The following is a 144,179-nucleotide window of genomic DNA, read 5'->3' on the forward strand; positions in this document are numbered from 1 at the left end:
CAAAGCCAAGCAACGCAATAATAAATACAAATAAAAACATGACGGATAAAAATTGCAGCCACAAGGTACCGAATGTTACCCGAACAATCTATATTAAGTATACGCACCGTTTGAACCATGCATTTTAATGATGCTCCTCGTGCCGGCGGCACTTTATCCGACATCCAGATATCAACCTGGTTTCCTGTCTGCCCGCTTCGATGAGAAAACATTCATTTATTTCAATTAGTATTGAACTCAACTCTCGTTGCGCCTGCCGGCAGAAATAGATCAAGGAGCAGCTCATTGCCCGGAGGAAGTGTCGACAGCAACAAACTGCCTTTGGATTATTGGAAGCTAGGTAATACGCCTAATTTTGTTTGAATTTTACTATGCATGGGACTCATACGGAGCTAAATGAAACAAAGTAATGCACTGCAATCGAGTGATTCCCATTTAAAGTCGCAGCTCTCGAAATTAGTTTACTCAAGCAGTCGCTAGCAAGTGCTATATGAAGTATATGCAAAATATATGGCATACAGTTCGCTGTGGCATACTTAAGCAGGCAGCATTCTTTGATTGAACGCAAACAGACCGCGTTTGCATCGCCCCCTAAAGCATTGCCATCTCAATCAAAGCAGCTGACGCGGCGTCTTCAATTGATTTGAACGATTGTTGGTGAGAAGGGGCGCTCGTTGTCTACGACTGCAACACTCAAAGTAAACTCATCACAAAGCCTTAGAAGGCTTAGCAAATGGGCACGCCATTTGCAATAGCTTTGTAAATATTTCTATTTCTATATTTCACTTAAACAGTTATTAAGCATCCAGCACGATGCAGTCACTTGACCCGGGGCGGAAATGGGCGCTGGGGTGGGGCTGGGGCTGGGGCTGGGGCTGGGGCTGGTGTTGACCTGCCTGGCAAAGTCCCTGGCACGTTGCTAATGTGCATAGCCATTAAGTGAGCGCTGCGTGTTTTGTTTACGCAACGCGTACGCCCCGAAGGCAGCAAACACTTTTGACCCGGCGCTGTTGCATGTTGCAAGTGCAGCTGACAGGTGGCAAAAGGGCATGTGCTGGAGCAGAGCTGGTTGCTAAGCAAACATCAACAATGGCAACAGCCAGCCAAGGCAACGCCACAATATCCCCAGCAACAACATCTATAATAACAATAATAACAAGAACAGCAACAATGGAAACGAGGATAAGCAAAACTTCACAGTTGGGAACTTAAAACACAAAATCAAGGCAGCGCGGCGATATATATGTATATGTATATTATGAAAGGAAATGAAATATTTTCCACATAACGTTGCTACAAATTGAGCAGCGCATTCAACATTTCAAAGCGTTTATATTTGGCTTGCAACATTTGGCAACCGCCGCGGCCGCAGACGTTGTCCCAGGTTACATAAAAGGATTTGCAGGCGCCAGCGCGCCAGGGCGAGTCAACACGCCACAGCACACGGCACCGCAGACAACAAACAAGCGGCAAAAACCAACTGCACAGCGGCAGCTGAAATTGATTGAAAAAACAACAACAATAACAACAACAACAACAACAAATACGGAGGGTGCCAACAACAGCAGAAGGAACTCAAGTAGCTATCTAGAGCACGGCAACGTTTCAGCGTTTGATGTGCAAACCTCAGCGGCAACCGGTAACCAAATAAACACACACACACAAACACACTCGGGCGTTGAAGTAGCCAGAACCAAGTAAGTAAGGAGGACTGCCTTGGTAGCGCCGCCATACCCAATGTCTTACACCACGCGCAGTGGTTCGGAAAAGACCGCCAGTGCGTCTGTCCATGAGGATGTTAGCTCTTCGGGGGACAACGTCGACGTCGACGATCCTCGGGTCGTATGGCTGAAGACAATCATTGCCAATCAGTTGGGTGTATTCGATCCGATTTATGTCAACACTTTGATTGCCGAACATAGGCAGGCTCTGGATCAGTTTCTCAACAAGCGCTATGAACGGCAGGCACATTTGGATCGCGTCATCATGTACGTGTGGCGCACGTTCTTCGACAGGCTCGTGGAGGAGGAGATCACTGTGCTGGAGGAAGTGCCGCGAGCTTCGCTGCCGGAGAAAAAGGAGAAGAAAAAGAAAGGTGCTGGCAAGGGCAAGGGGCGCAAAAAAGGCGGACAGGATCCGGAGCCATCCACTGAACAAGCCGAAACGGAGGCAGCCGAAGCCACCGATTTTGAGACAGAAGCCGAGGGTGAGGCCGAGGGCGAGGAGGATGCCACCGTTGCCAGCAGCGCCAAGAGCTCAGCACGCTCCAAGCGCACACGTAAGTAATCGTTGTTCTCAACAGATCTTGGTTCTAGAATCGAAACGACATGCTTATACATTTTTTCTTTCTACTCGCGCTCATTCGTGCAGTCAGCTCTGATATGGATAATGGTAAATATGACGCATTCTTGCTCGATGTTCCTTTGTTCTTTACGCAATTTTTAATTTGGAAAGTTTTGCACCCGCACCTTCCCCTCCCACTATGGTCGAATGCAGCGCATAAATTCGTTGCCCGTCCAACTTAATATCAGGCGCAAATCTTTGTCCTCCCTTTGATTCACGCTGCCCACAGCACATCATAAATATTTAGGAGCCTCATTTCGGGCGCCTGCCTAATATTCATTTCTTTTGCAACTTTTAATTTGAATTCAGCGCCACGCCCACGATTCGCGCGTTCGCGAATATAGCTCATTTGATTTGCTTTGCCCGGCACAAAGATAACAGCAAAGTTTCATTCCATTCATTGCATTTAAATGGAACCGAAAAGTTCCGTCACAATGGCTATGCAAATGCCACCAACTGCATCTTCTCTTAGCACGTCAATCACAAGCTCACAGTCACATTCATCTAACTGCACTCTACCTGACACGCCGCCTATTCGTCATGCTAATGCACTAAATCTTATCCTCCCATTACAACAGGTCGCAAAACCAAAAAGAAAAGCTACGTTCCGGTCTACGTTGAGGTTAAGGTGGGTACAAGCATGTTGAAAGCAAACTGTTCACTTCATATAGATACCATACATACCTGTTACTTTTAAATAGATAATTATGTTTATATTTAGTCAGACGGAAATCGACTGGCTCTTTCGTACAAACTGATTTCATTGACAAATTATTAATTATAAATATATTCGTTCATTTCTAGAAAATGGTTCCCGCATATGTGAAAACACCAATACTTCATTGTCACTTTGGCGAAATGGAATCTCATAACATGGATCCGAAAATAAGATATGTCTACATAATACGCAAGAATGCTAGAGAAATTCGTAAGTTAGAAGTATAATAGACAATATATACATAATATTTTATTATATATAAATATAATATGTATTGTAAATCATGTTTATTATCAGCATTGCGCATACATACCAATCTCTTTTCGGCAACAAAGCGAATTGTCTTGATAATTGTGATTAACAATGGAACGCATTCTAGTGTGCAGTTTCTCATCAATTTTATTATTTTTTTTCAGCCTGGTTCAAAGACATATCGCAATGCTTTGCCGAGATGCCATTACTGTTCCTATTGGGCTCCATAAGGGGCAACCTCATCGACTCACTGCGAGACACATTAAAGATGGTAAGCCTGACTAGTAAGCTGGTCATCAAAACGCGCCACTTAATGCCGCAACACAATCCGCAAACCAGAATCACTCAAATTTGCGCCCTTTCGCTCATTTCACACCCCATAAAACGTTATTCAATCAATCAACGGCTTCGGAGCAGTGCCCATTGTTCTCCAATAGAGCTTCAATATGAGCCACACTCGCCCTTACCCACCGTTGCCCCTTGTGCTTCGACCATCTTTGCCCGTGGTCCGTCCATGCTTAACCGCAATACAAAATGTGACGAATTGTAATTAATTCCTAAAACAAGGCAGTCATCTATCAAAATGGACGCTGTGGCGAAAGATTTTTGCGCTTCAGCGCACAACAAGCAGTCAGAGGGTTTGGGGGTGTGGCAACAGCCTCACGCCCACAACGCCTTAAGCGGACAGCTTCAACGCAAATTGCTTCATCATAGCCTCAAAATGTGTTGCGGTTTCCATTAGGCTGACTGGTTGGCTGGCTGGCAAACTCAACCCCTGAACTTCGGCCCGCCGCTCGCCCATAAGACTTGGCAGCTTGCAAATTTTGCGGTCCGTGGGAGAGCAGCAGCATACCCCAACTGCCATAATATTTGCTCTTTGCATGAAAATAAATTGGGAATTTGTTGAGAATTTTGAAAATTGGTTTTGGCAAATCAACGCGGCAAATCAATTAGATTGCCTTCTCCACACACAGCAGACTCGGCCTATTAGAACAACATATGAAATTTCCAATTTTATTCTTATTTTTTGTTTTTGTTTTTTTTTTTTTTTCTATTGCAGGTTTACAAAAGCGCCTTTCAATTTCAATTTCGCGAACCGGACACCGCGGACACCCAGCAAATGGAGAGTAATGACGCCCAGAGGGAGGGTGGCGGCGGCGCTGGCGATGCCGGGGAGAATGTTTCCAGTGAGGCCAAGGAATCGGGGCCGGGTCTATTGGAGCTATCCAAACCATCGGAATTTCGTTTGAAAGCGCTTAAACAACAAAAGTATTTAACTTTTAACAAAGGCGGCGCGCGGCAACGCGTTCGCCTTGCTAGCTGGGGGCAAGGGGTCCGCAGTAGGGGCAATAGGAGGGCGTAACGCCCGCGCTTTATTGGTTTTATGCTGGCTGAAGTGCCTGCTCCGACTGGCTTTTTGCTCGACTTTTTTTTCCGTGCACATTTTTCGCTTGCCCTTTGTTTTGCATTTATCACTGGTTGCCATCGACGCGGCTACAGTTTCTTCTTTTTGTTTTTTTTTTTTTTTGTTTTTTCGGGATCCTGCATAACCCTTTTCGCACATAAATTACAGCGCATCCGATAAGAATTTTTATTTTTAATCGGATTTCATGCTGCCATCAACGGCGCCAGCGTCAGCGTCAGCGCCAGCGTCGACATCAGTGTTGTCTTTTCGCCCCCCACCATTGGTTTTGGAAGCCAACATTTATGGCACATCCTGGCGGAACCTCACTCAGCCGTGCATTGGGTATTCATTGCTTTCATTGCCGCCCCTTCTCAAGCAGCCACTTGACCAGTGAGCGCTGTTCTGGTCGTCCTTTTTAGGCATACACTTGTGCATTAAAAAATGCCTTCGTCGGAGTGAAGTCCTTTTTGTCCTGTTTGCTCGCTTTGTTGTCCTTTGTTGGCATTTGCTGCTCATTTCGCTTATCAGCGGCTTTTCATTACGCTTTGTGTTAATTTTACATGTCGAGCGACTTTAATTGTGTTCATTTGTTTATTTATTTTCTTTGACATGGCAGAAAGAAAAAGGCTCTGGAAGCCCAGGCCAAGAAGCTGCAGCAGGCCAAAAATGCAACAGGAAAGCCTCAAGGCGAAGCAGATGATGAGGAGGAAGACCAGATGCAGCATGCACCCGTCGATGTGCCATCATCGTCTGAGGAAGAGGGTAAGTTGCTTGCCAGAATTTCGATAGCGGGACAAAACATTGAAGCCCTTTTACAGTGGAACAGAAACCTGAAAAGCTTACTATTGCCGAGCGCTGGGAAAAGCTGCTGAATGAGACCAAAGCTAAGGTGGAAGCGGAACATATTGCCGAGGAGTTAACCCCTCCACGCATTAAGCCAATACAGCGTCGATTGCTCAAGGAGATTGAGGAGTTCGATAATGAAATCGTTTGGACTATCAATCATATTGTGTGGGCCTTCAATCTGCCCTCGTCCTATGTGCTGCCCGGTCAGGAGGAGACCGAATTCGAAGAAGCGGTCATACGCGTGCCGGTAGATACCAGGAAGCTGGAGCTAATACCCACTTACACTCAAGTACAGCTTGAGGATGTGGTGGACGGCTGGATGAAGTATCTGAATAAGACAATGAAGTCCTTGAAAGATAGCAAGCTGGATGAGTTTACACCCATGGCCGAGTATCGCTACTGGCATAAAATGGAAATTGATCTGTATGGCACACTGGAACAACTGAAAACAGAATTTGTATTGGCCGTGCTTAACCGACTAACGAACGATGGCTCCGAGGTGATAGCCGCTTGGAATAAGGTGCTTGCCAAGACTGAGGAACGCTTCAAATTGGCCAAAGAGAACGCAGACTACTTGGGCACCGTAACAGATTACTTGGAGGTGTGTAGAAAATAGAAATAAGCCCGATATCGGCTTCAAGAGTCTCGTTACCTTGTTTCTCCCTCTCGCTTCCAGAAAATACAAAACTATGACAGCTTTAAAATGGTCATAATGCAGATACCAAATGTTATGGTCGGGCTGCGCCACATCTGGACCATGTCCAGCTACTATTGTCGTGATCCCGAAATGCAAGTGCTGCTCTGTGAAATCTCCAATTTGTTCGTGCAGAAGGTTAAGAAAATCATCAATTTTGACAATATTTTTCGGTGAGTACAGAATAGAAAGAACGTTTCTGAAGTTGAATTATTTATGGCTTATTAATTGTCAGCTATTCTGCCTCGTACACCTATGAGACGGCCAACAACTGTGCGAACTTGTTGCGCTGCTGGAAACAGGCCTACAAGGTGAGCCGTCAGCACATTGAGGAGTCCGGTGCCGGCTCCCGCTGGGAGTTTGATCGTGAAGCGCTCTTCAAGGAAGTGAATCATATATACCGCGTGTCCGTGGACATTGCGTATGTGGGGCGCGTGTTTATACAGTATGAGAATCTGTTTGGACGCAATCTCAAAGCACTGATCACCGATCCCGCCATTGTGGATAACCTAATGCGTAAGATCTATCGATTGCTGGACGATCTGATTCGCAGCGTGGACTATGATATGTTCTTGCCCAGCAATTGGGAGAACTGGGAGTACTCACTGGAGCAGTTCAATAGACGACTCGAGATGCTGGAAATTGAGGCAAAGGCGGTCATTGATCAGAGCATTAACTCACTGCTCTCAGCACAAAAGGGTATCAAGCTGCTAATCAATGCAAACTCCATAGATACGCGCAAGGTTCTACAGGAGTTCGTCTCCACCAAACATGAGAATCTCTTACGATTCTTCGTGAGCGAGATTAACAACGTGGAAACTGTCTTCACGGTGCGTAGAATTATCACCAATTTATTTCACTTTATCGCTGTTATAATGGTATATTTTTACAGCATCATAAGAAAACTCCGCCAATGGCAAAACTGCAACCGGCCAAAATAAGCGCCGTCTGTTGGGCGCGTTTGCTGGGCAGAAAACTAAAAAATTCTGTATTGGCCTTCAAGACCGTGGAAGACGATCCGGCTATGCAGAACAGCTTTCTGAAGCGCAGCGCATTCAAGCAATATTTCGAATTGATGACCGTCATGTACCAGTTCGAGAAGATACTCTTCGAGAAATATATGCAAAACTCCACTTTTATAATAAACCATACCAATCGCTCATGCATATTGCATATACAAATATGCAAGGAGGAAACCAGTAGGTATTTCTTACCTCGAACAGAGGGCTTTCTACTAATCGAATTTTTCATTCGCAAAATAGTGAATTACATATCGGAAGCCACGCAAACACTGAAGGCCAAGAGTCGGGGCAATTCAGTATTGCAAGTGCATAATTCACAATATGGCGGTAGCTTGAGCTTAATGGAAATGGATTCTGAAAACAGTCTGCATGGACAACTCTCGATGAGCTTCTTAGAGGAGGACGAAGGGGATAACACACAAGCTGCTGTAGATGCCGCTCAAATAGGTGTCATGTGCAAAATCAATCGATTCACGGTACTCACCGCGATGATCATGTGGATGGTGGGCAAGACACGTCATGCGAACCTGCAGCTGAGCAAGGCAAACTCCTTTTTGGCTAACATGAGGGAGCGAAAACCAAAGGATATCACAGCACGGGATCGGGAGTGCATGCAGACATGTGAAGGTAAGTAGGCACTGACATATCCTGATTCTATCTCATCACATCACTTTCCATTTGAATAATGTGTGTACCAACATTTTATCTGTACTTCGCAAAATAACACCAAGTATTTCATCTTCCCGCCAACATTTGCCCTGCTCAGAAACTTAGCCCCACAAATCATATTTATTTGGCTTTATGTATATATTTATATATGTTGTTTCCCAGCTTGGAGATATATGTTCCCAAGGTCCCATCTAAACGCTCACATTCGACCCAAATGGTTGCTCGCAGTTTAGTTATTCAGACAGGACTTATGTTTTTTTTTTCATCATGGCAAAGCCAGAAGTATGTGCATTTTCCAATTCAAATAGACCATAAGACAATTTCCTTTATTCCTTTATACATATATTTCTTTATACATACAGTCCGTACTTTACCAATATGTGTTTCCAATATTAATTATATATAAAATTAATCTGTATTCCTTTCTGTTTCCACAAAGTACTCATACGCGCGGAATCTCAACATTTGTTGCCAATCTGGCGAGAACTTGTTGGTGAAAAGGTTCTGATCGAGTACGACATGCACTTTGTAGTTAACTTGAATCGCGAAGTGTTCGACACAATGTTCGAGGGTCAGCTATTTGAGCAGCTGGGCTTTACGCTTCCCACGGTGCTGCGCACTGCCATTATGAGAAAAGACATTCTCTTCAAGGACTTTGAAAAGCTATCCGAGGTCATCAATCAATATAATGCGCTTATTAGCAATTTGTCCATGTCCGAAGTGGTATTTTTGCGTGAGCACATCTACGACACGGAGCTTTTCATACAGATGGGCGTGGGTCGCTACACCTGGATATCGTTCAATATTGGCAAGTTTTGTGACCAGATCAATTCACAGCTGCGAAAATTGACTTCGATTGTATCGCAAATCAATTTTATACGCATGGACTTGCGCAACCGTATTGATCAAATCCAAAAATATAATCTGTTTAACCTGGATGACGAAGTATCTGATTCAAAAGAATCCATAACAAGCACAATGCCTAGCCATAGCATAACCCATGACTCCATGAAAAGTTCAATGGTGCGCACCTTCAAGTCAACGACCGGCGAGATAGTTACAATCATGCAGGCCGAGGAAGAACAAGATATTCAGAAAATTAATCAAGAAATTGCCTGTGGTACGGGTGTATACAGCTGTCAAGGATATTTCGAGCTGCTGGAGTCGTCGCGTAATCAGAAAGCGGCCCAAATGAAAAAGCTTTACGATTCCCTGGGTCCGGTGCTCATTAAACTAGAGAGCTTGGTATTGGGCACATTCACGGGCCGTTCGGAAAAAATGCGTAATTACTACGAGTACTGGGAGGAGGAGACCTATAAATGTATTATTGAGTGAGTCTCTAACTGAAAAGTGTATAACGACAATTCATCTTCATCTGCATTCGGATTCCACAGCATGACATATAGCAACTTAAAATGTTATATCAATCGTCTGCTATCGAAGGAGCCCATGTTTGAGGTGAACGCTGTGTTGCTCATGTCCGAAATTGTGCTGGAACCGTCGGCAAATGAACTCCAGAACATCATTATTACCGCAGCCAAGGATTATCTGACACGGTAAGTCCTTGATTCTGCTCAAGTCCTCTGCTTACGCGTCCCACAACAAAACATAGCTTGAAAATATTTACACGCTGGATGAGTGGCACCTGCCTCAACTGTCCGCTTATTGATGCCGGCTTATCGTGGAAATATAATTATACATTTTACGAAGATGTCGTGAGCATCAAGGACATAGTGAATCTGGTCATAAACGTACACGAATTGGCCGCAAAAGTCGTGGCCGAAGCAAAAGGCTTTGTGTCGCAGTGAGTACAAATATTCCTGCCTGTTTATGTAAATGCCTCCATTCGGCATTGTCAGATTTCGCAAGTACTTCAATCTGTGGGCCTTCGAGAAGGAAATGATATGCCAAAAGTTTGTGGAACGCCAAGTGACACTGGTCGAAATCGATGAGAAATTTACATTTTACTCGACCATTGTGGAGACCCTGCAGCAAATGCGCCAGCATCATGACGTCAGATGTGTGCGCATAAATTTGAGCCCATTACTGGAAAGCATCAAACAACACGCCAAGGATTGGTGTACAACACTGGGCGAGGTGCTATTGCAGCATGTCAACGACAATATGAGGTCTATGCGAAGCGAAATCAAAGTGGGTAACCACAAGCCATATGGCCCACTAGCTCTCTACCAGTTCAATTACTCATCTACTTCTCTCTAGTTGCTGAGCATGAATCTTAATAAGACCACACGCGAGTTGGAGGACTTTAAGCTGGTCATGCAAACCATCGCCACCGTCCAGTCGTCAACGTTGACTAATGAGCAGAAAATACACGAGATGCAGGAAACCTTCACAGTGCTAAGTGAGCACCAAATTATGGTAAGCTAGCTTGGTTTCCGATTTATTTATTTGAATTATATATTAAAATTGCAATATGTTCCACAAACACATGATCTAATACAATTAATTATTAAAGTAAGTTTGTTTAGCCTCGCAAACAAAACTTTGGCTCTATATAGGGTAGGCCCAAAAGACAAAGTTCTTATTCTGTGGCAGTTCTTATTCTTTATGATTTAAATCGAAACGACAACTTTTGAACTTAAAAATTTGATTCACTAAATATTAAAATGAAAAATTTCCCCTTCCAATAGAAGACAAAATTTTTCCAAAATTTTCACAAACTCATTTGCAATGCAATTGCAGCAATGGGGTTTTGTGTGTATGTGTAATTTGTGGATTCATGTAGAAAAAGAAGCTAGAATGTGTGTTAGTCCTGCTAGTCCTAGTCGAATAATTGTCATATTCTGGTCTTTATCCAAATGGCGTCAATCCAACTCTCCATGAAATACTTAAATCTAATAAAACCAATATGTAGAGCCCTATTCACTGGCTTAACGAAATTCGCTTATGTCAAGTCGCTCCATGCGCATATTTGGGTATTCAAATGAGCTGTTCTGGAAATCCTTTTCGAAATACTTTAAAGCCTTCGCGGCCGGCTGCAGCTACAGACTGTTTACATATGCATATTTGGTGGTCAGTGAGTGGAGCATCATTTAAAAATGGCTTTACGTATTCGGCACAACACATACACTCACACAGACACACAAAATGGTTACATAAACGCAACAGTCGAACTAGACACAGCCAGCGGGTGGCAGCAGTTAACTGCTATCGGTACTCTCCGGCACAGTTAGTCCACCATTTTGTGTGTCCACCATTTTGGATTCGTTCATTTATTGATGGCATTTCGTTGCGGCTGCGGCGCTTAGCTCTGGCCCAGACAAAACGGAATTAACTTGCATTTTATATAAATTAATGAATGAACAAATGCACACACACTCACACACACCCACACACACACACAGGCAACCATGCAGCGCAAAAGCTGCTAAGGCTATATGAAAATTTATGCAACGGCGACCAACTGCGGCGACGGCCCTGAAAGCTGCTTTTTTTTTTTTTTGCATACCCAGTAACCACTTACAAAACGGTTTGATAGACGCTTAAAATCCTGTGTAATAGATATTTTTTATCCTTTTAGGGTAAGGTTCAAATATCAGAATAAGAATATATGTATATCATATGAAGAGTTTTGCACTTTTATAAACAGGAATATTTCATAGGGCATCGTCTAGTCGAACATGCAAGACTGGAAGAGTCTTTTTATTCCGAGTTTCAGTTGCGGTTGTGGAAACGGCACTTGGCTGCTCGTTAGTGGAATTCGGCACTATTCATGATTATTATTTGCACTCAGCAATAATTGAAGGACATTGCTTAATTTGAATGTGGGTGCGTTCTCATGTCTTTTTTACTTTTCTTTTTCTATTTCACAGTTCTCGTATGAGGACATGCTGATGGCCCATCATCTGGAGAAACGCTGGAAGCGTCTATTTCTATCGGCGCTGTATCGTTCGGAGAAGCTGCAACCAATTAAGCAAAAGTTCGCGGAGATGACTTCCGTAGAAATCGACGTTTTCTGCGACGATGTAAGTTGTCAAGACAATGCCAGGCGTTATTCACTGAGGGGGCGAGGTAGAGCCTAGGTATGGGGCTTCAGTTGGCGCTGTCGACCCTGCATTTCCGCAATTTTGCGTTTTCTGCAATTCTGTTTTGTTTCCCTCTATTATTATTTCCCTTCAATGGCATTTTAATTGGATTTTTCCTCAACCATTATTGCCAGTTGTTAGCGGTAACGGCGCTGTCGGCGTAAAATGAATTAACTTGAAGTGTTTATTATTTGAATTAAGGCATGAGGCGCGAGGGGCGATAGGCGAAAGGCGTGGCACTGCGAGTTCTGCACAAAGCGCAGCAATCAAACAGTGCCACTTGACGAGTGTACTGCACTAACATTGCGTTGTCCTTTCATTCTCTACAGCTGGATGAATTCATCAAGGATTGGGACGAAAACGGACCTGGCTCCTGCGGCCCCGAGCTGGAGCGAGGCGTACGCTTGATGGATCCGTATGGTCAAAAAGTAAATGAACGAGAACTGAGGCGTCAGGAGCTGGCCAATGCCGAGCGTCTGTTTGACATGCCCATGGTGGACTATCATGAGTTTGCACGCGTACAATCCGAGTACGAGGGCTTGCAGATGGTAAGAACCCAATCCATATGACAGTATCCAAACATCAGTTGTAAATATATTCGCTTTTCAGATCTACAAATTGTACAGATCCCAAAAGAATGGCCGCGAGATCTGGGGCAAGACACTGTGGGTCGATTTGGATCCCAATTTCCTGACCGAGGGCGTTGAGAGCTATCTGAAGGAATTTCGTAAAATGCCCAAAGCGGTAAGTCCTAAGGCGTTTCAGATAAAAAGTTTGCCTAATTGGCAAAGTTTTCGGCCAGCTTCGGTGTTTTTCATAAAATTGCAGAGGCGTTAAAACAATAACAAGCAAATACCTTGCATTCAGTTTGTTTTGATACCCTGTATTAACATAACATTAAGCGGGTAGCCCTTTTTTTTTAACCCAGATTTACTTGAGTATCTAAAATCGGATCTGACGTATGATTAAGCAATTTTTGAGATTCATAAAGTTCATGTGCGTCTGATTTTATAAGGCATGTCTGATAGTCGAACTCTGGGAACTTGTTGACTTTTCCCTTTACAACAAACAAGGAAAGTGAAATTTGGCCTAGCAGCGTCGAAATTTTGCACCTAAGCTGATTATGACAAATTGATTTATTTACTTCACTAACAAGTTTCTGAGGAATTTCACTCTGGCCAGGCCAAAAGTTTGTCGCGCCAAAAAGTTTTGTTCATACAAATGAACCGAGTTGTTGGCGAAAAGTGGGCGCAACTCGGACTGAAAGTGGGCGCGGTTGGCAGTTGAGTGGGACTACATTCACATCTCTGAACAGTGATTACATGCATAGATTAGCATGCAAACTATTTCATTAGTTTATCATTAATATAAATAGCGCAATGTACGGAAATTTGAATATAATCAGTTGGCATGCACACATTTTAATGCAGCTTTTATCATGCATAATTTTGGATGGGCCTCACGGCCTAGTCGGCAGGCATAATCAGTGTCCCAAAATGCAAATCAATTTGTTCAATATTGAAAATAATTAAAATGCCAACGGGTGTCGATTGACGCTTGCGCCGGACTGCACTGTGCTCCTCCTCGCCATGTTGACAAGCCTGCGTTCCCTGCTGTTGCCCGTGCTGGAATTTAATTTATGCCCGCACAGCGCCGTACCAGCCATGCATCGAATGTGTGCATGTGCAAACAATCAGAGCGAGAGGCGAGGACAAAGCGCGCAAATGTAAACAGACTGCGCTTTTTAGCCAACACAACAAGCCCGTTGCCGTTGACCAAAACCAAACCAAACCAACAAAGCCACAGCCGCAGCACTTTCGTCATAATTCAATGCGTATGCAGCCACAACTGACAGCAGCCGACCACCGCACTATTGTTTCAACTGATTTGACGGCGCTAACTAACCGTTTACCCTCTACCCTATACCCTTTCGCCGCTGCAGGTGCGCCAGCTGCCCACAGGCCAGCAGCTGGAGATCCACATGAAGCAGTTCAAGGCCACGGTTCCGCTGATGGTCAGCCTCAAGCACGAGGCATTGCGCGAGCGACATTGGCTTCAGCTAATGGAGAAGACGGGACAATATTTCGACATGTCGCCCGCACGCTTCACGCTGGACAATATGTTTGCCATGCAACTGCATAAGTATCAGGAAATCGCCGAACAGATCCTCACCAACGCTATCAAGGAGCTGCAAATTGAGCGAGGCGTACGCGCCGTGGAGGAGACATGGGGTGCGATGACATTCAAGGTAAACAAGCACTTCAAGGGCATGGAGGACCGCGGCTGGATATTGGGACCAGTTGATGAAATAACGCAAGTGCTCGAGGATAATGCCATGAACTTGCAGTCAATGGGAGCGAGTCAGTAAGTTTTGACAGCGTACTTTTTATTTAAGACATTCGAAATCGGGATCACAATTAGCACTATGTACATGGTATTTTGCTAGTTGAGAGCACTCTCGAAATTCACATTCCATTCCCCTATTTGATAATAATATCTCCGTACATGGTATCTCATAGTTGGCATCCCTCTCAACTGGAGTATTCTATCATTTATTTGCTATTCGTTTGCAGATTTATTGGCCCTTTTCTGGAGACCGTCAACCGATGGGAACGCGCACTGGCGCTCATTTCAGAAATCATTGATGAGTGGCTGGTCGTACAGCGAAAGTGGCTTTACTTGGAGGGCATCTTCATTGGGGGCGACATACGCACACAGCTGCCGGAGGAGGCGCGCAAGTTTGACGACATTGACAAGTCGTACCGCAGAGTTAGTATTTGCTGTTTGGTATATATATATATTTGTTTATCCTGGTTGTTTGCCTGCTCGCCACTGCCATGGCCAAAATATCTACTCAATTTATTTGAGTTGATTTAATGTGCGCCGACAATATGGCGACGCCTTACTTAACGGTAAACATAATACGCATGCAAACGACCACTTTGCGTATTCGTAATTGTGTTGCCGCACAAATACAACTACTACAAATACATACTATATATGCCTACATTCAGACAGCTCAGCTCCTACAGCCATACATCACACACACATTACATTATATTACACATACGCACCGTCAGCCGGCGCTGTGTTTACCAAAGCCAAACGCTTTCACCTTGCCAAGCACACACACTCACACACCCGTTTGTCTGCGAGTGTGTGTGTGTGTGTAGATTTGTGTTTGTGTTAGACGCTTAACTTCACTTAACCTTGCTCGCCACTCGCTTCGTTTACTTTACGTTTCATTTGCAACATTTGCCGACATATTTGATGCCATTTATGAAATGATTTATTATTTTGATTTGCTTTCGACATTCGTATTATGCTTATACCCTTCCAAAGAAATGTGTTCTCTAATATTTTTATGCAGTTTACAAGGACAGTAGTTATATTTTCTCCCTTCTTTTAAAGTGAAAATAGCCTTTCAGTTAAAAACTCGTGTAAAATATTTAATATTCAGCCAACATATAAGAATATGCATTATCCCAGTATTTGTATTTGTACTCCCAATAGCTAGGTTTAAACGATCTAAAAATATTATAATATTTAATCATGAATTGTAGATCAGTTTCTCTTCTTTAGTTTCCTTTTCAAGGGTATTTCAACAATGGACTAACAAGTTAAGATATTTTTCTTTTGTGTTATGTTTGATGGTTTATCGTTGTTGTTGTTTTTGTTGCGCTCATTGCCTTTCATAATAATTTACTGTTCTAACTGCCGCTTCCTCTTCCACTGCAGATCATGGTCGATTGTGCCAAAAATCCGTTAGTGGCGCCATTTTGTGCAGTGCCCGGACGTTTATTGGATATACAAAGTCTGGGAGTTGGCTTGGAAAATTGTCAGAAGTCGTTAAACGAATATTTGGACTCAAAGCGTCGCATTTTCCCGCGCTTCTATTTCATATCCACCGATGAGCTGCTCTCGATTTTGGGCAGTAGCGAGCCATCTGCAGTGCAGAACCACATCATTAAGGTGGGTTGAAGTTCTCGACCATGTGTGAGTATGGGTGGGTGAATCTGTGTGTGGTTATGAGTGTGACAACAACAGATTTGCTAAACTGCCAGCAACATTATTTTTATGTATGGCTGGGCGTGAGTGTGTGTGTGTATGCGTAAGAGAATCTTGCCATAAAAGTTAATGTCACTGTTTATGCTTTCTGGCCAATGTCCAAGGCGGAAATTACGCCATTTGTGCAGCACATGCACTGGTCGAAACCCACAGGCCAGAGCCGTGGTAAATTTTTATGAATTTATTTGGCTTATAAATAAAAATGTATTCCTGCGCATTGATTTCACAATTTTCATTCCGCATCCGCAGATGTACGACAATATCAAGTCGCTGCGCCTGGTGAAGGAGGGCGCTCACACAATTGTTACCGCCATGATATCCAGCGAGGGCGAGGTCATGGAGTTTCGCGTTTTCAGTAAGTATACCCCGAGTCCCACGCCCGCTCGCAATCCCGCTCCCAATCAGCCAGCAAGCGGACAGAGTCCCTACGCACTGATTGCCAATTTTAAAATTGAACTTTTTTATGGCTCAGCTCTCTGCTCTGGCTGGCTGGCTGGCTGACCAATTTCTTTTAATTAATTTGAAGGCAGTCGGCGCTGCCATTTTCCCCTACTGGAGATGATTGGGCATTCGATTGTTGTTGTTGTTGTTATTGTTGTAATTTGGGTACTCTGATTTTTATTGTTTTTGTATACACTTATTGATATTGGCGACTGGGGTTTATTTATGTGGTTATTGGCCTTGTTCTTATTGTTTTTGTTTTTGAACAGCCCGGGCGCAGGGTCGCGTGGAACATTGGATGAACGATGTGCTGGACGAAATGCGCCGTTCGAATCGCTATATAACCAAGACGTGCATCTACGACTTCGGCACCGATCTGGTAATTTCAAGGTAAGTGAACAACATAAAAAATATATATGTATGGATGACGGCTAAAGCCAGTCGCAAATGTGACACGGACTGCCCTTACGCTTCCGACTGCCACACCCATCTCGCTCCGGCCTCTTTTATGGCCAGCGATTTACATTGAGACAGTGCTGTATAATTTTGTCATTTGGCGCGATTTATTATTTTATTTTGTATAAGCCGGCCGGGGCGCATGTCCCGGCATATTTATGGCCAATTGCATTAAATTGACAGTCATTGGGCACTTTCGATTTCCACAGACCGGACTGGTTAATGAACTACCAGGGCATGGTAGGCCTGGCAGCCAGCCAAGTCTGGTGGACAGCCGAGGTGGAGGAGGCGTTCGATCAAGCCCAAAACCACGGCAACATGCGTGCCATGAAGGATTTCCTCATGAAGAGCAACTATCAGATTGAGGAGCTCGTACTGAAAGTGCGCTCCAATCTATCGCGCAACGATCGTCTCAAGTTCAAGGCGATCTGCACCATTGATGTGCATGCCCGAGACATCATTGATAACTTTGTGCGCGATAACGTGCTGGATGCCAGCGAATTCAGCTGGGAGAGTCAGCTTCGTTTCTACTGGGTCAAGTTCTATGACAACCTGCATGTGCTGCAATGCTCGGGTAGCTTCGACTTCGGCTATGAGTACATGGGTCTGAACGGACGTCTGGTTATTACGCCGCTGACGGATCGCATCTACCTAACCATTACCCAGGCGCTGCTCATGAATTTAGGTGGCGCACCGGCCGGACCCGCCGGCACTGGCAAAACAGAAACCGTCAAGGATCTCGCTAAGGCCATGGGCTTACTCTGTGTTGTTACCAACTGTGGCGAGGGCATGGACTACAGGGCTGTGGGCACCATCCTGTCTGGCCTGGTACAATGCGGTGCCTGGGGCTGTTTTGATGAGTTCAATCGTATTGACATATCGGTGCTCAGTGTCATCTCTACACAGCTGCAGACCATACGCAACGGTTTGATACGCAAGCTCAAGCGTTTTGTGGTGCGTAAAATTAAATTTGTAATCTTGTTAAACTCTTCTTAACTTTGCCCCCGACAGTTCGAAGGCGTTGAGATCAGTCTGGATCCCAAGTGCGGCGTCTTTGTCACCATGAATCCAGGCTATGCGGGCCGCACTGAGCTGCCCGAATCGGTGAAAGCTCTATTCCGTCCTGTGACCTGCATTAAGCCGGACCTGGAGCTCATTTGCCTGATTTCGCTGTTCTCCGACGGCTTCCTCACGGCCAAGGTGCTGGCCAAGAAAATGACAGTGCTCTATTCGCTGGCTCAGGAGCAGCTCTCCAAGCAGTGCCACTACGATTGGGGTTTGCGGTCTCTCAACTCTGTGCTGCGCATGGCTGGAGTCATGAAGCGTCAATCGGAGGATCTGCCCGAGGCGGTGGTCCTGATGCGCGTGCTGCGGGACATGAATTTTCCCAAATTCATATTCGAAGATGTGCCATTATTCTTGGGCCTTATCAAGGATCTGTTTCCTGGCATTGATTGCCCACGCATAGGCTATCCAGACTTCAATGCGGCAACGCGTCATGTCCTTGTCAACGATGGGTACATACTGCTGCCCGACCAGGTGAGTGCTTCTGGCCTCCCAATGGCTTTCTGTGTTGCGTGTGCTGCTTTTGCACAGTCATGACATGGCTGACAAGCAAAAACTAGCCGACAGACAGACAGACCGAAGAGCTATAGAAGTAGTTGCTGAAGTTGTCCTGCTGCAGTCCTGTTGTCATCGTCGACACTTTGACACTTTGTAAATTGCGCTTTGTCGCATAATCGCAAATGGTGGAAATATTACAAAGCATTTTGCAGGACAGAACAGAACTGCCCACACCCTCGTGCGGCTGCCTACATCTAATTTTAACTTTGCTCAGTTCTCTGTGTGTCCCATCTACTATCTGATTTCTGCTGACAATTTTCACTAATACAATTTTCTCTGCCCTCGTCTCCACCTGGCCATTTATGCCATCCAATTTTGCCATTTTCATCAAACAAAACGTTGCACAAATGACACAAATGTCACACACAATGTCAACTGCTGGCCAACTGATGTCATGGCGCTCGTCTCTCCGACCGACCGCCCGCTGGCGACATCATTTATGACAAACCCCAACAACGGCAACGGCAACGGCAACGCCTTTACCTTTACCTTTTGCCCTCGCACACTGTACGACGGCAGGAAGACAAAGTGGTGCAAATGTATGAGACCATGATGACCCGCCACTCGACCATGCTTGTGGGCCCAACAGGTGGCGGCAAAACTGTTGTCATAAATGCCCTGGTCAAAGCGCAAAGCCACATGGGCCTGCCCACCAAGTGCATTGTGCTTAACCCTAAGGTAAGTGGTCCGGCACTTCTGCCTCTCTCCCTACATACACACACAAATCGCTTTACGTTTCGCACATTTTTTATACTCTTAACTCTCAGAGCATAATAACTAAAACAAGCTTACAAAAGTTAAATACTAGAAGCTTAAGATTTTCTTAAATAGTTTAAATAGATAGTTTCTAACTGCACGTATATGAATTTATTGGATTACAGTATTTACTAATGCAAATAATATAATTTTTGAAAGTCTGAAAGGAAAGAAACAGTATATGCTAGAAGAATAAGATTTTCTTTAACAATTTAATTAGTAAAAACACAAATTTTCTAGCTACAAGTCTATGAACTTATTAGATTTTATTTAATAATCCAGTTTATATTAATTTTAAAAGTTAGCCGAAGACACGATAAAATAAAGCGTATTCATTTTTCGTTGCTTTGAGCTGAATTGTGGACCTTCTCCTCAGTTTTTATGTCAAGTTCTTCCATTATGACCCAGCTGGTTAGCAGTGGGACGTTCAGGTGATTTCGTTTCCCTTTAATAATACAGTTCTCTTTGTTTTGCTTTCACAATAGAAAATATAAGTGCACTCAAAATTGTCCAGTTTCAATAGAAACTTATGCAATAAGTAGTTGTTAACAGAGCAGAGATACAGAGTCCGACTAAATTGCAGACGTTAAATGGTTTTTCACAAGTTAGACCAGAATTATGTGGCTCATTTTAAGAGTACAGAGTTTTAAAAACAACTGTATGTTCTACTCTAGGCAACAATTACTATTTGCATGTGTAATACATATAGGAGAAACTTGCATAGCTCTTGAAAAACTCTTTAATGTCAACATTTCCCACAGGCTTGCTCGGTAATTGAATTATATGGTTATTTGGATATGGAGACGAGAGATTGGATCGACGGATTATTTTCAAATATATTCCGTGAAATGAATAAGCCAATAGAGCGTGAGGTAAGTACAGGAAACGAAACATCTCCCCAATATTCTCTGGCGCGGGTTTGCGCTGGCTGCTGTCGAACCACCGGTGGGTCACATAGCGCGTCACCTTGCACCTTCGCCAACGACGCCACCGCGGCCGCCATAGTAATCCCATTTGAATTGAAGTGCAACAGCAGCTAATCCTCGCACACGCACACGCACAGACACACACATGCACACTCACACACGTTCAGTGCCAATTCAGACGCTAGCTGAATATAACAGACGCGCGCTTCTAGGATGTGGTTGTGCATGTAGAGTGGCATAGTGTGTGTGTGTGTTGGTTTGGCGTTCCATGTGTATCATTCATGCGGAAATCATGCCATTCGCTAATACATCCCATTGCACAACCTGCGGCCGAGGCATTGCCTATCGGCAATAACTGAACATACTCTGTCTCCTGGCAACTCTTTTGGTTACTCGGGCATTTGGCCCGCCGAGGTAATCTCTTGCACTAGCTTTGCCCACGGCGCCGGTGACGGTGTATATGTGATAGCCATAGCTTTTGCCAGCGCCAGTCAGAATCTGTTGGCATTGAATAACACACTCAGGCTAATGCAATTCAACACCGCTCAATACAAACAGGAGCGCCGCTATGCCTGCTTTGATGGCGACGTGGATGCACTTTGGATTGAGAACATGAACTCTGTTATGGATGATAACAAGCTGTTAACATTGGCGAACGGGGAGCGCATACGCCTGGAGAACTATTGTGCTCTACTCTTTGAGGTGGGCAATTTGTTTTATGCCTCCCCAGCTACCGTCTCGCGTGCCGGCATGGTCTATGTGGATCCCAAGAATCTGCGCTACAGTCCGTACTGGCAGCGTTGGGTACTGACCCGGCCGGAGCCACAGCGAGAGATGCTTAACAATTTCTTCGAGAAGATTATTGTGAATGCCATAGCGTTCATATTGGAAGGTGTGGACGGCACCACGCAAGGCAATCCCCTGAAGATGGTTATTATGCAAACAGATCTCAATATGGTCACACAGTTCTGTAACTTGTATGACGCACTGCTGCCCACATATGGACCGCCCGAGAACAAGAATTCGGATGAGCCTGTGCTCAAAGTCTACAATATGGACAGCTTGGAGTGTTGTTTCTTGCAGGCTGTATATGGTTCACTCGGAGCCTGTCTGCTTGAGAAGCATCAGATCATTTTCGATGAGTTCATGAAACGCATTGCCGGATTCCCACTGGTCGAGGACACGCAGAATTCGCCCGCCGAAGGCGGACAGTTTCCCCAGAACAAGCCCACTCTGTATGATTATTTCTGGGATGTGAAGGATAATTGCTGGAAGGCCTGGGAGTGGGTCGTGAAGCCGTACGAGCATGATCCAGCCGTCAAGTTTAGTGAAATTCTCGTACCCACCGTGGACAATACACGCACCAATCGGCTGCTTGGCCTCATGAGCGATGTAAGTTGATGAGTTACGAATGCCTCGAGCTATTTACCTGTCTATTCAACGATAATATTAATTTCGATTGGATTCACAGATCAAACGACCCGTTCTGCTGGTGGGCGAGGCTGGCACATCAAAGACGGCTACTATCATGCAATATTTGCGCAATCTCAATCCGTCTGTCAATGTAATTGAAAAAAGTCTCGCACAAGCGAAGAGCTGCACGCAATATAGCTTTCTCTCAAACCTTTGCCACTTTTTCAGGTCATACTCAATATTAATTTTTCATCGAGAACCTCGTCGCTGGATGTGCAGCGCACATTAGAGGCGGCTGTCGAGAAGCGCACCAAGGATACGTATGGCCCACCGATGGGCAAGAAAATTGCCTGCTTTATTGATGACATGAACATGCCGCAGGTGGATGAGTGAGTATAAGCCAAAGAGGCGACTGCCAGCGACAGCTGATAGTCTCCCCTACCGCTCCCCTACTGCAAAGTACTTCACTCGACTTTTCCCCACAGCTATGGTACACAGCAGCCCATTGCGTTGTTAAAGTTGTTCTTTGAGCGGGGTGGCATGTACGACCGAGACAAGGATCTCAACTGGAAGAAGTTTAAGGATATGACGTTCTATGCCGCCATGGGCACCGCTGGCGGCGGTCGCAACGAAGTGGATCCGCGCTTCATCAGCATGTTCTCCACTTACAACATCATATTCCCCAATGATGAGTCGCTCATCCAAATCTACTCGTCCATCTTTAAAGGCCATTTAACATATTCAAAGTTCCAGCAGCGCTTTATGATGGTTGCCGACATAATTGTCGTGATGACTCTCAAGTTATTCAAGGTTTGATATTTATTGTTCTGATTTAATCTAATTTTTCTCTTCACTAATATTGGTGAAGCGTTACCCTAATCTTCTATACTATAGCCCAGGTATCGAAACCTCCCTCTTCTCCCTACAATCATTATTATTACTATAAAAACTAACATTTTCAAGATAGTTAGACAAAGGTACACTCCAATTTTATTTTAAGAAACTGTTAAAAACAGTTTAAATATTTTTATACTATTTTTTGTTTTCGAGTCAAGGAAAAATGGATTCTGTGGAGAGTGTAAAACATTTCTCACACTCTTTGAAACAAAGTTTCTCACAACCGATTTTCGCGATTTTCCGAAAAAACCCGACGGCTTGAACCCCAATCAATTAGTCAGTCAAGAGAATCAGTTTTTTATATAGAGATATTTACATATACATATACTCTATATATATTTGCTTATTATTTAATTGTATAATTGTATCCGCCGCCGCCGCTGCCAACCCCCCCCTTGCGTGCGTCATTTGGTGGTGTTAGAAGAATGTTCAGGGCATCCCTTAGTCGGGCACTCCCGACCAGAGCACGTTTTGCTTGTGTTTACTCGCTGCGTCTAAAAACATTTCATATGAACGTAAGCTTTTGAATTTATTGCATGCAGTACTATTATTTTGACCGCAAGTGTATTTACAAATATATATGTATGTACATCAAAAGTTGGCAGCTAAACGAAGTTTGTTGCTTACATAAATCGACACAATGATTCGCTTACATCTATGAAGATATGCACACACACACACACACGCAAATATATATTATATACAGTCGGTACCTAAATTTAGTGTACAGCTATGTATGCATGTGTCTGTCCATGTGTGTGTGCATTGCTTGAGCTTATCGCTGAATATTTGGAAATTGCATGCAATAGCCTCAAGAATAACAAATGAATAGTACACACACACATACATACGTGTGTGTCTGTAGACACACGTTGCCCACGTATAAATTTGTTTTTGTTCGCTTCTCATTTTGTTGTTTACGCTCACAAATTTTAAATAAAACAAAAAATAAGATCATCAATTGTAAATTGAATAAGCTCTTCGCCACTTCAATTTGATATGGAATTGCATCAAAATACATACATACACATACATTCACACATACATACATACTTACAATCAAAGACTATGTAAATTCAACCTTTTTGATGATTTTTTGCAATAATTCCGTCAAATAATTTCCGATATTGGAATTTTATGCCACTTTTGACTCGTAAGGATCAGTTCTAACGATTGGCATCGAAAAAAGGAAATCCAAAATTTTGACTCAAATCGACAAAATGGCAAGAGGTTACATCACGCTTTTTTTCAAAGTAGCGGTCGGTGCGAAAATCGAAACTTTTTCCTGGAGATATGACGTTCCAAAACGACAGAACTCCCCGCGGAGATATGACGTTCCAAAACGACATAGCTCCGCGCGGAGATATGACGTTCCAAAACGACATAGCTCCGCGCGGAGATATGACGTTCCAAAACGACATAGCTCCGCGCGGAGATATGACGTTCCAAAACGACATAACTCCGCGCGGAGATATGACGTTCCAAAACGACATAACTCCGCGCGGAGATATGACGTTCCAAAACGACATAACTCTGCGCGGAGATATGACGTTCCAAAACGACATTACTCCGCGCGGAGATATGACGTTCCAAAACGACATAGCTCCGCGCGGAGATATGACGTTCCAAGACGACATAACTCCCCGCGGAGATATGACCTTCATCACGATTTTTTCAAAATCGAAACTTTTTCGATGATTTCTTTTTAATATCTCGGGTAAATAATGTCTGATTTTAAAATGTTATACCTTTTTGAATGCGTACGGATCCCTACCATCAATTGGCATTCAAACAAATTAATCATCGATGGGTTGAACAATGTTGTTGACAAAAAACCGATTCGTTCGTAAATTCAACCTTTTTGATGTTTTTTTGCAATATTTCCGTCAAATAATGTCCGATTTTGGAATTTTATGCCATTTTTGACTCGTAAGAATCAGTTCTAACGATTGGCATCAAAAAAAGGAAATCCAAAATTTTGACCCAAATCGACAAAATGGCAAGGGGTTACATCACGCTTTTTTTTTAAAATAGAGGTTGGTGCGAAAATCGAAACTTTTTCCTGGAGATATGACGTTCCAAAACGACATAACTCCGCGCGGAGATATGACGCTCCAAAACGACATAACTCCGCGCGGAGATATGACGTTCTAAAACGACATAACTCCGCGCGGAGATATGACGTTCTAAAACGAAATAACTCCGCGCGGAGATATGACGTTCCAAAACGACATAACTCCCCGCGGAGATATGACGTTCCAAAACGACATAACTCCGCGCGGAGATATGACGTTCCAAGACGATTTTTTCAAAATAGAGGTCAGTGCGAAAATCGAAACTTTTTCCTGGAGATATGACGTTCCAAAACGATATAGCTCCGCGCGGAGATATGACGTTCCAAAACGACATAGCTCCGCGCGGAGATATGACGTTCCAAAACGACATAACTCCGCGCGGAGATATGACGTTCCAAAACGACATAACTCCGCGCGGAGATATGACGTTCCAAAACGAATTAACTCCGCGCGGAGATATGACGTTCCAAAACGACATAACTCCGCGCGGAGATATGACGTTCCAAAACGACATAACTCCCCGCGGAGATATGACCTTCATCACGATTTTTTCAAAATCGAAACTTTTTCGATGATTTCTTTTTAATATCTCGGGTAAATAATGTCTGATTTTAAAATGTTATACCTTTTTGAATGCGTACGGATCCCTACCATCAATTGGCATTCAAACAAATTAATCATCGATGGGTTGAACAATGTTGTTGACAAAAAACCGATTCGTTCGTAAATTCAACCTTTTTGATGATTTTTTGCAATATTTCCGTCAAATAATGTCCGATTTTGGAATTTTATACCATTTTTGACTCGTAAGAATCAGTTCTAACGATTGGCATCAAAAAAAGGAAATCCAAAATTTTTACCCAAATCGACAAAATGGCGAGGGGTTACATCACGCTTTTTTTTTAAAATAGAGGTTGGTGCGAAAATCGAAACTTTTTCCTGGAGATATGACGTTCCAAAACGACATAACTCCGCGCGGAGATATGACGCTCCAAAACGACATAACTCCGCGCGGAGATATGACGTTCCAAAACGACAGAACTCCCCGCGGAGATATGACCTTCATCACAATTTTTTTCAAAATCGAGGTCGGTGCGAAAAGCGAAACATTTTCGATGATTTTTTTTTAATATCTCGGGTAAATAATGTCTGATTTTAAAATGTTATACCTTTTTGAATGCGTACGGATCCCTACCATCAATTGGCATTCAAACAAATTAATCATCGATGGGTTGAACAATGTTGTTGACAAAAAACCGATTCGTTCGTAAATTCAACCTTTTTGATGATTTTTTGCAATATTTCCGTCAAATAATGTCCGATTTTGGAATTTTATACCATTTTTGACTCGTAAGAATCAGTTCTAACGATTGGCATCAAAAAAAGGAAATCCAAAATTTTTACCCAAATCGACAAAATGGCGAGGGGTTACATCACGCTATTTTTCAAAATAGAGGTCGGTGCGAAAATCGAAACTTTTTCGATGATTTTTTTTAATATTTCGGGTAATAGCTCCGCGCGGAGATATGACGCCCCAAAACGACATAACTCCGCGCGAAGATATGACGTTCTAAAACGACATAACTCATATGACGTTCCAAAACGACATAACTCCCCGCGGAGATATGACGTTCCAAAACGACATAACTCCGCGCGGAGATATGAGGTTCCAAAACAGCATAACACTGCGCGGAGATATGACGTTCCAAAACGACATATCTCCGTGGGGAGATATGACGTTCCAAAACGACATAACTCCGCGCGGAGATATGACGTTCGAAAACGACATAACTCCGCGCGGAGATATGACGTTCCAAAACGACATAACTCCCCGCGGAGATATGACCTTCATCACGATTTTTTCAAAATCGAAACTTTTTCGATGATTTCTTTTTAATATCTCGGGTAAATAATGTCTGATTTTAAAATGTTATACCTTTTTGAATGCGTACGGATCCCTACCATCAATTGGCATTCAAACAAATTAATCATCGATGGGTTGAACAATGTTGTTGACAAAAAACAGATTCGTTCGTAAATTCAACCTTTTTGATGTTTTTTTGCAATATTTCCGTCAAATAATGTCCGATTTTGGAATTTTATGCCATTTTTGACTCGTAAGAATCAGTTCTAACGATTGGCATCAAAAAAAGGAAATCCAAAATTTTGACCCAAATCGACAAAATGGCAAGGGTTACATCACGCTTTTACAAAATAGAGGTCGGTGCGAAAATCGAAACTTATTTTTTGTTGTAGGAAATTTGTATGAATTCTTGTGCGGGGCGAACAAAAAGCTATCGCATTCTGAAGAGCGCTTTAAAATCTCTCACAAATTTTATGAAATTCGATTTACATATGCAAATAAAGGCAATTTTTCATAATCTGCTTTGCTGCCTCGCTGCCATACAATGGAAATTATTCAATGGTCTGTAATGCACCAAGAGGAGCGTCGTTCTCCATGGCTGCTCCATTGGTTTTTCGAGTACAGCTCAGTGCTGGTGTCAGTTGATGCCAGTGCCGCCCCAGTGAGGGCCAAGTCTGGCGCTATGGATGTGGCTGAGGCTGGGGCTGGTAGCATTGCCATTTGCTGTTTGGCCTTTTACACAATGGTCACCCGCCTTGACTGCTGCCTAGTTGACTGTGTCTAGGTCTGTCTCGGTGCTCCGCCTATCTTTGCCAGCACATCTTGGCTGGAGCGAAATTTGATTATGTTTAAGTATTGAACTGTAGATGGCTCTTTTCGCAGCACGCTGCCCCTTGTCACCCTCCGAAGGCAGGAGCATTAGTTTATGGTGCTTTTAACAATTGTTGACACTAAAATATTATCGCATTTCATTGCGTGCAGATAAAAATGCATTTGTCGCCACAATTGCCACAAGCAGCATACGCAGAGGCAGCACCAGCTCCCAACAGTGACTGCCAAAAAAAAAAAAAAATAAACCAAAAAAAAAATTGAATATGATTTACTCACACCTGCAGTTTCCAGTTTCAGAAGTAGAGTAGTACCTACCCAGGCCTGTCTAGTTCGTATGTCTTCTTTACACACTCGACGCGCCAGGCCAAAAGATATTAATGTCCCACGAAATGGAATAAAATGAATTATTTGAATTGAATTGCCAGCACTGGAGAGGTGCGGCAACTGCAGCTCGATAATGGCTGTAAATTTAGCTGAATGCAAGTTGTCCAGGTCCCCTGGACCCCTCTCCACCTCCCGAATAGGATGCTCAGTATTTGAATGCATATTGCCAGCAGTAGAGATAAAATTGATTTGTAGGGCGTGCCCCTTGCCACTTGCAAACTTGCCACTTGCAAATGCCTTCTCTAATTACTGTTGTTGTCATTCGGGCCCGTCAGATGGTCATTGTAGATCTGCCGCCGACGCCATCGAAGTTCCATTACATTTTTAATCTGAAGGATCTGTCGCGCATCTTTGCCGGCATGCTTTTGATTCATCCCGAGAATTTCAAGGGCCTTCGAGAGTTCATACGTGTCTGGCGTAATGAGTTCACCAGAATAATATGCGATCGTCTTATTTCGCAAGCGGTAAGTAAGCTTTCCCGTAAGGTCGAGTACATTTGCTTAACTTCAACACGCAGGACATAGCCAATGTGCGTCGCAACTTGGCCGTCGAGGTGGAAGAACGTTTTCCCCCCGAGTTTGAGGAAGAACATGGTTTCATTGACTTGGAAGCCGCAGCAGCAGAAGCACAGGCTCGACTACTATACGATGCGCTTGCCGAAGATGCTGCCGCAGCACAAGAAGAGGAAGACGAAGAGGAGGAAGAGGAGGGTGATGAGGGCCCAGAGGTGATTCTGTCGCTGAAGGACTTTGTGCTGCGTGATCCATTGGTTTTCGGCGATTTTCGCAATTTCACCAACGAATCTGAGCCGCGCCTCTACGAAGATCTCATAGATTACAAAGCGGTCTACACTTTATTCACCGAGATCTTGGGCGAATACTGCGAACGCAGACAAAAAATGACGCTAGTTTTGTTCGAGGATTGTTTGGAGCATCTGACTCGGGTGCATCGCACACTGCGCATGAATCGCGGTCATGTGCTGCTCATTGGCGTCGGGGGCTGCGGCAAGAAGTGTGTCACTCGCCTTTCGGCCTTTGCGGCCGAGTGCGAGGTATTTGAAATCACAATTTCCCGTGGCTACAACGAAACCTCGTTCCGCGAGGACCTTAAAGTATTGTACAACATCGCTGGAGTTAAGCGCAAGAAGGTCGTGTTCCTGTTTACAGGCGCACAGGTGTGTATTTAATAAGTTCAAATTATTACTGATATGACTAACAGCTCTCCTCACTTGCAGATAGCCGAGGAGGGCTTCTTGGAGTTGATCAACAACATTCTAACGGTGGGCCAAGTGCCTGCATTATTTGCAGATGAAGATAAAGACGGGATTGTCAATCATGTGCGAAAGTATGCCGAAGAGGAGGGTCTTTCTGCATCCAAGTGAGAACCTGAAAGATTTATCCAAGCCCCAGCTAATACTTCTTCCTATCACAGAGACTCTGTTTGGGCTTATTTCCTGCGCACCTGCGCCGAGAACTTACACGTGGTACTCTGCATGTCTCCAGCTGGCGATGCCCTCCGCAATCGTTGCCGTAGTTTCCCCGGTCTCATTGGCAGCACGTACATAGATTGGGTATTCCCCTGGCCCAAGCAGGCGCTCTATGCTGTGGCAAAGCTGTTTCTCACCGAGCACCCCATGATACCTCCGCTGCACCGCGAGGCGATCATCGAGCATGTGGTGCACGTTCATATGACCATTCAAGACTATTCCAAGGACTATCAAACGAAGCTGAGGCGTAGTAATTTTGTAACTCCCAAGCACTACTTGGACTATATCAACACCTATCTCGGATTACTGGGTAAGATTAACGATGCCAAGTTTAAGATTGATTTACATTTATTATTACCTTTACCTTACCCAGAGGAGAAGCATAAGCACATCATGCAACAGCGCGAACGTCTTGGGGAGGGTATTAAGAAAATTGAAGAGGCTTCTGTGCAGATCGACGAGCTGCGCATTATAGTGACAGAGCAGAAGAAAAACGTTGCCATTGCAGCAGAGGAGTGCGAGGCCATGTTGGTTACCATAGAGTCTTCCACGCTTAAGGCAAACACCAAAAAGGCCGAAGCGTCTGAAAAGTCCGTCGAGGTGGAAATTAAGGGCAAGCAAATTGCCGTCGAAAAGGAGGAGGCTGAGGAGATATTGGCTGATGCAATGCCAGCGTTAGAGGAAGCGCGTCGTGCGCTTTCCGAACTAGAAAAAGCCCAGATCACTGAGATTCGTTCCTTTGCCACGCCCCCGGCCGCCGTGCAGGTTGTATGCGAGTGCGTTGCCATATTGAAGGGCATCAAGGAGATCAGCTGGAAGAGTGCCAAGGGAATGATGAGTGATGTGAACTTCCTTAAGAGCTTAATGGAAATGGATTGCGAGGCCTTAACTCAGAAGCAAATCACCTCCTGTCGCACCCATATGAAAACACAAAATCTCGATGATATGGGAAAAATTTCGGTAGCCGGAGCGGGCTTGTTAAAGTTTGTGAAGGCGGTGCTCGGCTTTTTTGATGTCTACCGCGAGGTCAAGCCGAAGAAAGAGCGCGTCGACTTCCTGGTTGAGGAGCAGGACGTGCAAATAAAGCTGTTAAATCATTTGAACTCTGAGATTCAAAAGCTGGAGGAAAAACTAGATGAGCTTAACCAGCACTATGCCACCTCCATGAAGCAAATGCGGGCTTTGACCGAGATGATGCAGCAGGCCGAACGCCGCTTAATTGCATCCGATAAGCTGATCAGTGGTCTTTCTTCTGAGTTAATACGTTGGAGCGCTGAGATGGCCAGCCTGGGTCAGCAGCTGATCGACAGCGTTGGCGTTTGCCTCATCAGTGCCTCGTTCTTGGCTTATACAGGTGCCTTCACATGGGAGTTCCGTAAGACTATGGTGTTCGACGACTGGCTGGAGGATATCGTTGCGCTGGGCATACCAGCCAAATTGCCACTGAAAATTGATAGTTATCTTACCACCGATGTTGAGATCTCGCAGTGGTCCAACGAGGGCCTGCCGCCCGATGAGCTATCCATTCAGAACGGCATTCTAACGATGCGTGCCTCGCGTTTTCCACTCTGCATAGATCCTCAACTACAAGCGCTGCAATGGATTCGCAAAAGGGAATATCGTAATAATCTCAAGGTGCTGTCTTTTAGCGATTCGGACTTCCTAAAGCAGCTGGAAATGGCCATAATGTATGGCTTGCCTGTACTATTCGAAGATGTGGACGACTACATCGATCCTGTCATTGATGACGTTCTGCAAAAGAATATTCGTGTTCAGGGAGGCCGCAAGTTTACCATGCTGGGCGATAAGGAAGTCGACTGGGATCACAGATTCCGACTCTACTTGACCACCAAGTTTTCCAATCCCAAATTTGATCCCGCTGTTTATGCCAAGGCCTTGGTTATCAACTACACAGTAACCCAGACGGGTCTGGAAGATCAGCTGCTTAGCGTTGTGGTTGGCACAGAGCGTCCTGATCTAGAGCAGCAGCGATCGGATCTTATAGCCCAAACCAGCGAGAATAAACAGCTGCTGCAGCAACTCGAAGATTCACTCCTGCGCGAGCTGGCCACTTCAACGGGCAACATGCTGGACAACGTCGAGCTGGTCGAGACTCTGGAGAACACCAAATCCAAGGCCGGCCTTGTCATGGAGCAGCTCAAGCTGGCCAGCGACACTGCCGCCGACATTGAAATCCTACGCAACGGCTATCGAGCGGCTGCCAAGCGCGGCGCAGTCCTCTTCTTCGCTCTCGCCGACATGGCCACGGTGAACAGCATGTATCAGTATGCGCTCGCCGCCTATCTTGATGTTTTTGTTTACTCGCTGCGTAAGGCTGTGCCGGACACGGTGTTGGCCAAGCGTCTAAACAACATAATCAAGACACTGACCGAGAATGTCTATTGCTATGGCTGCACGGGCATCTTTGAGCGGCACAAGCTGCTCTTCTCCTTCCAGATCGCCACAAAGCTGGCGCAGCGTGATGGAGTCCTGTCGCAGGCGGAAATTGATTTCTTTATCAAGGGCAGCATCGCGTTGACAAAGAGCGAGCGCAGTAATCCCACAAAATGGCTGCCTGAAAAGAGCTGGGAGGATGTCCTCAAATTAGCCTTTGATTTTCCGGACACGTTTGGCTCTCTGCCAGATCATTTCAGTCTCAACTTGACAGAGTGGAAGCAGGTAAGTCCCCTTGGGTAAGGCATTTAAATTGTCAGAGTCTCTAAAAAATAAAGAAAAAGAATAGAGCCCAAAAATTTGCAGACAAATCAAGCATGATATATGCTATCCTACTACACACACCTATATGCAATAGTTCTCATTTAGCTCAAGCTAAATTAACTATCATATATCAATATATAAGTCCATCTATATATACATATGCAGTTGCCAAGCTTTATGAAGATTATAAATATTATATAATGCTGTCTGCTTGTGTGCGTATCTGTACAGAGTATACGTTAGTCGGGCAATACCGGCTAGATCGCGTATGTTTGATTTTGCTGCTTACCTTTAAGCAAGCGCCAATATGCTTGACAGAATCGTTATCTATATGCGTTCGTTAATGGGTTAAGCAATCCATGTTCATATTTTCTACATTTTTATTTATTTTTGTTTCTTTTGCTTTTTCGATATTATGGTGCGCCATCTTTATGTCAACGTCAACTCCAATGCCCTGTTATCAACTGCTGCTTCTGTGACTACCCCATAAAAATACATAATAACAACAACAACAACGATGACGACGACGATGACGACGACAACAATTTTGGACATTGGATGGTCGCTGGAACTGTTCTTGACTGGCATGTGGCATTCAATGGCTTCCGTTGCCGATGCTCATTCTGTTTGCACTTATCGGCGAATGCCCATGGCCCGTGGTGGTGCAGTGGTACGACTTGGAGAATCCTGAGGAGGTGGAATGCCCCGGCGAGTACAACATCAAATGCAATGCATTCCAGGCAAGTGCCGCTGCTCCTGTGTGCTTTTGCTTTGCATGCTTTCAGCTTCAAGTGGCTGCCGCTTGGCCCTAGTCCGAGTAGGTCCTTGCCAGGAGCTGCCGTTGCCATCGAGCGTTATTGGATTTCGTACTTTATGCTCGTTTCTAGTGGATTATTATGTACAAGCCGCACACACACACACACACACACACACATAACAGCCATGCTCTTACACAAACTCCCCCACACACACAGTCTGGGCTGGTTCAGTTTTACTCGACTTTTGCTACGTCCTGCAACTTTGGCGCACATTTTCTGCTTAAGTTATTAGCAGCCTGTTTTTGTCAGCCAGCATGGCTGTATCTTTAGTGTGTGTGTGTGTGTGTGCGGGTGTGTGCATTACCATATTTTATCAATTTTCCAAGCCATTAGATGAGCGGCAATTTACGCCGGCAGTCGCACTTGAAACCAGCGGCGAGCCCAATTTGCACTTGAGCTAAGCTAGAAACCACAAGGACGATGGCGACAGCCACAATACAAGTTCTGGCAAGGACTAACTATATGGCACATCGATGAGCGCCGTCAGTCATCGTCGCTGTCATTGTGCTATTACAATGTCCAATGTCTAAGGCCGATTCATTTCTCATGCTCTTACCACAGAAACTGCTGTTCCTGCGCTGCTTCCGTGTGGATCGAATTTTCCGTTGCATAAATCAATACATTGTGGAGACCATGGATGAATTCTATATTATGCCACCGGTAGTTAGCTTCTCCGCCGTCTATGAGCAGACGACCGCCTCGATTCCCGTTTGCTTCATACTCAGTGCCGGCTCAGATCCAACCAATGATCTGATTAAACTGGCCGATATCGTACTCGGAGGCATGGGCAGTTTCTGTCACATTTCACTGGGCCAGGGGCAGGAGAAGACTGCATTGACAATGCTAGACACCGCCCTCAGACAGGGTCAATGGTTGATGCTGCAAAATGGTCATTTACTGGTAAAATTTGTGCGCGAATTGGAAAAGTATCTGGACAAGGTCGAGAATCCGCATCCGGACTTTCGGCTATGGATTACCACTGATCCAACACCGACATTCCCCATCGGCATATTGCAAAAGTCCCTAAAGGGTAAATATCTTATTAGCTTTATAAGCCATAAGCCCCTATATTCTCCATACCCTATCTGTAATTAGTGGTCACTGAACCGCCCAACGGCTTGAAGCTGAACCTGCGCTCGACATTCTTTAAGGTGCGTCAGGATCGTCTGGAGGCGTGCTCTCATCGCGCCTATCGTCCATTAATCTATGTGCTCGCCTTCTTCCATGGTGTTGTGCAAGTGAGTTTTCAGACAACAAAAAGCCAAATTTGTAGCTGCATACGAAGGGCTGGCGCAGCTGCTCCGTCTGTGCCATGCACTTCGTTATTTATTAATTTGTTCATTTTTAGCTGTTTGTTGAGAGCATTTTGGACACAACTGCGCCCAAGTTGGCCAATTGATGGAGCTGCCATTGTGCTTTTTGCTCAGCAAACTGTTATTGATAGCGCAGTTACTTTTTCCCAAATTAATCTGTTTCACATGCCCTCCCTATTCGAATTCCCTATACACTAGGAGCGCCGCAAATACGATAAGCTTGGCTGGAATATAGCGTACGATTTCAACGATACGGACTTTGAGGTATGCACGGAGATTCTGCGCAACTATTTGAGCCGCTGCGCCGAGGATAAGATACCCTGGAATAGTCTCAAGTATCTCATTGGCGAGGTCATGTACGGCGGCCGAGTCATTGACGATTTCGATCGACGCATTACCAACTGCTATATGAATGAATATATGGGCGATTTTCTGTTCGATGTCTTCCAATCGTTCCACTTCTATGAGGATGAGCACGTGGACTATTGCCTGCCCGACGAGGAGACTGTACTTAAAGAGGACTTCATTGGTAAGTAGTCAGAGCATCTGTTAGTGGGACATGGTTAACAAACGAAATGCATTGCTCATAGCCCACATTGACAAACTGCCTCTGGTCAATAAGCCGGATGTATTTGGTTTGCATCCAAACGCGGAAATCGGTTATTACACAATGGCCGCGCGCAATATCTGGAACAGCCTGATTGAGTTGCAGCCACAAACTGGTGAGTGACTGGCCAATGGTGTACACCAAAAAATTCTGGGTACATTGATTTCATGCCACACTTTATTCAATATGCTTACCAAGTTGACTTTTAGATTTTTGCAAGTTTTTATATACATATATGTATTTACTAAAGATTCATAGATTTATGAATGCATTCGCTTAGCCAATTTTTTTATTCGAAAATATTTTCCCTGCAATCAGACCTTAAGTATGTTCTGCTCATTTAATGATTTTATATGTCGTATTTAATTCGGTTTATTTTTATCTGCAATTAATATTTTATGTTGTAATACGAATTCTTAAACGAATATAAGAAATATTCAGGTATATATATTTATATTTTTTTTAGTTTTTTATACGCATTTTGAAAATTGACCTGCTGCTTGAATGTGACATGAGCTTACACATGTATCTGCATCCGATAAAGTGTTTGACAGTTCGGTTAAAAAACGGAAGCCATTTACAAGCAAATGGTTTAATTTACATACATGCAGCGTGTGCCAATTGTCAGCCGTTTATTACATTTTATCTTGTTGATTTTCATTTCTGTTGCATTTTGGGCATGTTAAATTTTTAATTTAATTTAATTAATTAGTTGCGGTTTTGCAATTAACTTTATTGCATGCGCCATTATAGCCGGCATACAATAACAGGGCATGCATTAAAAATTAAAATAGAAGCACACACTCGACACACACACACACACACACACACACACTCGACACACCCACACATACTCAAACATACATTCGTTCACGCATTTATAGCCACCCGCACACCGCAAATCGCCACAAATCGCCGCAAAAAAGCTGCGAATTCAGTTTAAACCTCTCATTCGCAACAACAAAAATTGGTGAAAACGTCACCCGAAAGTCGATAATTTTGCGTTACGAGCTTAAGCGTGTTAAAACCGCCATCAGAGAGCACTTTTCCGCTTTCCGCACTCGCACTCGCACTCGTACTCGATGCTGTAATATATGCACAAACACACATACGTACATGCGTATGCCATGTCCAATGATTGTGCAAAAATGTTTTAACTCCATGTATATATATGTTCAATTTAACCAAATTTTTGCTTTTTTGTAACACCTTTGCGCGAACGCAGCTACCAAGTGGACACCAAACAATGTCAAAACTGGTAAAGTATTTAACGTAAACAGACTCCCCGCTCCCTCACTTACAGACAGCCTGTTACATTTAAATGAAATAATAAGCGCGACGATGCAGCTGATTTAAAAAATAAAGGAAATGGACGAACATTTACCAAGTACAATCGAACAAATTTTTGCCGTGATATATATATATATATGTACTTGTACGAAAGGAGAGACTAGGAAATACTCTGTAGATTGGTGAAAAGTGACACTATTTTTGGTACCCCAAATCTAGCATCCGTTTTACCATAATTAATAGTTCCAAGAGATCTTTATTGATGAACTTACCTCGGCTTCGGCCGCGTCCTCGGCCTCATACTTCGCCGTCATACTACCATTTTTGTGTTAACAGATGAAATTGACCTTAAATATTTTTACTTTCACACAGAACAATTGCAATTGCAATTCTATTTATAGAATATAGAAAATTTGACCATTCGTTTTCATTGAGCGATATTGTTGATATATGATATATGATATATATAAACAATCCCAAAATTATGGGAACATACGTCAATACTGATCTACATGCAAATTGCTGCAAAAATCAATCTTATATAACACAAATTGGTGTGTACTTTCCAAAAAAAAATGTCCTCTTTAATCCTGCTTCTCTTCGAATATGTTCCGCTTTTATAGGGTACCTCTGAAATACTGCCGACAATTTGCATATTCATGAGCTTTAGTATTTGCTAATTGACAATTACAAATCGGAACAGTCGAGGATAAAAACAAGAAATAAATAAAAATTAAAATGTAAAAAGGGTATAAAAAAGAAACAGTGTAAACCACAAATGTTGCATATATAACAATGGGAGCTTTCTCTGCCATTGTCAATCCTTACTTATTTCACAACTCCTCCATTTAGGTGAGGGTTCGGGCGGCATCAGCCGAGACGACTTCATCGACCTAGTGGCTGCGGGAATACTGAAGAAATTACCGCCCGCCTTCGAGACCTGGCGCATCCGCAAACAAATCCAAATGAGTCTGTCACCCACAGGCGTGGTGCTGCTGCAGGAGCTGGACCGATTTAACATACTGGTGGTGCGCATCAAGAAGACGCTGGAGCTGCTGCGCAAGGTAACTAAGAGATTGCCATGGCTGTGGCTCTAGCAGCGCCTGTCAATGGGCAGCTCACATAAATCCTTCAGCTTTGTTTTGCATTTTGTTTATGCATTTGCCAACTTGGCTGGTGACTCGTGCCAATGCTCGTGGTCGCCCACGTCCTGCCCATAAGCAAATTCGAATGCGATTCTGCATTTTGTTGCCAAAATAAATTTACAAATGCAAATGAACTCTGCTGCTGCCGCTGCCGCTGCTGCTGCCGTTGCCATTGTCTTGGCATAGATGCCGCCGCGCCCACACAAATAGTCATGCCCCTCACCCATTCATGCATGCATATGTGCTGTCGTTGTGCCTTTTAATTTAATTGCATGCTCTCCGCAGGCCATCGCCGGCGAAATCGGCATGGACAATATCCTGGACAACATTGCCAACTCGTTATTCAATGGCCTGCTGCCAGCCTCGTGGGCCAAACTGGCGCCGGCCACATGCAAGCAGCTGGCCAGCTGGCTGGAGCACTTAAAGGTGAGTCGCATACCCGGCCACAGTAGCGGCCCATTAATCAGCTTGACGGACCAAATCAGTCAGATCCAGACCCACTAATCAGCGATTCGCTTTTACCTGGTATTTTAGAAACGCGCCGTGCAGTACAAGTATTGGTCAATATCGGGCGAGCCGCTGGTCATGTGGCTGTCCGGCTTACATATACCGCAGAGCTACCTCACGGCCCTGGTTCAGGTTAGCTTCGAATGAGTTTCTCCATAATGGCAGTCTGCTTAACATAGCGCTACCTCTACCCCTTCGCAGATTGCATGCCGCAAGAACGCCTGGCCCCTGGATCGGTCCACGCTATTCACCTATGTGACCACCTACTCGGAGCCCGATGACGTCGAGGAGCGCCCAGCGACGGTGAGTCGAGTCGTCCAGCTCTAAATGCAAAACTATGACCCCCCATGTGACCAGCAAAGGAGTGCTGCCCGCCCTCGCCTGGCACTAATTTCGTAATTAAGAATTCTGTTTGCATTTTAATCGTTGAACTTTTTGCAGGGCTGTTATGTGCATGGCCTGTACATAGAGGGGGCACGCTTTGACATGCAGGTTGGCCAACTGAAGCGCTCGCATCCAAAAGTTCTGGTCGAAGAGCTGGCCATTCTGGCCGTGGTGCCTATTGAAGCGCACCGGCTTAAGCTACAGGTTTGTATTTATTCCGCTGCTGGCTTTTGGCCTGGGCTCGACGCCGTCTGCAAAAGACAAGTACTAATGTTCTCCTGTATCCTGTATTCTGTATCTACATATGCGTTTGGTTGGCGGAGCGTAAAACGTGAATTGGGGGTGGCTGGTGTGCTCGCCCTCGCTGATATTTGTTTAAATGCTGTGCACTAAATTACCAACAGCTTCCGCATTCTCCGCAGCTAATGGGACAGCTGTTGTGCTAATTGTTTCTGATTTTAAATGCGGGGTGCTTTAACTTTTGCCACCACTAAAGGGGCAGCGACAGAGTATAGGAACAGCCAGTCCAAGCTTTTTTGAACAAAGTAGAGTAGGGCTAGATCAGGAAACTGAACAAGCTAAAAATAGTATATTTCGACTTGAAATCCCTAGTCTGCCTAATACCACACATTTTACAGTTCAAACTAAATTCTATATTTTCCATTAGGTGCAGTAGTAAATATACCCATTTAAATTCCTCAATAACATTAGCTATACCCTTGCAGAATACATACCTGGCGCCTGTGTATACCACATCGCTGCGACGCAATGCCATGGGCGTGGGTCTGGTGTTCGAGGCGAACTTGGCCACCTCCGAGGATCTGAGTCATTGGATACTGCAGGGAGTGTGTCTAACATTGAATACGGATACATAGAGATGGCGATGAAATGTGTTGAACGCAATTATCTGTATCGTTATCTAGATGAACGCAAATAAATGTATATTTGCAAATCTGTATTGGCAATTATTAATGTACGCTATGTATATTGTGTCTACAAGTGAAGTTCTAGTGCCTTTCAATATCGTGATTTGTGCCTTGACGGTCTCTTGCTGTGCCGCATCTCCTGGCATTACCTGCGCCGGCAGCAGCCAAAACAGCTCTTCAACTTATCCAAAATATTTGATTTCATGGAGGGCAAGAGTAGTTCCAGATTCTGCGTGCCGCCGCTGTCATCGGAGTCCAGATCCGACTCGATGGTCATCTCCTGTATGCTAAAAGTGTCGGTAAGTTCGTGGTTCTGCTGACGTCGTTTGGCACGCCTTAGCTGTGCAGGAAAGAAGGATATCTCCTCCGCCTCATCGCTGCTCTCAGACTTATAATCGACCAGCGGCTTTTGCTCCTGTTCGCCCGGAATGGGCAAACGATTAATAGGTATTAGTGTTGCCGCTTGTGTTTTAATTGCCTAGACAATAGATGAACTATATATCATTAGCTCAGAGACTTTCAATTTGATTTACTGCACCCACCTGCTCCTCCTGAAACTGGGTATAATTGCGCCTGGCACGCTCGACCTTCAGTTCTAGCTTACGTTGCAGTATGCGGCAGGTGTTTGGCGGTTCGTTGCGCTCCGTCCCTCGGGCAGCCCTATCTTCATCGATTTCAATGGTCGTCGGCGCATATACCTTGCTGGCACCCCTAAATGCCACCTCAAACTCCAGATCCGACATATGTTTGGGCGCTCCACTGGCTGTTTTCTGCATTGGGCTCGGCCGTGACTCTTTGTTTCTGTGTTGAGCAAATTGACAACTTACCAGCAAACCCGCTGCACCATCCTCATATATATTTGATTGTCTATCCTCACTATCTATGCCGCTGTCCTCCATACTTCAACGACTTAAACTATGTTTTGGTTTGTTCTAAATATTTTGTTATAAAAAGAACAGCACGCGATGACAAACACAAACAAATTTTACTATCTCTCTCTGTGTACTACTCCAAACTCCAAGCCATCCACCCTAAGGCAGAACAGCGCAGAATCCAGCAAACAGCTGCCGTGTGGCGCTCGTTGGAAAATCAATAACCCCTTATTGTACGGCGTTGCCATACTTTTTGGTGATTTGAAATGAATATTGTGTGTGGGTGGTTGAAGAATAAAAGGGTTATAGTATTTATACATATGCACTCTTTATTATATAATTTTAATTTATTTACAAATATTTTTTAGACTTAAATTGCTTTACTCGTTGCACAAATATCGTAGAAAAAACACTAAATAATATTTATAAAATGAAAATAAGTTTTAGCCACTTTCTTCTATGGATTGAATTTAAATCAAAAATAAATAGGAACAAAAAACATAAAGTACTAATACTATTTTCTTTTGTGCTGGAAGAAATCATCGTATATAGGATATATATGTATATGTATATGTATTTACTAAGCAAAACGTTCGTTATTTTATTTGATCTGTGGGCTATGCAATTGGCGGGTTTTTGGTCTCTCTGCTGGTTTTGTGACATTGCTAATTATCTGAATATTTTCTGGTTTAAACTCAATTCAATGCAGAAGTCCAACAAAAATGCTGCTAGGCTTTAAAGTTTGGTATGGAATTAAAGCGCATTAGGATGAGGCTGCGCTATCTGGCCTGCCAATGTGCAGGATCTGCAGCAGAACTGCGCATAGTACTTGTTCACACAGTACTGGCCCTGGACAATCAGCTTGCAGTTGGCGAAATAGGGATTGTCAATACATTCGGGCGATACCGGTATGACAGCTGCAAAGACAAGTTAAACTTTAGTATAATCCCCTCCTCACACATTCATCCGCTTACATTCGATGGTAACTGTCTCCTGGCTGGTGCTGTAGCTATAAGCATTGCGCGCTGTGCAGCCGTAGACGCCGGTATCCTCGGTGGTAACATCATGGATGACCATGCGATGCGGGTCGGCTGGGCGAAGTGAAAGAGAAGGAGAAAAATTAACAGAGCTCTGATATTTTGAGAGAGATTGTAGCCTTACATGTTATTTGGATGCGCTCGTTGACGTACAAAGGCGTGTTATCCTTAGTCCAGGTGACATTGGGCGCCGGATTGCCCTGCACCGCGCAGCCAATCGCAATTGTTGAGCCGGGCGTGTAGCTATTTTGCGGGTCCAGGCCAATGACAGCTCGGGCATCGACTATAAGGAGATAATATAAATTTTCAATTACCTTCAGCTCTAAGCAACTCAAAAAACACAAAACAAACCATTCCGAAAGAGTATCATGCAAATTGTACTTACTTCTCGGATCGTGCACAACAGGGGGTGGCACATAGACCGGACGCGATGGTCTATATGGATATGTGGGCCTTTGAGTGACGGGCGCCGTTGCCGGATCAATGATATACTGCAAATATTTGGCATCCTCATTGTTGACAGCGCGTGCTGGGCCTACCGCCTTAAGCGTAACATGCAGCGAGACGGGACGTCCTTTGTTATTATACACATCGCATGTATACAGGCCCAGATCGGACAGCTGTATAGAGCGGAAGAACAGCGAATAGTCGCGGTTCATCTCAGCGCGACTCGTCTCACTGCCCATGCCGAAGAGGTGATTGTTGCGCCACCAGCTGACATGGGGCGCGGGCTGACCACCAGCCGGGCAACGGACCAACGCCGGTCGGTTCAGTTGCACGATTTGGGTGGCGTTCTTATCGCCATAGATATAGGCAGGTACATCTCTAGGCTCTACCAACACCAACACGTAACCAAAAACATGCAAATTGTTAAAAGCAAGCAACATGCAAAATTGCGCAAAAAAAAATCAGTTAGTTCTGAAGCCAACACCATTTAATACAACTATAATCTTCGAAAGTCCGAAGTTTTTAAAGCCATGTGCAAATTATTTCCAAACAGAATTAACTTAGATTATTTTCTAAGGCTCTGTAGCGAAAATCGTTTGTGAGCAAAAGTCCTCAAACCATCTACGAAAACGTTGATTCCGAGCTGAAATCGATACAGTTAAAACCCGATTTGAAGCCCATATATATATATAACAATATATCCAACAGACACAGTTGTTGTTTTGAATATAACTGCGGCTGAGCCTAAAGTTCTTCAAGCGGACCAAATTTTTGCTAAAATTTCTATCTTCTCTCTCCTTCTGCCTAGCTCATTTTAGTACTAAAAGTGTGCACCCACATTCGCTCATATTAATTTACATTTAAAGAATTTACAGATGCTTATGGGAAAGTTTAAGTAAATAGATTGACACGCACCTGTTACTTGTAGTGCGACTTCGCGACGCACTGGCTCGCCCAGGCCGTTGCTAGCGACGCAAACATAGGTTCCATCATCGGTTTGACGCACTTGGACAATGGTCAGGTCACCGTTCGAGGTGAGCACATAGCGACCTTGGTTCGTGTCAATCTAAAAGTGGATATAAAGTGCGCATCAGGTTTTGGTTCTTATTGAAAACCTGTTGAATTCTTACCACCACATTCTTTAGGGACCAGGTTATATTCGGTGCCGGGTTGCCAGTTGCAAAGCAACGTAATACTGCAATGCCGCCAATCGAGGTCTGCACATCCAGTTCCTGTGGCTGCTTAGTCTCAAGCGTGGCTCTTACTTCGCCTGGGTAAATAACTGCCGGCGGTGGAGTATTTGGTCGGCGTGTGGGACGTGCTGGGCCCACGCAAAGATGTCCACAGCCATCACTGCAGCACTTGTTATCGCCACGACAGTCGGCATCGGTATAGCATTCCCGGGCGCATTCGCTGGCGTTGGCCGCCAACTGTGGGCAGACACCCGGCTTGTTGATGTCACGGCAGACGGGCACAAACTGATTGTCACGATCACCGGCGCCGGACACATCAATGGCACACTGTTGACCGTCGGGACAAGGGTAGCCTTCGCAGGGATTCAGGCAGATGCACTGCTCGCACTCCGGCTGTGATTCAGCGGGCACCCGACGCACGCCGTACGGGCAGCGCAGATCACGGCACTCGTTATCGTAGGTTTCGCACCGGCTGGGAGAGATTTCGTTGCCGATCTCATTCTCGACTGGCTCTGTGAAAAGTAAAAGTGATCAGTTTTGGTATTCGCAGCGGTAATTCAGCTAAACTACCAAGTTGCGTGCAAGCTTATGTCTAGTGAACGTGCTCTAACTAAGTACTTCTACTAAGGAATGCTACTTCTACGCTTAACCAATCAAGCATTTTGAAGTTTGTGAAGATAGTGAGGCAGGGTGCAGAATTTGGTGTATTTGGGGTGGGTATTGATTTGAGTGCAGGGTGCTCGGGTGCAGTTGGTATTAAGTGTCAGCTCTGTGGCAGGCTTACTTCCGCATTGATTTGTGCATGCTTCAAAGGAACGGAAGTTGTTCTGGTTGCCTGAGCAACCCGAGTAAATAAAGGACACGCAAGTGCCGCGCTCATCGTCGTAGTACCAACGACGCTCTTGTACCGCGCGGCCGTTGCACACACCGATGATCACCGGTAGCCGGCAGATATCTACTTACGTCCAAACAAAATTAAATTCAAAATACAAAAATAAATTAAACGATGTGCTCGCAGTTCTGACATCTATCGTTGTTACCTTTGGCCGCACCCGAAGGCTGTGGCTCGCGGCCGGCCAGACAAACCGTTTGACACTCATAGAGATCGTTGAAACGGTTGCCAGTGCCATCGCAGCCACCATAGGTGAAGGGCTGGCAGGTCTGGCTATCGCGATCGTAGTAGTAGCGGGTCTGCCACTGTGTGCAGGGACCCCTTGTCACCGGCTCATTGCAAACGTCTAACACAACACGTTAATAAAACTAGGACACTTTTTAATTATATATAAATCGTTTGACTTACCGACACCCTTGAACTCGCCGCACTGGCGTTCGCACTGGTCGCGGGTCTCGAACCGATTGCCATTGCCGCCACAGCCGCTGTAGCTAAAGGCTGTGCAGGCCATTTTCTCGTTGTCGTAGAACCACGCGGTGGTCTCGTTGTCGCATTCTCCGGCCTCGGGAGGTTGTGAGCACACCGAAAAGGACTAAAGGCAGCAAAGCGTGAGCACCTATAAAAACGGATTATCTAAGTTTACTTACAGGTACTGGCGGTTCCGGTTCCGGCTCCGGTTGCGATTGATCACGACGACAGTACTCTAAGCAAGAACGTTCGGTCACAAAGTTATTTCGATTGCCGCGGCAGCCTGTGAACTCAAATTGATGGCAGGCACCGGTTCGTTCATCAAAGTACCACCGCTGTGAGATATCGCTGCAGCGTCCGGCCACTGGTGGCAGGGAGCAGGTCTCCTGCGCGGGATGGCAGTCATTCTGGCACTCCTCCTCGGTGGCAAAGTTGTTGTCATTGCCGCCGCAGCCAGTGTAAACAAACTCATCGCAGAGTCCCTCCTGGCTATTGTAGTACCAGCGCGTTGTGTTCTCATAACAGTTGCCAGGCTCTGGGGCCCGGAAGCACTTGTCCGTTTCGGATTCTGGGCGCGGTTCCTCTTCTACGCCTGCAATGCAACGCGTTGAGCAATCCTGTTCGGTATCGAAGCGGTTATCGTTTCCCCCGCAGCCACCATAGTAGAACTGCTGGCAGCTACCCAAAGTCGCATTATAGTTCCACTTGAGCACATACTCAGCACAATCGCCCACAGACGCTGGCTGATCACACAGATTTCCTGACGGCTGTGGTTGCGGCTGGGGTTGTGGTTCTGGCTGCTGTCTGCCACAGCGCTGCAGACAGTCAGATTCGGTCTCGAAGCGGTTGCCATTGCCTCCGCAGCCACCATAGTAAAATTGGCGACAAGCACCACTAGACCTATCAAAGATCCACTTAAGCGAATAACTGTCACAATTGCCGCGTTCCTCCGGCTGATCACAGACATCCACAGCGCTCTGCGCTGGCGGAGGAGTTGGTGGCTCTGGTTTCTTCTCACAACGAGCCATACAAGCCTCTTCGCTGGTGAAACGATTCTCATTACCGCCGCAGCCGCCATAGTAGAATTGGCGACAAGCAGCATCCTTGGTATCGTAGTACCAGGCAAATACATAGTTGGCGCATTCGCCGACCTCAGCGGGAATATCGCAAATGTCCTTGGCTAAGATAATGAGACAGTGTTAAAAGTGTTTGAGCTTTGGAAGACAGGTGTTCGCACATTGAAAGCGATTGCAACAACACTGAAAGCTTACCAACTTGTCGAGGACAATGGTCCTCGCATGATTCCAATGTGGGGAAATTGTTTTTATTGCCACCACAACCCGTGTAGTAGAAGGGCAAGCAACGCTTCTCGGATTCGGAGAACTGCCATCTGGCATGTTTCTCGCTGCAATCACCGGTTTGCTTAGGCAGTGAGCATTGCTCTGAGTATGTGTGTACGTGTGAGGCGAGGATAACGTGCAGGAGTTCAGGTTATAGATAGCAAGTAGCAAGCAATCATGCACAGACAAAAGCCAAGCAAAGGAAAGGAAATCGTGGAAAAACATACCATTAGCCAGGATAAAATAAAAAGTTCATGCTTAAATCTTAAATCTATCCCAAGGCAAAACATTGCTAATACACATTACGCTACCAAACCACGGTAAATAAACAAATTAAATCTCAAACCTTTAAGCACTCCAGGTTGGCGACAGCTGTAGCTACAAGCGTGTTCAGTGGGATAGTTGTTCTTGTTGCCCTTGCAGCCACCATAGCTGAAGGGACGACACACATCGGTCTGGTTATCGTAGTACCATCTCTCATAGTTGCCGCCGCACGGTCCGCTATCCACAGGCTGCTCACAGGCGGCTATAATGGAATATGGAATAGAAATTCAATTCGAAATTCAATTTAGGTACTCATATATTTCACCCTTAACTTACGTAAGCTCTCGCTAATGGCGCAGGTCCTCTGGCACTGCTCGAGACTGTCGAAGCGATTGTTGGTGCCGTACCAGCCGCCATATTGGAACTCCTCGCAGCGATTGCGATCTGTATCGAAGTACCACTTCTTGGTGTTACCCTGGTAGGGGCCAGAGCTCTTTGGAAGCAGGCAAACATGCTGTCCGGTGTATTCCTGGCACGTTTCCTTGCATTCAGCCTCGGTCTCAAAACGATTTCCATTACCCTCACAGCCGCCATACCAGAAACGAGCACAGCCTCCATAGGTTGTATCAAAGTAATACTTGACGCTAAAGTTGCCACAGCTACCCTGTTCCTTGGGTAGACCGCAAGCCTTCTGTGGTGGCTCTTGAACATTTTCGCAACCGCCGAACTTGTCATCCTGAGCCTTGGTAACACCATCTGGACAACACCCATACTCGGTCTCCACGCAGGTGCAGCCCTCAAAGTTCGGTCCTTTAGCTGGTGTCTTGCCATCCTCACAGCATTTGTGCTCTGACTGGGCACAGTGGCATCCCTGGTGATGTGGTCCCTTGGCAAAGGAGAGGCCATCTGGGCAACAACCGAATTGCATTGTTTCGCACGGGCAGCCCTCAAATTTGGGTCCTCTGGCAGCTGTGATCTTGTCTGGACAGCAGCCGTGTGGAGTGGTCTCACATGGACAGCCCTCCTGTTGTGGTCCACGCGCCGATGTCTTCTGATCGGCACAGCAACCATACGGAGAGGCTTGACATTCACAGCCCTCAAAGTTGGGTCCATATGCAGATCGGATGTTGTCGGGGCAGCAACCGTAAGGTGTATTAATGCAGCAACCCTCGCCCTGTGGGCCGTGAGCGGGCGTTTGATTGTCTGGACAGCAGCCGAATGGTTCGCTTGTGCAAGCAGCACAGCCTTCGCCATTAGGACCTGCAGCAGGAGTACGACGATCTGGGCAACAACCGTGCTCAGACTTATCACAGCCTTGGCGATCTTCATGTTCTGGACAGCCAGCGAAATTCTCACCCTTGGCAGGTGTCTTTCCATCAGGACAGCAGTAGAATTCAGTGAAGGAGCAAGATGTGACAGCGGTATCCGACTCTGTTGACAAAGTGGAATCGCCGGATCCTTCAACTTCGGTGGATGTGGTAATAGTTGATTCTTCTGTTGTTGTTGGGGGCAAGGTTGTTGGCTCTGGACATCCTTCGTTATTCTCACCCTCGGCAGCAGTATATTTGTCGGGGCAACAGCCGAAGAGCGTCTCCGCGCAATCCGATTTCGGACAGCCCTTGTTTCTTTTGCCCTCGGCTGGAGAAACCCCGTCTGAGCAGCAACCAAATTCGGTATCAGCGCAAGTTTTCGCAATTGGACATCCTTCGTCAAATGGTCCCTTGGCAGTTGATTTGCCATTGGGACAGCAACCAAATTTAGATTTTTCGCAATTCTTCTTCTTCGGCTTACATTTACGTAGTTTATCCTTTGTCGGGGTAAGAGTTGTCTCCCAGGTATGTGGAGTGCTAGATTCATTATCGGCATCAGACGTGCTCCAGATATCGTTGGTAGTTCCTTCCTCCGTAGATAGCGAACTACCAGTTGAGCCCGATGAGCCTGTAGAGCTGTCAGACGTAGTATCTGTAGTCGCCCCACTTTCGGTTGTACCTCCACTTTCGGTGGTGGCCGTCGAGTCAGAAGATTCTGAAGAAGTAACATCAGTGGAGGAAGCATCGGTAGACACGGTGGTTTCAGAAGAGCCATCGGTAGACGCTGAAGAGCCTGTGGATTCAGAAGATTCACTTGTAAGTCCCGTTGTTTCTGTAGAACCACCGGTGGAGCTAGAACTGTCGGTGGAGCTTGAGCTGTCGGTAGAACTAGAGCTGACGGTGGAGCTTGAGACGTCAGTAGAGCTGGAGCTTCCTGCAGTCGTTGAGCCACTGCTTGAACCCTCCGAAGTACTTTCCGATGAGGTAGAGCTTTTTGCTGTCGTAGACTCAGTTGATTCCGAAGATTTGGAGGAGTCAGTTGAGCCATCGGACGAGCTATCAGTAGAACCTTCGGTGGAACTATCAGATGATCCAGAAGACGAGCCATCAGAAGAACCAGTCGAAATATTTGTCGAACTGTCAGTCGAACTATCTGTAGAGCTCTCTGTAGAACTATCGCTTGCACCATCCGTCGATGTATCAGTAGAAGCATCAATGGAGCTGCTACTATCGTTGGTTGTTGACCCATCTGTAGATCCTTGTACGGTGCTTTCTGTTGAGCCTGAGCTTGTGGAATCTGTAGATTCAGTAACGCCAGTTGTTGAATCAGATGATTCGCTAGACGCATTACTCGTCTCAGAAGACGCGGTCGAGCTACCCTCTGTGGTGCTCTCAGTTGAGCCTGGTGAACTAGTCGATTGGGTTGATTCTGTCGATTGCTCTGTCGTAGTTTCAGTTGTTGTTGAGACAGTCGTATCTGTGGATACAGAAGAATCTGTCGAAGAAGAAGTATCTGTTGAAGTCGATATGTCTGTCGTGTCTTTCGTTGCATCACTTGAGGATTCTGAAGTAGATGATACACCTTCTGTTGAGCTACTAGATTCAGTGGATTCAGAAGATGAAGTAGACACTGATGATGAAGTTTCGATAGGCATATCTGTAAATCCACTGGAAGAACCATCAGTAGAGCCATCCGTAGATACTGAGGCATCTGTGGAGCTGGACTCTTCTGTTGAGCCTGAGACGTCCGTGGAACTTGAAGCGTCTGAGGAGCTTGAAACATCCGTTGAACTTGAGGCGTCTGAGGAACTGGAGCCATCCGTTGAGCCTGAGGTATCTGTGGAACTTGAGGCATCTGTCGAACTTGAGATATCAGTACTGCCTGATGACTCTGTTGAGCCCGAGACATCAGTTGAGCTTGAAGCATCCGTCGAGCTTGAGGCATCCGTCGAACTTGACTCTTCGGTTGAGCTCGTAACATCAGTTGAGCTTGAGTCTGTAGAGCTCGAGCTTGAGATGTCTGTTGAACTTGAGTCCGCTGAGACTGAGCTTGTGGAATCTGTTGTAACACTTGAAGTAGATTCAGTTGATCCCCCTGTTGAGGAGTCTGAAGTGGATCCCGATACAGAAGAAGATGAGGCCTCTGAGGTTGAATCACTACTATCAGTAGATCCACTTGATTCAGTGGACAATTCCGTGGATCCTGAGGATGATGTATCCGTCGAAGATGTATCTTCATCATCTCCACTACCTTCGGTTGAGAAGCCACTATCAGAAGTGCTTTCTGAGCCTGATCCTTCGACTGTGCTGTCGGTAGATGCAGAGGCTTCTTCAGAAGTTGTATAAGGACTGTCACTCAACATTAAATCGTCTGTGGTCGACATTGTTTCTGACTCCTCATCTGTAAAGTCAGAGGTGACCAAATCAAACTCGTCATCATCTTCACATTCTTCTTCATCATCCTCAATTGGCTTATCAGTACTAGTGAGAGGCAAAACCTCATCCTTAGTACAAGGGTGAGTATTACACTTTTCAGAAATTGATTCAACCTTTGACTCATCACAGTTGAGGGACTTCGTTCCATTGGATAAGCACAACACTTCGCGAGTGCGTTCCCCACCGCCGCAAGGCTTACTACATTCGCCGAAAGGCCCAGTGAACCATTCGCCAGGGCATTCCTTTTCTTCGCCTTCACATTCCTGGTCGGATTTTGGCTTAGTAGCTGCATCGCACTTCGAGTCGTCTGTTGTTTTAATGCTCTTCCCGTCAAAAATTCCACAGAGAACAATACGTGATTGAATGCCCTTTCCACATGGTGCTGAGCACTTGCTCCAATCGGATGAAAACCATTGCGACTCGCACTTCGAAGAAGTGCAGGGTCTGGACAACTCAGGCGCCTTTGATCCGCAAAACTTTTCTGGATATACCTTGCCATCCTTGGAGCCGCAAATGGCAGTACGGGTTTCGGTATTCTGACCACAGGCATCACACTAACGGAAAAAGGTTAAATCCTTTTAAGCCTTCAGTAAATAAATTTAACTTACACCACTCCATTGGGACACGATCCAGTCAACACCTTCGCAAGGTGCCAGTAGACAAGCTCTTTCCACCTCAGGCTTATCTTCCACGCAATCCTCATCCGGCAGGACACGCTTGCGACCGCTTTCCTCAATAAAACAGGTGACCTTTCGGGTTTCTTTGCCTTCGCCGCATAGCTTGTCACAGGGCTTCCAGGGTCCCAAATGATACTTCGGACAGTTCTTGACGTCACGATTGCACTCCTGAGCTGTTGCTGGCTTGTTTCCTACCTCCTTTAGGCAAACGGCATCGTCCTCCGCCGTGTGAACACTATGAAATATAATGTCTTTCATCATTTGTGTTCACTGGAGCACTAGGCACAACTTACCCATCAGACGAAATGCGCTCACAGCTAACAGTGCGATTTTGAAAGCCATCAGACCCGCAACCCTTTGAACACTTACTCCATTCGCCCTCAACCCAATGTGGAGCACATGGCTCAGTACCGCAGACCTGACTCTCGGCCGGCTTGCTCTGAGCCTCGCACAAAGCCTCATCGACTTCTTGTAAATTAATGCGATTGTTGCAGGTCACTTGACGGGACTGAGTTCCACCGCCGCAAGACGCGCTGCAAGGTCCAAACTCACGATGCGTCCACGTGTGTGCATCTGGCTGGCTATGGCTCAGAGATTCCGGGATGCTGTACTCGTAGTCAACGCTCACATTTTTGTCCTGCACCAACATTACGATGTAGATACTCTCGGATATGGGACCACTGCAAGTCAGCTGATCAGGCGCCGCAAAGCCCATCGGCTTGCGCTGATAGTTCCACCAGCAGCCCGCATAGAACATGGGACGTGGGAAATCAATGCGCCAGTTGCCGTTCAGATAATAGTGACCTGTCTGATTGCGACAGGCCAGATAGTTGTTCGATGGTGAAGATTCCTGAATGCGAATATTCGTGGCGCCTTGGGGCACGAGCAGCAGATCGTTATACCCAGCAGCCAGATCACTAGAGGTATACGTGTTCTGGATGGTCTTGCAGGTGCTGCCATCGCCGCCACACTTGCGGCACTTGTCCTCCTTGGCCTCGCTGCCCAGCATCATGTCGCAGCCAACCGGCATGCATTGGCCATTGACACAAACATCCAGGTCTTTGTCGTTGCACCGTGTGCCGTCCACGACCATCTCCCTCTGGCGATAGTAGAAGCGCTCGCCCTTGGGCATGCAGTTCAGCTCACAGGGATTGGCCGCGTTGGTGTAGGGCACCCATTCGTAAAGCACGCCATCGAATTTGGTATCGTCGAAGCGCGAGCACTGAAGAGCCCTGAAATCCGGCTCCTCCTCGGGACAGTCCTGTGTGTTACATGAATAGTAACGACGACTGCCGCCGCTGCACATAGCTTCGCCATTCGAGCTGAGTGGAAAGACAATTGTAGATTATTATAGTAACTTTGGGATTTCTGATATGGAAAGCTCACTCTCTACGGCGGCATTCGCGCGTCTGATAAGAAACGCCGCCTCCACAGGTGCGCGAGCAATCCGAGGGTGAGCTCCAGTCGGTCCACTCGTTGGGATCGTTGCCCTCGCCGCCAGGCGTCACGGAACTGGCGGGCAAATACAGATTTGCGCCATACTGTCTTTTTGCGCGGAGTCCAGGCTACAATTGAATAATAACTATAGAACTCGATCGATACGATTTGCCCTGGGTTTTACTTACGAATCTACTCTGTGAGTCTTGTATGCCTATAAGTACTATGAATGCTATCAAGGCAGTTGAGCTACAAGTAGAGAGAAATTGGAAATAATTTAATTAAATCTGTGCTCACAATACGCTCGCCCATTCATAAAAAGCATGAGGCACATCGTCACGTGTTGACTTGTTGCAAATATTTGTTGACTTTACCGCATGCTTGACCGCACAGGCTCATTTAAAAAAACCTAAAAGGCGGATGCGAGACAAATAACGATGGCGAGAGAGAGGGAGATGCGAGTCAGTCACTTGTCAAAGACTTTCTCAAAAGAGGCGCGCCATGTCCCTCAAAGGTATACAAATAAACTCTTGTAGGGCTTCGCTACAGCAGCAACAACAACAACAAAAGCGTGAACTTGTTTTTGTCCACTGGGCAGAGCAAACAAACATTGAACTTGTTTTTGCATTGTGCGGCGTAGTGTTGGTGGAGTGGGCGCTTGGTGGAAGTTGGTCAAGTCAAATTTTTGCAATTTCATTCTTTTGGTAAGAAAATTTTTTTATTGTGCCGCGCGACACTGGTCATAAATATGCAGTGCCACATAAACAAGACATAATTTAGCAGCGCTTCCTGCCGATTTGCCAAAAGAAAAGAACAAGCAAATAATAAGTACCCGCCAGCAGAGAATATATGATTATGCCACAGACAAGGCGACGCCGCAGCCGCAGTCACAGCTAAAGTCGACAGAGCAGTGCCTAGGAAGAGAATGAGCACGAGGACGAGGACGAGGACGAGGACAAGTTGCGTGAATATGTCAAAAGCGTTCAATGTTGCAGGCAGCAGAGCTTAGTGGCCCCCAGGCCAGGCTCATTGTTGGTGGCTTGCCAATTTAATTTCTGACGCTGCGTGCAAGGAGCCTGCGTTTTGTTACACTTGGACGCCTCCGACTGGCTGCGACTGCGATTGGGACTTTGGGGCACAGCAGGCGTGCTGCTTATGACAGGGCAGTGTGGCACGCCAAGTGTGTGGCCATAATTTTTATGCTTCTGTGTTGGCATTTTAATGCAATTTGAGCGCATTTCCCTTTTGAAACCACTGCCAGGACACCTATTGCTTTGGCAAGTGCGCCACGACAACGCCAGAACACCGACTATGACAACGGCAACGACAACGAGAAGGACAACAACAATGCCACGGCACACATTTCACAGTCCATTGAGCCTTGGCTGAACCGAGCTCGAGGCAGCGCGGCGACGCTCAGACGCCTTCTTTGCCATTGCGTCATACAAACAGGATACACTACCAGGACACTGTCGCAGCCTCGGACCAGGCGATTAATTGGATAGTTCAGTGGAATCTGCTGAGACCGCAGAAACCGCGACCAGTTCGTGAATTCATTTTTATGTGCGGTCGCCTGCTGATTACGCACAATTTTCTCACTACGTGAAACATATCCGAGTCTTGCCGATTTCAAAACATTATACACAGAATTCTTGTTGACACATATGGCGGATGCCACGTGACACAAACATAAACAGCTGTCGCAATCGTCAAATACATGTGTCCAAGCATTGCCCGTCCACATCAAATGGAAGCCACTGGAATTCAGCCTCCAAATAAATGTCAAACAGAGGCGTAAATGCTAAAAATTCGGCAGAAACTTTACAACAACATAAGATAACATCAGGGGCATGTCCAGGTTAATATATGTTTGCCAGTGTTACTGCTGCCTTTGTTCTGACCCCAATTGGATTATAGACGTCAATCTGGAGCAGCTCAGCACTGCTCGCTGCTCACTAATGGCCAAGATCAAGGCAGCGGCTTGTGGCGACTTTCGACAGCGTGGTCCAGGTCAATTTGCAGGCCCATTTAAGCCAAAATGAAAGGATTCCATTTAAACAATCAAACAATGGTCTGCATTGTTCGCTGTTTGGCTCAGAGAAATCTCTGAAGTACAATGGAAAACAAGAGTTCGTTACAATACAAGTAGGAGTAGTAATGAGTAAGTAGTTAAAAGTGATGAGTGCTCCGTCTAAATTGTTGTAAATTGTTTGTAACTACTGAATTTAAACAATATGAAATCGTTTGTTAGTGATGAAAATCGCATAGAAGGGCAATGTTTGAGAAGGATGCGAGAAAGTGTGAAAGAGAACTACTATCAAGAAATGCTCAATATTATCTGCCTCATGTAACTAATTTTAAAAACTAAACATTAAAACCATCAAGAAAACTGAGAACGTTTAGTTATGATATATTATGTATACTCTTGCTGATTAAGTATACGAAAGTGATTCAACAACTTGTTGAGTCAATATATGTGTTGGTCTACGAAAATTGAGTCGATTATTTGGTTCACACCCATTTGGGGGTAATGTTTGTTCACATTCAATTTACATCCTATGGATGTGCATGTATTTGGAAATGTCTGGCAAGCAACAAGTGCATTTGTGGGTTAACATGTTGCAATGGCCATCATAAATAACGGGCCTGTTTATTGGCCCCAACAAGAAGAACAAGAACAGCCATAACAATAGCACTTACTGTACAAGTGCGTGCACTTAGCCGCCAAGCTCAAGAACACAAACAAATGGTACAATACTTAAATTCGATGCTAAACAAAAGCCAAAAACTAGCTAAAATATGTGGCAAGTCGGAGCTAAATCTAAACAAAGCGTCGGCAACAAAAATAAATGGAAGGCAACCTCCACACCTGAATAGATAGAAAGCAGCGCGTTTGATTTGTTTATGTTAACGTGACTCATCGACGAGGTCGAGTCGAGCAAACGCCCCCACTTAGGCGAGGAGCATAAGGAGCGACTCTTCGCGCTGTTTCCCATGCCACTTGATTAACCCATACTGAATAGTTGGGCCCGGCACTTGTGGCACTTGCGGCAGCTGGGGCAGCTGGGGCAGCAGTGTGTTCTATTTAAAAGTACAAGAATGTACTGAAAGCCAATGAAAGAGTGCAGCACGCAGCACATTTGTGCGTACCATGCAGATGCCACAACAGCCTCAAACTCATTTCGCAGACCCCCGAGCCTTTGATGAAGATGGAATGCGTATGCCCCGCGTCTCCCCCACTCTGTGCCAGCTGCAATCATTTGACTTTGGCTGCCCCCTCGTTTTAAATGCTGATTGTAAAAAATGTTGGCATTTCTTATGTGCCTCAATGGAATTGCAACTGATTTCATTGCAGCAAATTGAAATGCAGTTAAAAAAAAAAAAAACGAAAAAAAAAAACAAGCCAACGTTGAACTCAAAGTCAAAATGATGCCAATCATTGAATGCAGAAAAATATTTAGCTAAACGCAAATTGAATCAAAAAATGACAAACATTTAAATACATTTGCTGTGATAAGTTGCCAATAAAGCCCCAAACTACCAAGGTTAGAATAACATTCAGAGCAATAGTTTTAGCCCAATAAGCCCATTGTGCATTGTATTCCAGAGTATTGTGGCTGCATTCGGGAGCGTGTAGTTTATTTGTCCTTGCAACAACAGGCAGCAATTATGTGCAGCTTCCCAGGCCTGGCCTCATTAGTTGAAAGGATACGTTGGCATTGCCATTTCAAATGTCACGCCCACAGATGGAAACGTGTAAATACAATTACATAGTCAGACAATTATCGCAAGACAAACACAGACTAATGCGAAACGCCAAATTGTGGCTGAGGTGTGGCCAGGCAAATGTTGCTGCTGTCAGGTAAATGTTGCTGCTGCTGCTGCTGCCGCTGCAGATGATGACTGCGGGGATGAGTCTATGAAGATGCTAGCACGATACGTCCACATTTGTTGCAACGGAAGTAAATGTTTGCATTGTTGAAATTTTAATTGCATTTGCATAAAGCCATGCACACACGACATTGACAGCTCGGCTTGGCTCAGCTTGGCTTCGCTTGGGCGCTCCTGCTGGCTGCCATTTTGCCTGGCAGCCAGAAACACTTGCCAAGCGTTACAATTATCAATTTCAAAATTAATTAAACTTAATTGAGTAGTGAAAATAATAAACATTAAACTGGAAATGTTTACCAAAGAAGAGGCACCTAGCGGGCAGAGTTATGCAACAGACGAGCCCCAACAAAGTTGCCTCTTTTCGGGCTAAAAGGCACTTCAGCAGCAGCAGCAGCAGCAGCAACAACAGCAACAACAGCAACAAAGTGTGCATAAATGCCTAATGAAATATTTGTCACGCGTTTGAACAAACGAGCAAAGCAAATGAGCAAACAGAATGCACAGTAAAGCTCTAGCACAGATAGAAAGAGACAGGCATATTTAAGGCAGAGAGAGAGAGATAGAGAGAGGGCGAATGATTGCTGCATTTGCTGCATTTCACTTTAGTGCTAGCTGCAGCAACTTACTGACCCATAAATTTCACTGGCTGACAGCGGCAGGCGAAAATGTTTGACTTTGCATAACACAACAAACACTTGTAAACAAATTTTTATGGCAAATGTTGCATCGGCTGGGCAGCAGGCACTTGAACTGCAATATTCGAGACACAACAACAAAATCAGCAACAGCAACAACGCCAAAAACAACAAACATGCCAGGCAGCTAATTAGAGGCATCATAATGCCTTCGACGCCTCATTCTCCCGCCTCGTGGCTCGCGGCACAGGCAAACATTGGCAATTTTCTATTTGCCCAACTCATTCGGTACGCGATTGCAACAAGCTGCTTCAAGTGCTTCAAAGTTGTACAATTACGAATACGCATACAAGTGCGAGTGCTACTCCAAGTACTCATAACTAATTGCACAGCGAAAACAAAGCACAAAATCATAAGGTATTAACTTTCGAACTTTCGAACTTTGTACTCTGTTGCGCCCAACTGGCCCGATTTATCAAGTCTCTGTATAAACAGTTTATGTGCTGGCCAGTTCTTAAAATAGATTCTCCAGGATGCGCATTGGTCGAAAAGATTTCTAGCACATAATTACCTGCAGACTTTTTATAGATATTTATTTAACTGAGTATATAGCTAATAAATTAGATACTCAACATTAATAAAGAAAAAGAAGAACTCAAAAATTGTGCACATTTTTTCTGCGATATACATTCATGTGTATTTGTATACACACATTGTAAACATAAGCGAAAGGCGTTTATTATGAAATTATGTAGAAACATTTTTCAGCCTCGCTAAAATAGCATTAAAACTATTTTACTATCAAGCATCCCATATATTTATTATGATAAATAATCTGCGCATGAATAAGATATATTTTGTGGCTTCGTAGATAAAATCTACAGTTAATGAATATGTTCTAACAGATTATATTCATTCTATTAAATATTTTATGGAATTTAAGATGCAAACAACTCAACAAGCTAGAATATCTGTACTAATTATTAGTTGGGGATAATAGGCACTTTCGACATTTACAAATATTTAGTCCTCCACTGGAATTCATTAATAATGAACCATCTGCACATTACTTAGCAATAAAACATAAGGATTAAATGTTCTCTTTGATAGCTTTAAGATTTTTGGGGCAGAATGCTTATACGCATTGTACCAGGACATTTTCCTGGAGATGTCGATGTCGTTCTTAACTATGTTGAGCTTATATGAAAGTAAATTGATATTTTTATTCAGTATACTAAAGTTGTCAACTCCATCAAATAACCTGGTTAACGAGGATCCGTAGCTACGCTATTGGACAACATGGATCAGGGTTCAAGTACACGGACCACCATTATAAGATGTGAGTCTTACAAGTAAGGATTGGTTCCAAGTTATACGTTTCAAATATCTTTAAACTGACAGATAAAAATCAATCTAATGAAAACTCGTGAACATACACATCAGCAAGCAGCTATTATGTTGTGTGTAAGTGTTTAATAAAGAAGGCGAACTTGACTAACTCAACAATGCCTCCGATATTGAAACGTTCTTAAAAAATAGCTCTTTCTTTTTGGCCATGACAACGTGACGAGCAACAATTGCAATTATTTACATTTATCGCTTTGAAGAGCAAAACGATGCTCGCGAATCCGACTATATTTTAACTAAATGACCGACAGCCAAAATGTAGAACAGACATTGATTTATTACGCAATTATCAACTGGAATTGTTATTCCCAGCACTGACGGCAGCATTTCTTGCAAATTCCTATCAACTGACGGGCTGTTGCTGCCATTACCATTTGCTTTGAAGGTGGCAGGTAAATCAAGCCATCTATCTACCTGTACAAGATGTATATTTATGTAAATGCTAAATGATGCAACAAGCTGCAGTTGCAGGCTGTCGTAAAAAAACTTGTCCTGTGCTTTTCTCCCGATGTCCCTATTTTATTTCAATTTTGGCTTTATTTTGCTCCTGTTCTGTCATCGGAATTTGAGTCACGTCTGCAACATCCCACAGCAACAGCAACATCAGCAGCAACAGCAACAGCAACAACAGCAACAACAACAAGCTGCCAACTCGTCTCTTTAGCCGGCAGTCAAAAGATTTTTATGGCTTTTTGCTCTGTCTGCCTCACTTGTTGCTGCTGCGACTGTTGCGAGTGTTGCGTCTGTTGCTGGCAGCGCAGCTTTTTGGGCACATTTTGCTGCATGTGACGCATCTCGTTGAGGCCTCTGCGCTGCCTGCTAATGCCCACTGTCACTCGGTTCCCTTGTGGCAAATTTTGGATATTTTTGCCGTCATGCGAATTTTTTTGGCTTTTTCTTTACGTTTTATTTTTTTATTTTTTGTTGTTTTGGGCCTCTGCAATTTTGCGGCGGCATATTTTGTGTGTTTTGTTTGGGGCATCCTTTTTATCTTCCGCGTTGCAGCGTGCGTCGACCTCATGAAAATGCTGGGCCTGCAGTCGACTATCGATTTAATTATGTATGTACATACATATGCATATGCTTATGTATGTGCATATGTATGTGCGTTGCTTTTGGGCGAAAAATTAACATATTTGCAACTGGTAGCCGGCATTTGATTTAACGCCAGGCTATGGAATAATTAAACACGATGTCGTCGGCAGCCTTTGTTAATTAAGCATAATGCATAAGGCCATGGGAACAAGATCTGCAGATCTACGCCAGCTCATGATCATTAACTGCCACTGGGGGGGGCCAGTTTGCAGTCGGCAGTCGGCAGTCGGCAGTCGGGACCTCAAGCACACATGTTGCAAATGCAGCGTGCAGCATGGCTGCCATGAACTTGGACCGTAATTGAGCCATGGAAGGACCGCAGCTGCTGCTGCAGCAGCAACCGCCACAAGAGGAGTCGTTTGTCCAAGTCTTTGGCGGACTCACAACAAATTAAACTGTTGCTCATTTGCCGCATCATTCGATATTCTCGTTAATTTCATTTTCCACCAACTGCATGCTCAACATCAAATTTCAAAATTCAACCACATTTCCGGCGTGTTTTTCGCGCCAGCAGCAGCAGCAGCAGCAGCAAAAGCATTGGGAACCCCTTGGAGTACATTAGATCAGCGTTTGTTTAAACAATTTATAAATAGTAATTAAGGCACAATTATGCAATGCGATGTGCTTTTGTTTGCCTCGTGCCAACGTGTCCGTCTTGGCTGCACGATTCGCCGGTTTCTTGGGGCCACTTTGTATCACATGTACGTGTATCATTTTCCTTTTCAAAGCATCAATTTGGGGAATTTATTGTTTATACTTAGATGAATGCTAACAAACACTTAATAAACAATTTGGTCATGTTGTTGTTGCTGTTCTTGTTCAAATTGTTGCTGGTCGAAATTTAGTGGTTTTCAGCGGAAAATTATAGTTTAAACATAACAAACAATACATATACATAAGAGGTAAGCATTTATTTTTGGGGCTCTGCATTAACTTGATCTACATACCTATTAAACTATGAACATAAACATGGCATATCATCTACAGCTGAATAACAATCTGCCTTATTTCGCTTACTCTGATCGACATTAACAGCGTCTGAGTCAAGTTCAAAAACGTCACGAGCCACAAAGTTTCGCAACGAGAGTCTTATACGACCAGTTAATGGCCCCACACACCGATGAGAGGGCCTTAAAATGTTTGGGTTGTACCATTAAACCACAGACTGTCTATTGACCCGGGCCGAGTTGATGTCGGCGACAAGTCACAGGTATCGGCCAGCTAAATAATCGACTCACTTACCGACAAAAATTTCAAGTTGGGAAATGGGGAGAATACTTGAACTGAGGCATTTGTTCGCCATGCAGCGCGCATTGCTATTTGCGAGAAATGTGCTTGAAAAAAAAAAACGAAATGATCAAAAACTGATAGGCCGAATTTAATATCATTAGCTAATGGTAAAATGTGGAACATCAATTTGTATTACACTCTGTATTAAAAGCAAGAAAACTGACAAAATATTCCCTGAACTAAGCATTGCATTTAATTCAAGTTGTTTCTCGCCTTTCGATCGAGAATAAATATCCAGTTTGTTTAACGTATGTTAGGCAGATTAAAAGAATATGTGTATGTTGGCGCAAACTTTGATTCAATCTATAGCTAAACACGTGTCATTATCGCCTCCGGCAAAGTCATCGCTAAAGAGGTCATGTGTTGGCCACATTCTGACGCAATTTCACAGAACAAAGCGCGGCCAGAAAAACAAAGCAGTCACAAAAAAAAAAATCTAAGAAATATAAAAAAAAAAAAAAGAAGCGACCTCGCCGTTGACAACGCGCAGCATTTTCCTTTTTCAAGTGGCAGACACAGCGTTTTTCGCGAAAAACTTTAAAATACTTGACGAATGAATGCGCTAACTGCCAGTTGGCCAGAGCCAGCGCCAGAGCCCGGCCAGGCCAGTGTCTGGCATGGGGGGAACAAGTTTCTGGGCATATTGGCCACCGGCCACCGCGACAGCAACTTTATGACTTTGGCCAAAAATAAAAACGCACACACACAGTGCGCTGCGGTCAAGCGCTGGCAAATGCCAGCGCTTCAACAGATCAGCCAAAAGATAGATGTCCAGCGTCGTGTGCGTGAGAGCAACTGCCTCAGCCTCAGCTCGATCAAGATCTATCAGGTGAGCAGCCGAGCAGAGCATCAACTTTGAACTGGTTGCCTGTTTTGCTTCAATTCCAAGTTTTTCTTTTTCTTTTTGGGAGTACTTCAAAGCACACGCACTTCACCTACACACATACACACACACACACCCGATGGGCACACGCATATAAATATTTACATTTCAATATGAAATTTTGATTTGATTTCTGTGTTCGCACACAAATTTCAAAAGCTAACAATGCCAGAGCTAAAAACAAAATGGGCTGTCCGCACAGGTAACAGGTAACCGGAAATATCGATAGTTCATATGTGGGTTGCAAGAGCTTTGATCATTTTATCTGAAACTTTTCAAATTTTCTATTCTACAATTATTTTATATTTATTTTGATATCCTTGGAATTGAATGACTTCATTTCGATTTTATTGCTAACATAAATATTTCGATTGCAGCAATTTCCGCGAAATAATAAATATAAAAGACATACGACCAAAGAGAAAGATTTATTAAAGATGCGTGAGGAGCATTTTCTCAGATGGCAACAACTATTAACTTAATGGCTAACTAATTTCGCAGAGCTCTATGTGAGAGCAATTGTGTGGCGGCAAGGATACTTTCGAAATTGTTTGCAAAATTTGCAATTTTCATTAACAAACTTCAATTAAGCGGCAAATGTAATTTGGCATGCAAACAAAATGTTGGCCAGGATAATGGCAGTCAGTCGCGCACTGTCAACAGCGAAGCGCCTGTTGCACAGCACGTAGCCAGCACTTGCACACACACACACACACACACACTCGCCCACACACATGTGTGCAGGACAATCAGCGGAAGCCAGTCAGTCAGGCTGCCAGGCTGCCAGTTGGGAGCCAAGTCAAGTGTTTGCACATGTAGTTCAAATGAAATTAAAATTCGCATTGACACTGTAATTTGTGGGCGAGCACAAAAGGAATCAATTTCCAGCCAAACACTCCGGCTGCTGCTGCTTCAGCTGCTGCGGCTGGCAATTGTATCTGTGGGATACATATTTGTCAGATGCTTACCGCAACCGCCTCGATAAATCCATTTCGCTGCTGCTGCTGCTGCTTTATACTAATCGACAGCGTTTGGCGCTGCACAAATATTTAGAAGTTTGCTTTTTGATGCACAGGCACTTGAAATGTTTAACACTTGAGTTTTAATTATTTGGCACACTTGTCACTGGGCACATTCGTTCGTTTGCACTTTGCGCCTGCGCATTGCCAAAAAGGATACACATATAGGGCTAACAAATCTCGCGGCGTTGTCGTCTTCGTCCTTGCTATCGTCCTTGCAACACACGTTCACGATCGAGATCACGATCACAGTACACCCGCAGGGCTAGAGCGCACGCCACCAACTGAACGAGACCAGATCGCTCTAATTCTGTTGCAGCACCACAAGGCGTCGTCTGCCTCAGCATCGCGGCTGCCTCTGCTCCGCCGTCGCCGTCAGCGTCAGCGTCGCCGTCAACGTCGACGCCAAAGCAACTGTGGCGATAGCGCCGTGATCAGCGGGCTTGGGCTTCCGCTGCTTTTTTTGTGCTGTGTCTAATCAGCCCCAAACTGGATAAAGGGCTTAGGCAGTTGCCGAGCGGCGTTTCTTATTTCGTATATGCAATTATAGCATATACTTCACTTCTTTTTTTTTTTTTTAATGGCACTCGTTGTGGATCACTTATTGAAGTTCTTAATGCGTATGATCCTTTTTTGAACCGGCTACTCGAAGCCAACACAAGCGACTGAGTTCGATGCGAGTTTTTTGTTGCCTGCATTTCGCTCTTCACTTCCAACTGGTTCTCTCTCATTCAACTTGGCAACTTTGCAACAGATCTTCATGCGTTGCACGTGTGAGTTCCCCATGTGTGTGTGTGTGTGTGTGTGTGTGTGTGCGTGTGAGATGTGGTTGTGAATGTTGGACGTTGAAAGTACCCACCAGGCTGGGCCGGTGATTTACTGTCTGCGTTGTTGACTCACATGTTCAAATGGAAATTGAAGATCATTTGACGCCCCTAACGAGCGCGGCTGATGAACACATGTCGACAGCAAGGGTCCTTTGCTTGCCGCCGATCCTTGTCATAATATACATGGCCATACTATGCAGGAACAGCAGCCAATTCGGCTTAATTGCTGCTAAAACACATGTGCCTGTTTATACTCTGATTTGTCTTCTTCTCTTTTTTAACAGCCCAGACAAATATAGACATGCAGAGCAGGCGATCTGCAGTCTGTCAAATTCATTCAACAAATTCAACAACGGCATTGCCTCGACATATCGAGTGTCTATAGTATCTATTACTAAGTCGTGTTAATTGTACGAGTTCATTCATGAATTGCCCAGTCTGCAGCATTTCGGTCATTTTGTCTGCCCATTATTTCCGCATTCCAGTCTTCTATAGCTTCCGTATATAATCTCGAACACCAAACCCCAAAAATAGCCTAATCCCAGTTCTTATTTCCGTTTCTATTTTTTTTTTTTTTTTTTTTTTTGGAGCTCTATGACACACGATAAGCGTACTCTGATTTTGAAGCACATTCGTGGCTTTTGCCTAAGCATGCTGCACACTGACTGAAGAATCAATTTGATATATAGTAAATGTAACATTTTATTTTTCATATTTTTTGGTGAACTTAAGCTATTAGATTGAACATATTATGAATTGGTACAGTTTACAATTTAATTTTAATAACAATTTTTGTTGAGCCAAAGACTTCAAATCTTAATTTTAACAGATATATATGTATAATGGAAAACAACTACATGCTAGGAACTAATTGTTTTACTAAATTTCCCAGAAAATGAACTCGTTTTAAAGGATTCATATTTGTTGATTGTCCTGATTGCGTACTAAGTACATAGCACATGAAAAGTTTATTGCAGGATTCCTTCATTTAAACCGATTTAATAAATAATAGTAAGAGTAACTAATACTACCCTATACTAACAACTTCAATAATTCAGGTAATGTTGAAAATTGTTCATAAATTGCAATAGGAATATCTCTAAGGAATATTGCTTATAAATGCTTCCAGCGAGATGTTCCAGAGCTATTCGCTTCGCATACGCATAGATAGTCTCCGAAAGGTCCTTAAGTAGAGATTCACGTTAGCCCAAATTAAAAATTTGTCCCAGTGTTTAGTTAGTTAAATAAATTCCAATTACTAAAAATAAATAATTTTTATCAGCAGACCGACCACGAGGGAAAGTTTCTTCCAGTGAGCTAATAAGTAACTATGTCGCAGCGCGAAATAAAAAAAAATCCGCAATATTCAAGGCAAGGCATTTTAGTGCGATTATAAGTATAAAATAAGTATGTGTGTAATGTGCGATGTGTATTAAATATAAAGAGCTCATTCATAAAAGGGCGAACTAAGCGCTAATTGGCCACCCCCAACGGAAATCGTTTATCAGAAAGGCGAGAAGAATACGTTCTGGTCTGGGGCACTGGCTATGCTTCTTGCTGCCTTGCTGTGGGTTAACTCCAATTAGCATTGCTTTGACCCATTTAGACAGCTTCCGTCATGGCATGCATACATATATGGACAGCCAGGGGCGCACGCAGTCGCAGTCGCTGTCGCAGCTGTCAGCGGCTTATCGGCGACAGTTCCGCTGCGGCAGCGGCGTTATCCTAAGCGCTAGGCATGTGGGTGAAGGGTGGCAGTGGCAGAGCCCCAGCAGCAGTAAGATCAACAGGAAGTCGGATAGTGGATTTGTTTTATATACTATACACAATATATATAATACAAAACTATAGATATATGCATATGAAATGGCGATAACAAACGAAAGCAGCGGCAACAATGCTAAAGCAGCTACCAGCTACACAGCGGCAATTAATTAAAAGCCAGGATCCCAATCCGTTTTTTGCGCCTCCATGTGCGTGGTATAGCATTGCAGTGTATCGCCTGGCTGCGGCAGCACCTTGGCATCCTTAAAGCGCAAGCCGCATTCCACGTCCTTTTTAACCGAGTCCACCTCGTTCTTTAAGTGACGCATTGACTCCAAGGTGCCATCGTAGATAACCTCGCCGTCCCTTAGCAAGCGAAACCTTTGGGCCTTCTTGAGCACGCCCTTGGTGCAGCGGCAACCGGCCACTGGAATTTCTTTGCGCCCCTCGTTGATGAAGAAGTGCTGCAGCACATTGGCCTCGCCCAGATGCTCCTCTACTTCCACAGCCGGCAGTTGGCTGCTCAGCTGCTCCTTGAGATCATCGATTAAGCGGTAAATGACATTGTAGCTCTTGACCTTCACATCCTTGGCCAGCTTGGCCTGTGGTGTTTCCACGGCAAAGGCATAAATGATGGCATTAAAGGCTTTGGCCAGCTCGAGATCACCTTCCGTGACATTGCCCACGCCGTAATGCACGATGTCCAGCCGGCAGCGATCGTTGCTATTGTAGGTTTCCAGCACATCCAGTATGGCTTCAACTGAGCCATGAACATCGCCCTTGATGATGACGCTCACGCGTGGAATGCCGTCATTCTCATCGACCTGCTTCACACGCTGACCGCCGCGCATTCTAAAGTATCCGGCCAGGCGGCGAGCCTCACGCGCTGCTCGGTACTTTGCTTGATGTTCCTCCTCTTTCTTGCGAATTTCATCGCTGCTCGATTCGACTTTCGCCAGCTGTTCCTGGTGCTCGCGATATTTCAGAACCGAATGCGCCTTTTTCTATAATAGTATTAATGGGTAAAACAGGAAAGTGGAACATACTGTTTGATGCACACTGCTCACCTCCGTCTCCACCTCCAGTATCAGCTCGCCAGCCAGCGGCAGTTCACGCCACCCGAGTATTTCCACAGGCGTCCCTGGCGCTGCCTCTATCATGGGTGTACCATTGTGGTCGAACAGACCGCGAACTTTGGCATGGGCCAGGCCACTTACCAGCACCGAGCCCTTGCGCAATGTACCCCGTGTGACAATGGCCGTGGACAGCTTGCCGCGGCGTGGATCAGTCTTGGACTCTACCACAATGCCTTCTACAAGACCCGTGGGATCTGCTTTCAGGCCCATCAGCGTTGCCTGCGTGCTAACTGCCTCGGCCAGGAGTTCCAAGTTGGTGCCTTTTAGAGCCGAAATGGGTATAACCTGGACGTCGCCGCCGTGCTCTTCCAGCGCCAAGCCCATTTGGGCCAACTCACTTTTGCTCTTCTCCTGGAAACCAAAGTTATCAGTGTATATTTGCTGTATACCACAATAAAAGCCTTACGATATTCGCTTCGGGCTTATCAATCTTGTTTAGCGCCACGATTATGGGCACCTCTGCCTCTTTGGCCAGCTGGATGACCTCGCGGGTTTGCGCCATAACACCATCTTCGGCGGCTACAACGAGCACGATAATATCTGTGGCATTGGCTCCACGTGCACGCATTGCACTGAATGCCGCATGTCCGGGGGTGTCCAGGAACGTGACCTTTTCACCATTCTCGAGTGTAACCGTAAAGGCGCCAATATGCTGAGTAATGCCGCCCGCCTCGCCAGCAGCCACATCTGCACCGCGCAGCGAATCCAGTAGCGTGGTCTTGCCATGATCCACGTGACCCATCACTGTGACCACTGGCGGACGGTGCTTGAGCAGTTCCGGCGCAGCTGGCGGTCGTGGCGACACATCACGCTCCACGTGCTCGTCTTCAACGCTTAACTCAGGTGCTGACACAACTCGCGTTTTAACGCCTAGCTTCTTTGCAATATTCTGAATTATCTTCAGATCCTCCAGCTTGGCGCCTGCCTCAATGTTGTCCGCGCCGGGCACATACAGCATGGCCTCCTGCACATCGTCTACGAGGTGAAGTGGAATGTTGTTAGCATCGTTTATTTCTACTTCCAATTTGCCACTTACCCAAAGGTCGCTGCAACGTCTTGGCCAGCTGTGCGACGCTCATGTATCGCCAAATGTCTGTGGTGCCGTGGGCGGCTGTTGCATTGGAAGATTGCAGCTTCTTGGGCGAGTACTCTATAATTCGAGGCGATTTCTACACAATTAGTCAGTGTGTTCCAAGCAAAATGATTCGTGTTCATAATAATTAAGAGGTAACTCGGGAAGTAGCTTTATCATTTGAAATCTTAATCTCACATTAAGAGCACAGTGTGACGTCAGAGCAAACGATATGGTCGATTCTCTCTGCGTTACCTCTTGCATTTCATATATTTTGATTGCTCTCACCTTCTCCTCAGCTGTCTTGCGGCGCTTGAGTCTCGTAACGCCGGTATGGAGTTGCCGCTGCCGCAGCGCACTGCCCAGTCGAAAAATGCAACTTACTTTAAGCATCTTACGCTCTTAAATGATTTTCGAGTTTTACTTTACACCTATTTACATTAGATTCTTTTAAAATTTTTAGTTATTGTGTAATTTATCGCACTATTTCCCTAAGCAAGGTGTTCTGTTTTAGTGTGCCCGAACTCGATAAAAGCAGGAATACTGAAAATTACATGTTGGCAGCCCTTAACCATTGTTTAAGTTAGCCCTGGTTTTCGACGTTAGCTGACTTAATTACTTCAAACTGACTCAATTAATTCAAATGAATTCCATAAATATAGATATTTTATAATAATCCAACATATACATTTGTTCTGGCTGAGAAACCTTCCTGACAAACCGATTTATTCACACACACAAAGAATCTCAGACAGAAATGTGCTCGAATCCAAAAAAGCGTTACTGCTTTGAGGCGGTCCTCCGATAACTCATCGCTACCACAAACATTCTTAGCTGTGGCAACAACCCTTAACGGTTATATTTATTAGATGAGACCAGAGCCCGAACTAATTCAACAAGTTCACAAACCATACGAAGAAAGCTTTCTCAAAATTGATGCGAGTCTTGGCTATATAAGTGCAGCCCAGAACGTCTTAGCCAAGTTTCAGTCGGGCGGCTGTACTCAATAATTTGACTTATACAAATTATAATTTTATATGCTGATCCCGATATGATAAGAGATTGTAAATCATATATGTGTTGGTATCGATGAATCAGAAATTATAAATAATAATTCATCTACAATAGGTTTTCGTTGTGTATGGGTTTTCCCCGTATACAATCATTATATATATATATTTTTTTTTTTAATTGCGTGCGCGTCAATCAGTGTCAATCGGGCCGTGTACTCTGGCTGGATAGGCCTGGCACCCTTTCGCGCACATGGTCGAGCTACCGTTTCTCCTGGCCGACACTGAATGCCACTTAATTCGGTTTTGAAGCGAGTTGCATGTCAAAATGATTGCTCTTCTACAAACAGCGCATCTGTGTTTGAATTATGATGGAGCGCGCAAATATTCCAGATGCAAATATTTGCTCAAAACTACACACACACACACACACACACACACACACACACACACAGATACACTGATACACACACGCACGCCAAGTTGAAGTGCAACATGGAGCGGCAGCAGCACAGTTGCTGGCCAGGCGCAGGACGCACACTAGCACCCCCCCCCCCCCCGGCACAGACCAATCCGCCCGCCCAACCCCCCGCCACTCGCACGACCCACTCTTGACGGGCGACTAATGGCAGTGAGCTGTAGCGCCAAGCACTTTTGAGAATGTGTAACCGGCACTGACTGACTTTCTACTCGTATCTGGCTGGGGCGTACCCGGGCGGATCCGGGCCAGGAGCAGACGCAGGACCAGGGCCGGGCCAGGTTTGACTGCAGCTCGTTTGGCCGGAGCCAACATTTGCCGCTCCCGCTGCTGCCGCTGCTGCTGCTGTGGCAGGCATCCGTTGCCGGAAATATGCTTACAAACGCTCCACGTACGGAGCTCGGCATGGCATACAGGGTGCTCCGCCAGGATGAGCAGACGCACGAGCGAGGGAGGGGGGGCGGGGCGTATGAAGTGGTCCGCCCCTCTGCCCGACGGTGCGTTTGTTTGCTTAGCAGCGCAGAAGACGAAAACGACGCCAACAACGACGTCGGCAGCGACGCCGACGCAGGGAACTCAAACAAAATATAACAGTTGGAAGAAGCTGCTCCAGCTGCTGCTCCTCCTCTGCTGCTGCTGCTGCTGCTGCAACGCGCACAGAAAAAGTTTACAATTTATCCAGTAAAATGTAATTAGGATCCTGGCGCAGGCTGCCCGCACCCCTATCACATCCAACTAGCGCACCGAAAGAGCTACGGGGCATCAGAGACAGATACGGAAAAAGAGGCGGACGCAGAGGCCGAGACAGAATCGGAGGCGGAGTCGCAGGCGGAGTCGGAGACTGGGGCCTTTCTTTGCTTTAAGTTGCAGCTGCTTGTTCCTAAGTAAGTCGATTGAGAGGATGGCACAATCACATTACCAGCCTTATAGACACGCGTGCCGTTGCATTTAAAGGCTTTAAACAGCCTTAGCCCGATTAATTTTATAATCAGAAGTACTAAATATTAACTTGCATTCAATTTTATTTTTATTTATATTATTATTTATATTATTATTAATATTATTATTATTATCAATAATTATTATTATTGCTCTAGTTACTTTTATAAATACAAGTTGGGGATACGCTAAGCTATCCTTGTGGGAGTTAGCTTCAAATAAGACCACATCGGAACCCCATATAGATAGTATCTACTTTTTAAGTATATCTTATGTATGCTGATAACATATTAATATGTTTCGGTATATCGGCTAGTGCATTATATGTACATATATGTTTATAGCTGCCAAAGTAATGATCGTTATTATAGGGTATCCCTTATAAGAAATTTACACACTTTTGACAGGCTTGTATTTGTGCTTTGTTTTTTATACCCTAAGCCAATTGAAATTGTGTACAAAGGGTATGCTAGTTTTGAGCCAATGTATGTTACCTGAAGAGGGTGGCATAACAGCCGCTAGGCGCTTTGTGCAGGATATCTGCTAGTCGCACACTCCCGACTACCGCTCTCTCATATTTACATATTTTATTTCACAATATCGATGATTTGTCGCAGTTTGAGTTTTTGGCTTCGTTTCAATTTCGATTTTTCTCGTTGTAAGCTCTGCAAATAATTAATAATTCGAGTTTGCACTTAGCCCAATTTTAGCCGCAGCAAATTCCGTTCGAATTGCGAAAATGGCGTTCTCGAGGGTCGCCCAACAAGTTGGCCCGCCCGCTTGCTTGAGTCCGATGCGAATCGTTCGAACAGCCGGCGCAGAAGACATGCGCAAGAGCGACTTTTGACGCGCCTGAGATACATACTTATGTAGGTAGGTACACACTGATGCACACACACACAGACACACACAGACGCACACGCCAACTGAGATAGATGCGGGCACAGACACCGCAGCCGCTCGCTCACGCACACGCACACAGCCACAGGCCGAGACCGAGGCCGAGGCAGAGCCACACACTCACACACTCACACGCACACACTTACACTTACACACACACACGCACACAGAGATGAACGTTGTGTAGCCGACGAGGCGGAGCTAAGTAAACAAACATGGCCGAAAATGTTTGTGGCTCATAATCTGATACAAATGCAAATGCATACACACACACACACACGAAGTTGAGAGACCGCTGAAAACTCTGGCACCTTCTCACCTGGCTGCTCTGCTCATTTTTGAACAGCTGCAGCTAACTTCAAATGTGCTAATTCCGTTCGCCACGTAGCCAATTTCGCTAATTTATCTACATGGTTATTTCTCAGTCTATGCATGCGATTTCTTATTAGCAACATGCGTCCGAATTCTATCGCTGATTTGCCATATTATTCTCCAATTTCTAGCAGCCCGAAAATACGTTTGATTAACGAATGATTATTATATATTTTAAAGAGTACCAAGAATTCAATTCAGTCAGGCAAAAATTCATTTTGAATTATCGTTTTCTTTTGGATTTAGTTGAAGTCTACTCCCCAATTTTCTTTAGTTTAGTTTAGTTTATTTGACGTGCATATACAAGATTATCTATTTCCACTTAGTTTTAAGTCTCAACTTCTTCTTCCCAAAATGGAGCACAGACGGACGGGCAAAGAGTATTAAAGAAAACAGGACTGATTTATAATTTGTCAATTCACAATTTTAATATTTTTTTCTGTGTTCATATGTTTCTATACAAAGTTCACAACAAGCATAAAATATGGCAAAACAGATTTTAAAATTTCTTCTCATATAAATGCAATTTATAAATATTTTTTCTATGCTCAAAGTCAACATATTTTATGGGAAATGCTAAATGTTAGATTGAAGCTAACATAAAAGTTTTCCTTAAATAAAATTGCAAAAATATTGATGGGACTTAAATTAATATGAACATCATTTTTCTTTAATATTCGAGTATTTTTGATGAGCAAAACATTCGGAAAGTAAGCTGAAAACAATTATTTGTCATTTGGGAAACGGAACGAGACATTGAGCAATTTCTATTTGCAGGATATGGCTCACTAGACCGAGAATATTTTACCTGCTAAGGCCCTCAAAGGATGTTGATTTTCTTTTTTTTGGGCCCTGTCCCGCCCAGCCCAGCTCCAAGAGCGTTGTCGTTTCATTTTAATTGACAAAATTGGGTCTTTCTGTGAAATACTTCTGCATCAGCCCAGCGTGTCCTTGGGCCCACAAATTTGACTCAAAAGTAAAATTCAAGAAGCGAACTGAAGTAAATGTCGAAAATTGAGCATCCGTTGATTGGTATCAATTTCCACTTCAACTCAATTTGAACGAGCTACCATCAAATATGTGGAGCACTTTCTAATTGGGCTAACATTTGCAGTTAATTAGCACCTAAATTACGGCATCAACAAGCATGCCTGATGATGATGACGAGTACCTGTACGGATGCTCGAGAGAAAAAGTTTTGAATGTCGCTGCACTTCAAAGCCGTTGTCCGGCTGGCACTTGACGGGAAAACTGTCTCCCAGAGCTGGCACTTGAGCGCACCTACCACAGCGCTGAGCCCCGCTTTGGAGGGTTTCTTGTTTTTGGCATTTGGAATGGTAATGGGTGTCGTCGCGTTGGCCGGGCTTCGAACATAAGCAAAATATTGACAGAGCGGCAACTCCAAGGCAAAAGACACCGACTATTTCGGCCTTTGGTCACAAAATACACATATGCATATGCGATATGACGTTGCCGATTCGCTGGTGATCAGCTTCAGCATGTGCAGGTAAAGGTAAATCACTGGCCCATACGATCCGATTCGAGCGGAGCCGATCCCTCGTTTTGCTGTTTACACACACACACACACACACACACACATACGGAGAGTAAGGCCCACATCCGTTCAATAACGTTTTGGCCGTCTTCGAATGTCGCATTCAAATGTTGTTTTTAGCCATCGAAGTGGTAAATTTCACCTGTGTACGCGGAGAGACGGCGGCGGCAGCCGCATAGACACGGCCACTTACAACAAATGCATTTGGGCGGCGGTCTCGCTCTTTGATAATGGACCACACACACACATACACACAGGCATACACATGCACTTCTGACACTTGAGTTGATTGATTCGGAGATGCAGCGTCCGCGAGATGCAAAAAAATTGAAAATAAAATGAAGAAAATCAACGCTGGTGGTCGTCGATCGTCAGTCGTCAGTCGTCATCGTCTTCAGTGCTGGCCGTTAATTTGCTGCAGGAAGTTTCCATTTAGCACTTGGGCAAACAGTTTTTGCAGTTGTCACCAGCAGCGGTCCAACATCTCTAGTGGGCACTACATCAAGCTCGGGCTGGAGACGGGCGCAGCGTTTGCCATAAATACAAAATATCAAAAGAATATTGTTGCGGTTAGGGGGTGGCTTCATTGTTGCGGTTCTGGCTGCTTCAAGTGCCATTCAGCTAAATTGTTTGTATGTCAATCAAAGATGAAAACGCGCAACGGAAAATGCGAAAATTAAACACACAGCGCGCGGAGTGGGCCAACCAGGGGTTGGGGCATGTCGCGGCCCGGCTCGGCTCGGCTCTGGCCATGCCACTTTGCGCTCATTGAGGTGACGCGTGTGTTTCACAAAGCGGGCAACAACCATCAAAATAACAATAAAAACAATAACAACAACGACCACTACAACAAATTGCTTTGCTACATGGAAATGTCAAAGTGCGCGACTTGCACTGCGCTAAGGAGGGCGGTTAATAAATACGGCACCAACACAGAAATGCCAACAACAATAACAATAACAACAACAACAACAACAACAACAACAACAATAATAATAACAACCACAATAATAATAACAACAACAATAGCAGGAGCAGCACTTAATCAAGCACAGACTCTCTAAAAGCCTTTATTTAAAACACATAGAATTTCCTCAATACTATTTTCTAAAAATAAAAAAGCTTCAGCAACTTTATTATAAAAATAATTATTATTATTTATATAAATTAGCGTTGTAGTATATTTAAGACTATACTGTACTTTTTAGGATATCGTGACATATAGCTTGCTGTAGTATTGAATACTTATATAAGAGATAAAGTAATTACACAATTCTGTAATTACTTTACGATTTAATTACTCTGAAAACCCTTGCAGAGAAGCTTAGCTCTGTATTATATTTGTTTTGTAGTTGGGCAGTTGATTTTGATATGCTTTAAAATTTAACAAAAGTCACATAATTTAATTATGTTATGATCATAGTTGTTGTTGGTCATTTTAGTTGGTGGCAGCCGCACCTGAGTTTCGCACAGCATCATATTTTGTTGATTTTCGAATTGCTGTCTATTTTGCATTATTTGGCTGTTGCCACATTGCCAATGTCATAATTTATGCAACTTCTACATTGGCCAGGCCGCCATCGACAGCGCTCGGGGCCCGTCGTTGGCCCATGGGTGGCTGGCTGCCCCTTTGTTGTCGCTTAAATTTACATTGAAATGCGAGACTCGAAGTAATTCGAAAGTTTGATTTTAATTTGTTTTCATTTCGCATTAGGTTAGCTGCCGAGCAGATCCAAGCATCGTTGCCACCATCTGCCCCGTTTTCCGTCCAGGTCCCAGCTCTCGCCTCGGTCTCTGTTTGCACGCCCAGTTTACATCACAAGCTGCGACAAGGAGCTCGGGAGCTGCTCCATTTGCGCGTCTGGGTATCTCGGGCTAGGGTCTCAGTCTGTCTTGCTCACACTGGCTGGCTGGCTGGCTGGCTGGCTGGCAGGGTGTTGGTAAACTTTTGCCTGATTTTGTGTGCTTTTAACAGTTTTAATCAAATAATTGCACATGTGCTAAATGTAAACATATTTGTTCGATTCCACTAACCAGACACGCCCCAAAGAGCAAGCATCCACCTCGGTGCCGCCGCCTCAGCCGCTGCAAATTGTGCAAAAATTGTTCAGCAACAACAACAAGAACAACTCCTGCCAAGTCGAAGCTCCAGTTGCCAGGAGTATTTGCAAATGCAAACGAAACAGGAGAAAGTCCAAACATACAAACAAATGAGCGTGCAAACAGCACAAAAGACATTCCCAATGAAGGGCAGCCACGTCTGCCTGCCCAACCAAAACAATCCAAACACAACCACCATCCACTCACCCACTCAGACTTGCTCAATCCTCGCCAGACTTGGGAGCGTGCGCGTGTCTGTCTCGTTGTTGTTTTAGCACAACAAAAAATTTTAATTTCACATTAGGTTTTGGGTTGTGCAGTTGTAGTCGCTATCAGATCCAGCTGGTGGCCTGCTGCTCCTCCTGGACACGGTCGGGGGATAATAAGTTGCAGGCGACGCATAAAAAAGTCCAGCGCGTGCTTCTGTTTACACGATTCACGTGGCTGAGCGCCGGGCTTGCCGGGGATTAAATGCAACTTGAAAATATTAAAACATTTTGCGACAAGTTGGCAAATGAAAGCCCGCCCAATCATGTCAACAGCAAAGTGCCAACAACTACAACGACAACAACAAAAACAAGATGAAGAACAGTCGCAGCAGCAGGAGCAGGGCACATCAGAGTGTGGGGGCGGAGGGGGGGAGGGGGACAGGCACGACACCAACAACAGGAAGGAATGATTTCTTGTGCCAATATTTTTCCAGAGCACACAATTTCGATTTGTCGAGTGCAACTTTGGCGCTCATCGTACTCATCATGGCTGCCGCTTTTGGCTCCAGCTCCTGCCTCGTCCTTGACACCCAACAGCAGTCGCCGCCGTCGCCGTCGTCGCCGTCGCAGTCGATGTCTCCTACACGAATGTCAACGCCGCTGCTGGCTGGGCCAATGTTAAAAAATACGTTGGATAAAACATGCACACACACACACACACATACACACACACAAGCAGTGAGAGAGACTGACAAAATATTCAAGCCGTTGGAGAGGGAAAGAGAAAGAGAGAGCATACACAGGACTCGCACAGCGCCAGGACATGGCTCTCAGTGGGCTGGCTGGCTGTGCAGCCTCTGCCACTCGCTTGCAAATCAAGTGAAATGTTTGCAAATAGAATTTGTCTGTGCTTGCTCGAGTGTTTGACTGAAATCTATATACATACATGCGAGTACATACGAGTACATTCAGCGAGCGTGTGTGTGCGTGTGTGTGTGTGTGTGTGTACATTATGATCAGTACAAATGTGAACATAACTGCACAAATATGTACACAGCAACTCGCTCGCTCAGCGCCCACCCAGCCAGGAGCCAAGAGAGGCATTGCTAGAGTCGGAGACCAGGCCAGGCGACGACTCATCGAGTCGTCAGCTTTTTGTATGCATTTCAATGGGCTACATTATGACTGTGTAATGCAGTCCTTTTCGCATTCCATAGAAGTTACAACTCAGAAATAAATGTTACAAATTTCAGGAATGTTCCTCAAATGGAGTTAGTTTAATCTAAGATTTTCTTAAGTTAAGCAAAAGGAATATGGTATAAAAAATAATTATAATATTACATATTTGTATTTAATTGTTATTTTTTTATTGTTGGAATCGATCAATGCGTTCTGATCTCTACCAAGCGAATGTTAAGCGAAAAAGATATATTTACTAGAGAAATCATATACTTGAATTGGTTCGACATCTGCAGGGTATCCGACAGTCGTGTACAGTCTTACATGTGTCTCTTGTGCTTATTTGGCTTCACAGCCAATCTAAATGCCTTTCTGTCTTTTTCCCTTTCTCCTGCGCTTTCTCTCTCGCTCTCTTGTGCTGCTGCTGTTTGTGTTCGTGTTGGTTTTTGACGGCGTAAGGATTAATTAGCGTGCAAGTGTCGCAAAAGAGAGAAAAAAAAGCGAAAATAATAAAACCATGCATTCAATTGCATCATTTGCCAAATGAAACTCAATTATCAGTTACCTTTTCTGAGAAGGTTCTTTGGCCTCTTTTTAATTTGGCACCGAGTGCAGATTATGTATTTGCAAATTAGTCAATGCCAACGAGATGAGTCATACTAATTAAATGGCAAGCTTCATTATCGCCAGAGATATTCGAGATAAGCAAATAACTGATTACCTACTCATACAAACACTTATCTCAGACTCCTATACGAATAGAAATAGATTCGTTCTATTTAATTTTAACAAGATATCTCAGTTATTTAAGCCTTACAGTTCTTTAAACGGTTTGGAATACATAAAAGATACTTTTAGATGTAACATGTTCAGGGTTTCCTTATATCCTATTAATAAGAAAATTTTGAAATTCAATCAAGTGGGGGGGGGGTGGGCATTGGGCATAGTTTATATGCAGGACTTCAGGGCTTATGAGCGTCGGACTAACAAGCCAGCAGTCGCCAGTTCAATCTGAGTAATAATAACAAACATTTTGCTTTTATTTTGTTTTTTATTACCGCTTACATAGATTTCATAGCGGACATGAAGTTTCGAATCCCTGAGAAGATGGAATATATGTCGACTCATTATTGAGCAGCGTTATAAATATCATTGCAAGAAATTGAATCTGTTAAATGTTTTGAGGTCGTTCTATGTGAAGGCTCGGGATAAGATCTCAGTAGACATGACACCTTAGATGCTTGTGGTGAATACAAAATAAAATATATACTAGTTATATATATCAAAAAATGTTGGTATCCAACGTTATTTGACTCTGGGCAACGACATCGAAACAGCAGCACTTTATATACTTCTCATGGAATCGTTTCGTCTATATGTATAATACATAAAACAATGAAAATGGAACCCTTGCTTGCGTTTAAATATAACTTTGAAACTAAAAAAATTGCTAGCCTACCTGTGTAGAGAAAGTCTTACCAGGCTACACACGCGAGCAAAGTATCGACTGGACATACTAACATTTATTTTGTCTAGAATGATATATCAGCATAATGGAAAAGTTCTCACAAACTTCAAATATTTATCTATATATTTTATAAATTTGTCTCTATCATAGAAGTCTATAACTTTCAATTGTTAAATAGTTAAGAAATAATTAATTCAAAAATATACATTAATACTTAAATAGGTGTTAAACAATGAAATAGGTTTCTACTTAGTTGTCAACTCTTACCAATTTATGGGCATATCACAAGAGTCTATAACAATTTTGTAATGTAGCCCAGAGTTGAGAATTCCTCTTGAAGTGCATGTGGCCCATATTGTGTAGCCAACTACCCCCCCACTTGTGTGCATGCCATGCCGCCCACTGGCGACCCATTATCACAGCAAATTATAATTTTTTGCTGCTGCTGGTGCTGATGTTGGTTAATTGTGCCTGACAATCTTGCAAAATATGCAAACGCTTGAATTTGACAAGCACACACGAAACGCTGCTTGGTAAATAGCAGTAACAGCAACTGCCAGCATACGCACACACATGCATACATGTTAGCACGCACACACACACACACACACACAGCCGCACTCAGCTGGCTCGACTGTCAGGCGAATGCAAATTGATGCAACGCAGCAACGCGGCAAGTGCACCTGCATGCTACTGCAAACAGAACGCAGCCTGTGACAGTCCGCATTCGCTTATCTATCTTTCTCTGTTTGTCTCTCTCTCTTGCTCTCTCTCTCTCTCGCTCTCTGAGTGTTGCCCTTTCAGTCACACGGAAAACTGAGTGGAAAACTGCATATCACAGCAACTGCAGTTTCTCGGCGGCTTCAAGATGCTGCTGCCAGGCGAATGACTTTGAAGTGGCTGCCGCTGGTTATGCTGCTGCTGCTTGCCTCGTCGTGGCATGTAGGGCAGGGCATTCTTAAAAATTCATTTCATTGTCCTGCATTGTCTGGAGGGGCGCGGCAGAGGTGCGGGCAAACACAGCTTTCTGCAGCGGCCGCTGTGCAGCCGCCATCATTTCCGTTTAGAGCTGGCTGCGTCCTGCAAAAAGATGCAAAGACAGCTAAGCAAACATCATCAGCACAAAGATGGCAGGCAACGGTGACAGGACGCCGCTTCAGCTACAGCTCCTACCCAGCTCTGCCACTGTTTGCACAACGTACGACGGATATTGTGCTGCTGTTTAGCAGCCAGTAGGAAGGATACCGACGAGACGTTGCAGCAGCAGCAGCAGTCAAGCATTTGGACAAACAGCGAGAAGCGCCAGCAAAAGAACGCCGCCCGCGGCCATAATAAGCGTGACCAGCAACGGGAGCAACAGCAAGAGAGTCAGCTTAAAGCGCCTGCAGCCCAAATGCAGGCCTAACCCTAACACAATTTGAGGCAGCCCAAAGATGTCAAGCGGCCGAGTCGTTCCAGCCAAGTGCAGCAGCAAATAGCCAAAGGCGCACGCGCAGGAGCAGGAGCAGGCGGAATGAAAGCAAGGAACAGCTGAATCAGCTGCCCAAATCACGCCGACAATAACTGTCACAATTACAAGACGACGATATAGCACAATAAGAAGAAGTAGAAGAAGCAGCAAACAGAAAGAAATCTGAACAATTTATAAATATTTAGCCAGCAGAGGGACGCGACCAAAAAAGGACATAAAAACCAAAACGAATTTGTCATTGTTGTTGCGCCTTTTTGGCCAATAAATTGTTATTTTTGGCAAATGTGTCGTAGCTGACACCCGCTTCCCGCTCCCTGCTCCCCTCTCCCAACTAATGATCCGTGCAATGTGTCTTTATGTAATACATGACCTCCTGTCGAGCTATGTCCCGCTGTGCCATACAAATCGCATTACACGACTTTTCGACTCAGCCATTCAACTCTAATTACCCGGTAGTTGATTGTTGCCTGTTGTTGTCCGGGCTGCTCCTTTGCCCTTTTGTCTGTGGCTGCAGCAGGACCCTAACAAGCGGGGCGTTATCTGTTTGTTGTCCTGTTCTGGCCCATCGGACAGTTGTGTTGCGGGCATATCGCCAATTTGTCTGCACCTTCATGGTGGATTTGCAGGCGCTGGAGATCAGCTTGGAAAACAACTTTCACACGCATCTCGCACAGGCTGTGCCGAAGGTCATTTGGGGTCGTTTCGGGTCGTTTTCGGGCTCCGCTGGGCTGGGATGATTAAAACAAAAGCCGTTAGCGGCATTATCAACGTCGCGTCGAGTGATAATGTTCAAATTGAATCTATTGTTCGCCCAAAACAACTGTGCGGCTTGTTCAAATATTATATTGAAAGCATGCTAAATGAAAATATGTGTGCTCCAGCTAAGCAAATAGCACGCCTCACAGTCCATGGAAATAGGAACACCTCAAGACTGAAGCAGCACCTCATATACTCTACATGGAATCCAAATATGCCAAATGATCCATAAAGTGTGCACATACATTTTTTGACAAATGTTTTCAGGCAGCTTATCGAAAATTTATAAATGTGCAAAATTCCTTGCCCAATATTCATTTTATTTATATACCCAAAATAAGAAAGGGTTGTTTAATGTGTAGTAAAAATATATTTTCCACTTCCATTCAATACTTCCTTAATAATTCATATCTGAGCAACAACTGACAAGATTTAATTGAGCTAATAATTTAGTTGGCTTATAAATATGATTAAAAATTAAAATAGATACATCATTTACAATAAATTAACAATTAAAATTACAATTAAGGGTCAGCAATAAATTATTTGTATTAGATTTACTATCTAGACAACTATTTAAAGGAAACTACTCGTGAGGCACAATCAAGTATCGCAGCTATTTTAATTATTTATTTATTTTAATTATTATTAATGCATATAACAACAGTTCCTAGAAGTAATGCATTATGACCAAGGGTAAGTCCTGTACCATTCTCCTTAAACCGAATACTATTTGACTACATACTTCTTAGTTCAAATAGTATTTGGTTTAAGGTACCATTAAAACGTAATTGTTCTAGCCGAAATTAAACGCTCAATACCCTTAATTAGAGTATGGAAACACCCAGTTTATAGTACACAAGACAGATCTTGCTCTCTGGCGTTTTGGTGTCGATAATGACTACAGTTCCGACATGTTTCTAACTTTCCAAACAGCTTTTGTAGATGTCGTTGTTGTCGTTTTCGCCGTTGTCGCCTGCTATTTGCACAGTTGCTGCATTGTAAGACGCAGCAGTATTCCAAATAAATAGGAACAAGAAGAAAAAAAGAAAAAAAAAAAATAGAAATAAAAGCGAGCAGAAATAACAATGGAGCATTAGGTAAACATGATCTGGCATTCGTTCCAATTTCTAGCCTATCTATTATAGAATACACAACTTCAATTGTGTTTACATAGGCCAAGCATCGAACAATTAGTATAGATCTTCGACAGCTAGCTCCTTGTATTTACGTCTATCGGGTATATACATGCATATGTACCTACCATATATGATTGCAGATATCTTGACTCGCGTCAAAACACACGTCAAATGTTTGCGCACCCGTCCCGCCCGCTAACAAAAAGAACCCAAAAGGCCAACGAGAAGCAGAAGAAATATCTGCTTCCGCACATGCACACATGCCACACAATGCTCTTTTTTGGCCCTTGGGCCAAATACCAGTACCTGTCAGCCAGAAAACGATGGGCATGACAATGTCATGCTACACACAAAACACATCCGGCCGAGTGACAAATTTCTGCAGCTACGCGCCCCGGGCACCTTATGAGTTTTTTTGCCGACAAAAAAATATGCCGAGAAAAATTCCCCAATTTACTTGTCATTATTACGAAATAACATACATGGCCAATACTTCTGCTCCGTACTTCGTTTCCGTTCGCATCATGACGAGATGACTGAAGCCCAATGGGGCCAATACGGCGCTCACGTTTCTTTTTCCAAAACAGTAGCGGATGCTGTATGCAAATTTGTTATTGTGCGCCAAGTGCCGCCAAAGCCGTGTCGGCGGCGCGTCTTTGGCATGCAGCTCATCCGGGGCTTGGCCAGGTGCTTGCTGGCATGGTTAATGAGGCAGCGGCACCTATTAAGTTGGGTCAGCTAAATGGGGCCAAGTGGCAAGGGCGCGGTTGGGGAATACCATTGAATGGAAATCGATCTCGAAACTAGCGCATTATTAACCATTTGTGTTTAGATTAACGAATTAACCTCGTCTATGTACATTTATGAAGATGAGTAATAGACAAAGGCAACAAGCAAGCGTGCTCTGGTCGAAAGTGTCCCTTTACTTCAACCGCGCAGCGATTGGAGCCTCTCTCTTCAGTTCCATATAACAAATTACACCACACTATGGGAAATGCTTTCGTGATGTACTTCGCTGTTTATTGTCTGATCGTTATACAAAATTTAAGGCTTACAAAATGAATAACCACATCGAGTCGGCTATGAATGCTGACTATGAATATGTATACTTTATGAGGTCGCAGTTTTTGTCTTCTGTCTGTTACATACCTTTTCATAAAATCATTATAGCCTTCTTACCTTTAATTCTATAAGCCAGCGGGATTTCCCAGTTCCAAAAACTTTAGATATTACACAGTTTTGGCCCATGGTAAATGTAATTCCGCCCATGCTATCTTGAACCCTACTTCTATTTGAAGATATATTTAAGGTTTATCTATAGAGCTCCGATGGCCAGCATAAGAGTTACATTCAACAGTTTTCCGATAAGTGAAACCCTTGCGGGTGGAATTTTCAAAAACGTATTCATTAACTTCTTGCGCACATATGAATTTCATAGATGCTTAGAAATAAATTTGAATACGTAACATCATGAGACAAAACGAATTGCTAATAGGTTTTTTTTTTGACAAAGTTTGTAAATTTTGTTTGGGTACGTTTAATTTTCATAACCATCATTGCTCCCATTTACTTTAGTTGAGTTTTATTTTTTTACTCAACAACTAATTGATGCGATGCAAGAAAGTGCAATTAATATTTGTAGTTAATTATTAAGAAATTCAATATGTAATATATCAGTTTAATATATTTGTTGTCGCATTATTGTTTTAGTCGAAATGTTGATTAATTTTATGTTCACAGCTTATTGAGGCGATTCAATGCATTCATAACGGTTGACAGCGCGTAATGAGTGCTGCATGTCGCATGTCGCATGCCGCATGTCGCATGTCGCATGTTGCCCCGTGCCCCGTGCCACAAACATGCGTAACACTTGCATTTGTAGTCGTGTATTTGGACTGCGGCTACTTTTCGACTTGTTATTTGTGTTTGGAATAATTTTTAAAATTAATCAAAATTAATTACAGAGATCTATATGAAATCTGTAAAATAAATTTTATAATAATTTATTTATTGAAACCAGTTTAAAGAGCGAATAAACACACGCGCACACACCGCACACTGGACACTGGGAAAAATTAAACATTAAATGGCCATTGCCAACAACATTAACGTTCATTATTTGCACGGGCGGGGACTGCGGCGGGGGTGCACGGCTGCTGTTGCGGCTGCATGAGCCTCCAATTAGCAATAACTGTAAATGTGAAATTTGCACATGCATAAAAAGCCTTTAGCCGCCATTTTTCATTTGTCAATTGTCAGCAAATAGACAAAGCGAGAGAGGGACAGAGAGGGAGAGGGAGGGGGGGGGGAGAGAGGGAGGGACAGTAACCACTTTTGTCAAGCCATTTGCATTTGCATTACCATACGCATTTCCATATCCATTTTCATTTGCATATGCAGTTGCAGTTGCAGTTGCAGTTGCAGTTGCAGTGCGCCAAAATCATTTTAATTTGCACATAATTTGCGCTGCTTTAAGATCGCTTACAGCTGGCGAAACAACAAAGCGAACGAACAAGTTTCAAACCTGCGGCCACATGTAAAATTCCATCAAAAATCATCGCGGCTCTGAGCAAATGAAAACACGCTGCGAAAATTAAGTTTGCGTTAGCTGGTTTAGTAACAACAGCAGCCAAATGTTCAAGCAAAGCAATTAAGCCGATATTTGTATACACTATCGGAATAAAAACTAAAAACGAAATATCTAGCCAGAAGCTCAATTCAAGTTTTATTTTATGCGTTATTCGGCTTAATTGATAACTCATTATTTCTTATTATGTGGAGAAATAATGTTTTATTGGAAAAATAATTTAATAGATTAATCAATAATAGTACTAGTTATTTATTAATAATTTGTTTATATACTTGGATTAGTTACATTGGCAGAAAGTCAATTGAGTATTTCTTTCCTAATTGGTTTTTGGGTAAATTTAATCGTGTGTGTTTAGCTTGACAAGTCTGATGAGCTATTGGAAATCCCTTTGCTTGTAGAGCATTCGTAGGCGCAATATTTGGTTTTTTGCAATAAGCAACCGCTGGTAACCATCTGCAACACTTTTTTGCCCCATTCACCCCTTCAGCCAAATTGTATTGTAGTTTGCGTGCAAATATTGTGCCGCCTTCCACGTCGCTTTTGACGGCGCTTTGTGGTAGCCGCAGAGCGCGGCTCAACGTCAAGCTTTGAAAATCAAATTGCGATTGCAACGTGGCGTATACGCAACGCAGTTTTACCAAGCTTTTTGGAGCGCCCAGCTTCAGCTACAGCTCGCGTGCAATACGCGCTATTTGCGCACACAATTTGGACTGTTTGTTGTTGCAGCTTATTGTTTTCCTGGGACGGAATTGCAACGCCCCCTTCAATCTCTGAATACATACATACAGAGCGTGCAGACATGGATACATACGTTTTCATTATAGACGGCACCTCGGCAGCCTTCTTGCCTGGCGATTAGTCATTGTCGCCCCGCCGTTTATTTGTCCTGTTGCAGTAATCAGCCAACTGCCAACTGGCAACTGGCAATTGCGAACGGCCAAAGGCCAACGAGCGAATGCAAACGCTTTTATTTGCCTTGGCACAAATCCTGGCAAGCCATTTGACTTTGCCTGCTGGGAAAATATTTGTTTAATTTGCCAGCGCTTCGTTGAGTTCATAAAAATGGCAATGAAGCCGTTCCGCCAAAAGAGCCTCCATACTCATCGCACATGCAGCTGCTAATTCCATTTGCAATCTACAATTTGGCACTTGCGCCTTGCATGTCATCAATTTCGGCTAGTGAATTTTTTAAAACGCCAAATTGCCCCGGTCATTGTTGTATTTAGTCAGAGCGATAACCTGAGGGCTCTGCAAAATGATGCCAACTAATAATAAAGAAAAAAAAAAAATGCATGAGAGAAAATTGCTAACACACACTAGATTCTGGGCAGTTGAGTGTGAGTTTTTGGTTAAATATTTTATAATTAAAAAGCTAACACCGACTAACACCGCGCGAGGTGTGTGTGCAAACAATAAACAAACAAAATCCTTTTCAAATATTTACCGTTGGCATATACCACTGCTGACAGCGAAGTTGATGTGACGCTGACGTTGACGCTAACGTTGACGCTAACGTTGACGCTAACGTTGACGTTGACTTTGACGTTGACGTTGCGGCACTCGATGTTGCACACTCTCGTCCTTTCAACTATGTAGTTAAATTTTAAAATTTGATTTTATTGTGTCCGAAAATAATAATAACAATTTCTACACGGCTTGTGTGTATTTGCATGCCTTTGGGTCATTTAATTTTGCATAATAATTTATTTGCAATGGCTGAAAAAATTGTTTATTGTATTTTATGTTTCAATTTTTTAACAAGCTGCCGCAATAACAATGGCCACGCCCCTAGTCTGTTGGCATTTAATTTTCAATTGCTTTTTGTCTGCTTTTTACACACACACACACACACACACATCTTTTATTTATAACTTTTGCATATGCCACTGAATATATGTACAACTTGCATGTGTTTGTTGGTTGTGAGGGGGGGAGGGGGAGGGTGAGGAGTTGGCGTCAGTGAGTTGCCAACGCGGCAAAATCCTGCGCATGTGTCACATTTCATCATACAGCAAAAAAGGTCTAGTGATGAATATTAAAAAAGAAGTTTCAAAGTGAAAACCAAAAAAAAAAAATGAAAAAGAGGCCAAAGAAAAGCCAAAATATAAAACAAAAATGTATTATATAAGCCCAGCGAATATGCGGCTTAAGCGAAACAATTGTGGCCTACATGTATATAATTTGCTGGACAGTTTTTCATGGAAAAACTTCAACAAACCCCATACATGATGGAATAGCTAATGCGCCAGCTTTTCTGATTTTTGTTGCCGTTCCACTTTTTGCGACCACAACAACTCTTCTCATTGCGCGTAGCGCACAAGGGCCTGGCAAAATTCTAATAATTTTTGCGCACTCCAGGCACAAACCGAATCCATCATAAATCTCGGCCCAGCTCGATGACAATGCATCATCCGTGTGCAAACAGAATGCTAAATCTCTTTTAATATCCTTTATGTCCAGGATGCGCCATATGCGTGTGTGTTGTCTAAGGCTAAGGCACAGATACACACGCACACAATGCGCATGAGTGTGTGCGAGTGTGTGTGTGTGTGTGTGTGTGTGGTTGAACCTTTGTATTGCTTTAAATTTGATATTAAATTGTGGAAATTGTAACGAGTTCCATTTAAAGCGCTTTACAGCCAACCTCAAGCACGGCAATAAGAAACAAAATGAAAAAATAAAATAGAAGCAACAAAAAGGAAGACAAAAAAAAAAAACTGGCAACGTTTGACGTTGTATCTACAAGATACAATAACTTGTGCCACTAGTGCTCGCTGCTCGAAAGTGGCCGAAAAGTACCGACAAAGTATCAGCAAACAAAGGCCAAAAAGGAGAGCGCATAAAACAAATGAAACTCTTGTCGAAGCCGAGAAAAGCTCAAGAAAATTTCAAGAAAAAATATTAAGACAACAACAACAACAACAACTATGGGCAACAATAACAGAAGACCAGCCCCAGAGTCTGGTGTTAGACGACCCCAAAATGCTCAAGTGCCTGCTTAGAGAGGCAACAGAAGCTGCAGCTCGAGCTGGTCTGCTGCCATTTGTAATAGTTGCCAGGCATACGACAGGAAGCAAAGGCTGGCATCCTGCTCTATGAGCAACAAAATGAAAGAAAAGTAAAAATCAAAAGTAAAACAAAGTGTTGCAGAGCCAAACCTCTGCCGAAAAGGGCGCCACATTCAGCTCCTTCCGCTCTTCCTGCTGCTGCTGCTGCGGGCTATTTCATGTAGTCGAATCAATTCAAAACAACTACGAATGCAATTTAATAAAATCCGTGCACGATGCGAACAGTTTTTTTTTTTTTTTTTTTTTTTTGAAGACGACGTCTGGTGGTGGATTCAGCTCACATAGGTATCATTGGGTGGCTAGCTCCGAGTCTGGGTCTGAGTCTGTGCCTTTGCCAGCAAAGAGTAAAGCCAGCCCGGCGCAAAACAATAAAGCGCGCTTGTGTACACAAGGGATATGCGCCTGTCTTTCAGCGTAAACACATATACTATTTGTGTGTGTGTGTGTGTGTGTGTGTGTGCCGCCATATTGCCAGTCGCCGCTTTCTTTGTTTACCGAGCGTTGTTAATTTGGCAATACCCGCTTTCAATTATCTTATAAATATGAAAATGCAGCAGCAAACGCTGCGGGCAGCCTTTCAGAGAGAGAGACCGGCGTCTCAATTGTACGACTGTGTCCATACGTACACACACACACACACACACACACGAGAGAGAGTAATGAGAAAACGTTTCACTTTTATTAAAAAATATAAAAGCCAACTGCCGTGTGTGCCTTACAGATCAATCAAAAAATCATGACGTGCTCCGGCTCCATCCATGTCCGGATCCACTTGCAAGTCGCATTAAAGTGGCAAAAGCAAGCAAAAGGAGCTGCTCGCTCGTTCTCTGTGTACGTGACGGCAACAATAAATGTAACTGCAACTGCAACTGCAATTTGTAACTGCAACTGTAACTGCAACTGTGGGTACGCGTCTGTGATGCAATTGTGCGCATTACTTGCCGCTGCATTTTGCAATCCGCAGGCACGCACCTTCCTTCTAGCCGGGGCTAGGCGAGGTCGTCACTTCGTTGCGCATCTCTGGCATTGGCAAATATGTGCACACTGACGATCGCTGATCCAAGCGTCGCCCCGCCCCCCTTCCGCTCCTTAACCACTGCCCCGCAGCGACACTATTTCAATTAGCAACTGCAATGCACGCGCTAAAATATGCAAAGTGCCTGCCACTCGCGTCCGCGTCATGCCAATGATCGAGTCGCAGCCGCCGCCTCAGTCGCAGCCTCAGCACTTGACCCCGCCATCGCTGGCGTCGTCGTCGTCGTCGTCTTGGTTGCTGCTGCTGGCACACTTTGCGCACCGCATTGCTTATTGGGCGTGTATCTGTGTGTGTAAATATTTAACGCGAAATGCCACAGCCGCTGCGACAGCGACAGCGACAGCATTGAGAGGAGCTTCAAGTCCCAAGCTACAAGCCCGGAGAAGCCATAAGAAGGCGCGACGTGTCGGCGCTCCTGTAAAGTATTTAGCAACATTTTGCGCATGTGCTTCTCTCGCATGCAGCCCGGCCCCCGACCTCGATCGGACCCGCGCCCTATGAAATGCTGCAAATCATTTGCATGTGGACATCGAAAGCAATCTGTGGCAATATCAAAAGAGATTTACTTGATGTACTATGATTGTGTATTATAATGTCTCAAAAGAACAAAAGATGAAGAGATAGAGAGGGAGAGAGCACGGCATGCCGAAGATTAAATACCCTTATTTCCGATCGTTTATAGTTTCCATGTGGTTCGGTCAAGATTTTCTAGAAAGCACGACCAATTCCCATACAAATATATATACATAATTCCACATCTTAGACTGATTCTTCCTATAACTGACTGACTTTACAAAAACTCCTAGTTGTTAACTTCAGGCAAGATACTTGAAAAAACATAAGAACTTATCTTTTTAACAGCAGCTATAAGATATAATCGGATCTCGGCTTCAACAGAAATACCGACATAGGCTTAAAACTTCTACGGCATCGGAGATGTCGACTTCTATAAGTATATACCCTATAAAAGGGTATGAAAACCTTATCTTCTTATGTGAATGCATAATCTCAAGAGCTAAATATTCAGATCAGCAAATACGTCATTTGCTATTTTTGGGTAAATTAAGATAACTGCTTCTTGTTGTTATCTCAACCGATTCTTTTGTTTGTTGGATCGGTCTGAAAGTAGTTTATGATGTTTGCCTTACCCCCAAGTGTGCAATCATACTGTATCTCTTATTATAAAAATATATATCTATACCCCAGATTTTTTAGTAGTCGAGGGCTAACGAACGAAAGTACTCTAAGTCGGGACAAGGGTAAAAAACCTCAGGTATTTGCATGCATTGTGTAGCATACTTAAGGGCTATGCTAACGATATTTAATAATGTTGTCAAAAGTAGAGGATGAAGCAGCATTGCATTCCCATTTAATACATTTGCGTCAATTAAAACTTATGCAACCTCTTAAGTAGACGCGTTTTATTTGCCTGGGCAAAGGCATCAACTCGTCTTGCTTTCAAGCATAAAACTCAAATCGGGTCCGAGCTCCATCCGAAACTCCATCCACCATTAAAAGTCAACCGAGCGCGGCATTTTTGTGGTACAATGTGCTCCCCGTACTCGTACCCAAAAAAGTTGGCTTGAAGACATGTCGTTGTTGTTGTTGTTGTTGTTTTGTTGTTGCTTATGTTAATGTTGCTGTTGTTGTTGCTGCTGCTGCTGCTTGTTTGCGGTGATAATGACGCTCGAGCAGAGCCAATTCAACGTTAATCACGACTTTTACTTGCCTTTAATTTTTTTGGCAAATAAGACAAAAAAAAAACACACTGAAGCCGCGCATACAACTGGGCGCGGACGTCGTCACTCAGCCGGCAGGTTAAGCCGACCTACAAGTATTCAGATATATACACATGCATACATTTATATATGTATATATTTATATGTGGGTACCTGTGTGTGTGTGTGTGTGTGTGTGTAATTTCCACTGTCGCTATGTGTGAGCTCTTTTTGTAGTTGTTGTTCGAATTCAATTTAAAATGCACGTAGTTATGACTGTTTGCTTAAGTTTTTGACGGATATTTTAACGATGTGAGCTCAACACAAATTCACTTTAAATGTTTTGAGGCGGGAACTCAGATCTATACATATATAATATATATAGAAATCTCTCTGTGTGTGTGTTTGTGTGTGTGTAAATGGGCGACAGCGTCGGTGACAACGTTCGCGTCCCACGTCCCGCACCGCTGAGGAACGACAACTGCAAACATGTCGAGATATTCACGTCCGAGTGATAATGAGATGTGCGCCTTTTTTTCGAGTCGCTTATTTTTGTCTTCTCCATTTGCATCTGCTGCTTCTTCTTCTTATTTTGTTTTTTTTTTGTATTTTCACTGATAAACAAGATGGAGTTACATTTTTAGGTTAATTATGTGTTAAAGTGTGGGGCCGTGCACGAAGTCTCCTTGTCGAGAGAAAATGTGAAGGCTGTCCATTATATAAAGCTAATGTTGACATACGTATTAAGTCATAGGCTGAGCACTTACGATTCACTATCCAGAAATCTAGACCATAATCAATCTTTTTATACTTATATAAAGTCAGCTTATCCTGACTGGCTGATCGACTGACTAGCGCCCAGGCTGGGATGCTGTACTCTGTTCCTTCATGTGAACAACACGATGTTGTTTTGGGAAATTTAACCCGAAAGTGCGTAAAGAAAACTGTTCCAGATGATTTGTATAAGCAAAAAGTAGTATTATTTATATTTTTTCTATTCTTTTTATACCTTGAACCCAAATCATCATATCAAAATGGGTATAAGGGTATATTGTAATTGTGCAAAATCAAAATGTATGTAACAGGCAGAATGAAGCATCTCCGACCCCATAAAGGATATATATTCTTGATCAGCATCAATAGCCCAGTCGATCTAGCCATGTCCGTCTGTCGTGTGAACGCAAGGATCTCAAAACATATAAGAGCTATAGACTTGAAATTTTAGATGTAGGTGCTTCTAGTGCCTGCGCAGATAAGAGCTAGAGTCACGAAACATGATATGTTGCTTCTAATTTAGAATGTATATATGCATTTGATGTTGGAACAAGAGGGTTCAGGGTATCAGGGTATCGGAGCTCCCGACTAGAACCTCTTACTTGTTAATATTAATTTATATTATTTTTTCAATTCTTTATTATGAGATTGTGGTTCAATCCTTTTGTTCTAGTATCTTTGTCTTTTGTATATTGGATTTCAGACGTATTTGGATTCAACGTCATGAATTCGTCTAGACCTGAGCGAGGTGCCTTGTGATAAATTTATGTCGATTCAAAACCAGAAATGTGAAAACAAATCCAAGCTTAAGCTCTCTGGAATATTAATGACATTACCACAAACTGATACTATTTGTCACAGCTATCGCCTGCTTATTCAACTCAAATTTTCTGTATGCTCACATTGAGAGTGGAGCAGAGGGTAGCGCGTTTGTGCTAAATTATCAAAACTCACCAAATCAGACATCGGGCATTATGCAAAATTGCAAGACGTTTGCTGATGCGGCAGGTTGTTGTCGCCGTGCTCGTCCTAGCCCTAGGGCAAACTGGCCAGCTGCTGATTCATTAAATCAGGTCCGAAAATGCTTGTTGTTGTCTAGTTTATGGGCACGGGCCCTCAAAGCAAAGGCGAACCAACAACCGCAGCGTTGCACTATACGAAGGCTGTGCAAATATTTTACGCAAATGCCCGGCCCCTTCATTGCACGGGCCCGCTTGGCCATGGCTAGTACGGTTTGGGCCACTGAAACGAAATTAATTTGTGTTTATACATAATATGCCTGGTCCGGTCCCGCCCTACATACTATATCCGCCCAGTGCTAGTGCTCTGTATACATACTTAAATACATACACAAGCCTGTGTCTGTATGTGTGTGTGTGTGTGTGTGTGTGTGTGTGTGTGTGTGTGTGTGTGTGTGTATGTACGTGTGTGCGTGTGAATGTATCTGGTTGCTGCAATGAAATTTCATTATGAATATGCCAGCCAGCATCATTATCAGAGCACCAAAACACGCAATGCTACACGCTGCAAAGGATATGCACACACACCCAACACACACACACACCCAACACACACACACACACCCAGCATATAAGTATATGCGAACGGTTTTATATGAGCTGCTGCAGCTGCAGCAATGGAGATGCAGGCAGGCAGGCAGCTAACCGTATGGAGCCAGAGCCGGAGCCGGATCCGGAGCCCGACCGAGGCAGAGAGAGAGAGAGAGAGAGAGAGAGAGCGCCAGATCCCGAGAATTTTCCACTGCTGCTGTTGCGGTGGCTTTGGTTTTGGCTGTTTGCTGTTGGCGCTGTTGTTGCGGTCGGATAGACAGCGTCCACCAGATAGACAACAATAATGCACATGTGTCTAAAATTGAGTTTAAATATACATAAGCGAGGGAAGTTTAATACATTTCCAGTTTATATACTGTACTACTTATAAGGAATTGTTAAAATGCGATAGTCGATAGCTACTGGTAAATTAAGGTACTTATAAATTGTTAAATATCGAAAAACTATCTTTATTTATATCTGAAAGCACAACTGATTTAAGTGGTATTTATTCTTTTTTTAACAGCCCGTACATTAAAGATATTAACAATTTGGCATGAGGAGCAAGGCATCATTATTTTGACCTTCAAGTCGTTAGATAAAATTCAAATATTGTAGAAATTTTCTGTCCTTTTTCCACTGGCACCGCTCTGCATCACTTTTGGTAAGCAAACTGAAGAGTTCGCCACAGCTCTCATGCCCGAGTATCAGCCAACTCCGACGGAACTCTAGAGTATAGGTCGGTATCATATGATATACCTTATCAAGTAGCCTTTCAACCGAAAGTAATTCATGTCTTCTAAGCCCCTTTGAATGCATTGCTCTGTGGTTAATTTTGAGTTATACTTATAACCACTTAACATATCATTGGGGATAAACTAAAATGAGGGAATAAACTTTCTATGGTACAGGGCTAACGGAGGATGAAGTACATCTGCTGCGTAGTGTGCGAAGTTAGCGGCGAGTGTGTGTGTCTCTTGCAGAAGTCAATTCAAATATTTGTGAATGCAGGGTAACTCCAAGCGGGACACTTCCGATTAAAGTACTCTTTTTTTAGGATTTCAAATGTATATAGAGCTGTAGCATCTCTCATAGAATAAGCTGCTTGAATAAACCAATTGAACCATTTATAAATAGTTACAGATTATGGACAAGCTATGCAGGTGACATTTCCACACACCTAGCACACACTCCCAATATATATTGTTTCTTAAATAAAGTGCCTAAAGTGGGCCCATTACAATGATGCCACTTGAGAGGAATGTGTGTGTCAATTTTTTTGGAATTATGCCGCGTTAGCAGAAAGTTGTTGATTCATACGATTGACTCCGCTGTGCAAACTTAACTGCCTGTAAATCGGGTAAACTGTTGATGCACGGGCGGTATTGGCACCGGGCCGCCACAGTCCCCGGAAACGCCCCAGGAGTTGGCTCAGCCATCAGCCGTAGGCCGCATGCATATGCAGGCGATGGCGACACGAATCGGAGTCCGGAATCGGACTCCCTGCCGGCTGATGGCTGGCCGTGGGTTGTTGGTGCTGGCTGCTGCAGTTGCCGCAGTCGCTGCAGTTGCTGTTGAGCAATCAATCAGCGAGCAAAAGTCAAACATTGACTTACAATCCAATCCACGGATTTAAATTGACGTATTTACCAGCGCAACGAGCGCCGTAGACGTAGACAATGGAGGCGGCTCTTGGCCGGACTCCCGGACGCCCGGACTGGTTGCCTGGCGACTTGCGTACCCACACCTGGACTGGCATTAAATTGGGCGACTCGCCAAATTATTGAGTTGTCGCCTGCAGTCGACCCAATATCCAATGGCCTGCAGCTGCAGTAAACAGGACCCGGACCCCAATGGGCGTAGCGGGTGGCTACCGGCCACAGGCTATGGGTGTGGGTATATGTGTTCGACTACGGGCACGCTGTTTGGCCATTAAAGCTTCATATTTGTCTTTTGAATAATTCAAATTACTAATATTGATTCTAGCCACGAGTAAAAAATGTGAACGCATTGTGCGTGAGTGTGTGTGTGTGTGTGTGTGTGTGTGTAGTTGAGGCTATGCTGTAGCTCTTGTTGTTGTTGTCAGCATTGCCATGCCACAATAACAAAAACAACAACAATAAGAACAACAACAGGAATACAAACGGCAACAACCGTTCGCCTAACGCTGACGCTGACGTTTGGCTGATTGGCGCCCCAGTCGTATACGTAATCAACGAATGTTGACCACGTCCAGCAGGCACCACCCACGTGCAGACGACATACATCCACATCCACATCCACAGCCATACATAGCAACAAACGATATATGCTTGATTGGATACGCGCGTATACGGAAAAATACCACACGGCCATCAAAATGGGCGCCTGTCATGCAAGCTCCAAACTCTCGGCACTTTGGGGCTCGAGGTTTATTTTTTTTTTTTTTTGCTTTTTGGAGCTGTGTTATTTTTGTTTTTATTGACAACAGCGGGAGGCAGTGGGAAAGGGAGAGAGCAGCGGCCGAGCTTTTAACTAGTGTAAATAAGGTCCTCATCAAATTGTCATAAGGACACACAGTCACACACGAACACACACGCAAGCGCCATAGACAGTTAGTACCGTAATATGCATGCCCAGCAATTGTAGCCAGACACGCCAAGCGGTCTCCGTACAGGTGTGCTGCACACTACTCGATCGGCTGTTACTACTACATAATAACGTTTGCTTCTTTGATGCTTTAGCTCAAATCGATTTAGTGTCTTCTGGAACGATGTATGTCTGAAAGCTATCGCCCAACCCAACTCTTTTGTTTCAAAAGAGATTAAGCTTCAAATACAACACTTTTTCGAGGCTCCGTCGACAAAGTTGAAGTAAAGTTAAAGCCCCGAACATAGCATATATATTTCCATTTTCGGTTGTTTTCTTCAATAAATATAAAATGTATTTATTTAGCGCGTATTTCGCATATGAACATAATTAAACCTTCCATTGTTTTCATTACAAAAGAAAATAGTAAATTAAAAATTAAATTAATTTAAAAATAAATAAATACTAAAATATAAATGCATGCAAACGAAGTCTGGCTCATAAAACAAAATATTTAAAAAATATATAAAACATAGATATATTAAATATGCTTCCCTAATGCTTAGGCAATTGTTATTAAATATTGTGATCGGAATTGAGAGTATTACATTTGCAGCTTTAAGTTTCTTCCAGATTGCCGTAATCATTAGGAGTTCATAGTTTTATTGGGGTCGCCAGCCTGACTCGGCGGCCGTTGTCCTGCGGGAAAGTGCCTGATTGATGGCGCGCGATAAACAAGGCCAACTATTTTCACTGACTTCAATATTTGCCTTTGCCGACTTGTTCTTAATTAAGCCAGATGGTTAGTGAACAGCCCGCCTCCCGCCCGGCCTGCACCTACTGTGGGGTTGGGTCAACAATCTGACGAAAGTACAGCAGTACAGCAGTCCAGCTGCCATTTTGTTTCTGGCCTTAATCAGCAGACATATTTGCCGTGCGGCAGAGCCGATAAGAGCATAAACAGATTGAGTCTGCCCGGGCTATATATAGACGCTTACACACAGTCGCAACTCGACCTTTTCGCTGCTGTTATCTCGAGCCGTAAGAAGAAAGAATTTGCTCTGTTCTTGTCACTGTTTGCTGTTCGTTCTGTGCGTTGACGCCTCAGCGTCGGATGCATTCCTCTGGCAGCTTATCGCCAACCCCGTCGACTGCCGCTGTCTCATTATATGACGCGGGAGCGGTCCCTTAGCCATGTCCATGCCCAATCCCGGTCCCTGTACGGATCCCAGTTATGACTCCGGCACGATCTCTCATTATTTGCATTTATGCAGCGCTTGATTAGATAAGCGGCCGATATGCGTAGTTGGTGCGCGTCTTCCTGTTCCCAGGTAACGTAGATAATGCGGTAGATTCTACGTAGAGCGCGACTTTATCGTATGCCAGAGATAAACGACGGGGTCTTAACGTTTCTTTCTTGTTCACATTGTTGACAAAGTGCAATTTACAGCTTTTCCGAGAATATGTACAAAATGTGCCGCTCCGTTGGAGTTTAATAAGCCCTCTAAAACACACACACACACACGCACACAAATCTACCTCAATATAAGTGTATGTATGTACATGTGTATGCACATACCTGAGTCGAGCACACCTTGCTAGCGATCGGCTCCACCCCAGTCGCAAATGCGCACCACTTCACACACGAACTGCGGCTTCGGCCGGGGCATTCCCCCTGACTTAATGCTTTCGCAAATAGTCTTCAAATATCCGGCCAGACGTACAATTTTAGACTCGCTTCAAAAATCAAAATATTAGCTGCAAACAAATAATCACCAAAAATTGTCGCGTCTTCGTCTTTAGTGGTTGCTCTCGCATAAAATCGAAAACACATTTCTGTTGCTCAGCTGCGCTTCACCTTTAACAATGCGTCAAAGTAACCCAAAGCACTCAACCCGGCAAATATTGCCGGCCCAAGACCAAGAAAACGAGCAAAAGCAACAACTCAAAAAAGGCTTGACCAGATCTTGGTGTGAAAAGCAAAAGCAAAACCAAAAGCAAAATTCCTGGAAATTCTTTCGCATTTATCTACATGGCACATCCATTAACCGAGCTTTTAGTAATGGACACTTAAGCCACAGGCATTGGCACATTGAACAAGTACGATTTGCAGCACAACAGACCACAAATAAGACACTCAATGGATGTAATACCTTAATGTGAAGCGAGGGCACATGTAAAGCTATGAAATGCGCCTGGAAGTCTATGTCAAGCTAGTTTGACTGAGCTCCAGTCCCCCTTAGCTATAAGTTCAAAGAGTATATTGATCTGTTTAATTTTGACAGTTAATAAACAATTGATCTATAAGTGAATGTACTATCAGGATATTCTCTTACTGGGCTCGTCTTAAATGGGCTGAATAGAAGCATAAGCTTCATTGCTTGCTTTTAAAGAAAATAAAATGAATAAATAACCCTAAATGTATTAGCGGCAATATGAATTATTGTTTTGCCTTTATGATATGAACACTGACAGATTTAATCATAATAAGTTAATTAGTCAGCCTGTAAATGAGATTGAGGATTGTATTACCTACCAAGATTATATTATTCATCTTTTATTAATAGAGAGTATATAAAACCTCTGATATACCCTGTCAATGGCTAGCTAATTGTAAGCAGTACCATTAACATATGCAGCTTCTGTGTGCGGTCCACCCCCCCGCCTGGGCAAACTGGAAGCCAGCAAGTGGACCCACTTCGATTGGCAGTCGTAGTCGTGCTTCGATTGTTTATTATTATCACCTACAGGTGTCGCTTCATAAACATTTTCAAACAAAACGACGAAGTCGACTGCGCTGGCTGCCAGCTCGACGAGGCTCGTCTGTATGGAATTGAACAATTGCTGCGTTCGTTTGTGCAGAGCAAATATTTTACAAATCAAGCGCTTTTCTGATTTTGTAAATGTGGGCTACCAATTTCCCTTGGCACACACACACTCGAACACACACACACACAGGCAAGAGCATATATTGACACACAACGAAAGCGCAAGTCATTGGCAATGTGGCGTGAACGCAGCAGAGACGCCTCCTCAAAAGATCTACATACATAAGTAAGTATAAAAAAATAAAAGAAGGAGCCGGGCAACCCCCCGCGGCCCCGTGGCCCCGTGTAGTCTATGGGGCCATGGTCTCTGGCCCGTGCCATGCATTGGCTGTGCAGGTCCAAAAATGGCATGCTACTAACAATATTTAACTGGAAAATATTTATTATTTACCAATTTGTTTGCTAGGCTAATAACAATAATCACAACAACAACCACGTTCACAGCAGACAGAGACAGAGACACAGACAGAGCGACAACAATGACAACTTGATATAAAATATTAAAAAAAAAAAGCAAAAAAGAAAAGAAAACCTCAGTCATAGTCAAAGAGTGCGCCCCCATTTGGGGCTCTCTCTGTTATCTGTCCGTCCGACTGGCACAGTCGTTCCTTCCCACTTTGTGACATCCAAGGACGTTGCAACGCTTTGAAAATCGAATGCGATATAAAAAACAACAACAACGACAACAAATATTCACTGGCAGCGACTGCATGCCACTGCCACCATTTTGCACTTGGCAGACATGCGCTAGACGGCGGCTTGTGTACACTCGGCTCGGAATTTGCCTGCGACTGGGACTTCGACTGAGACTGGGACTGGGACTGGGACCGGAGCGGGCTTCAACTGTGTATGGTATTGGATACTGGCTGCCGGCTGACGACTGCCTGCTGCTCTGGCATCCTTGCCAATGTTGGCATTGTTTTTGTTTGCCTTTTTGTATTTCTATTTGCTCGCAGTTTAGTTTGAGTTTAAATTTATTCCCACTGACTTCCTGGCCATGGCCAAGGAATACGTGGGCGTCACATTCAACATTCCACGTTCAATTTTCCACTTTCAATGCTCTCCACACACAGCGTTCGATTTCTTGTTGATTCCGTTTTCAATTTGGTGGCACGGCCTTGCCACCTTCATCATCATCATCATTATCATCATCATCATGATGATGATCATCATTGGCAGCGGCTGCCACAGTCGTCGTCGTGCATTAGAGCTGAAGTTGTTAAGCAGCGCTAGATAAGTGCTCGAATAAACATAAATAATAAATGACATTTACTAAATAAAAATATTTGCGTTCGCATAATATTTGAGCAGCAAACTCAAACTCGACAGCTCCAGCGATTGCTCTATGGGCGCCTCTTTGGCTCTCTCTCTCTTTCTCTCTGCGTGTGTGTGTGTGTGTGTGTGTGTGTGTTAGTTGTGGCACCCGGTAGCCCATCATGGCCGACACACACACACTGATGCTCTCCAATGATGTCTGTGTGTCCGTTTGCCGTTTTGCTTTGGTTTCTGGCTGATTTCGGAAGCGATTTTGGCACCAAAACGAACGTCGCGGTTCACGCTCTGCCTCTGCCTCTGCCTCTGCTGTGTATGTGTGTGTGTGCGTGTGTGTTTAAATAAAAAAAGAACCATGGCAAATTTGAGCATTCACTTTCATTTGTTTGCTATAATAACAAGGCGCAAGGTAGCGTATTTGAAGAATGTATTGTGGCTCCGCGCATAAATGAGAATTTAAAATACACGAAGATAGACGCACATTTGACTATTTTGAACGTCTATTACCTCTAAGAACGTTTGCCGAGTGATAAATCTGTGCATACAGAATTTGATTAGTTACATTAAACAGTTTTTTTGTTAGCCCATTATTTTGAACAATATCCTTCAATATATATTTATGTATTTCTTAAATTTAACATAATAGAGCTTCTTTAATAAACTTCCCACAGAGCATGCTTTTATTCTCCGTTTTTACGCTAATTTAAAAGCCGTTAGATTTTCAATACCCAATGATAATTTTCTCGTCTAATTATGCAAACTCAATTAAAAAATTTCCATTCAGTTTGTTTCTTAAGACAGAATACTTCAACGCTAATGAATAAAAGGAAAAGAGAAAAGTTTTACAATCTTACTTGAAAATTCACGCGGTATTTGCACAGCCAATTCAAATTATTTCAAGCAATTGCGTTTACTTCAGTTTTTCTTTTACATTTTTTCTTGCACAATTGAAAAACCAACCCAAACGTGCAATTAACCAATGGGGCAATTAAGACGCACTTAGTTGGGGCAAAGCAATTGATAAAGAAAAGACAGTTAATCGTAAGTATGTTAGGAGCTGAAATATTGGCATAAACTAATCTTGCAAATATTTGTCTTGACAGGTTTCGGAACAAACAATTGCGCCCTCTCGAGTGCCATCGAAATAAAAAAGCCATCAACAACTGCAACAATTTTGCTAAGCCGCGACAACAAATCATTCAGTTACAATGGAAAAGAATGGAAGAAGAAAAAAAAACAGTTTTTGTATTAACTGCCTCGAATAGCAATTGTATTAACGCCGCAATAATCAAATCAAGATCATCGGGCGGGTGTTTGACACCTCCCCTGCCCCGTCTTTACAGCATATACGGCACACACCCCCTGCCGGCCCAGGGGTCATTCATGGAAATCAAAGCACAGCCGCTGTGGCAAACTATTAACTGTTAAAATGGCACAAACCCATGAAATCCATGAAAACCAAGGCACAGTTGGATTAACATCACAAACCTGACGGGCACCACCCCTGCAATCAGCGCTTCCTCTCACCACACCCCACCCCAACCCATCCCCCCGCACGTATCGTGTATTGTGACCTGCTCACAAATTGCCCGCGCCCCTTACAGTCACACAAATGAATAATGAAACGCTTATTGTCGCAATTATTTTATTGCCCTGATATCTGTAGCCTCAAAACATACACCCAAAACGACGGCGACGACGACGCAGCAGAGCATCGCAGACGCTGACGGCGACGTCGACTACGACAGCGACTGCGAAGGCAACGACATCCCTTGTCCTTGCTCTTGCTCCTGGCTGACGCTTGGCAAACGATTTTTGACGTCGATTTTATAAACATTTTGCAAGGGTATAAATGTGCTGGCAGGGTATCAAAATGTACTCACGACGAATGTCAAGAGAATACGCTTGATATAAAAATATATAATATTAATTTGAATATAACAATGAATGATTGTAAGACTGCTGTAAGACGCTGCACGCGGAGCTTTTTCAGGCAATTTTAAATTGAAAATTAAATTTTTAATATATTTAAGAAAATATTTTGATGTGAAATTCACTTTCGTGAACTATACCTAAAGTCAAGAAGTCGGATTGAACTTTTTATGCGGATGCAGATGTTATTTTATAGAATAAATTCCGAATATGCAGTTTATATCGTTTTTAAGTTTATATATAATATATATTTTAGAAATGTTCAAAGATAGAGTATTTGATATTTGTCACGTTTGCGTTTGATACAACTGTTTTGTTTTTGTACAAGTATGTCCAGGACAATGCACTCGGTTCGCATTCAGGCAGCAGCAAGGATATCGTAATCCTTGCTATTATTTGGGGTTGATTGCTCGTGAGTTGTGCCCTTCTTGCCGTTAGGGGTTGCATGGGCTTACGAGTGCCTGCGAATGTGGCTCTGTCTGATCCTGTGCCTGTATATTGCCGGAAGAGCCAAAAACAACAACAATGCATTAGCACTTTAATGCGGCTAGTGAGCATGAAAATGCAGAAACAAATGCGCGCCCATTTCAATTAAATGCTACATGGGGGCTAGCACAACACACACACACACACACACACACACACAACTACACTCTGAGCACACAGCATCAGTAACAATAACAGCAACAACTTTGTGAACAACACACCGACCCCCTCCCCCACACTACCCTGCCCGCGTTTGCATGTGATGGCAATTTATTTCGAGGGTGTTGATGGGCGGTTGTTGTTTTCATTGGATTTATGTTGTTGTTATTCTAATACCCCGCGCCAAGTGCCCAGCTAAACAACCACGCGAAACGTATTTCCAATCAAAAGGCAGCTACTCACCACCGAACCAGGTCCAGATCTAGCTGGATGCCGGGGCCAGGCAAACCTGCGTGTTAAATGCCAGCATATGTGAAAATAAGCTGTGACAAATGGCTTAATTTAGTTGTCAAAACGCAAGCGACGTAGCCAACGATTGTTTAACATGTTTTAACATAGTAAAAATATTGGCACATTAGCCAAAGATAACACAGTCGGGCGTAGGCGGTCGTTGGGTGAACTAAGTTTAGTTGAAGCCTTGCCAGTTGACCTGCTGTTAACATTTGGCACATATGCACAAACAAACTAAACAGAGATACTTGACTTGAGGCGAGTGCGGCTCCTTGGGCCTTGCACCTGCCGTGCCGCATGTCAAACCGTTTTCCATTTGCATGTCAAATAAAAAAATCTTAAGGCCCATAGAACATCTGCTATCATTTGGCGCTGGGGTTGCTTTCGAACGGCGCCGTAGTCTCTGTAGTCATGATTGACATTCAGTCGGATAGCGTTCTGCGCTTTATGAATGGGCGCCCATTGTGAAGTCGTCGGAAAAACATTTCAATTGGCGGCAGCTACGGGGCAGGTACTTAAGCTGGCCCGGCGACAATGCAGCCGGCATCTAGCTGGCAGTCGAGCTGCTTTTATTGGCATTGCACCCGCGGCGACAGGCGCTAAGCTTCGCTCCGTGCATCGATCAATTACGGCGGATTTGCGCGACCAGACATTTACATGTGTTGCGGTAAGCTTTGACGCGGGGGTGCCAAAGCCTCGGAGGTGTATATAGTATAGTCAGTAGTATCAGTAGTATGTCGCATTGTCTCCGCATTAGTTCCTGTTAGCTGTTGGCCGTGCTCAATTGGCCAGAAAAACTGTTTGAGCACGCACTCAAACACATGACTACAAAAGTGCATTTGCCATTTTCCTGTTTAGCTGATGCTCTTTTTTTTCAGTTTTGTTGTTGTTTGCATTATTATTTGGTTGTGGGGAATTCCGCCTACTTAAATCTTTTTGACTTGCAATTCGGAAATGCTGGCTTATCCTGTTTTCTTTATTGGTTAAAGATTCTGTTGTTGCCTAATGTACGCTTTGTTTTGCTGGCTTAGCTGTCCAAACAATCGCTTCAGCCCAGCACCGAGCTCAGCTCCCACTCTCTCACTCGCTCGACTGTTCTCATGGGCAGAAATATGTACACGTATGCGTATCTCGCAGATTGCTGTCCATTCTCATTGATGAATGCACGAATAGCTAAGCCTGCCTGGCGGGCACAGGAGCAAAATTATCTCTGAGCTGCAAATGTATATAAGTAGTTTTTACAATTATGTATTTTCGAACAACAACTGAGGACACATGATATAAAATTTCGAAAATAGTCATATCTGTAAAAAATCTTAGACAGCAGCGTTAAGTGACTCAATGTGTTCAAGAGATCCTTTTCCTGGATTTCATATTATGACTAATAGGCAGGCAGAACTACTCCTTCAATTACCTCTCCGAAATGAATGAAAAGATATTTCCTATTCAGTTAGATATAGCTGATGAATTGAAGATGTATCCGAATATATAACTGAAGGTCTCATTGAACGAAGATTAAACTGATCAAAAAATTAAATGCAAACAGTATTTAATTTAACAATAAATATATATAATAGGCTGAGTATTTCTAATGTCATCCACCTAACTGATGCTGATAAAAATGGTTTGTTTACTATTTAGAAAAAACTTAAGTTAATTTCCAACACTATCCTGATCAATTTTTATGGCGTTTCTTGCTGAGAAATGTTTCATGCATAGTTTATTTAAGAGCAACTGGTTTGTCCAGCGTGCATCTCCATGATGTCAAATAATGGGAGCAGCACATGGCTGTTCAGTATAAAAACGCTGAAATTAGGGCAGGCGGTTTGTGTGTCAGAGAAAGAGAGAGAGAGAGACAGAGCGTTTCCTGGCAGAAAAACGAATGCCTGGCTTGGATGTGGTTGCTCCTCTAGAGGACTTGAGCGATTTGAAGGACAGAAAGGCAACACATGGACCCTATCCCTACGGTCAAACGTGAGCATTGTTTGGCATGCTTCTGCTGCTGCTGCTGCGGCTGCTATTCTGCTGCTGCTGCCTTTGCAGCGATTGTTGCTGCTGAGCTATGCAAATCCAGAAGCCCAACAAACAGACAGACGGAGCGACATGGCGACGGATTGGGCTGCGGGTGCGGAGGGCGCCCACTTGACAAATACCATTTTCGAAATTGAAAGACAAACTTTTGAACAGTCGACATCGTCTACTGGAAATGGAAATGAGACACAATGTGCAGCAGTCAGCGTGGAGCGTGGAGAATGGAGGCATTCGCATCCTGCTGACGAATTTGCTGAGTGTGTTGATTTGTTGATTCGTTTCGCCTAATCGCACCACCACCATCAGAGTCAGCCAGCAGCCAAGTAGCCCGGCAGCCAGCAGCCGGGCTGCAGACAAACTTGTCCAGTTTGCGTATTGTCCCAGCCATGGACCGGCCCGGCCCGGTTCGGACCGGCCCGTACGCAAATGTGTTTGTCCTGTGCAAGGACATGTGTGCGAAAGTTTAGCTCTACAAATATATCTGTCTCTGTTACACTGGCTCGCTGACTCTGTGCACAAGTGGAAATGTGTTGAAAATTTATTGACATTATTCAATTAATTATTGTGCAAATATTTTAACACACACGCACGCACGCAAGGGCTCGTAAGTGGCATGGAATTTGCCATTAATTGTGAATTAGATTCCATGAATTTGCTGCGTCTGTTCTACTTGTTGTCCCTGTCAAGTGTGCAGCACACAAAAGCGGAGCATCAATCAAACAGTCACCCAGTCAGTCAGTCAGTGAATCAGTCAGTCAGTCAGTCAGCCAAACTGTCGCTCACTTGTTCATTCATTCATTTATGCAGTGAAGCGTTTTGCGCAAACATCAGGCGCCAGTTCCCGGCTTCTCCAACGAAATAAGGCATGAGGATGCGCCAACTGCGCCATTGACCATGTCCGTTTCCGTTGGCACCACCGGAAGCGGTCGCTATCCCGGCCGCTCCCTGTTGCCACTGCCTCTGGTATCTGGCTGATATTCTATTTCTGATATTCTGTTGGCATTGTTTTTGCTGTTGATGATTTCAAATTAATTTCGGCTGCGTGTGCAAATAGATTTTCAAATAAATTGAATTAAATTAATTTGACGAGTACGCATCGATTTGTATTTGACTTATGCCAAATACTAAACATCCATTCTGATGCGCTGCAACAGTTGTGTTTTCCTTTCAACTGCTAAATTAACTAAATTGCTTTTTAATTGAAAATACGACAAGTGCAATTTGTACATTATTTCATTAAAAGCCAACAATTTAACGTACTTATAAGGCAGCCACAAAACGCATATTTATATTTCACAATATTACCCATTAGCTAAATTAAAATATTTAGTTCAATTTATTAATTACACAAAGTTGTTTATACAATCAAAAATTTAACGCTATGCAACAGCGTATGGCTGCTTTTTATTAAGGATATTTTTACCATGATTTTTTGAAAAACGGTAAAAATATAAGATATAGCAACAAGAATGTTCCATTTAATACAAGAAATTCAATAGTTTAGGAAATGCTCAATTTGTTTTTGAGAAAAATTGAACAAAATTGACAATGCAATTTTTGAACTCGTACGGAGCCCTAATATCAATTTGCATTCAAACAAATTAAAAATCGATGGGTAAAAAAAGTTGTTGACCAAAAAGCAATTGGTTCTTGTAAAGTCTACTTTTTTGATGATTTTTCGGATTATCTCCGCCAAAAAATGTCCGATTTTGGAATTTTATACCATTTTGAGCTCGTAAGGATCAGTACTATCGATTGGCATCAAAAAATTGAAAATCCAAATCCAAAAAAAATTGAAAATGAAATGTTATACCTTTTTCAACTCGTACGGAACCCTAATTTCAATTTGCATTCAAACAAATTAAATATCGGTTGGTTAAAAAAAGATGTTGACCAAAAAGCAATTGGTTCTTGTAAAGTCTACATTTTTTTTCAAAATCGAGGTCGGTGCGAAAATCGAAACTTTTTCGATGATTTTTCGATTTTTAATATCTTGGATAATAGCTCCGCCTGGAGATATGACGTTCCAAAACGACATAACTCCCCGCGGACCTTAAAAATCATACCCTTTTTTTTTGTCGAAATCGGGGTCGGTTCGAAAATCATAACATTTTTCATACTTTTTTTTGGATATCTCGGATAAATATTGTCGGATTATGAAATGTTATACCTTTTTCAACTTTTACGGAACCGTAATATCAATTTGCATTCAAACAAATTAAATATCGATGGGTTAAAAAAAAGTTGTTGACCAAAAAGCAATTGGTTTTTGTAAAGTCTACATTTTTTTTGTCAAAATCGAGGTCGGTGCGAAAATCGAAACTTTTTCGATGATATTTATTTTAATATCTCGGGTAATACCTCCGCCTGGAGATATGACATTCCAAAACGACATAACTCCCCGCGGACCTCCAAAATTATACCCTTTTTTTTGTCGAAATCGGGGTCAGTTCGAAAATCATAACATTTTTCATACTTTTTTTTTGGATATCTCGGATAAATATTGTAGGATTTTGAAATGTTATACCTTTTTCAACTCGTACGGAACCCTAATTTCAATTTGCATTCAAACAAATTAAATATCGATGGCTTAAAAAAAGATGTTGACCAAACAGCAACTGGTTCTTGTAAAGTCTACAGTTTTTTCAAAATCGAAGTCGGCGCGAAAATCGAAACTTTTTCGATGATTTTTTTAATATCTCGGGTAATAGCTCCGCCTGGAGATATGACGTTCCAAAACGACATAACTCCCCGCGGACCTTCAAAATCATACCCGTTTTTTTGTCGAAATCAGGGTCGGTTCGAAAATCATAACATTTTTCATACTTTTTTTTGGATATCTCGGATAAATATTGTCCTATTTTGAAATGTTATACCTTTTTCAACTCGTACGGAACCCTAATATTAATTTGCATTCAAACAAATTAAATATCGATGGGTTAAGAAAAGTTGTTGTCCAAAAAGCAATTGGTCCTTGTAAAGTCTACTTTTTTGATGATTTTTCGGAGTATCTCCGCCAAATAATGTCCGATTTTGGAATTTTATATCATTTTGAGCTCGTAAGGATCAGTACTATCGATTGGCATCAAAACATTGAAAATCCAAAATTTGACCCAAATCGACCAAAAATCAAGGGGTCACATCACGTTTTTCTCAAAACCTGGGTTGGTTCGAAAATCATAACATTTTTCATACTTTTTTTTGGTTATCTCGGATAAATAGTGTCAGATTTTGAAATGTTATACCTTTTTCAACTCGTACGGAACCCTTATATCAATTTGCATTCAAACAAATTAAAAATCGATGGGTAAAAAAAGTTGTTGACCAAAAAGCAATTGGTTCTTGTAAAGTCTACTTTTTTGATGATTTTTCGGATTATCTCCGCCAAAAAATGTCCGATTTTGGAATTTTATACCATTTTGAGCTCGTAAGGATCAGTACTATCGATTGGCATCAAAAAATTGAAAATCCAAATCCAAAAAAAATTGAAAATGAAATGTTATACCTTTTTCAACTCGTACGGAACCCTAATTTCAATTTGCATTCAAACAAATTAAATATCGGTTGGTTAAAAAAAGATGTTGACCAAAAAGCAATTGGTTCTTGTAAAGTCTACATTTTTTTTCAAAATCGAGGTCGGTGCGAAAATCGAAACTTTTTCGATGATTTTTCGATTTTTAATATCTTGGATAATAGCTCCGCCTGGAGATATGACGTTCCAAAACGACATAACTCCCCGCGGACCTTAAAAATCATACCCTTTTTTTTTGTCGAAATCGGGGTCGGTTCGAAAATCATAACATTTTTCATACTTTTTTTTGGATATCTCGGATAAATATTGTCGGATTATGAAATGTTATACCTTTTTCAACTTTTACGGAACCGTAATATCAATTTGCATTCAAACAAATTAAATATCGATGGGTTAAAAAAAAGTTGTTGACCAAAAAGCAATTGGTTTTTGTAAAGTCTACATTTTTTTTGTCAAAATCGAGGTCGGTGCGAAAATCGAAACTTTTTCGATGATATTTATTTTAATATCTCGGGTAATACCTCCGCCTGGAGATATGACATTCCAAAACGACATAACTCCCCGCGGACCTCCAAAATTATACCCTTTTTTTTGTCGAAATCGGGGTCAGTTCGAAAATCATAACATTTTTCATACTTTTTTTTTGGATATCTCGGATAAATATTGTAGGATTTTGAAATGTTATACCTTTTTCAACTCGTACGGAACCCTAATTTCAATTTGCATTCAAACAAATTAAATATCGATGGCTTAAAAAAAGATGTTGACCAAACAGCAACTGGTTCTTGTAAAGTCTACAGTTTTTTCAAAATCGAAGTCGGCGCGAAAATCGAAACTTTTTCGATGATTTTTTTAATATCTCGGGTAATAGCTCCGCCTGGAGATATGACGTTCCAAAACGACATAACTCCCCGCGGACCTTCAAAATCATACCCGTTTTTTTGTCGAAATCAGGGTCGGTTCGAAAATCATAACATTTTTCATACTTTTTTTTGGATATCTCGGATAAATATTGTCCTATTTTGAAATGTTATACCTTTTTCAACTCGTACGGAACCCTAATATTAATTTGCATTCAAACAAATTAAATATCGATGGGTTAAGAAAAGTTGTTGTCCAAAAAGCAATTGGTCCTTGTAAAGTCTACTTTTTTGATGATTTTTCGGAGTATCTCCGCCAAATAATGTCCGATTTTGGAATTTTATATCATTTTGAGCTCGTAAGGATCAGTACTATCGATTGGCATCAAAACATTGAAAATCCAAAATTTGACCCAAATCGACCAAAAATCAAGGGGTCACATCACGTTTTTCTCAAAACCTGGGTTGGTTCGAAAATCATAACATTTTTCATACTTTTTTTTGGTTATCTCGGATAAATAGTGTCAGATTTTGAAATGTTATACCTTTTTCAACTCGTACGGAACCCTTATATCAATTTGCATTCAAACAAATTAAATATCGATTAGTTAAAAAAAGTTGTTGACCAAAAAGCAATTGGTCCTTGTAAAGTCTTCTTTTTTGATGATTTTTCGGAGTATCTCCGCCAAATAATGTCCGATTTTGGAATTTTATATCATTTTGAGCTCGTAAGGATCAGTACTATCGATTGGCATCAAAACATTGAAAATCCAAAATTTGACCCAAATCGACCAAAAATCAAGGGGTCACATCACGTTTTTCTCAAAACCTGGGTTGGTTCGAAAATCATAACATTTTTCATACTTTTTTTTGGTTATCTCGGATAAATAGTGTCAGATTTTGAAATGTTATACCTTTTTCAACTCGTACGGAACCCTAATATCAATGTGCATTCAAACAAATTAAATATCGATGGGTTAAAAAAAGTTGTTGACCAAAAAGCAATTGGCCCTTGTAAAGTCTACTTTTTTGATGATTTTTCGGAGTATCTCCGCCAAATAATGTCCGATTTTGGAACTTTTTATCATTTTGAGTTCGTAATGATCAGTACTATCGATTGGCATCAAAAAATTGAAAATCCAAAATTTGACCCAAATCGACCAAAATCAAGGGGTTACATCACGTTTTTTCTCAAAATCTGGGTTGGTTTGAAAATAATTACATTTTTCATACTTTTTTTTGGATATCTCGGATAAATATTGTCGGATTTTTAAATGTTATACCTTTTTCAACTCGTACGGAACCCTAATATCAATTTGCATGCAAACAAATTAAATATCGATGGGTTAAGAAAAGTTGTTGTCCAAAAAGCAATTGGTCCTTGTAAAGTCTACTTTTTTGATGATTTTTCGGAGTATCTCCGCCAAATAATGTCCGATTTTGGAATTTTATATCATTTTGAGCTCGTAAGGATCAGTACTATCGATTGGCATCAAAACATTGAAAATCCAAAATTTGACCCAAATCGACCAAAAATCAAGGGGTCTCATCACGTTTTTTCTCAAAATCTGGGTTGGTTCGAAAATCATAACATTTTTCATTCTTTTTTTGGATATCTCGGATAAATATTGTCGGATTTTGAAATGTTATACCTTTTTCAATTCGTACGGAACCCTTATATCAATTGGTATTCAAACAAATTAAATATCGATGAGTTAAAAAAAGTTGTTGACCAAAAAGCAATTGGTCCTTGTAAAGTCTACTTTCTTGATGATTTTTCGAAGTATCTCCGCCAAATAATGTCCGATTTTGGAATTTTATATCATTTTGAGCTCGTAATGATCAGTACTATCGATTGGCATTGGCAAAATTGAAAATCCAAAATTTGACCCAAATCGACCAAAAATCAAGGGGTCACATCACGTTTTTTCTCAAAATCTGGGTTGGTTCGAAAATCATAACATTTTTCATACTTTCTTTTGCATATCTCGGATAAATATTGTCGGATTTTTAAATGTTATACCTTTTTCAACTCGTACGGAACCCTTATATCAATTTGCATTCAAACAAATTAAATATCGATTAGTTAAAAAAAGTTGTTGACCAAAAAGCAATTGGTCCTTGTAAAGTCTTCTTTTTTGATGATTTTTCGGAGTATCTCCGCCAAATAATGTCCGATTTTGGAATTTTATATCATTTTGAGCTCGTAAGGATCAGTACTATCGATTGGCATCAAAACATTGAAAATCCAAAATTTGACCCAAATCGACCAAAAATCAAGGGGTCACATCACGTTTTTCTCAAAACCTGGGTTGGTTCGAAAATCATAACATTTTTCATACTTTTTTTTGGTTATCTCGGATAAATAGTGTCAGATTTTGAAATGTTATACCTTTTTCAACTCGTACGGAACCCTTATATCAATTTGCATTCAAACAAATTAAATATCGATTAGTTAAAAAAAGTTGTTGACCAAAAAGCAATTGGTCCTTGTAAAGTCTTCTTTTTTGATGATTTTTCGGAGTATCTCCGCCAAATAATGTCCGATTTTGGAATTTTATATCATTTTGAGCTCGTAAGGATCAGTACTATCGATTGGCATCAAAACATTGAAAATCCAAAATTTGACCCAAATCGACCAAAAATCAAGGTTTTTCTCAAAACCTGGGTTGGTTCGAAAATCATAACATTTTTCATACTTTTTTTTGGTTATCTCGGATAAATAGTGTCAGATTTTGAAATGTTATACCTTTTTCAAAATTTGACCCAAATCGACCAAAAATCACGTTTTTTCTCAAAATCTGGGTTGGTTCGAAAATCATAACATTTTTCATACTTTTTTTTGGATATCTCGGATAAATATTGTCGGATTTTTAAATGTTATACCTTTTTCAACTCGTACGGAACCCTAATATCAATGTGCATTCAAACAAATTAAATATCGATGGGTTAAAAAAAGTTGTTGACCAAAAAGCAATTGGCCCTTGTAAAGTCTACTTTTTTGATGATTTTTCGGAGTATCTCCGCCAAATAATGTCCGATTTTGGAACTTTTTATCATTTTGAGTTCGTAATGATCAGTACTATCGATTGGCATCAAAAAATTGAAAATCCAAAATTTGACCCAAATCGACCAAAATCAAGGGGTTACATCACGTTTTTTCTCAAAATCTGGGTTGGTTTGAAAATAATTACATTTTTCATACTTTTTTTTGGATATCTCGGATAAATATTGTCGGATTTTTAAATGTTATACCTTTTTCAACTCGTACGGAACCCTAATATCAATTTGCATGCAAACAAATTAAATATCGATGAGTTAAAAAAAGTTGTTGACCAAAAGGCAATTGGTCCTTGTAGTCTACTTTTTTGATGATTTTTCGGAGTATCTCCGCCAAATAATGTCCGATTTTGGAATTTTATATCATTTTGAGCTCGTAAGGATCAGTACTATCGATTGGCATCAAAAAATTGAAAATCCAAAATTTGACCCAAATCGACCAAAAATCAAGGGGTCACATCACGTTTTTCTCAAAACCTGGGTTGGTTCGAAAATCATAACATTTTTCATACTTTTTTTTGGTTATCTCGGATAAATATTGTCGGATTTTGAAATGTTATACCTTTTTCAACTCGTACGGAACCCATATATCAATTTGCATTCAAACAAATTAAATATCGATGGGTTAAAAAAAAGTTGTTAACTTAAAAGCAATTGGTCCTTGTAAAGTCTACTTTTTTGATGATTTTTCGGAGTATCTCCGCCAAATAATGTCCGATTTTGGAATTTTATATCATTTTGAGCTCGTAAGGATCAGTACTATCGATTGGCATCAAAACATTGAAAATCCAAAATTTGACCCAAATCGACCAAAAATCAAGGGGTCACATCACGTTTTTCTCAAAACCTGGGTTGGTTCGAAAATCATAACATTTTTCATACTTTTTTTTGGTTATCTCGGATAAATAGTGTCAGATTTTGAAATGTTATACCTTTTTCAACTCGTACGGAACCCTAATATCAATGTGCATTCAAACAAATTAAATATCGATGGGTTAAAAAAAGTTGTTGACCAATAAGCAATTGGCCCTTGTAAAGTCTACTTTTTTGATGATTTTTCGGAGTATCTCCGCCAAATAATGTCCGATTTTGGAACTTTTTATCATTTTGAGTTCGTAATGATCAGTACTATCGATTGGCATCAAAAAATTGAAAATCCAAAATTTGACCCAAATCGACCAAAATCAAGGGGTTACATCACGTTTTTTCTCAAAATCTGGGTTGGTTTGAAAATAATTACATTTTTCATACTTTTTTTTGGATATCTCGGATAAATATTGTCGGATTTTTAAATGTTATACCTTTTTCAACTCGTACGGAACCCTAATATCAATTTGCATGCAAACAAATTAAATATCGATGGGTTAAGAAAAGTTGTTGTCCAAAAAGCAATTGGTCCTTGTAAAGTCTACTTTTTTGATGATTTTTCGGAGTATCTCCGCCAAATAATGTCCGATTTTGGAATTTTATATCATTTTGAGCTCGTAAGGATCAGTACTATCGATTGGCATCAAAACATTGAAAATCCAAAATTTGACCCAAATCGACCAAAAATCAAGGGGTCTCATCACGTTTTTTCTCAAAATCTGGGTTGGTTCGAAAATCATAACATTTTTCATTCTTTTTTTGGATATCTCGGATAAATATTGTCGGATTTTGAAATGTTATACCTTTTTCAATTCGTACGGAACCCTTATATCAATTGGTATTCAAACAAATTAAATATCGATGAGTTAAAAAAAGTTGTTGACCAAAAAGCAATTGGTCCTTGTAAAGTCTACTTTTTTGATGATTTTTCGAAGTATCTCCGCCAAATAATGTCCGATTTTGGAATTTTATATCATTTTGAGCTCGTAATGATCAGTACTATCGATTAGCATTGGCAAAATTGAAAATCCAAAATTTGACCCAAATCGACCAAAAATCAAGGGGTCACATCACGTTTTTTCTCAAAATCTGGGTTGGTTCGAAAATCATAACATTTTTCATACTTTCTTTTGCATATCTCGGATAAATATTGTCGGATTTTTAAATGTTATACCTTTTTCAACTCGTACGGAACCCTTATATCAATTTGCATTCAAACAAATTAAATATCGATTAGTTAAAAAAAGTTGTTGACCAAAAAGCAATTGGTCCTTGTAAAGTCTTCTTTTTTGATGATTTTTCGGAGTATCTCCGCCAAATAATGTCCGATTTTGGAATTTTATATCATTTTGAGCTCGTAAGGATCAGTACTATCGATTGGCATCAAAACATTGAAAATCCAAAATTTGACCCAAATCGACCAAAAATCAAGGGGTCACATCACGTTTTTCTCAAAACCTGGGTTGGTTCGAAAATCATAACATTTTTCATACTTTTTTTTGGTTATCTCGGATAAATAGTGTCAGATTTTGAAATGTTATACCTTTTTCAACTCGTACGGAACCCTTATATCAATTTGCATTCAAACAAATTAAATATCGATTAGTTAAAAAAAGTTGTTGACCAAAAAGCAATTGGTCCTTGTAAAGTCTTCTTTTTTGATGATTTTTCGGAGTATCTCCGCCAAATAATGTCCGATTTTGGAATTTTATATCATTTTGAGCTCGTAAGGATCAGTACTATCGATTGGCATCAAAACATTGAAAATCCAAAATTTGACCCAAATCGACCAAAAATCAAGGTTTTTCTCAAAACCTGGGTTGGTTCGAAAATCATAACATTTTTCATACTTTTTTTTGGTTATCTCGGATAAATAGTGTCAGATTTTGAAATGTTATACCTTTTTCAAAATTTGACCCAAATCGACCAAAAATCACGTTTTTTCTCAAAATCTGGGTTGGTTCGAAAATCATAACATTTTTCATACTTTTTTTGGATATCTCGGATAAATATTGTCGGATTTTTAAATGTTATACCTTTTTCAACTCGTACGGAACCCTAATATCAATGTGCATTCAAACAAATTAAATATCGATGGGTTAAAAAAAGTTGTTGACCAAAAAGCAATTGGCCCTTGTAAAGTCTACTTTTTTGATGATTTTTCGGAGTATCTCCGCCAAATAATGTCCGATTTTGGAACTTTTTATCATTTTGAGTTCGTAATGATCAGTACTATCGATTGGCATCAAAAAATTGAAAATCCAAAATTTGACCCAAATCGACCAAAATCAAGGGGTTACATCACGTTTTTTCTCAAAATCTGGGTTGGTTTGAAAATAATTACATTTTTCATACTTTTTTTTGGATATCTCGGATAAATATTGTCGGATTTTTAAATGTTATACCTTTTTCAACTCGTACGGAACCCTAATATCAATTTGCATGCAAACAAATTAAATATCGATGAGTTAAAAAAAGTTGTTGACCAAAAGGCAATTGGTCCTTGTAGTCTACTTTTTTGATGATTTTTCGGAGTATCTCCGCCAAATAATGTCCGATTTTGGAATTTTATATCATTTTGAGCTCGTAAGGATCAGTACTATCGATTGGCATCAAAAAATTGAAAATCCAAAATTTGACCCAAATCGACCAAAAATCAAGGGGTCACATCACGTTTTTCTCAAAACCTGGGTTGGTTCGAAAATCATAACATTTTTCATACTTTTTTTTGGTTATCTCGGATAAATATTGTCGGATTTTGAAATGTTATACCTTTTTCAACTCGTACGGAACCCTTATATCAATTTGCATTCAAACAAATTAAATATCGATGGGTTAAAAAAAAGTTGTTAACTTAAAAGCAATTGGTCCTTGTAAAGTCTACTTTTTTGATGGTTTTTCGGAGTATCTCCGCCAAATAATGTCCGATTTTGGAATTTTATATCATTTTGAGCTCGTAAGGATCAGTACTATCGATTGGCATCAAAAAATTGAAAATCCAAAATTTGACCCAAATCGACCAAAAATCAAGGGGTTACATCTCGTTTTTTCTCAAAATCTGGGTTAATTCGAAAATCATAACATTTTTCATACTTTTTTTTAGATATCTCGGATAAATGTTGTCGGATTTTGAAATTTTATACCTTTTTCAACTCGTACGGAACCCTAATATCAATTTGCATTCAAACAAATTAAATATCGATGAGTTAAAAAAAGTTGTTGAGCAAAAAGCAATTGGTTCTTGTAAAGTCTACTTTTTTGACGATTTTTCGGCATGTTAGCCTAGCATCCTTAATTATAATAAAATATATCGCTTCAAAACGACATAATTCCGCCGAGATTTCGCCGATATTTAGACTATGTCGTTTTAAAGCGAGATTTGGCGAGATTTTGTCGTTTTAAAACGACATATCTCTACCGATATTTGGCGAGATTATGTCGTTTTAAAGCGACATATCTCCTTTGAGATTATGTCGTATTAAAGCGACATATCTCCTTTGAGATTATGTCGTTTTATAGCGACATATGTCCTTTGAAATTATGTCGTTTAAAAACGACATAATTCCGCCGAGATTTGGCGAGATTATGTCGTCTTAAAGCGACATATCTCCGCCGAGATTTGGCGAGATTATGTCGTTTTAAGGCGACATATCTCCTTTGAGATTATGTCGTTTTAAAGCGACATATCTCCTTGGAAATTATGTCGTTTTAAAGCGACATATCTCCTTTGAGATTATGTCGTTTTAAAGCGACATATCTCCTTTGAGATTATGTCGTTTTATAGCGACATATCTCCTTTGAAATTATGTCGTTTAAAAACGACATAATTCCGCCGAGATTTGGCGAGATTATGTCGTTTTAAAGCGACATATCTCCGCCGAGATTTGGCGAGATTATGTCGTTTTAAGGCGACATATCTCCTTTGAGATTATATCGTTTTAAAGCGACATATCTCCTTGGAAATTATGTCGTTTTAAAGCGACATATCTCCTTTGACATCTCCCTAAGAACATCTCCAAATCATCAAATACATATATATGTACATACATACACGCGATTATATGTATCTCGTTTTTATCAAATCTCGGCGAAGATATGTCGCTTTAAGACGACATAATCTCGCCGAATCTCGGCGGAGATATGTCGCTTTAAGACGACATAATCTCGCCAAATCTCGGCGGAGATATGTCGCTTTAAAACGACATAATCTCGCCAAATCTCGGCGGAGATACGTCGCTTTAAAACGACATAGTATCGCTAAATGTCGGCGGAATTATGTCGTTTTGAAACGACATGTTAGCCTAGCTCTTTAATTATAATAAAATATGTCGTACATATGTCGTTTTGAAGCGATAAGGCTCCGCCGCGGTAAAAACGACATACATATATCCGCATGTATGTATGTACATATGAATGTATTTGATGATTTGGAGATGTCCTTAGGGAGATGTCAAAGGAGATATGTCGCTTTAAATCGACATAATTTCCAAGGAGATATGTCGCTTTAAAACGACATAATCTCAAACGAGATATGTCGCTTTAAGACGACATAATCTCGCCAAATCTCGGCGGAGATATGTCGCTTTAAAACGACATAATCTCGCCAAATCTCGGCGGAGATATGTCGCTTTAAAACGACATAATCTCGCCAAATCTCGGCGAAGATATGTCGCTTTAAAACGACATAATCTCGCCAAATCTCGGCGGATATATGTCGCTTTTAAACGACATAATCTCGCCAAATCTCGGCGAAGATATGTCGCTTTAAAACGACATAATCTCGCCAAATAATGTCCGATTTATGACGACATAATCTCGCCAAATCTCGGCGGAGATATGTTGCTTTAAAACGACATAATCTCGCCAAATCTCGGCGAAGATATGTCGCTTTAAAACGACATAATCTCGCCAAGTCTCGGCGGAGATATGTCGCTTTTAAACGACATAATCTCGCCAAATCTCGGCGGAGATATGTCGCTTTAAAACAACATAATCTCGCCAAATCTCGGCAAAGATATGTCGCTTTAAAACGACATAATCTCGCCAAATAATGTCCGATTTTGGAATTTTATATCATTTTGAGCTCGTAAGGATCAGTACTATCGATTGGCATCAAAAAATTGAAAATCCAAAATTTGACCCAAATCGACCAAAATCAAGGGGTTACATCACGTTTTTTCTCAAAATCTGGGTTGGTTTGAAAATAATTACATTTTTCATACTTTTTTTTGGATATCTCGGATAAATATTGTCGGATTTTTAAATGTTATACCTTTTTCAACTCGTACGGAACCCTAATATCAATTTGCATTCAAACAAATTAAATATCGATGGGTTAAGAAAAGTTGTTGTCCAAAAAGCAATTGGTCCTTGTAAAGTCTACTTTTTTGATGATTTTTCGGAGTATCTCCGCCAAATAATGTCCGATTTTGGAATTTTATATCATTTTGAGCTCGTAAGGATCAGTACTATCGATTGGCATCAAAACATTGAAAATCCAAAATTTGACCCAAATCGACCAAAAATCAAGGGGTCACATCACGTTTTTCTCAAAACCTGGGTTGGTTCGAAAATCATAACATTTTTCATACTTTTTTTTGGTTATCTCGGATAAATAGTGTCAGATTTTGAAATGTTATACCTTTTTCAACTCGTACGGAACCCTTATATCAATTTGCATTCAAACAAATTAAATATCGATGAGTTAAAAAAAGTTGTTGAGCAAAAAGCAATTGGTTCTTGTAAAGTCTACTTTTTTGACGATTTTTCGGCATGTTAGCCTAGCATCCTTAATTATAATAAAATATATCGCTTCAAAACGACATAATTCCGCCGAGATTTCGCCGATATTTAGACAATGTCGTTTTAAAGCGAGATTTGGCGAGATTTTGTCGTTTTAAAACGACATATCTCTACCGATATTTGGCGAGATTATGTCGTTTTAAAGCGACATATCTCCTTTGAGATTATGTCGTATTAAAGCGACATATCTCCTTTGAGATTATGTCGTTTTATAGCGACATATGTCCTTTGAAATTATGTCGTTTAAAAACGACATAATTCCGCCGAGATTTGGCGAGATTATGTCGTCTTAAAGCGACATATCTCCGCCGAGATTTGGCGAGATTATGTCGTTTTAAGGCGACATATCTCCTTTGAGATTATGTCGTTTTAAAGCGACATATCTCCTTGGAAATTATGTCGTTTTAAAGCGACATATCTCCTTTGAGATTATGTCGTTTTAAAGCGACATATCTCCTTTGAGATTATGTCGTTTTATAGCGACATATCTCCTTTGAAATTATGTCGTTTAAAAACGACATAATTCCGCCGAGATTTGGCGAGATTATGTCGTTTTAAAGCGACATATCTCCGCCGAGATTTGGCGAGATTATGTCGTTTTAAGGCGACATATCTCCTTTGAGATTATATCGTTTTAAAGCGACATATCTCCTTGGAAATTATGTCGTTTTAAAGCGACATATCTCCTTTGACATCTCCCTAAGAACATCTCCAAATCATCAAATCTCGGCGGAGATATGTCGCTTTAAAACGACATAATCTCGCCAAATCTCGGCGGAGATATGTCGCTTTAAAACGACATAATCTCGCCAAATCTCGGCGAAGATATGTCGCTTTAAAACGACATAATCTCGCCAAATCTCGGCGGATATATGTCGCTTTTAAACGACATAATCTCGCCAAATCTCGGCGAAGATATGTCGCTTTAAAACGACATAATCTCGCCAAATAATGTCCGATTTATGACGACATAATCTCGCCAAATCTCGGCGAAGATATGTCGCTTTAAAACGACATAATCTCGCCCAATCTCGGCGGAGATATGTCGCTTTTAAACGACATAATCTCGCCAAATCTCGGCGGAGATATGTCGCTTTAAAACGACATAATCTCGCCAAATCTCGGCAAAGATATGTCGCTTTAAAACGACATAATCTCGCCAAATAATGTCCGATTTTGGAATTTTATATCATTTTGAGCTCGTAAGGATCAGTACTATCGATTGGCATCAAAAAATTGAAAATCCAAAATTTGACCCAAATCGACCAAAATCAAGGGGTTACATCTCGTTTTTTCTCAAAATCTGGGTTGATTCGAAAATCATAACATTTTTCATACTTTTTTTTAGATATCTCGGATAAATGTTGTCGGATTTTGAAATGTTATACCTTTTTCAACTCGTACGGAACCCTAATATCAATTTTCATTCAAACAAATTAAATATCGATGAGTTAAAAAAAGTTGTTGAGCAAAAAGCAATTGGTTCTTGTAAAGTCTACTTTTTTGACGATTTTTCGGCATCCTTAATTATAATAAAATATATCGCTTCAAAACGACATAATTCCGCCGAGATTTCGCCGATATTTAGACTATGTCGTTTTAAAGCGAGATTTGGCGAGATTTTGTCGTTTTAAAACGACATATCTCCACCGATATTTGGCGAGATTATGTCGTTTTAAAGCGACATATCTCCTTTGAAATTATGTCGTATTAAAGCGACATATCTCCTTTGAGATTATGTCGTTTTATAGCGACATATGTCCTTTGAAATTATGTCGTTTAAAAACGACATAATTCCGCCGAGATTTGGCGAGATTATGTCGTTTTAAAGCGACATATCTCCGCCGAGATTTGGCGAGATTATGTCGTTTTAAGGCGACATATCTCCTTTAAGATTATGTCGTTTTAAAGCGACATATCTCCTTGGAAATTATGTCGTTTTAAAGCGACATATCTCCTTTGAGATTATGTCGTTTTAAAGCGACATATCTCCTTTGAGATTATGTCGTTTTATAGCGACATATCTCCTTTGAAATTATGTCGTTTCAAAACGACATAATTCCGCCGACATGTGGCGAGATTATGTCGTTTTAAAGCGACATATCTCCGCCGAGATTTGGCGAGATTATGTCGTTTTAAAGCGACATATCCTCGCCGAGATTTGGCGAGATTATATCGTTTTAAAGCGACATATCTCCGTCGAGATTTGGTGAGATTATGTTGTTTTAAAGCGACATATCTCCGCCGAAATTTGGCGAGATTATGTCGTCTTAAAGCGACATATCTTCGCCGAGATTTGATAAAAACGACATACATATATCCGCGTGTATGTATGTACATATGAATGTATTTGATGATTTGGAGATGTCCTTAGGGAGATGTCAAAGGAGATATGTCCCTTTAAAACGACATAATTTCCAAGGAGATATGTCGCTTTAAAACGACATAATTTCCAAGGAGATATGTCGCTTTAAAACGACATAATCTCAAACGAGATATGTCGCTTTAAGACGACATAATCTCGCCAAATCTGGGCGGAGATATGTCGCTTTAAAACGACATAATCTCGCCAAATCTCGGCGGAGATATGTCGCTTTAAAACGACATAATCTCGCCAAATCTCGGCGAAGATATGTCGCTTTAAAACGACATAATCTCGCCAAATCTCGGCGGAGATATGTCGCTTTTAAACGACATAATCTCGCCAAATCTCGGCGGAGATATGTCGCTTTAAAACGACATAATCTCGCCAAATCTCGGCGAAGATATGTCGCTTTAAAACGACATAATCTCGCCAAATCTCGGCGGAGATATGTCGTTTTTAAACGACATAATTTCAAAGGAGATATGTCGCTATAAAACGACATAATCTCAAAGGAGATATGTCGCTTTAATACGACATAATCTCAAAGGAGATATGTCGCTTTAAAACGACATAATCTCGCCAAATCTCGGCGGAATTATGTCGTTTTGAACCGACATGTTAGCCTAGCTCTTTAATTATAATAAAATATGTCGTTTCAAAACGACATAATTCCGCCGAGATTTAGCCGATATTTAGATTATGTCGTTTTAAAGCGACATATCTCCTTCGCGCTAAAAACGACATACAAATCCGACCGCAGAGATATGTACACACATATGTCGTTTTGAATCGATAAAGCTCCGCCGCGATAAAAACGACATACATATATCCGCGTGTATGTATATACATATGTATGTATTTGATGATTTTGAGATGTCGTTAGGGAGATGTCAAAGAAGATATGTCGCTTTAAAACGTTATATTCTCAAAGGAGATATGTCGCTTTAATACGACATAATCTCGCCAAATCTCGGTGGAGATATGTGGCTTTAAAACGACATAGTCTCGCCAAATCTCGGCGCAGATATGTCGCTTTAAAACGACAGTATCGCCAAATCTCGGCGGAGATATGTCGCTGTAAAACGACATAATCTCGCCAAATCTCGGCGAAGATATGTCGCTTTAAAACGACATAATCTCGCCAAATCTCGGCGGAGATATGTCGCTTTTAAACGACATAATCTCGCCAAATCTCGGCTGAGATATGTCGCTTTAAAACGACATAATCTCGCCAAATCTCGGCGAAGATATGTCGCTTTAAAACGACATAATCTCGCCAAATCTCGGCGGAGATATGTCGCTTTAAAACGACATAATCTCGCCAAATCTCGGCGGAGATACGTCGCTTTAAAACGACATAGTATCGCCAAATGTCGGCGGAATTATGTCGTTTTGAAACGACATGTTAGCCTAGCTCTTTAATTATTATAAAATATGTCGCAGAGATATGTATATATGTCGACATACATATATCCGCGTGTATGTATGTACATATGAATGTATTTGATGATTTGGAGATGTCCTCAGGGAGATGTCAAAGGAGATATGTCGCTTCATAACGACATAATTTCCAAGGAGATATGTCGCTTTAAAACGACATAATCTCAAACGAGATATGTCGCTTTAAGACGACATAATCTCGCCAAATCTCGGCGGAGATATGTCGCTTTAAAACGACATAATCTCGCCAAATCCCGGCGGAGATATGTCGCTTCAAAACGACATAATCTCGCCAAATCTCGGCGGAGATATGTCGCTTTTAAACGACATAATCTCGCCAAATCTCGGCGGAGATATGTCGCTTTAAAACGACATAATCTCGCCAAATCTCGGCGAAGATATGTCGCTTTAAAACGACATAATCTCGCCAAATCTCGGCGGAGATATGTCGCTTTAAAACGACATAATCTCGCCAAATCTCGGCGGAGATATGTCGCTTTAAGACGACATAATCTTGCCAAGTCTCGGCGGAGATATGTCGCTTTAAAACGACATAATCTCGCCCAATCTCGGCGAAGATATGTCGCTTTAAAACGACATAATCTCGCCAAATCTCGGCGAAGATATGTCGCTTTAAAACGACATAATCTAAATATCGGCTAAATCTCGGCGGAATTATGTCGTTTTGAAACGACATGTTAGCCTAGCTCTTTAATTATAATAAAATATGTCGTTTCAAAACGACATAATTCCGCCGAGATTTAGCCGATATTTAGATTATGTCGTTTTAAAGCGACATATCTCCTTCGCGCTAAAAACGACATACAAATCCGACCGCAGAGATATGTACATACATATGTCGTTTTGAATCGATAAAGCTCCGCCGCGATAAAAACGACATACATATATCCGCGTGTATGTATGTACATATGTATGTATTTGATGATTTGGAGATGTCTTTAGGGAGATGTCAAAGAAGATATGTCGCTTTAAAACGTTATATTCTCAAAGGAGATATGTCGCTTTAAAACGACATTATCTCCAACGAGATATGTCGCTTTAAAACGACATAATCTCGCCAAATCTCGGCGGAGATATGTCGCTTTAAAACGACATAGTATCGCCAAATCTCGGCGGAGATATGTCGCTTTAAAACGACATAATCTAAATATCGGCTAAATCTCGGCGGAATTATGTCGTTGTGAAACGACATGTTAGCCTAGCTCTTTAATTATAATAAAATATGTTGTTTCAAAACGACATAATTCCACCGAGATTTAGCCGATATTTAGATTATGTCGTTTTAAAGCGACATATCTACTTCGCGCTAAAAACGACATATAAATCTGAGCGCAGAGATATGTACATATGTCGTTTTGAAGCGATAATGCTCCGCCGCGGTAAAAACGACATACATATATCCGCGTGTATGTATGTACATATGAATGTATTTGATGATTTGGAGGTGTCCTTAGGGAGATGTCAAAGGAGATATGTCGCTTTAAAACGACATAATTTCCAAGGAGATATGTCGCTTTAAAACGACATAATCTCAAACGAGATATGTCGCTTTAAGACGACATAATCTCGCCAAATCTCGGCGGAGATATGTCGCTTTAAAACGACATAATTTCGCCAAATCTCGGCGGAGATATGTCGCTTTAAAACGACATAATCTCGCCAAATCTCGGCGAAGATATGTCGCTTTAAAACGACATAATCTCGCCAAATCACGGCGGGGATATGTCGCTTTTAAACGATATAATCTCGCCAAATCTCGGCGGAGATATGTCGCTTTAAAACGACATAATCTCGCCAAATCTCGGCGAAGATATGTCGCTTTAAAACGACATAATCTCGCCAAATCTCGGCGGAGATATGTCGTTTTTAAACGACATAATTTCAAAGGAGATATGTCGCTATAAAACGACATAATCTCAAAGGAGATATGTCGCTTTAATACGACATAATCTCAAAGGAGATATGTCGCTTTAAAACGACATAATCTCGCCAAATCTCGGCGGAGATATGTCGCTTTAAAACGACATAGTATCGCCAAATGTCGGCGGAATTATGTCGTTTTGAAACGACATGTTAGCCTAGCTCGTTAATTATAATAAAATATGTCTTTTCAAAACGACATAATTCCGCCGAGATTTAGCCGATATTTAGATTATGTCGTTTTAAAGCGACATATCTCCTTCGCGCTAAAAACGACATACAAATCCGACCGCAGAGATATGTACATACATATGTCGTTTTGAATCGATAAAGCTCCGCCGCGATAAAAACGACATACATATATCCGCGTGTATGTATGTACATATGTATGTATTTGATGATTTTGAGATGTCGTTAGGGAGATGTCAAAGAAGATATGTCGCTTTAAAACGTTATATTCTCAAAGGAGATATGTCGCTTTAATACGACATAATCTCGCCAAATCTCGGTGGAGATATGTGGCTTTAAAACGACATAGTCTCGCCAAATCTCGGCGCAGATATGTCGCTTTAAAACGACATAGTATCGCCAAATCTCGGCGGAGATATGTCGCTTTAAAACGACATAATCTCGCCAAATCTCGGCGAAGATATGTCGCTTTAAAACGACATAATCTCGCCAAATCTCGGCGGAGATATGTCGCTTTTAAACGACATAATCTCGCCAAATCTCGGCGAGGATATGTCGCTTAAAAAAGACATAATCTCGCCAAATCTCGGCGGAGATATGTCGCTTTTAAACGACATAATCTCGCCAAGTCTCGGCGGAGATATGTTGCTTTAAAACGACATAATCTCGCCAAATCTCGGCAAAATTATGTCGTTTTGATCCGACATGTTAGCCTAGCTCATTAATTATAATAAAATATGTCGTTTCAAAACGACATAATTCCGCCGAGATTTAGCCGATAGTTAGATTATGTCGTTTTAAAGCGACATATCTCCTTCGCGCTAAAAACGACATACAAATCCGACCGCAGAGATATGTACATACATATGTCGTTTTGAATCGATAAAGCTCCGCCGCGATAAAAACGACATACATATATCCGCGTGTATGTATGTACATATGAATGTATTTGATGATTTGGAGATGTCCTTAGGGAGATGTCAAAGGAGATATGTCGCTTTAAAACGACATAATTTCCAAGGAGATATGTCGCTTTAAAACGACATAATCTCCAACGAGATATGTCGCTTTAAGACGACATAATCACGCCAAATCTCGGCGGAGATATGTCGCTTTAAAACGACATAATCTCGCCAAATCTCGGCGGAGATACGTCGCTTTAAAACGACATAGTATCGCCAAATGTCGGCGGAATTATGTCGTTTTGAAACGACATGTTAGCCTAGCTCTTTAATTATTATAAAATATGTCGTTTCAAAACGACATAATTCCGCCGAGATTTAGCCGATATTTATATTATGTCGTTTTAAAGCGACATATCTACTTCGCGCTAAAAACGACATACAAATCTGAGCGCAGAGATATGTATATATGTCGACATACATATATCCGCGTGTATGTATGTACATATGAATGTATTTGATGATTTGGAGATGTCCTTAGGGAGATGTCAAAGGAGATATGTCGCTTTATAACGACATAATTTCCAAGGAGATATGTCGCTTTAAAACGACATAATCTCAAACGAGATATGTCGCTTTAAGACGACATAATCTCGCCAAATCTCGGCGGAGATATGTCGCTTTAAAACGACATAATCTCGCCAATTCCCGGCGGAGATATGTCGCTTTAAAACGACATAATCTCGCCAAATCTCGGCGGAGATATGTCGCTTTTAAACGACATAATCTCGCCAAATCTCGGCGGAGATATGTCGCTTTAAAACGACATAATCTCGCCAAATCTCGGCGAAGATATGTCGCTTTAAAACGACATAATCTCGCCAAATCTCGGCGGAGATATGTCGCTTTAAAACGACATAATCTCGCCAAATCTCGGCGAAGATATGTCGCTTTAAAACGACATAATCTCGCCAAATCTCGGCGGAAATATGTCGTTTTTAAACGACATAATTTCAAAGGAGATATGTCGGTATAAAACGACATAATCTCTAAGGAGATATGTCGCTTTAATACGACATAATCTCAAAGGAGATATGTCGCTTTAATACGACATAATCTCAAAGGAGATATGTCGCTTTAAAACGACATAATCTCGCCAAATATCGGTGGAGATATGTCGTTTTAAAACGAAATCTCCGCCGAGATTTGGCGCGATTATGTCGTTTTAAGGCGACATATCTCCGCCGAGATTTGGCGAGATTATGTCGTTTTAAGGCGACATATCTCCGCCGAGATTTGGCGAGATTATGTCGTTTAAAAGCGACATATCTCCGCCAAGATTTGGCGAGATTATGTCGTTTTAAAGCGACATATCTTCGCCAAGATTTGGCGAGATTATGTCGTTTTAAAGCGACATATCTCCGCCGAGATTTGGCGAGATTATGTCGTTTTAAAGCGACATATCTCCTTTGAGATTATGTCGTTTAAAAACGACATAATTCCGCCGAGATTTGACCCAAATCGACCAAAAATCAAGGGAACATCACGTTTTTTCTCAAAATTTGGGTTGGTTTGAAAATAATAACATTTTTCATACTTTTTTTTTTGGATATCTCGGATAAATATTGTCGGATTTTGAAATGTTATACCTTTTTCAACTCGTACGGAACCCTAATATCAATTTGCATTCAAACAAATTAAATATCGATGGGTTAAAAAAAGGTGTTGACCAAAAAGCAAATGGTCCTTGTAAAGTCTACTTTTTTGATGATTTTTCGGAGTATCTCCGCCAAATAATGTCCGATTTTGGAATTTTATATCATTTTGAGCTCGTAAGGATCAGTTCTATCGATTGGCATAAAAAAATTGAAAATCCAAAATTTGACCCTAATCGATCAAAAATCAAGGGGTTACATCACGTTTTTTCTCAAAATCTGGGTTGGTTCGAAAATCATAACATTTTTCATACTTTTTTTGGATATCTCGGATAAATATTGTCGGATTTTGAAAAGGTTGTTGACCAAAAAGCAATTGGTTCTTGTGAAGTCAACATTTTTTTCATAATTGAGGTCGGGGCGAAAATCGAAACTTGTTCGATGATTTTTTTAATATCTCGGGTAATAGCTCCGCCTGGAGATATGACGTTTCAAAACGACATAACTCCCCGCGGACCTTCCAAATCATACCCTTTTTTTGTCGAAATCGGGGTCGGTTCGAAAATCATAACATTTTTCATACTTTTTTTTTGGATATCTCGGATAAATATTGTCGGATTTTGAAATGTTATACCTTTTTCAACTCATACGGAACCTTTATAACAATTTGCATTCAAACAAATTAAATATCGATGGGTTAAAAAAAGTTGTTGACCAAAAGGCAATTGGTCCTTGTAAAGTCTACTTTTTTGATGATTTTTCGGAGTATCTCCGCCAAATAATGTCCGATTTTGGAATTTTATATCATTTTGAGCTCGTAAGGATCAGTACTATCGATTGGCATAAAAAAATTAAAAATCCAAAATTTGACCCAAATCGACCAAAAATCAAGGGGTTACATCACGTTTTTTCTCAAAGCCTGGGTTGGTTTGAAAATAATAACATTTTTCATACTTTTTTTTGGATATCTCGGATAAATATTGTAGGATTTTGAAATGTTATACCTTTTTCAACTCGTACGGAACCCTAATATCAATTCGCATTCAAACAAATTAAATATCGATGGGTTAAAAAAAGTTGTTGACCAAAAGGCAATTGGTCCTTGTAAAGTCTACTTTTTTGATGATTTTTCGGAGTATCTCCGCCAAATAATGTCCGATTTTGGAATTTTATATCATTTTGAGCTCGTAAGGATCAGTACTATCGATTGGCATAAAAAATTGAAAATCCAAAATTTGACCCAAATCGACCAAAAATCAAGGGGTTACATCACGTTTTTTCTCAAAGCCTGGGTTGGTTTGAAAATAATAACATTTTTCATACTTTTTTTTGGATATCTCCGATAAATATTGTCGGATTTTGAAATGTTATACCTTTTTCAACTCGTACGGAACCCTAATATCAATTTGCATTCAAACAAATTAAATATCGATGGGTTAAAAAAAGTTGTTGACCAAAAAGCAATTGGTTCTTGTAAAGTCTACATTTTTTTCAAAATCGAGATCGGTGCGAAAATCGAAACTTTTTCGATAAATTTTTTAATATCTCGGGTAATAACTCCGCCTGGAGATATGACGTTTCAAAACGACATAACTCCCCGCGGACCTTCCAAATCATACCCTTTTTTTTTGTCGAAATCGGGGTCGGTTCGAAAATCATAACATTTTTCATACTTTTTTTTTGGATATCTCGGATAAATATTGTCGGATTTTTAAATGTTATACCTTTTTAAAACGACATAATCTCGCCAAATCTCGGCGGAGATATGTCGCTTTAAAACGACATAATCTCGCCAAATCTCGGCGAAGATATGTCGCTTTAAAACGACATAATCTCGCCAAATCTCGGCGGAAATATGTCGTTTTTAAACGACATAATTTCAAAGGAGATATGTCGGTATAAAACGACATAATCTCTAAGGAGATATGTCGCTTTAATACGACATAATCTCAAAGGAGATATGTCGCTTTAATACGACATAATCTCAAAGGAGATATGTCGCTTTAAAACGACATAATCTCGCCAAATATCGGTGGAGATATGTCGTTTTAAAACGAAATCTCCGCCGAGACTTGGCGCGATTATGTCGTTTTAAGGCGACATATCTCCGCCGAGATTTGGCGAGATTATGTCGTTTTAAGGCGACATATCTCCGCCGAGATTTGGCGAGATTATGTCGTTTAAAAGCGACATATCTCCGCCGAGATTTGGCGAGATTATGTCGTTTTAAAGTGACATATCTTCGCCAAGATTTGGCGAGATTATGTCGTTTTAAAGCGACATATCTCCGCCGAGATTTGGCGAGATTATGTCGTTTTAAAGCGACATATCTCCTTTGAGATTATGTCGTTTTAAAGCGACATATCTCCTTTGAGATTATGTCGTTTAAAAACGACATAATTCCGCCGAGATTTGACCCAAATCGACCAAAAATCAAGGGGGAACATCACGTTTTTTCTCAAAATTTGGGTTGGTTTGAAAATAATAACATTTTTCATACTTTTTTTTTTGGATATCTCGGATAAATATTGTCGGATTTTGAAATGTTATACCTTTTTCAACTCGTACGGAACCCTAATATCAATTTGCATTCAAACAAATTAAATATCGATGGGTTAAAAAAAGGTGTTGACCAAAAAGCAAATGGTCCTTGTAAAGTCTACTTTTTTGATGATTTTTCGGAGTATCTCCGCCAAATAATGTCCGATTTTGGAACTTTATATCATTTTGAGCTCGTAAGGATCAGTTCTATCGATTGGCATCAAAAAATTGAAAATCCAAAATTTGACCCTAATCGATCAAAAATCAAGGGGTTACATCACGTTTTTTCTCAAAATCTGGGTTGGTTCGAAAATCATAACATTTTTCATACTTTTTTTGGATATCTCGGATAAATATTGTCGGATTTTGAAAAGGTTGTTGACCAAAAAGCAATTGGTTCTTGTGAAGTCAACATTTTTTTCATAATTGAGGTCGGGGCGAAAATCGAAACTTGTTCGATGATTTTTTTAATATCTCGGGTAATAGCTCCGCCTGGAGATATGACGTTTCAAAACGACATAACTCCCCGCGGACCTTCCAAATCATACCCTTTTTTTGTCGAAATCGGGGTCGGTTCGAAAATCATAACATTTTTCATACTTTTTTTTTGGATATCTCGGATAAATATTGTCGGATTTTGAAATGTTATACCTTTTTCAACTCATACGGAACCTTTATATCAATTTGCATTCAAACAAATTAAATATCGATGAGTTAAAAAAAGTTGTTGACCAAAAGGCAATTGGTCCTTGTAAAGTCTACTTTTTTGATGATTTTTCGGAGTATCTCCGCCAAATAATGTCCGATTTTGGAATTTTATATCATTTTGAGCTCGTAAGGATCAGTACTATCGATTGGCATAAAAAAATTAAAAATCCAAAATTTGACCCAAATCGACCAAAAATCAAGCGGTTACATCACGTTTTTTCTCAAAGCCTGGGTTGGTTTGAAAATAATAACATTTTTCATACTTTTTTTTGGATATCTCGGATAAATATTGTAGGATTTTGAAATGTTATACCTTTTTCAACTCGTACGGAACCCTAATATCAATTCGCATTCAAACAAATTAAATATCGATGGGTTAAAAAAAGTTGTTGACCAAAAGGCAATTGGTCCTTGTAAAGTCTACTTTTTTGATGATTTTTCGGAGTATCTCCGCCAAATAATGTCCGATTTTGGAATTTTATATCATTTTGAGCTCGTAAGGATCAGTACTATCGATTGGCATAAAAAAATTGAAAATCCAAAATTTGACCCAAATCGACCAAAAATCAAGGGGTTACATCACGTTTTTTCTCAAAGCCTGGGTTGGTTTGAAAATAATAACATTTTTCATACTTTTTTTTGGATATCTCCGATAAATATTGTCGGATTTTGAAATGTTATACCTTTTTCAACTCGTACGGAACCCTAATATCAATTTGCATTCAAACAAATTAAATATCGATGGGTTAAAAAAAGTTGTTGACCAAAAAGCAATTGGTTCTTGTAAAGTCTACATTTTTTTCAAAATCGAGATCGGTGCGAAAATCGAAACTTTTTCGATAAATTTTTTAATATCTCGGGTAATAACTCCGCCTGGAGATATGACGTTTCAAAACGACATAACTCCCCGCGGACCTTCCAAATCATACCCTTTTTTTTGTCGAAATCGGGGTCGGTTCGAAAATCATAACATTTTTCATACTTTTTTTTTGGATATCTCGGATAAATATTGTCGGATTTTTAAATGTTATACCTTTTTAAACTCATACGGAACCTTTATATCAATTTGCTTTCAAGCAAATTAAATATCGATGGGTTAAAAAAAGTTGTTGACCAAAAGGCAATTGGTCCTTGTAAAGTCTACTTTTTTGATGATTTTTCGGAGTATCTCCACCAAATAATGTCCGATTTTGGAATTTTATATCATTTTGATCTCGTAAGGATCAGTACTATCGATTGGCATCAAAAAATTGAAAATCCAAAATTTGACCCAAATCGACCAAAAATCAAGGGGTTACATCACGTTTTTTCTCAAAGCCTGGGTTGGTTTGAAAATAATAACATTTTTCATACTTTTTTTTGGATATCTCGGATAAATATTGTAGGATTTTGAAATGTTATACCTTTTTCAACTCGTACGGAACCCTAATATCAATTTGCATTCAAACAAATTAAATATCGATGGGTTAAAAAAAGTTGTTGACCAAAAAGCAATTGGTTCTTGTAAAGTCTACATTTTTTTGAAAATCGAGATCGGTGCGAAAATCGAAACTTTTTCGATAATTTTTTTAATATCTCGGGTAATAACTCCGCCTGGAGATATGACGTTCCAAAACGACATAACTCCGCGCGGACCTTGCAAATCATACTCTTTTTTTTTTCTCAAAACCTGGGTTGGTTTGAAAATAATAACATTTTTCATACTTTTTTTTGGATATCTTGGATAAATATTGTAGGATTTTGAAATGTTATACCTTTTTCAACTCGTACGGAACCCTAATATCAATTTGCATTCAAACAAATTAAATATCGATGGGTTAAAAAAAGTTGTTGACCAAAAAGCAATTGGTTCTTGTAAAGTCTACATTTTTTTCAAAATCGAGATCGGTGCGAAAATCGAAACTTTTTCGATGATTTTTTTAATAAACCGGGTAATAGCTCCGCCTGGAGATATGACGTTTCAAAACGACATAATTCCCCGCGGACCTTCCAAATCATACCCTTTTTTTGTCGAAATCGGGGTCGGTTGGAAAATCATAACTTTTGTTATACTTTTTTTTGGTTATCTCGGATAAATATTGTCGGATTTTGAAATGTTATACCTTTTTGAACTCGTACTGAACCCTTATATCAATTTTCTTTCAAGCAAATTAAATATCGATGGGTTAAAAAAAGTTGTTGACCAAAAGGCAATTGGTCCTTGTAAAGTCTACTTTTTTGATGATTTTTCGGAGTATCTCCGCCAAATAATGTCCGATTTTGGAATTTTATATCATTTTGAGCTCGTAAGGATCAGTACTATCGATTGGCATCAAAAAATTGAAAATCCAAAATTTGACCCAAATCGACCAAAAATCAAGGGGTTACATCACGTTTTTTTTCAAAGCCTGGGTTGGTTTGAAAATAATAACATTTTTCATACTTTATTTTGGATATCTCGGATAAATATTGTAGGATTTTGAAATGTTATACCTTTTTCAACTCGTACGGAACCCTAATATCAATTTGCAATCAAACAAATTAAATATCGATGGGTTAAAAAAAGTGGTTGACCAAAAGGCAATTGGTCCTTGTAAAGTCTACTTTTTTGATGATTTTTCGGAGTATCTCCGCCAAATAATGTCAGATTTTGGAATTTTATATCATTTTGAGCTCGTAAGGATCAGTACTATCGATTGGCATCAAAAAATTGAAAATCCAAAATTTGACCCAAATCGACCAAAAATCAAGGGGTTACATCACGTTTTTTCTCAAAATCTGGGTTGGTTCGAAAATCATAACATTTTTCATACTTTTTTTTGGATATCTCGGATAAATATTGTCGGATTTTGAAATGTTATACCTTTTTCAACTCGTACGGAACCCTAATTTCAATTTGCATTCAAACAAATTAAATATCGATGAGTTAAAAAAAGATGTTGACTAAAAAGCAATTGGTTCTTGTAAAGTCTACATTTTTTGTCAAAATCGAGGTCGGTGCGAAAATCGAAACTTTTTCGATGATTTTTTGAATATCTCGGGTAATAGCTCCGCCTGGAGATATGACGTTCCAAAACGACATAACTCCCCGCGGACCTTCAAAATCATACCCTTATTTTTTGTGGAAGTCGGGGTCGGTTCGAAAATCATAACATTTTTCATACTTTTTTTGGATATCTCAGATAAATATTGTCGGATTTTGAAATGTTATACCTTTTTCAACTCGTACGGAACCCTAATATCAATGTGCATTCAAACAAATTAAATATCGATGAGTTAAAAAAAGTTGTTGATCAAAAGGCAATTGGTCCTTGTAAAGTCTACTTTTTTGATGATTTTTCGGAGTATCTCCGCCAAATAATGTCCGATTTTGGAATTTTATATCATTTTGAGCTCGTAAGGATCAGTACCACCGATTGGCATCAAAAAATTTCAAATCCAAAATTTGACCCAAATCGACCAAAAATCAAGGGGTTACATCTCGTTTTTTCTCAAAATCTGGGTTGGTTTGAAAATAATAACATTTTCATACTTGTTTTTGGATATCTCGGATAAATATTGTCGGATTTTGAAATGTTATACCTTTTTCAACTCGTACGGAACCCTAACATCAATTCGCATTAAATATCGATGGGTTAAAAAAAGTTGTTGACCAAAAGGCAATTGGTCCTTGTAAAGTCTACATTTTTGATGATTTTTCGGAGTATCTCCGCCAAATAATGTCCGATTTTGGAATTTTGTACCATTTTGAGCTCGTAATGATCAGTACTATCGATTGGCATAAAAAAATTGCATATCCAAAATTTGACCCAAATCGACCAAAAATCAAGGGGTCACATCACGTTTTTTCTCAAAATCTGGGTCGGTTCGAAAATCATAACTTTTTTCATACTCTTTTTTGGATTTCTCGGTTAAATATTGTCGGATTTTGAAATGTTATACCTTTTTCAACTCGTACGGAACCCTAATATCAATTTGCATTCAAACATATTAAAAATCGATAGGTCAAAAAAGTTGTTGACCAAAAAGTAATTGGTTCTTGTAAAGTCTACTGTTTTGATGATTTTTCGAAGTGTCTCCGCCAAATAATATCCGATTTTGGAATTTAATACCATTCTGAGCTCGTAAGGATCAGTACTATCAATTGGCATCAAAAAATTAAAAATCCAAAATTTGACCCAAATCGACCAAAAATCAAAGGGTCACATCACGTTTTTTCTCAAAATCTGGGTCGGTTCGAAAATCATAATTTTCCATGCCCACGTTTTAGATCCAAATGGACAATGTTTATTTCAGTCTCGTTTTTATTTTCATAGCTTTCTCAAAGAACGTAAAAATTAAGTTCTGGCACTTTTATTGAATAAGATTACCTACTAAATTGTAGATAATTTGGATTATTTTTTATTCATATAAATTATATTATATTTGTGTGCACTTTAGCCGTCAGTTCTGTCAATTTGTGTATATTTATATAATTATGCATGAAGGCTCGGGTGAAAATATTGCTGATGGTTTTTAGGGGCGATTGTCGAGCAAACATGATCCAGGACATTTATCATATTCCAATGATTTTAGCCGCAAGCCCAAGCATTGGCTCTCGCCCGCCTGCTGTCAAAACACAATTTGGTTATTAGCAGCGTTGCCGGCGTCGTCTCGCATTTCATCCAATCCAGTTGCTGCTGCGGCTGGGGCTGGCTGCCCGATAAAGGTGTGTTGCGGCTGCCAATCGATAAGCGGCTGTCGGCGCTGCCGTTGCTGGCAGCACATCAGTCACTGTCACAGCGCAGAGCTCGAACCACGGGCCACCAGCAACTCGCCAGCCAACCACAAATGGCCGCCCACCCACCCACAACTGCCGAATGTGATTAATGCGTTGCCGTTGCAGCTAAGCTGGACTGAAGATATAGAGATACAGCTACAGATGCCCAGATATGAGATGTGAGTGTGCTCTACATGCCAAAACTTATGGCAGCGACTTCTCAGATTATGGCCCGTTAAAGTTCACACTCGTGCCGATGGGCGATTTGTTATGTTTTGATTGCCAAGGACAAAACTGGCAAAAGCAGGTCGCGTGGCAGTGTATGGCAGCGTGGTCCAGCAGTGATTTCGAGGACACGTGCCCGCATTTTCGAAACGTAAGGTTTCACGGATTAATTTCAATTTGCTAGCGAGCGAGTCTGGGCAGGCGAGAGCGAGTCGACTACTAACGGGGGGAGGCTTTGCTGCTAATTATGTGTGGAATGTTTAAGATAAACAAAACACAATGCAGCAACGCCGACGTCGACGATAAATGCAGCAGCGGCAGCGTCAAAAAGGACAACCCGGCAAAGACGGGCACTTGTCAGCCGGAGCCGGGTTCACTGTTGTTGTTGTTGTTGTTGTTGTTGCTATTGGCCTAATCCATAAGTGTCGCTCAGAGGCACGCAGCGGCGGCAAGCGCTGATAGAGCACACTCTCACAGGCTGAGCAGCAGAGAGCGCGTGTGGCGAGGAGCCAGAGCCAGAGCCAGAGCTAGAGCCAGCGCCGTTGCCGGAACCGGAGTCGAGAAGGGGCATAATGATGTGGCGACTGTTGACATCGACATCGACGCGTCATCGACAGACAGCCAGGCTGGGGGCTTGGGTCTTGGCCTGGGTATGGGTATGGGTATGGAGTCGCAGCCAGTCTGTTGGTCAAAGATAACAGCAATTTATTTTCAAGTCATCATTTTAATTATCCCGTTCGCAATGTTGGCCAACCTTGCGAATGGGCGCGGCGCACATTAAACGTGACTACAACAACAGCAACAAGAACACGTTTGCAGCAGCAGAAGCAGCAACAGCAGCAGCCATTTTGCTCATTAAAATATAATATGTATTTTTTAATTTAACAGAAATGTTTGCACAAAAATTTCCTCGAAACAAAGTTGAGCTCCGTGCGTTGTCTCTCCGCAATTCCAGCTCCAACTTCAACTCGTTGCCCGAATTTGTGTCTGTCTCCGGCTAAACGGGGTTGGGGCCGACTGAAAATCCTTTTTGGTTTTTTATTCGCCATTTGGCTAACACGAAGCAGACCGCAGACCCAGTTCCAGAATCAGATCCAGCCCCAACACCAGTTGGTCCTGTTGTTGCGGCCCCGCCTTCATGCGTTTTTCATTTTACCGTTACCGGAAGCGTTCATGAGAAAGTTTCCGCTTTCATAACCGAATTTTAATTAACTTTCGAAAACCTAATTACAAAGTATTATTATAATGAAAAAGCAGTGCACAAAGCAAGCGAAAGGGGGCGGCCCATAGCACAGGAGTGGGCACGGGGCACGGGGCGGGGGCACGGGCATGGCTACCCAACCAGCGGAGCAAACTCTGGCCCTGCAGCTAAATAAAAAGTGCGGTGACTACAACGATGTCGACGACGACGACGACGACGACGACGACGACGCAGCAGACGACGACGACGACGATGTTGCCTCCGCCATTGCTACGTGCGCTGTCTTTGCCCCTTCTATGCACTGGGGGGGAGAAGAAAACGGGACCGGAGACGGGGCTCACTGTGACGCTACTTCCTGTGTATCCATCCGGCATAAGCTGACTCTGCTGCTACTGCTACTGCTTTTACGTGTGCGCCGCATTGGGGAGCAAAAAGGGTTGCCATTTTTATAACAGAGTCTCTTTTGTGGCCCCCACCTTGGCTTCGTTGGCAGCCACAGTGCCAGCTGGGCTCTGTTTAGCTTTCTGTGTCTCGTTTCGAAATTAAATATTCCATTAGAAAATTACTACAAGATTGTGGTTTTTAAGAGCAGCAAAAAAAGCTTACCAGCTAATTGGATGCTCCCTAACCCAAAGCTCACTCTCCACAACAAGATCGAGACTAAACTAAATTCGCTTTTTGTGGTTTGGCTAACTGGAACAAATCGGTACTTTGATTTCATATTAAAAGTAAGCTTACGCAAAGATGAAATTAGAGTATGTAAATAAATTTACACATTTAAATAAATATACATGCATTTTTCTCAAATTCAAATGCAGCAGTACTTAATTCTTAAGAAAAACATTCAAATGGACAATATTTTTATTAAAAAGGTTCGTCTATTTGTATACACATAAACTAACCAAAAATAGCATAACAAATTCATAAAACTAAAATTTGTATGATAAAAAATAAATTGAATATTTTGATTTGCAATACCTTTTGCTTTGGGTACGTATGAAGTTAATAATAAGAATCTATTATCAATATATATTCCAGGGATAAGTGTATAAGAGTAGACTTTGTTTTTGTTAGCTTTGTCACCTTTTCATTAATTCTCAAGTGGTTATACCTTCAGACTGAGGAAAAGGCCTTGCACAGAGTTGTTGGACTGGAAGGTTCTTAAAATAGTTGTAGAGACAACCTGCTCACACTTAGAGTTTATACCCTGTTGTTAGTTGTTATGAACAAAACTAAGCTCGAATCAAACGAACATTCTGCACAATGAAATAAATTGCGCCGCACTGCAACTTCTGAGTTAAAATATTTTAGTGACATTTAAAACAAACAGATTACAGCTTTTTCGTTCTTGGGTACATATTAAATATATTTTTCTTTATCGCTGATTGACAAAACTACAAAAACGGTAATATAAATATTTTAAACATTTTCTTAATTAGATTTTTAGTCTGCAGTGGCCTTCCATTCAATGTTTACCAGCCAGTGGAATCACATTAATTTTTAATGCTGAACCAAATGTCATGACAATTTGTGTAATTGTATTGTGACAGCAATTTCGGCTGGTGGGATTGGTTGGGGTGTTGCTTAAAGCTCAAACTTTTTTAATCGAATTTTATATGCAATGCCAAAATCGTCAACTTGTCTGTCATATGCGAACACAAATACATATTGATCGCATGCACAGGCAAAACAACTTTGCCTGCTTTAGCATTTATTACCAGATAGCTAAAAAACTGACAGACTTGAGAGCTCGAGCTCAACAAACCCAAGCCGCCCCCCCTGACTGGCATCGGGTTTGAACTTCTTTGCAGCGCGCATGTCTGACATGAAGGGGCTTAGAATATGGAATGTGAATAAAATGCTTGTGGGTAGTGGGTGCGGATGGGGTCATTTGGTGGAAACAACCCCAAAGCACAGATTTGAAAACCAGTTCAATTCCGAGGGGGTTGCTTGCAAGTAAAATGAAGAAACTCCAAGCAAACGTTGACGGCACTCACAATGTCAAGGAAAGAAAATCGAAATCGAAGCGACAACAAACCAACGCCATTTTATCGTGTCTGTCTCGTGTCCTCCTCCCCCAAACAAAGCGGCACTTCTGGGCAAGTAAAGGCCATAAAATGTATTAAAGCAACGGCTAAAACAAATTGATATACATAGAAAATGGTGACCTTCCAAGCTGCTTAATTAAAAAGACAACAGCTTGTTAAACATGACCGGATACCGCACACAGCACACCACATGCATCGCAGCGACCAGATAAGTGTCTAAGGCGCTGGAAAGGTACTTTATTCGAGAAATATAAATGAGAGCCCAGACCAGACAAATTTTAGATTCTTGAAATGAATCACAAAGATAAGCAACCATGGGCTCAGCAGTTATACTATATAACTAAAGGTATATATATATAGTCTGTGTTAGGGGTAACTGCGTCGGATCAGTTGTGGTTGTTGTTTATATTGCACAGATAAGAAGCAGATAGGAAATCAACCAACCCTAGGTGTCATATGTATATTACCAGCAAGCAAATAGGGATACAATGCTGCATTTGAGCTAGGGCTAGGGCTAGGTGACTATCGCACTAGTCAGGATAGTTGTTGTTGGCATTTGTTTACCTTGTTGTTTCGTTGCAATTTACGAGTGCGCAGCGATAAGTATTTTTTTTTTATCAAAAACGAAAACAGGAGAGAAAACTGCACTCTACATCCGAGTCACGATAAGATAGGCAAGAACTCGTCGAATCACACTTTGAGTTCGGTTTCAGGCCACAGGCACTATCGGTCGTTCCATAGCTCGATCCAATCAATACAGAAAGTCTTGTTGGAGGTCAGTTGTTTAAATAAACAATGGCAGCGCTTTGATTAGCCTATAACCAACCTATATGCATGTATGTACCTTATGGAAAGTTCAAACAAATTGATGATATATTTCATTTTTTTATATTTCAAACATTAAAATAGTCTTTTTTTTTAATTTTTGCATGATTTATAATATTAATTTTAACTAGCTTTAGATTTTGGAATTTCGTTATTTCGTTTTATGTTGACATTTATGAATTTCAATGCTTGTATTTTACATTGTGTTTTGTTTATTTTCTTCTTTCTTGTTGTTTTTTTTTTTGTTTTTGTTTTTTGTCATATTTAAACTATTTGCATTTATTAAGTTTAATCAATTAGCTTAGCTCAATGTAAAAATGCGCCTGTATGTGATTTTGTTAACGCACAATAATAAAATTAATATTAAAAATTATTGAATAATAATTGCAGTTTTTTCGTTCTTTGTTTTGTTTTGTTTTTTTTTTTTTTTTGTATTTTGTCTTGCTTTTTTATTTATGCTAATTAAATGTTAAATGCTATACAATATTTTTTTTAATGTTGTGTAGCATACAATTTGATTAATTCTCAAGTTAGTTTAAAATTTTTTGTTATTTGTTTTTTTTTTTTTTTTGTTTTGGGCGTCGAGTTTAATTTTAGCTGCCTTAAATACGATATACATTCACATATATTTATAGACTATTTACAAATTGTCTTAAGCCTAAATGAATTCGTACAATAACAGAAAACGTACAATGCAAATAAGAAATGAAAGGGTAATTGTTGTTGTACACACATATAAAAAAGATGGAATTAATTTATACATTAAAATTATATGAATAAAACGTGACGTTTCCAATGCATGGCCATATTTTGTTGCTTAGTTCGATAAATTTGAGGATTCTTGGGGGTCTTGTCTTGAAATTTTTGATGGAAATTTTTTGTTATGTTTTTGGTTTTTTGATCATTTGCGATTCGAATTCGATTGCCTTTGGAAAAAGGATTTGATTTATAAATGAACATTACACACAATCCCGCTATGCTTTTGCTCTCTCTCTCTCTCGCTCTCTCTCTCTCTCTATCTTTCTCTGTCTCTTTGTGTATATATACATCGGTTTCTTTTACACACATTTAAAATGCTGCATGTTTGTTATTGCTTATATAGAGGATAAACAAATGGCACGGAATTTCTTGTTTTTTTTTTAGCAAACATAAATTTTAACAAACTTGTTTTGCTTAACGGCTAATACAATTACCTAAATATGTGGCCGTTGTTGCGCTTACAACTACATCACTTTTTTCTTGAATTCCTCAACAGAACGAAAAACATAAAGGCATAGACTAAGCAAGTGCTTGCAAAAGAGTAGGTTGGATTTATTTACAAGTGTAGGAGCCGTACTCACGTGCCCGCTAGCTCAAAGGATGCGCCCAGGTGCTAAAAGCCATTGAACAGTCGCCCGCTAATTGGCAGCCCGGCAGCCCGGCTGGCCGACAGACCGAACACTACCATGTCCGCGATTCGGGCCTGGCATCATACACAAAGCCGGGCCTTGTGCCGCTGGGCTACAGCAGGTTCTGCAACGCGGCGGCACTGTTGAATGTCAAACTGTGATTCCAGTTGCGGTAACTGGCCGCAGCGGCATATTGCTGATAGTTGTTGTAGAGTTGCTGCTGTGCCGCCTGATGCTGCTGCAGTTGCTCCTCGCTAAGGTCGCTGGTAATGTTGGAAGAGTCCTCCTGCAGCTCCGCCGACAGTTGGCTATGCAGCAGCTGTTGCTGCTGCTGTTGCTGCTGTTGCTGCTGCTGTTGCTGCTGCTGCTGCTGTTGCTGCTGCTGCTGCTGCTGCTGTTGCTGTTGCACTGAGGCGGCCAGCTTTTGGGAGTAATTGACGGCCACCGCTGGCTTGCTGCTGGCCTTGGTTGTGGTGTTTGTAGCGGATGTCAGTTGCTGCGCCGCCTGTTGCTGCTGCTGCTGCTGTTGTTGCTGCTGCTGCTGCTGCAAGTGGTGCTGCTGTTGCTGTTGCTGCAAGTGTTGCTGCTGGTGCTGCTGCTGCTGATGCGAGCCGCCGCCGCCGCCAAAGCGCAGCATCTGCTCCGCGCGCCCTTAAGCCAGCGGATACTGGTGATGTCACAAGCTCGTGGTGCCGGCGGGCGCATGGTAGCCGAGACTCTGGTAGTACGAGTCCTGACCTAAGGCAGCGTGTGAGTTGGTGAGCGGACTGAGCGCATTATAGCCGGCATATTGGCTCATGTCGTACATCTTGATGTCCGCCTTCGACTCCGTGGGCAGCAGGCGATTGATGGAGAACGGATGACTGGAGGGCGTGTAGCCGGAGGGCTCCTGTTTCAGTGGATGCATCGACGAGTGGTAGTCGCTAATCAGCGACGGATGGCAACGATTGGCCATCATCGCGGACAGCTCCTCCTGCTGCAGCTGGTGGTGCTGGTGATGGTGATGCGTGGGCACGTGCTGCGGCTGCTGGCCGAGGCAGAGCTCGGCGTTGGCATGCAGCATGGCCAGCGCCTCGGCATCCTTGCTGTGCGCTGCGCTGAGCACGTTGACGCCCGCCAGCGCCACGCCGCCGCCGCCGCCCGCCTCTTTGTGGTGCTGATGGTGCTCCAGACGACTCGTGTGATGATGATGGTGCATGTGATGGGAGTCCTCGTGATCCTTCTTACCCGGACTGGTTGCCTCCAGGCTACTATGCGATGGACTCTTGTGCAGCTGTCGGATAGCCTCCTTCTTCTCATCCTTGAAGCGCTTCTGGCGACGCAGATAGCAGCCATTCTCAAACATATTGCCCGAATCCGGATGCAGTGTCCAGAACGAGCCTTTGCCCGGCTTATCCGGCGTGCGCGGAATCTTCACAAAGCAATCGTTGAAGCTCAGCGAGTGGCGTATCGAGTTCTGCCAGCGCTGCTGGTTCTGCCTATAGAATGGGAACAAGTCCATGATGAACTGATAGATCTCCGAAAGAGTCAGCATGCGCGTCGGATTGTTCTGTATGGCCATCGTGATGAGCGAGATGTAGCTGTACGGCGGCTTCGCGTGCGTATAGCTGCGTCTGTATGTGGTCGGCTTGTCAACGCCACGCCTAATCGAATTGGGTGAGCCGGGCTCCATGTCGCGAGTGCCCGGTGGCATCGTGCCATAGCCGCCGCTCAAGCCGGCCGCCGACATGCTCGCCGCCGACATGGCCATGCAGCCGCCCATGTTGCCCAGCGGCGAACCCATGCTCGCATAGCTCATCGAACTCGGGGTCATGCAGTTGCCGCCCATTGAATTCATTGCCGCTGCCGCGCCCATGCTGCCGCTCATGCTGGCCACGGCTGCGGCCGAGTCGAGCACGCTGGCGCCAAAGGTGGCTGCCGCTTGTGGCGACACGGACGACATGCCGCCCACTGTGAGGCCCATGCTATTCATGGTGTATGCCGAGCGCGCCAACGGACTCATGCTGCCGCCATTTGAGGTGGGATGCGGGTTGTTGTTGCTGGTGGGGACCGCACCACCACCACCACCACCACCACCACCAACGCCGCCGCCGCCGCCGCCGCCGCCGCTGGGTGCAGTGCCGCCAGCGCTGGACATGCTAACTGGAGCGCTGCTGGGCGGCGGCTCGGCATAGAGCTTCTGCATTATATCTATGGTGGTCTGGTGGGGACTCCCCTTGAGAAAGCTGTTCAATAGTTGCGCCGTTATGTTGCCGGCTTTTTTAACGCGCTGCGTTTAAAATGCAAATGCAATAAATTTAAAACGCGTTCTAGCGACGCGTTCGATTTATACAAATTAAAAATTTAATCAAAACTTTTTTGTTTCGTATTGTTGTCGTTGTTGTTGTTGTTGTTGTTGTTGTTGTTGTTGTTCAATGCACTGTCACTGCGTTAATTAATTTAAATATTTGCTGCATTTTTGTGCACTGCACTGCTCACTGTTGTTGTTGTTGTCGTTGTTGTTGTTGTTGTTGTTGTTAGATGTTGTCTATTCTTTAAGGGATTGCAGCTTTTGTTGCTGCTGCTTTTGCTGTTGCTGCAGGTTTGGCTTTGGCATTTGTTTGTGCACTTGTCGCTGCTCTTGAAGCTAAACACTTTGATTAATTTATTTGTGTGCGCCGCTGATGCCTTGTGCAAATTTGGAAATAAAATAACGTGGCAAATATGACTCTATTTTAATGCGCGCCGCGCCGCAACGAACCGACGCACGAACTCGAATTGTTAGCTGGCTTTTGGCCACTGAGTCTGAGTCTGAGGTTGTATCTGCTGCCGCTTTTGCTGCTGCTTAGCCAACTGGAGGCTGCTGCTGCTGCTGCTGCTGCTGATGTTGCCGTTGCCGTTGCCGGTGCTGTTGCTGTTGCTGGTCCGCTCGAGTGTCTCTTTGGCTTGAGCTCTTGAATGTGACTGTTTGCAGAGGGGAACGCTTGTCTACTATTTGGCTTGCGCTTGCTGCCAACAAATATTGTTCGAGCCGCGCTCAAGTGCCGCGCCGCGCCGTGCCGACGATGACGATGACAGCGACTGCGACGCCAGCAGCGACAGCCACAGCCGCCGACTCGCTCTCGCACATGGCCACGCACGCCCTGTTCCCGTCTCACACTCGCACACACACTAGCACACACACACGCACACAAACAGCGGCAGCTGGCAAACCGATTCACCACCGGCTCCGAGGTCTTGCCAATGACAGGCTTCGCTTCTCTTACGTACACAGTGCGGGCAGCGCACGCGCATTGGCCAGCGGCCTCTTGTGTTCACAGAGCAGCGCCTGGTTGCCAAGACAACAAATGGGCGGAGCCAAAGCCTGTGGTGAGCGAGCAACGCCCTCGATGTTGTCTGTGCTATCTCGGGCACACAAACACACACACACACAAACACACACACACACAGATTGAGCACTGAGCGAACTAATGTTGTGTGAGCGACGCCATGTTACAGTTAACGATTTTCTCTAATGCGATCAATAATCGCGCGCTCCCGCTTACACGTCAGGCAGAGGGCCCCAGCCCTGCCGGCTGAGACGCTGTGTTTAGCCAGAGAATGTCGACGGCGTTTTTGACAAAAACAAAAAGAATGTGTGTGCCTGGCTCCAAAGAAGCAAGACATTAATAATACCAGTTTGTGTGCGACTGTGTGTGTGTGCTTGTGTGTGTTTTTTCTTGCTTCCTTTTTTTCAAAGCTAGCACATTTGAGGTTAAGGTACGCCAATGTCACACTCATTCATTCACATTCGTTGCGAGGCGTCGCGCACAACAGCAGCAGCAATCGTCAGCAGCAGCAGCCGCAACAGCAGCAGCCGCAGCAGCAGCAGCCGCATCTTTCTTTTTTGGCAAGTCATTGCGAAAGTGACCCAGTTCTGGGCTGCGTCGTCATCATCCTTCTACCTGGGCTGCAGTTCATTGATGCACAACTGGACGCGTGCAATATGGAATACTTCCTGAACCATGGACCATGGACCGCCGACCACGGACCGCCGACCATTTATGGCCATGGATAAAACGCATTTTAATTTCGGTTGTAAAAACTTTAAGCAATTTTCGCTTGACGCCTTTCATTGTGCATTCCATTTAACCCTTTCGCTGTTAAAGTATCTTTCACGTCAAAGTGTGTGTGCCTGTGTGTGCGTGTGTGTGTGCTGGTGTGTCTGTGTACGTTCGTACTTACTCATCATCACGGCCATAACTGCTTTATGGCCAGGGCAATTTGCGTTTTGTAGTGCATTCGCTCCGCGCTCCCGCTCCCGTGCCCGTCCACTTTCCGTAACCGGTGCACACAGTTTTTCAATGAAAATTTTTACCCAATTATATGTTACCTGAAAGGTAAAAATGCGCGGAAAACCCAAATTGAAACCGCTTGTGCTGTTGTGCAGATTTTCGCCGAGTCCTTGCTTCATTTCCCCAATAGCAAAGCCCAAAAATTAGTTGGCCATTTGTCGGACCACATCGAAATTTAGGCTGGTCTTGGAGATAGCCCAACTAAATGGCATTCAGTGCAATATTCCCTAGCGCATTTAAATGAACTTTGTCTGGCTTATTACCAAGAACTTTTCATATCAGCTGTGTATATGTATGCATCTCAATCTGGTTAAGTTGTTTAAATTGTCAAGCGTCAAGATAAATTCATGGTTATCTTTCAAATTTAATTTTAGTTAATTCATGCCAGGGTAAAGTTCTGTTATGATTTTCTGTTTTGTTTTGAAATCTGCAATATTCAAAAATGTCTTTGAATTAATTTCTGTGGTTATTATTTGCATATTTAAAGTCTTGTTACCTATAACTGATTAATTCCATATAAAATGAGCATCTCTTTATATAGAGAAATTATTGATTTGCTTATAGAAAAGGTAGCTTAATGTAGTATTAGTTATTATTGCAGAGTTTACACACTCATAAAAGCCTAGCTCTTAATCCGACAAACTATATGCATACATATGTTATATATATCTGTCATGTATCATGTATATATGTTCATTTTAAGCACATCATTTCAAAGCGTGCGTTAACCTTTAATTGTATTTGATGTACATAAAAGTTTGTTTATGTGCAGAGCCAACAAAGCAGAGTACAAACATACTTATTTATGTACATACAGATACATGCATGTACATCTAACTCGATATGTACTATTTGTATGATGATACGCGGCTGCAAAGATGCTTGTTCTTTAATGCAGACTCAAGAGTTCGTCGCGCCTTTGTGTGCGATTCTAATAATGTGCTTAAATATTTAATATTTTTATTGTATTTCCCAGGCGATCCACAGTGCCTCGGTCCCATCATTGTTGTTGTTTGTCCGGGGGCAACGCTTTCCGATGACGTAGAGCAAATACTCGTAGTAGTCCAAAAATGTGCTACGTAGATGAATGTGTGCGCGTATTTATTTACCTTTTAGTAATTTATCTATTTATTTATTTGCTTTTAAAGCGCGCCACTTTCGGATCGGGTCGGGTCAGTTCAGTTGAGTTTCGATTCGAATCGGATTCATGTTCGGCTCGGACTCGGTTCGCAGCGAGTATTTAAGCCCTGTTCAAAATTTGTAATTAGTTTCCATTGTGGACGGACGCGCGCGTCCACTCGGCCAATAAATAGGCAGACATTTATATTTATGAAAAATATTTGCTTTATTTCTAGTTTTTGTTTTCTATTTGATACGATGTTGAT

General features: G+C 42.3%; 5 protein-coding genes and 1 long non-coding RNA gene across 11 annotated transcripts; 1 reads left to right on the top strand and 5 right to left on the bottom strand.

Annotated features, from left to right (window-relative positions):
* The first annotated feature begins 882 nt into the window (after positions 1-882).
* Positions 883-38,872, top strand: Dhc98D (Dynein heavy chain at 89D). Its single transcript, XM_002058665.4, has 48 exons — positions 883-2,278; positions 2,922-2,971; positions 3,148-3,271; positions 3,478-3,584; positions 4,374-4,582; positions 5,335-5,480; positions 5,537-6,165; positions 6,241-6,431; positions 6,494-7,088; positions 7,151-7,457; positions 7,521-7,907; positions 8,389-9,280; positions 9,344-9,505; positions 9,562-9,753; positions 9,809-10,100; positions 10,170-10,328; positions 11,783-11,935; positions 12,325-12,543; positions 12,605-12,739; positions 13,938-14,359; positions 14,569-14,764; positions 15,734-15,967; positions 16,313-16,418; positions 16,774-16,894; positions 17,170-17,914; positions 17,972-18,499; positions 19,103-19,261; positions 20,101-20,211; positions 20,824-21,657; positions 21,737-21,829; positions 21,907-22,067; positions 22,164-22,488; positions 28,005-28,193; positions 28,247-28,903; positions 28,964-29,106; positions 29,161-29,525; positions 29,589-31,894; positions 32,602-32,673; positions 33,313-33,781; positions 33,847-33,989; positions 34,263-34,593; positions 34,655-34,786; positions 36,814-37,025; positions 37,392-37,532; positions 37,641-37,745; positions 37,815-37,916; positions 38,055-38,201; positions 38,723-38,872. The coding sequence occupies exons 1-48, from the start codon at positions 1,738-1,740 to the stop codon at positions 38,870-38,872; spliced, it is 15,189 nt and encodes a 5,062-aa protein (XP_002058701.2). The 5' UTR covers positions 883-1,737.
* A 186-nt stretch (positions 38,873-39,058) lies between these two features.
* Positions 39,059-39,959, bottom strand: LOC6634867 (uncharacterized). Its single transcript, XM_002058666.4, has 3 exons — positions 39,751-39,959; positions 39,466-39,693; positions 39,059-39,401 (listed from the first exon to the last, which is right to left on the bottom strand). Exons 1-3 carry the CDS (start codon positions 39,820-39,822, stop codon positions 39,069-39,071), a joined length of 633 nt encoding a protein of 210 aa, XP_002058702.1. The 5' UTR covers positions 39,823-39,959; the 3' UTR covers positions 39,059-39,068.
* Positions 39,960-40,127: 168 nt separating this feature from the next.
* Positions 40,128-62,065, bottom strand: Ppn (proteoglycan-like sulfated glycoprotein papilin). Of its 5 annotated transcripts, XM_002058667.4 has the most exons (18): positions 61,466-62,063; positions 51,485-51,545; positions 51,246-51,424; positions 50,153-51,181; positions 49,791-50,094; positions 45,773-49,736; positions 45,519-45,698; positions 45,104-45,274; positions 44,012-45,012; positions 43,773-43,956; positions 43,513-43,710; positions 43,257-43,427; positions 42,410-42,984; positions 42,195-42,345; positions 41,218-41,664; positions 40,957-41,115; positions 40,770-40,886; positions 40,129-40,712 (listed from the first exon to the last, which is right to left on the bottom strand). In XM_002058667.4, the coding sequence occupies exons 1-18, from the start codon at positions 61,486-61,488 to the stop codon at positions 40,549-40,551; spliced, it is 9,078 nt and encodes a 3,025-aa protein (XP_002058703.2). In that variant the 5' UTR covers positions 61,489-62,063; the 3' UTR covers positions 40,129-40,548. The 5 variants fall into 5 exon arrangements, with proteins under 5 accessions (XP_015024828.1, XP_015024827.1, XP_002058703.2 ...); XM_015169342.3 differs by lacking the exon at positions 41,218-41,664 and having other exon boundaries at positions 40,128-40,712; positions 61,466-62,065; XM_015169341.3 differs by lacking the exon at positions 45,104-45,274 and having other exon boundaries at positions 40,128-40,712; positions 61,466-62,064.
* A 2,072-nt stretch (positions 62,066-64,137) lies between these two features.
* mIF2 (mitochondrial translation initiation factor 2) lies at positions 64,138-66,844 on the bottom strand. Of its 2 annotated transcripts, none has more exons than XM_002058668.4 (5): positions 66,604-66,844; positions 66,280-66,412; positions 65,650-66,218; positions 65,175-65,594; positions 64,138-65,111 (listed from the first exon to the last, which is right to left on the bottom strand). In XM_002058668.4, exons 1-5 carry the CDS (start codon positions 66,706-66,708, stop codon positions 64,278-64,280), a joined length of 2,061 nt encoding a protein of 686 aa, XP_002058704.1. In that variant the 5' UTR covers positions 66,709-66,844; the 3' UTR covers positions 64,138-64,277. The 2 variants fall into 2 exon arrangements, with proteins under 2 accessions (XP_002058704.1, XP_015024826.1); XM_015169340.3 differs by having other exon boundaries at positions 66,280-66,393; positions 66,604-66,842.
* A 19,362-nt stretch (positions 66,845-86,206) lies between these two features.
* On the bottom strand, positions 86,207-87,502 carry LOC116651939 (uncharacterized). Its single transcript, XR_004304963.2, has 2 exons — positions 87,246-87,502; positions 86,207-87,125 (listed from the first exon to the last, which is right to left on the bottom strand). It is a non-coding gene; the product is annotated as an uncharacterized lncRNA (long non-coding RNA).
* Positions 87,503-137,282: 49,780 nt separating this feature from the next.
* fkh (fork head) lies at positions 137,283-141,449 on the bottom strand. Its single transcript, XM_002058672.4, is given in 1 exon segment — positions 137,283-141,449. A coding segment is annotated over 1 exon segment (2,073 nt). The 5' UTR covers positions 140,667-141,449; the 3' UTR covers positions 137,283-138,593.
* Between the last annotated feature and the right edge of the window lie 2,730 nt (positions 141,450-144,179).

This window comes from Drosophila virilis, chromosome 2, assembly GCF_030788295.1.
Source record: "Drosophila virilis strain 15010-1051.87 chromosome 2, Dvir_AGI_RSII-ME, whole genome shotgun sequence".
Classification (NCBI taxonomy): domain Eukaryota; kingdom Metazoa; phylum Arthropoda; class Insecta; order Diptera; family Drosophilidae; genus Drosophila; species Drosophila virilis.

Bases quoted from the DNA above. Each gene is read 5' to 3' on its own strand.
- Dhc98D (XM_002058665.4), top strand. From the start codon at position 1,738: ATGTCTTACACCACGCGCAGTGGTTCGGAAAAGACCGCCAGTGCGTCT. The intron at 7,089-7,150 runs GTGCGTAGAATT...ATATTTTTACAG, and splicing joins ACGTGGAAACTGTCTTCACG to CATCATAAGAAAACTCCGCC. The intron at 28,194-28,246 runs GTAAGTAAGCTT...TTCAACACGCAG, and splicing joins ATCGTCTTATTTCGCAAGCG to GACATAGCCAATGTGCGTCG.
- LOC6634867 (XM_002058666.4), bottom strand. From the start codon at position 39,822: ATGGAGGACAGCGGCATAGATAGTGAGGATAGACAATCAAATATATAT. The intron at 39,694-39,750 runs GTAAGTTGTCAA...AGCCCAATGCAG, and splicing joins ATGGTGCAGCGGGTTTGCTG to AAAACAGCCAGTGGAGCGCC. The intron at 39,402-39,465 runs GTGGGTGCAGTA...TCTATTGTCTAG, and splicing joins CCCAGTTTCAGGAGGAGCAG to GCAATTAAAACACAAGCGGC.
- Ppn (XM_002058667.4), bottom strand. From the start codon at position 61,488: ATGGATTTATCGAGGCGGTTGCG. The intron at 45,013-45,103 runs GTAAGCTTTCAG...TCATTATCTTAG, and splicing joins CCATTGTCCTCGACAAGTTG to CCAAGGACATTTGCGATATT. The intron at 42,346-42,409 runs GTAAGAATTCAA...ATCCACTTTTAG, and splicing joins GGTCCCTAAAGAATGTGGTG to ATTGACACGAACCAAGGTCG.
- mIF2 (XM_002058668.4), bottom strand. From the start codon at position 66,708: ATGCTTAAAGTAAGTTGCATTTTTCGACTGGGCAGTGCGCTGCGGCAG. The intron at 66,219-66,279 runs GTAAGTGGCAAA...TTCACCTCGTAG, and splicing joins GACGTTGCAGCGACCTTTGG to ACGATGTGCAGGAGGCCATG. The intron at 65,595-65,649 runs GTAAGGCTTTTA...TTTGGTTTCCAG, and splicing joins ATAAGCCCGAAGCGAATATC to GAGAAGAGCAAAAGTGAGTT.